Source organism: Scyliorhinus canicula, chromosome 25, assembly GCF_902713615.1.
Source record: "Scyliorhinus canicula chromosome 25, sScyCan1.1, whole genome shotgun sequence".
Lineage (NCBI taxonomy): Eukaryota > Metazoa > Chordata > Chondrichthyes > Carcharhiniformes > Scyliorhinidae > Scyliorhinus > Scyliorhinus canicula.
Window position 1 is genome coordinate 4,462,179 of NC_052170.1, and position 144,179 is coordinate 4,606,357.

A 144,179-nucleotide genomic window follows, 5' to 3' on the forward strand; every position below is an offset into this window, starting at 1 on the left:
AGTTTCAGGGTCATCCCCAATTCGTCAGTGTCCACTCCGCCATCTCCAATCCCTTTCTGCCCTCCAAGTACACACTCTCTATATTTAATTCTCCATTGTTTTTATCCCTTTGAGATCTGGTGTTTGATTCCTACCCACCTGCTGTTCCAAAAAGCTACCCGATATAAAGGTGTTGCGCGGTAAATGTGGGAGGTTAAAATCACGGGACTTGGGAGTTCTGTCTGAAAGTCAAATCAGGATTTGAGTTCAAACCCCGCCGTATCAATCTGTGAAATTAAATTGGGTTATTTGTGAGTTTCTAGCGGACGTTATGGTCAATGCCACAATGATGTGACTTCTGCAAGAATGATATCAACCTGTAACTTAACTGGATGAGCAAATATGTACGGAATTGCTTAAAAAGGACTTTTTAAAAGATGAGAAAGTCACTGACTAAAGATGGCTGCCACGAGTCACCTGATTTTTCTTATTTCCAGTGCCCAGTGTCTGGAATGTTCCAACGCGGAATATAATCCAGACATGCCACAACAACCATCTCTGGAATTTCATAACTGGGGCTGTCGAAAATGACTTCAAAAGGATGGACTGAAAAAAATATCCTGGTCGTAACATTTACGTTTCTACAAGGGTACCTCTCCAGCAGAACCAGGAAGTCTGCAGGAACAATCAATAGACGCATGAAAGATGTCTTCCTATCACATCCAGAGAGGTATTGACTCATTCAGGGGACACTTCAGAATCCACTCATCCACCAGCCATGAAGCAAAAGCAATTATTGGTTCCGACATCACACCAACAAACCCCTTTTTGAAGTCATTATGGGAAGAGAGAGGTCATGTGACTGAGTGTAAAATCTCTTTTACTCCAAGCTGCTAAAGACATAAGCGTTCAGTACTCTGGGAAAGTTGCCAATGAAGCAGGCAGGAGCTCCCTTCTCTCCTCTCCCTATCGCTTACAGTTTAAAAATCCAGCACAGAGATGGTGAATTCTCCAACAAAAGGAACATCAGGTGCAAAACTCATCGTCTTCTGGATGAGACAGATTATGGATTAAAAAGGAATTATCGCCGACAATTGTAGTTACCCGGGCTCCTGGAATCTAAAGGAACTTGGGAAAAAATTCTGGCACCACCGTACCAACCAAGGCCTCTAAACAGAGAACTCACAAGCTTTAAAATCTTTCAGTGGTGAACTTTAATTTGGATAAATAAGTAACTACCAATGGTATAACTTGTAAATTTTGCATGCTTTTGTGTGTGTGTGTGTGTGTGTGCGCATGTGTGTGTGTGTGTTTGTGCGCATGTGTGGTGGGTGTGTGTCTGGTGTGTTTTTGTGTGTGTCTGTGTGCGCATGTGTGGGTTGGTGTGTGTCTGTGTTTGTGTGTGTGTCTGTGTGCGTGCATGTGTCTGTGTGCACATGTCTGTGCGTGTGTGTCTGTGTGTCTGTGTGCATGTGTGTCTGTGTGTGCCTGGGTGCGTCTGTGCGTGTGTATCTGTGTGGGTGTGTATCTGTGTGCGTGTGTGTCTGTGGGCATGTGTGTCTGTGTGCATGTGTGTCTGTGCGTGTGTGTCTATGTGCGTGTGTGTCTGTGCGTGTGTGTCTCTGTGCGTGTGTGTGTCTGTATGCGTGTGTGCCTGGGTGTGTCTGTGTGCGTGTGTCTGTGCGCGTGTGTGTCTGTGTGCATGTGTGTCTGTGCGTGTGTGACTATGTGCGTGTGTGTCTGTGCGCGTGTGTGTCTGTATGCGTGTGTGTCTGTGTACGTGTGTGTCTGTGTGTGTGTGTGCCTGTGTGCATGTGTGTCTGCGTGCGTGTGTGTCTGTGTGCGTGTGTGTCTGTGTGCGTGTGTGTCTGTGTGCGTGTGTGTCTGTGTGCGTGTGTCTGTGTGCGTGTGTGTCTGTGTGCGTGTGTGTCTGTGTGCATGTGTGTCTGTGCGTGTGTGTGTCTGTGTGCGTGTGTGTCTGTGTGCGTGTGTGTCTGTGTGCATGTGTGTCTGTGCGTGTGTGTGTCTGTGTGCGTGTGTGTCTGTGTGCGTGTGTGTCTGTGTGTGTGTGTGTGCCTGTGTGCATGTGTGTCTGTGTGCATGTGTGTCTGTGCGCGTGTGTGTCTGTGTGTCTGTGTGCGTATGTGTCTGTGTGCGTGTATGTCTGTGTGTTTGTGTGTGTGTGTGTGTCTGTGTGTGTGTGTCTGTGTGTGTTTGTGTGCGTGTGTGTCTGTGTGCATGTGTGTCTGTGCGCGTGTGTGCGTGTGTGTCTGTGTGCGTGTGTCTCTGTGCGTGTGTGTGTCTGTATGCGTGTGTGCCTGGGTGTGTCTGTGCGTGTGTGTCTGTGCGCTTGTGTGTCTGTGTGCATGTGTGTCTGTGCGTGTGTGACTATGTGCGTGTGTGTCTGTGCGCGTGTGTGTCTGTATGCGTGTGTGTCTGTGTGCGTGTGTGTCTGTGTGTGTGTGTGCCTGTGTGCATGTGTGTCTGTGTGCGTGTGTGTCTGTGTGCGTGTGTGTCTGTGTGCGTGTGTCTGTGTGCGTGTGTGTCTGTGCGCATGTGTGTCTGTGTGCGTGTGTGTCTGTGTGCGTGTGTGTCTGTGTGCATGTGTGTCTGTGCGTGTGTGTGTCTGTGTGCGTGTGTGTCTGTGTGCGCGTGTGTCTGTGTGCGTGTGTGTCTGTGTGTGTGTGTGCCTGTGTGCATGTGTGTCTGTGTGCATGTGTGTCTGTGCGCGTGTGTGTCTGTGTGTCTGTGTGCGTATGTGTCTGTGTGCGTGTATGTCTGTGTGTCTGTGTGTGTGTGTGTCTGTGTGTGTGTGTCTGTGTGTGTGTGTTTGTGTGCGTGTGTGTCTGTGTGCATGTGTGTCTGTGCGCGTGTGTGCGTGTGTGTCTGTGTACGTGTGTGTCTGTGTGTGTGTGTCTGTGTGCATGTATGTCTGTGCGCCTGTGTGTGTCTGTGTGCGTGTGTGTCTGTGTGCGTGTGTGTCTGTGTGCGTGTGTGTCTGTGTGACTGAGTGCATGTGTGTCTGTGCGCGTGTGGGCCATGAAAGTTTGAGAAGTGCAGATTTACCTTTTTAAATACTTTGCTGTCTTTTTCTGGGTGGGATTATTAACTCAATAAAAACAAACCCCTTTTTTTAATTAAAGAGAGCCTGTTAGATTTGTTTCTGGTGGGGCAGCACGGTGGTGCAGTGGGTTAGCCCTGCTGCCTCACGGCGCGAGGACCCAGGTTCGATCCCGGCTCTGGGTCACTGTCCGTGTGGAGTTTGCACATTCTCCCCGCGTCTGCGTGGGGTTCGCCCCCACAACCCAAAGATGTGCAGGGTAGGCGGATTGGCCACGCTAAATTGCCCCTTAATTGAAAAATTAATTAGGTGCTCTAAATTTATTTAAAAAAAGATTTGTTTCTGGTTGTAAATGGTTAAAGGCAGACCTTCAGTAAAATACTTTCATCCTTCTAAATTCACAAAAGAAAAACCCTGTTATGGTCAGACACGGTGTGGTACGATAGGGGGATCAATTTTACCCCCAGGTGTAAAAACCCAGGTCACCGCTGCTGCTCAGGAAGGTGAACCTGTTGTGAACTCAGTTGTTTGAAAATAAATCTAAAGACACACAAACCTCTTGGGGTAATTCAGGACGTGTGATAAATATGGACTTGGCATTGCAGCCCAATAACAGAGTATAAATAGTTGTTAGAGTTACTGAGTAATTAGCGGCTAACCTAACTGGCGTTCTGATCATTTATCCTTTACTCTGAATTCTTCGGCTTTTACAGGTGAAACTCTTCCAATGACATTGATTTCACAGACACTGCACTCACCGTTATTCAATGCGTGAGAGACTTGCATCTGGACTTGTGACTGAAACTCCTCCACAGTCTCATTGGTCTCTGAACCTGGGAAATCAGCAAGATCTTAGTCGCAAAGTTTCATTTAGCAGCCGAGAGATTGTAAATCAAATTCTCCGAAACCCAATATCTAGCAGCAAACACTTCAAATTGTGACAATCAATGCAACCTTCCGAAAAGTGGGAATGGCGAACAGGTTTGAGTGTGTCGAGGGTGACGGCAGCACACTAGTGTCGGGCGGTCAACGCCGGACAAGCTGCCGGGCTGGGCACGTTTTCATGTGGGCGGCACGGTAGCACAGTGGTTATCACTGTTGATTCACAGCGCCAGGGTCCCAGGTTCGATTCCCGGCTTGGGTCACTGTCTGTGCGGAGTCTGCACGTTCTCCCCGTGTCTGCGTGGGTTTCCTCCGGGTGCTCCGGTTTCCTCCCACAAGTCCCGAAAGACGTGCTGTTGGGTGAATTGGACATTCTGAATTCTCCCTCAGTGTACCCGAACAGGCGCCAGAGTGTGGAGACATGTGACGTCATTGCGGTGTTAATGTAAGCCTACTTGTGACACAAATAAAGATTATTTATAATATCCTCAGGTCCTGTTGAAAGTGGGTTACCGCCCTCCCATCCCCCGGTGGCTTCCCCGGCAACGGGAAAGTTGAGCCATGCAAAACGTTGTAGACATCAACGGGATGAGAGGTTCCCGCCAACAGCAATGGCGATTCGCTTTTGCCACCAATAAAGACAGGGTGGGAAGGGACACAGGGAGTGGATCCCGTGGAATGTTTCACCGCTGTTTGTCTGTCTCTGCGGATGCTGCTCGAACTGGTGACTATTTCCAGCGGTTTCTCATTTTATATAATTTATATTTTCAGTGCCGGCTCAGTGGGTTGTGTTTTTGGAGATCTGGAGATATGACTTTCTCCCACAGGCCGACTCCCACCAAACTGAAGGCCCACCTGAACCCGATTGCACCCCGGATTCCTGGACGATGTCAGAAACACGGGCCTTTGATCCTCATCCGGGTTGGCAGCCGGGGAGAAGGAACTAAATCCGGAATGGGTGAGGATGGAGGAGTCCTCCTGCACAGAAACGACCCTCCGGGCCTTCACCATGACCACGCTCCCATCCCAGCCGGCAAAACGCTCAACCAGCCCAGTGGTGGCAGCAACACTGGGAACCTGGAACCAGACGAGGCGGCATTTCGGTTTAACCGAGGGGTCCACCATGGCCCCCATCTGTGGCAACCACAGGTTTGCACCAGACACGCTGGACGCCACCTTTAAAAGGTGGAGATAGGACGGGGGCGGGGGACACTGACGGTTAATGACTTTGATATGGGGGACAGACTAACGTCCTGACGGAGAGACTGGAACTAACCAACGGACTGGAACTCTGACATCTGCAGGTCAAAAACCTTCTCCGCAAGGAGATTGTGACTTACCCCAGGGCCCCGGAAACACAATGTTGGAGGAGTTACTGGACGCGGACACCGTGGGGAAGGGAAACTGCGGAGACATATACAGACGACTTTTAGGAGGGACACGCTCACCACTGGACAAAGCAAGGGAAACGTGGGTGGAAAAGCGAGGGACGGAAATAGGGTGAGGACACTTAGCAGGGCCAACTCCACCTCCTCCTGCGCAAGGCTCAGCCTCATGCAGCTGAAAGTGGTGCAGAGAGCGCGCCTAACCAGAACCTCAATCAGCAGGTTCTTCCGATGGAGGGTAAATGTGAACGGTGCCGGGGGGCCCGGCCATCCACGTCCACATGTTCGGGGGCCTAACCCAGACTTGCTGGGTTCTGGGCAGCCTTCTCCGAGGCCATGTCCAAGGTTGTGGGGGTGAGGGTGAAGCCAGGCCCAATAGTGGCAATCTTCGGGGTATCAGAGCAGCCAAAGTTACACATGGGGAAGGGGGGCCAACGCCCTCACTTTCGCTTCCCTAACCGCACGCCGGAGAATCCTGCTCGGCTGGCGATCGGCAGCTCCACCCAAAGCTGCAGACTGGCTCGCTGACCTCTCAGAATGTCTCCTCATAGAGAAGGTCAAGTTCCCTCTTTGAGGGTCTGAAGTGGCTTCCTCAAAGCGATCCAAGACCTATTCGAAGCCAAGAACCAACAGAGCGGGGGAAGGGGAACAGAGATACAGGGGGGTCATCGGGACCACAGGGAGCAGACAGAAATGGGACGGGGGGGGGGGGGGGGGAATCAGCGGGGTGTGGGCGGGGGAGACCTGAGGAAACAACAAGGGGGAGGCCAGTAAGTGGCCGACATAGAAACGAAAGGGCCCAACACAAGGCCACACGAAAGAGGCAGACTGACAACAGGAAGAGAAGAAGAGAAAAGATAACAGTCTGCCTTCCTGTTTTTACAACTAAAGTGGATGACCTTGCATTTCTCCAAATTATACTGCATCTGCCATTGATTTGCCCACTCACTCAACTTGTCCAAATCACATTGAAGGATCTCACAGCTCAAACCTCCCACCCAGCTTGGTGTCATCTGCAAATCTGGAGATATGACATTTTGTTCCCTCATCTAAATCATTAATGTATATTGTGAATATATTGTGGGATCCCTGCGGTGCCCCACTAGTCACTGCCTGCCAATTGGAAAAAGACCTGTTAATTCCTACTCTTTGTTTCCTGTCTGCCAACCAGTTTTCTGTCCATCTCAATACACGATCCCCAATCCAATGCGCTTTCATTTTACACACTAATCTCGTATGCAAAAGCCTTCTGAAAGTCCATATACACCACATCCACTGTCTCCCCCTCATTAAATTTACTTGTTATATCCTCAAAGAATTCCAGTAGATTTGTCAGCACGGTAGCGCACGTGGATAGCACTGTGGCTTCACAGCGCCAGGGTCCCAAGTTCGATTCCCCGCTGGGTCACTGTGCGGAGTCTGCACTTTCTCCCCGTGTCTGCGTGGGTTTCCTCCGGGTGCTCCGGTTTCCTCCCACAGTACAAAGATGTGCAGGTTAGGTGGATTGGCCGTGCTAAATTGCCCTGAGTGTCCAAAAAGGTCAGGAGGGGTTATTGGGTTACAGGGATAGGGTGGAAGTGAGGGCTTAAGTGGGTCGGTGCAGACTCGATGGGCTGAATGGCCTCCTTCTGCACTGTATGTTCTATGATTTTGCCTTCATAAATCCGTGCTGACTCTATCCAATCCTGCTACAGTACTGCTTTTTAAGTGCTCTGCTATAAAATCTTTGACAATGAATTCCAGAATTTTTCCCACTGATGTCAGGCTGACTGGTCTATAATTCCCTGTTTTCTCTCTTTCTCCCTTTTATTTTTTTTTTATTTTTTTTTTTTTTTAAATAATTTTTATTGAATTTTTCAAAATACAAACATTTTAACCCCCCCTACATTTACATTTAAATTATAACAAAACAAAGTCAAACCCCCCTACTTAACAAGAAAAAGAAAAAAAATCCCCCCCCCCCCCCCCCCCCCCCGCCGGCGAACCGACAGTCAGACCAACTTATCATTTCTAGCAGCGTCCTCGGGCAGGCCTTGCCCGTGCCACCGCCGCTACCGTACTTCCTTCGTCGTTGTCCCCCCTCCCCCCCCCCCCTCCCCCCCTCCCGCCCTCCCCTCCCCTCCCGGGTTGCTGCTGTCATGGCCTCAGTTTCTATCTCTGATCCAAGAGGTCTAGGAAGGGTTGCCATCGCCTGGAAAACCCCTGCACCGACCCTCTCAGGGCGAATTTGATCCTTTCCAATTGGATGAAGTTTGCCATGTCGTTTAACCAGGTGTTAACACTCGGAGGCCTTTCGTCCCTCCACTGAATCAGGATCCTCCTCCGAGCCACCAAGGACGCAAAGGCTAATATTCCAGCCTCCCTCGCCTCCTGTACCCCCGGTTCCACCCCAACCCCGAAGATCGCAAGTCCCCATCCTGGCTTGACCCTGGACCCCACCACTCTCGACACCGTCCCTGCCACCCCCTTCCAGAACTCCTCCAGTGCCGGACATGCCCAAAACATATGTGCATGATTCGCAGGGCTTCCCGAACATCTAATACACCTGTCTTCACCCCCGAAAAACCGACTCATCCTTGTCCCCGTCATGTGGGCTCTATGCAGTACCTTAAATTGAATGAGACTTAGTCTCGCACATGACGACGACGAGTTAACCCTCTCCAGGGCGTCTGCCCATGTCCCGTCCTCTATCTGTTCCCTCAGCTCTAACTCCCACTTATCTTTCAGCTCCTCTACTGGTACCTCCTCCACCTCCTGCATAATCTTATAGATGTCCGAGATCTTCCCCTCCCCGACCCAGACCCCTGATAGCACCCTATCACTCACCCCCCTGTCGGGGAGCGCGGGGAACCCCGCTACCTGTCGTCTGGCAAATGCCTTCACTTGGAGGTACCTTTCTCCCTTTTAAATAGTGGGGTTACATTAGCTACCCTCCAATTTGCAGGAACTGTTCCAGAGTCTGTGGAATCCTGGAAGATGACCACCAATACATTCACCATTTCTAGAGCTACTTCCTTAAGTACGCTGGGATATAGATTATCAGGCCCTGGGGATTTATCAGCCTTCAATCCTATCAATTTCCCCAACACTATTTCTCTACCATTATTGATCTCCTTCAGTTCCTCCTTCTCACTAAACACTGCATTCCCCAACATTCCTGGTACCTTATTTGTGTCCTCATTTGTGAAGACAGAACCAAAGTATGTGTTTAGTTGCTCAGCCAATTTGCCCCCATTATACATTCCCCTGTATCTGACTGTAAGGGACCTACATTTGTCTTCACCAATCTTTTTCTCTTCATGGACCGATAGAAACTTTCATAGTCATTTGTTATGTTCCCCACAAGCTTACTCTCGTACTTTATTTTGCCGTTCTCAATCAATCCCTTTGTCCTCCCTTGCTGAATTCTAAACTGCTCACAATCCTCAACCTGTTGTTTCTCTTGGCCAATCTTCCATGGATCGAATACCATCTTTAATTTTCCTTGTAAGCAATGGTTTGACCACTTTCATGTTTTTCTTTTGTGCCAGACAATAAGCAATTGTTGCAGTTCCCCCACACGCTTCTCGAATGTTTGCCATTGCCTATCCACAGTCATCCCCATTAAATAATGTTTCCCAGTTAATCATAGCCAACTCATGCCTCATATCATCTTAGTTCCCTTTGTGTCTGCGTGGGTTTCGCCCCCACAACCCAAAGATGTGCAGGGTAGGTGGATTGGCCACGCTAAATTGCCCCTTAAGTGGAAAAAATAATTGGCTAATCTAAATTTTAAAAAAAAAAAAGAAAAAATCTTAGTTCCCTTTATTAAGATTCAGGATCATAGCCTCAGAATCAACTACTTCACTCTCCACCTTGATGAAACATTCTGTCATATTATGGGTGCTAATCCCTAAGGGGTCTCACACAACTAGATTGCCAATGATTCCATTCTCATTATGGGTGGCCTAGTTGGTTCCTCAATGCATTGGTCCAGAAAGCCACCCCGTATACACTCCATGAATTTATCCTCTACTGTAATGGGTCTAATTTGATTTGCCCAATTTACATGCAGATTAAAATCACCCATAATTACAGATGTCCCTTTATCAAATGCATCTCTAACTCCCTGTTCAATGTCATTCCCAACATCACCACTGCAGTTTGGGGGTCTATCAACAATACCCACTAATGTTTTTACCCCTTGATGTTTCTCAGCTCTACCCATACAGATTCCACATTGTCGGAACTAATATCCTTCCTCTCTATTGCGTTAATTTCCTTTTTAACCAGCAATGCAACCCCACCGCCTTTTACTTTTCGTCTGTCCTTCCCAAGTACTGAATACCCCATGATATTCAGTTCCCATTCCTGGTCACCCTGCAGCCATCTCTCCGTAATCCTGATTATATCATACCCGTTTACGTCTATGTGTGTGATTAGTTCATCCGTTTTGTAGCGAATGCTTCACGCGTTAAGGCACAAAACCTTTAAGCTTGTCTTTGTTACATTACTTGTCCCGCTTCCAATATTTTTCACTGTGGGCTGTTTGAATCTGGATCTTGGCTTCTCTGCCGATCACTTTTCTTATTCCCCTTTCTGTCTTTTCTTTATGTCCTAGTTTCCTCCTCCTCTGGCACCTTGCAAAGGCTTCCTTCCCCCCCTCCCATTTAGGATTAAACTCTCTCTTTAATTTGTTTAATTCAGCGATTTCTGTTTTTTCAAACGAGTATGAGACACATGCAATGCTGCATTCTGAGAATTAACCTACTATCGGAGATAGTAGTTTCACACTTCACCAACTGGGATCGATTTCACATCACCGGTGACGCCCACATCTCAAGGATCAATTCGAGGAAAGCCAACGTGGACGTGAAGTGCGCAGTTACTTACATTTAATGACCCCGGTGACCAGGAGAATAAGGAAGACACCGAGAAGGATGAAGATCAGGACCATCAACCCCTTTCCAGAGAAGATCGACTTAAATCGGCTACCTGAGATTTCAAACATGGCACTGATTAGAATGTCATATTAAATGGTATCAAAATCTTCAAAATGATGATAATTGCTGCCAAATTAACTCACCGTTAATAAGGCTATTTAAATCCGTAGCCTTGGAAAAGTAATATCAATCAATCAATCAATCAACAGGAACACGCCCATCACAAACCAGGGAAAGGAAACCATGGGTTTTTATCCTGCCTTTTCTATCCTCACAACATCCTGAAACACTTTACAATCAATGAAGCTCTTCCGAATTGTTGCCACTGCTGTGAGGTAGGGAACAAAGTGGCCAATGTGAGCACAGCAGGATCCCCAAAAAAACCCAGTAACAAGATAACGACCAGAGAATCTATTTTGAGGGTTAAATATTGCCCAGGAGATCCGAAAGAAGTCCCGGCTGAGCCTGAGGATCTGTTAGTCCCGCCTGCTGGGGAAGATGGGGCTTTAGTTTAGCCTCTTATTGCGAAGACGGGGCATCACCCCTTGGGCTGCAGGGGGATGCCAGTTTAGGTTCTGTGTTGTAGATGAAATGAGATTGTTGGTGTTGTACAAACAGATGAGATAAGGGGTCAGCAGTGAATTGCAAAGAGATTCAGCAAATACCGCAAGGTATCTTAGATAGCAAGGAATCGGACCGACAGAAACACCCTCCTGTTGCAATTCATAGAATTTACTACAGCGCACAAGGAGGTCATTCGGCCCATCGAGTCTGCACTGGCTCTTGGAAAGAGCACCCTACCCAAGCCAACACCTCCACCCTATCCCCATAACCCAGTAGCACCGCCCAACACTAAGGGCAATTTTGGACACTGAGGGCAATTTATCCTGGCCAATCCACCTAACCCGCACGTCTTTGGACTGTGGGAGGAAACCGGAGCACCCGGAGGAAACCCACGCACACAGGGGGAGGACGTGCAGACTCCGCACAGACAGTGACCCAAGCCGGAATCGAACCTGGGACCCTGGAGCTGTGAAGCAATTGTGCTAACCATTGTGCCACCGTGCTGTTTATATTGTCTATTTCCGATGGCCAATATTACCCCTCCCCTTACTCAGCACAATGAGAAATTCACGTTAGCAACACCCATGGCTGTTTACACACAATATACTCGGGACAAAAGAATATCCTCTCCGACGCACTGATCCTGACCTTCGCTGAATGAAAGTTTACCTGGAATCTGCTTCGCCCGTTTCTGTTTTGGTTCATTCTCGAGACTGAAGTTATCAAAACCATCGTAGGCCTGTTCTCCAGCCATTCTGTAGGGCGACGTGGAAACTGATACTGAGCTTCACAATGAGCTGGCAAGGCAAAGGGAAGCTTTATATCCACTGTTATGTCAATGATCCTAACAGTCAAATCAGTGGTGACGTGAATTACACCTCCCCCACCCCCATTCTCTGCCCTTCCCCCCCCCCCACACTCCCGTGCCCACTTTTGCAGAATTGAAACCAGCTCGTGGAGAGCTGACACCGATACTTATCAACAGATATAAATATTACAGAAGGAAACGGTGACAAACGTTCGAATAGCCCATAAAGTGCCACTCTCAGCAATATTAACGCAAACATTCTGGGAAAATTAGGGAAGGGTTTTCTCATGTTCCAAACTTCAGGAACTCAGGACCCCTATCCAGGGTTGGAATATCTCACACATTGCGGTAACTTAGCCTCAAAGGGTGATGGTTCTGGAAGCTGGGTGGTTCCAGAAGGGTTTGATCGATAAAACATCGCACCAAAGGCCAGCTAATAAGTTAAGAGCCCATGGTGTTGGGGGTAGTATATTAGCCTGGATAGAGGATTGGCTAATTGATAGAAGACAAAGAGTTGGGAAAAGAGGGGTATATTCAGGATGGCAACGTGTAACTAGTGGAGTGTCAAAGGGATCAGTGCCGGGGTCAACAATTATTCACAATATATATTCATGATTCGGATGAGGGAAGTGAATGTACTATTGCCAAATTTGCGGATGACACAAAAATAGGTGGGAGGGCAAATGGTGAGGACGATACAAAGATTCTACGGAGGGATGAAGACAGGTTGAGTGAGAGGGATAAACTTGGCAGATGGAATATAATGTCGGGAAATGGGAAGTTATGCACTTTGGTAGGAAGAATAAAGGAGCTGAATATTATTTAAATGGAGAGAGATTGCAGAAAGCTGCAGCACAGAGGGATTTGGGGGTCCTCGTGCATTAACCACAAAAAAGCAAGTTCAGCAGGTAGTATGGAAGGCAAATGGAGTATAAAAATAGGGAAGCACTCCTAAAACTATACAAGGCACTGGTTAGACCACACCTGGAATACTGTGAACAGTTTTGGTCCTCTGATCTAAGGAAAGATATCCTGGCATTGGCACTTCTGCTCCTGTGTCTTATGGTCAAAGGGTGATGGTTCCGGAAGGTGATGGTTCCGGAAGAATGAAGGGTGATGGTTCTGGAAGGGTGATAGTTCCAGATGGGTGATTGTTCCAGAAGGATTTGCGAGTACCAATGAAATGCAGACAGAAGAATTCCCGTCCAATGTCTCCACTGGCTTAGTTTAAAAAACATTGGAAACAGAAGTCGCGATGCAATAAACTCCAAGTAGCTCCAATTTGGAAATGAACGGAAAGACAGCGAGGAGGGATTGGTAAAGCAGGATTGATTCAGACTGAACTGCAGGGCTGAAATCTAACAACATGTTTTTGGGTTGTGGAGAGTAACGGACAAAGGCGACTTTTATTGTCCATTGAAGATGATCATGAGGACATTAATTACATTAAATTCAGCTCAACTGAAGTTTGTCCTCCACATCACCCAGCTCTCTTTCTGCTCTCCAAAATACAAAATAAACAAACCTCGGGCGCGATTCTCCGCAAATGCGGAGAGTCGTGAAGGCTGCCGTGAAACTGGCCGTGTTTCACGGCAGCCTCCGTGCCCCCTCCCGGGACCCGGTCGGGGCTAGCAGAGCGGCCCTGCAAACATCGCTAAGCCCGCGCGCCAAGGGTAACGGCGGCTGACGCGCACGATGACGTCATCACGCATATGCGTGAAACCCGCGCATGCGCGGGCCGTCATGCCCCACAGCCGCTCCGCGGACTGATCCAGCGGGGCGGCGGAGGAACAAAGAGTGCGCGGGGTTCGGACCCGCTGCCCGCAATCGGTGCCCACCGATCGCAGGCCCATGCCACCCTTGGCACGGCCGTGCCAATCGGTGCCATGGTTCTCCAGAACGGCATTTTGCTGCCGCTTTCACGAACAGTGAGAGCAGGTGTGTTCGCGTTCGTGAAAACGGCCGTAAAGAGGGAATTGACGAGCACGTCGAAAAGTGAAGCAACCTGTTGCTGAATAGCAAGGCGAGGATGTAGATGAAAGTTTACATTCATCAAAACTGACACAAGCAGTGAACGAGTTAAACATCAAAGTACAGAATGATCATAGAATTTACAGTGCAGAAGGAGGCCATTCGACCCATCGAGTCTGCACCGGCTCTTGAAAAGAGCACCCTACCCAAGGTCAACACCTCACCCCTATCCCAATAACCCAGTAACCCCACCCAACACTAAGGGCAATTTTGGACACTAAGGGCAATTTATCACGGCCAATCCACTTAACCAGCACATCTTTGGACTGTGGGAGGAAACCGGAGCACCCGGAGGAAACCCACGCGCGCATGGGGAGGACGTGCAGACTCCGCACAGACAGTGACCCAAGCCAGAATCGAACCTGGGACCCCGGAGCTGTGAAGCCATTGTGCTAACCACAATGCTACCGTGCTGCCCTCAATGATGTTCAGAACAATGATACATTCACAGTAGATATACCTACAGAAGTTCAGGACTATCACACAAATTCACCAGATTTACCAAAGTTGAGACAATCAACGAGAAACAGAAAGATACGGAACGGTTGGATCTGTGAATGAACAATATAACTGTATATGATGTAAAATACATCGTTACACATATCATATGTAATATTTACTGAAATAATGTATTATATGTTTTCTTTGAAATCTCAAGTAAAGGGGATGTAGTGGTAGGCACTGACAAGTGTATGTGCAAAGATGTATAGCCTCCGACCAGTAGGTGTCAGGCAAGTTACAGCACGTGACACTGTAGGCTGGAGGAGAAACTGTCGTGGTCAGTCGGTTTTGTATTAGTTACGGTTTTATACCTGTAGTTTCCTACCCACAGTTTTTATACTATAATAAAATTAAGTAGTCATGAACCAGATGTTCTTTAGTACACCGACCCAGGAATTGTCTCTGTACAAGAACATAACATCCGGCAGCTCCGACACCTGAATATGTCCCCCAGGGGACCCTGCTCCAAATCCACATGCACGATGCCGACATGAACGAACGACCCCCAAAATCTCTCTATCTTTGGGCAGGACCAGAACATGTGTACATGAGTAGCTGAGCCCCTCCCACACCGTTCGCAAGTATCCTCTACCCCCCCCTCTCCTGTCAAATGCGCCCTGTGCACCACCTTCAACTATATTAACCCCAGCCTTGACATGGGGTTGAGGCATTCACCTCCGCAGTACCTCACACCACAGTCCCCCCTCCAGCACCATTCACCTCCGCAGTATCTCACACCACAGTCCCCCCCTCCAGCACCATTCACCTCCGCAGTACCTCACACCACAGTCCCCCCCCTCCAGCACCATTCACCTCCGCAGTACCTCACACCACAGTCCCCCTCCAGCACCATTCACCTCCGCAGTACCTCACACCACAGTCCCCCCTCCAGCACCATTCACCTCCGCAGTACCTCATACCACAGTCCTCCCTCCAGCACCATTCACCTCCGCAGTACCTCACACCACAGTCCCCCCTCCAGCACCATTCACCTCCGCAGTACCTCACACCACAGTCCCCCCCTCCAGCACCATTCACCTCCGCAGTACCTCACACCACAGTCCCCCCCTCCAGCACCATTCACCTCCGCAGTACCTCACACCACAGTCCCCCCCCTCCAGCACCATCCCCAACTCCTCCTCCCACTTGGCCTTAACCCTCTCCATATACACCTTATCCACCTCCAAAGTCCTCTCATAAATCACCCCCACCCCATTACCGACAGCACCCCCTCCAACAATGAGGAGGCCGACGCCATCGGAAAGGTTGGAAGGACCTTTTCTGCAAAGTCCCACACCTCATATACCGAAAAACCCTCCTCACGGGGAAACACAAACTTCTCCCTCAACTCCTTCAGGCTTGCAAACCGCCCTCGCAGGAACAAATCCTTTATCTCCTTCACCCTTCTCTCTTCCCATCCCCGAAACCTCGCATCCAGCCTCCCCGGCTCAAATCCATGGATCCTCGAACCCCTCTCCGAACATAAACTGTTGCCGAAAGTGCCTCCAAGTCTTCAACGTGGCAACCACCACCCCTCCTTCCCAGAATCCCCCCAATCCTCACACAGTATTATACCCCCCCCCCCCCCCAACCCACCATTCTCACCTCCCAGGCCCATCAATACCTGTCCATACAGGATCCCACGACAGGTGCCCCTCCCCCCCCACCTCGCTCCCGTTCACTAACCAACCTGCGTTTGCGAGCGAGGTGGCCCCTGCCAGAGGCCCCTCCCCCACACGGAAACAAACACAACACGCAATCCCCTGCGCCCAAACCTTCTAAACTCACCACCCCATAATCCCACAAACCCAACATGAAAAAAACGCACATAATCCTAGCCAATCCCTAGCAATCCCCAAACCTCCCCAAATACATTAAAAAAAAAAGGAAAAGAGATCACGGTCAACATCATGGAAGCCCAAAGTTATCTCTGTCCCAGTCCTTCGGCCTTCACAAACATCTCCGTCCTCTCTGCCTTCTCAAAATAAAAGTCCTTCAAGCTGTGTGTCACCCTCAGCTCCGCCGGGTAGACCGTTGCTACTACACAATTCCCCCTTCACCCGGCCAAAGGCCGCCCACCTTCTCACCAGCTTCACCGTAAGACCTTGGTATATTCAAATGCCAACACCTTCCCTCTTCACCTCTCGATTCTGCTTCGCCCATCTCAGCACCTTGTCGTTCACCTGGTAGCTGTGGAAGTGGACTATTGCAGCCCCTGGGCATTCAATTGTCTTTGGTTTTGAGCGGAGCCCTCGCTGGGCCCTGACCAACTCGTAAAGGGAAGGGATAGGACGAGGGGAATGGGCCTAGCTAGGGTGCCCTTTCAGAGGGTGGGTGCAGACTCGATGGGCTGAATGGCCATCTTCTGCACTGTTGTGATTCTATATTGCTGTTGGGTCAGGGTGGCAGGTTTTCTTTCCTAGAAGAACATCAGTGAAGTAGACAGGTTTCAACAATCGAGGATAGTTTCATGGTCACCAGATTTTATTAAGTGGATTCCTGAGTGGGATTTGAACCCATGTCTCCGGAGCATTAGCCTGGGCCTCTGCATTACTAACCCGGTGACGTTACCACTCTGCCATCATCTTCCCGTGACGTAAGATGTTGAATGAACGTTTCCTCCCAGCTGCTCCCCCTGAGTCAGTGTAACCTGGCGATCAGTCGCACAGCAAGCGTTCCACCACACCCAATCAGGAGCAGCTCCGAAAGACATTCCTCATCGTCCGCTTTTCAATCACATTTTTCCGGCCCTTGGGATTCCCTCTTCCCCTGGCCTTATCTTCAATGACCTCAATGATAATTTGTGTATTCCATGGCATAAGATGATTCATTGTGGGTAACACCTTGGCAAATAGGCACCATATAAAAATTATGATTGTTAGTTAAATTTGTGTTTTTTAACAATGAACTGAAATAGTTTTTCAATCTGTCAAGAAATGTAAAAGTCTTAGTGTTGTTGCATTGAAAATAGAGAGCAGCACGGTAGCACAGTGGGTAGCACAGTTGCTTCACAGCTCCAGGGTCCCGGGTTCGATTCCCGGCTTGGGTGATTGTGCGGAGTAAGCACATTATCCCCGTGTGTGCGTGGGTTTCCTCCGGGTGCTCAGGTTTCCTCCCACAGTCCAAAGATGTGCTGTTAGGTGGATTGGCCGCGCTAAATTTGCCCCTTAGTGTCCAAAAAGGTCAGGTGGTGTTGCTGGGTTACCGGGATAGTGTGGAGGCGTAGGTTTGGGTGCTCTTTCCGAGGGTCGGTGCAGACTTGATGGGCCGAATGGCCTGCTTATGCACTGTGAACGCTATGATTCATGAATCATCCAGCCAGGTCCGCTTTCTGGCTGTTCTCCTCCTGCTTTTCCGGGTGACAGGGTTGCGGGGGATGGGGAGGAATGTGGGGGTGGGGCGATGGAATGGGGGGGGAGGGGTGGTGGGAGAGGGGAGTTGAGCGGGGGATGAGAGAGGTTAAATCCACTCCTCCCTCCAGCAGCCAATGAAATAACAGGAAAATGGTGGTGAAGGAAATGTAACTTTGACACTTTGGCCTGCTTTGATTTCACATGCGTCTCGATGAGAATACATACCTCTGCCTGTGCTGTTTCAATCCAGCGCGGAGGCAAACTGAAACAAAAGGGTTAATAAACATTTGAGCAGTGAGCTGATAGGAAATGGATGGGGACCCATTAACCTGTGCTCCAAGAGACCCATACCTAGGGGGGGCTTAATGCTATCTCATCAATCTAATCTGGCTGGAAATACTACAGGAGGATATTGATCATGGTAAGCAGTAAAGCGGACACGAAGAAGAACTAAAGATATATAACATGTATCTTTATTCAATCAGCTGTAAGATAAAGAAGTGCGTAAAAACAGGCAATCTGAATATAGAATCTCAGTAGAGAAAGCAGCCCTGTGGTTGTTAGCGTACAGAGTGATGTGGCTGACATCCAGCTGGAAGGAAGGTTTGCATTTCGATACTCAAGGTTTCCCTTTGGAAATGTAGTTCCTGATCCGAGGCAGAGAATCTCTGCCCACACGGGTGACTTGACGCTGCTTGGGGCTGGGTTGAGTTGGGTTGAGTGTGGCCAGCCCGTGTACGTTATACTTATTGTAAGCACAAACCGGGTATTCAGCAAATGCCAGGTGTGTCATCGAGACCTGCGGCAGGAAGTTCAATCTGATTTGACCTCTTGCTCGCAGATGTACAAGCGTTTCCCAGAGCAGTTGTTGTCATTCCACATTCCGCTAGAGCTAACCTGGGCACAGTCCTCGCCGCTGTTGGCATTGTTCGGTTCATTAACGCTCCAAAACCTTCAAACGACAAAACCCACAGAGGTGATGGCGAGCATGGTATAGCAGTTTGTCCTGAGCGCGACATTAGGGGGTGGGGGGGGGGGGGGGGGTGGCAGTGTCACTGGATTAGGTAATCCAGGGTGGCAGGGGACCTGGGTTCCAATCCCACACAATTTGAATTCAAAATTTGCGTTTAATAAAAGTCTGGACTTCATGGCACAGTGGTTAGCACTGCTGCCTCACAGCGCCAGGGACCCGGGTTCGATTCCAGCTTCCGGTCACTGTCTGTGCGGAGTCTGCACGTTCTCCCCGTGTCTGCGTGGGTTTCCTCCGGGTGCTCCGGTTTCCTCCCACAGCCCAAAGACGTGCGGGTCAGGTGGATTGGCCGCGCTAAAATTGCCCCTTGGTGTCCAGGGGTGTGTGGGTTGGGTTATGGGGATGGGGCTGGGTGGATGGGCGAGCCAACATGGGCGGAGAGCTCTTTTGGAGGATCGGCGCAGACTCAATGGGCCGAATGGCCTCCTTCAGCAGGGTAGGGATTCTATGATGACAATGAAACGATTGTTGTAAAAACCCAAATCATCTGGTTCACTAACGTCCTTTAGGGAAGGAAATCTGCTGTCCTGACCCGGTCTGGACTACATGTGACCCACAGCAATTTGGCCAATTCTTAATTGGCCAAGCAAGCCACTGAGTTCAAGGGCAATTGGAGATGGACAATCAATGCTGGCCCAGTCAGCGATGCCCGCATCTCTGGAATGAGTAAAAGAAATTACTCGAGAAGTAGCTGCTGCTTATATAGTTATTTATTCTAGTGCATACCAATAACATGATTTGGGTCACCAGGCGCCTGACCTCCAGGCATGACACAGCCTCCGAGACCTCAAAATGGCTGCCAGGAAGAGGGTGCTTCTGAATGAAGCTCCCTTCAGGCCCTGGAATTTACAGCTGCAGCCCTGTGGTGTGTGGTCTGGCAGCAGATTGAGGTCCACTCAACAACATGACTGATACGAGGCGCGAGTGTCGATACACGAGAGGGGGCCATGGGGCACAGAGGGCATCCCAGTAGAGGGCAGGCCTTGTCTCAAACAGAGGGCCACGCAAGCACATTTCATCGTGAGACCCGGATTCAGCTGGCTGGCTACATACCCCTCTTCCTGCCAAACAAATGAGAAGTTTCCACCCTATGTGTGAGCACCAGGGACAAGGGGCTGGATTCTCCGATACTGGGGCGATGTCCCCACTCCGGTGTGGGAACGGGGGCGTTTTACACCAGAAATACTGGCTCAAAATGGCCACCGATTCCCAGTTTAGCTGGGGGCTGGCAAGCCGGCAGTGCAGAGCACCCGGCTCTAGCTGCTGATACGCCCCGGAGAATTGCCGGGCCTGTGTCCGTGCTTCATGGCGGACGTAGCCCGCGGACCCGGCCCGCGAAATAGTGCCCCCCTTTGGCCGGCTCGCGTGCCCCTCCCCCCCCTCCCCCCACACACACACAGTGGCCCCAGTCCCCAATAATGTCCCTCCTGCCCGTGGATCGGCCCTCCCCCGACTGTAGCAGCGCTGGACTGACCCACGCCATCGGGAACTTGGCCGGTTTGGGGGGGGGGAGGGGGGGGGGAGAGCATCAGGGGGCGGGCCTCAGGCGATGCCCTGAGCCTGTCGATACGTGGCGCGGAGCACTCGCAGAGTACGCCGCTTTGGAGGGGGCGGAGCATCGCAAAAACGCCGCCGCCCCTGATTTGGTCGGAAACTTGAATTCTCCGGCCGTTCGCTGAACGTGATTTTGGCGGCGGCGGCGGAGAATCCAGCCCCACATCACAGGGCTGCGTGTGTGTCACTTTCCTTAACCCTGGATTAAATTCTCCATTTGAGAGACGCTGGGCAAGACCCTCCAGCACAGAGACCCCTGTCTGGAACCCCCCCCCCCCCCCCCCAGCACAGAGACCCCTGTCTGGAACACCCCCCCCCCCTCCCAGCACAGACCCCTGTCTGGAACCCCCCCCCCCCCCCAGCACAGAGACCCCTGTCTGGATCCCTCCAGCACACAGACCCCTGTCTGGAGCCCCCCCCCCCAGCACACAAACCCCTGTCTGGAACCCCCCCCCCCCCCCCCAGCACAGAGACCCCTGTCTGGAGCCCCCCCCCCCCAAGCACACAGACCCCTGTCTGGAACCCCCCACCCCCAGCACAGAGACCCCTGTCTGGAGCCCCCCCCCCCCCAGCACAGAGACCCCTGTCTGGAACCCCCCAGCACAGAGACCCCTGTCTGGAGCCCCCCCCCCCCCCCCAGCACAGAGACCCCTGTCTGGAACCCCCCAGCACAGAGACCCCTGTCTGGAGCCCCCCCCCCCCCAGCACAGAGACCCCTGTCTGGAACCCCCCCCCCCCAGCACACAGACCCCTGTCTGGAACCCCCCCCCCAGCACACAGACCCCTGTCTGGGAACCCCCCCCCCCCCCCAGCACACAGACCCCTGTCTGGAACCCCCCACCCCCCAGCACACAGACCCCTGTCTGGGAACCCCCCCCCCCCAGCACACAGACCCCTGTCTGGAACCCCCCCCCCCCAGCACACAGACCCCTGTCTGGGAACACCCCCCACCCAGCACACAGACCCCTGTCTGGAACCCCCCCCCCCCCAGCACACAGACCCCTGTCTGGGAACCCCCCCCCCCCCCCAGCACACAGACCCCTGTCTGGAACCCCCAGCACACAGACCCCTGTCTGGAACCGCCCCCCAGCACAGAGACCCCTGTCTGGAACCCCCCCCCCCCCCCCCAGCACAGAGACCCCTGTCTGGAACCCCCCCCAGCACAGAGACCCCTGTCTGGAACCCCCCCCCAGCACAGAGACCCCTGTCTGGAACCCCCCCCCCCCAGCACAGAGACCCCTGTCTGGAACCCCCCCCAGCACAGAGACCCCTGTCTGGAACCCCTCAGAAGTTAGACCCACGTCTTGGAACCCCCTCCCCCAAAAGTGAGATCCCTGCCAAGAAGCTAGAGAGCAGGGGAAACAAATCCCTGCTTTAACACTCCCCTGAGCAGTACACCTGCTGGCTCAGACAGAGGAAGCAGCACCTGGAAAGAGAAAAACCAGTCGGCTGGGTTTAAACCCCCTCAGATCTTTGATCGGCAAGCCTTTCATGAATTTCTCTTTGACGCTGATTTTACTATGCTGTGATTGGCAGTTTCCATACACACCTCAGCTGTCTGCATTATTCCAATCATCTCCGTTCATGGTTTAGTAGCTTTGAAGCGGTCAGCTGTGAAACTAACTGCAATGTTTAGAAACATCAAGCTGTGATTGACAGCTCCTGGACCACTTCAAATGGAGTTAAGTGCCGACCAATCACCTTCCTTCACGGCTGATGGATTTTGAAGCGGTCAGCTAGAAACTGACAGCACTTAACGCGGCCACTCAGATGACCGGGCTCCAGCACTTTGCCGTGTAGGCGTCGAAAGGACTTACTTTGGTGTTGCCTCGTAATCGGTACCGTCCACCCATTTCCACTTGTTCTCTTGCTCATGATCACTCAGACCGATCCAGAATTCTTTGGTGTTACTTTCCATTGTAATGAAATGCTGCTCAAGGATGGAAATGGAATGTATCAGTAAGGACAGCGGAATATTGAATACCTTATGCTCTCTGCAGAGTCGGTAATGGGTCTCAGCTTTAAATAGAGGGCCGCCAAACCTCCGGGACTGCCCTGGAGCCTCCAAAAATCGAAGATTAATCTCTGGCGCACAGCAAAATATAAATTCAGGAAACTAATAATCAACAAACATTGGGCGGAATTCTCCAACTGTTGGGATTCCCTTTTCCTGCCTCCAGCGCTCCCTCACCCGAGGGAGTCCGAGCGGAGTGGGGTATCTTCAACGGGAAATCTCAAATACAGGCAGATAGAATCCAGCTGCCAGTGAACAGCTCGAGACGAGACTGAGGGGGGGGGGGGGGGGCATGATTTAAATGTTTAAAATTATGAAGGGTATAGGTGGACAGGGAGAAATGTTTCCTCTTGATGGAGGGATCAATGACCAGGGAGCATCCATTTCAGGTAAGGGGCAGAAGGTTTAGAAGGGATTTGAGGACAAACCTTTTCACCCAGAGGGTGGTGGGGGTCTGGAACTCGCTACCTGAAGGGGTGGTGGAGGCAGAGGCCTACGTAACATTTTAAGAAGTATTTAGATGCGTACTTGTGATCCCAAGGAATACAAGGCTATGGGCCAAGTGCTGGGAAATGGGATTAGAATAGTGAGGTGGTTGATTTGATTGGTGCAGACATGGTAGGTCTATGACTCAATGTAATTTTGGGTGTGATTGGTGGGGTGTTTTTCAACAGCCGCATTAGTGAGATCGCGACCCACACTTAACAGCACTTAGTGCCAAAAATTAGCCCCCATCACTGGCGTCTCGCCGTCTGATTCACCAGACCCGTGTCTCGCGGCTAACAAGGGGGAAGCTGCTTTTAAACGCTCCCTCGTCACTCTCTCCCAGTCAGTACACCAGTATGGCAGAGCACAGACCTGCTCCTCGCTTTGGTGATACCAACCTGGACAAGCTTCTCAACATTGTGATTGAGAGGCAAGAGGGTCGGAGGACCAGGAGCAGAACCACCAATACCGCCTGGGAGACAGTGGAGTGGTTGTCATGGGCAGCATGACCACGTCCCATGTCAGAAGAAGACCAACGACCCAGACCAAGCTGCAAGGGTAGTTACCACCTCTCTCCTGGCATCACTTCCACCTGCAACACCTCAAATTCCCCATAAAACCCTCCTCCCCCTCAATCCACTGGCTGGCACCTCGCACCCTCCCCATATCTGATCTTCGAGCTTGTTCCTCAGCACCCAACGCCCTACGGGCACCACCAGGGAGAAGGAAGCGCTGGAGGCCAACCCAGGGCCCATCACCAAGGAGACGGACTCCAGTTCTTCCAAATCCCCAAATGGGGTCAGGAGGGGAATGGGGAAAGGAGGCGATGGGGAGGAAGGGAATGGGGGAAAGGAGGGGATGGGGAGGAGGGGATGGGGAAAGGAGGGGATGGGGAGGAGGGGAATGGGGGAAGGAGGGGATGGGGAGGAGGGGAATGGGGGAAGGAGGGGATGGGGAAAGGAGGGGATGGGGAGGAAGGGAATGGGGGAAGGAGGGGATGGGGAGGAGGGGAATGGGGGAAGGAGGGGATGGGGAAAGGAGGGGATGGGGAGGAAGGGAATGGGGGAAGGAGGGGATGGGGAGGAGGGGAATGGGGGAAGGAGGGGATGGGGAGGAGGGGAATGGGGGAAGGAGGGGATGGGGAGGAGGGGAATGGGGGAAGGAGGGGATGGGGAGGAGGGGAATGGGGGAAGGAGGGGATGGGGAGGAAGGGAATGGGGAAAGGAGGGGATGGGGAGGAGGGGAATGGGGGAAGGAGGGGATGGGGAGGAGGGGAATGGGGGAAGGAGGGGATGGGGAGGAGGGGAATGGGGAAGGAGGGGATGGGGAGGAGGGGAATGGGGAAGGAGGGGATGGGGAGGAGGGGAGTGGGGGAAGGAGGGGATGGGGAGGAGGGGATGGGGAGGAGGGGAATGGGGGAAGGAGGGATGGGGAGGAGGGGAATGGGGGGAAGGAGGGGATGGGGAGGAGGGGAATGGGGGAAGGAGGGGATGGGGAGGAGGGGAATGGGGAGGAAGGGAATGGGGGAACGAGGGGATGGGGAGGAGGGGAATGGGGAGGAAGGGAATGGGGGAAGGAGGGGATGGGGAGGAGGGGAATGGGGAAGGAGGGGAATGGGGGAAGGAGGGGATGGGGAGGAGGGGAATGGGGAAGGAGGGGAATGGGGGAAGGAGGGGATGGGGGAAGGTGTGGATGGGGAGGAAGGGAATGGGGGAAGGAGGGGATGGGGAGGAGGGGAATGGGGGAAGGAGGGGAATGGGGGAAGGAGGGGATGGGGAAAGGAGGGGATGGGGAGGAAGGGAATGGGGGAAGGAGGGGATGGGGAGGAGGGGAATGGAGGAAGGAGGGGATGGGGAAAGGAGGGGATGGGGAGGAAGGGAATGGGGGAAGGAGGGGATGGGGAGTAGGGGAATGGAGGAAGGAGGGGAGTGGGGAAGGAGGGGAATGGGGGAAGGGGATGGGGAAAGGAGGGGATGGGGAGGAAGGGAATGGGGGAAGGAGGGGATGGGGAGGAGGGGAATGGAGGAAGGAGGGGAGTGGGGGAAGGAGGGGAATGGGGGAAGGAGGGGATGGGGAGGAGGGGAGTGGGGGAAGGTGGGGAATGGAGGAGGAGGGAAGTGGGGAAGGAGGGGAATGGGGGAAGGAGGGGATGGGGAGGAGGGGAGTGGGGGAAGGAGGGGATGGGGAGGAGGGGGATGGGGAGGAGGGGAATGGGGGAAGGAGGGGATGGGGAGGAGGGGAATGGGGGAAGGAGGGGATGGGGAGGAGGGGAATGGGGAAAGGAGGGGATGGGGAGGAGGGGAATGGGGGAAGGAGGGGATGGGAGGAGGGTAATGGGGGAGGAGGGGAATGGGGAGGAAGGGAATGGGGAAGGAGGGGATGGGGAGGAGGGGAGTGGGGGAAGGAGGGGAATGGAGGAGGAGGGGAGTGGGGAAGGAGCGGAATGGGGGAAGGAGGGGATGGGGAGGAGGGGAGTGGGGGAAGGAGGGGATGGGGAGGAGGGGAATGGGGAGGAGGGGAATGGGGGAAGGAGGGGATGGGGAGGAGGGGAATGGGGGAAGGAGGGGATGGGGAGGAGGGGAATGGGGAAAGGAGGGGATGGGGAGGAGGGGAATGGGGGAAGGAGGGGATGGGAGGAGGGGGATGGGGGAGGAGGGGAATGGGGAGGAAGGGAATGGGGAAGGAGGGGATGGGAGGAGGGGAATGGGGGAAGGAGGGGATGGGGAGGAGGTGAATGGTGAAAGGAGGGGATGGGGAGGAGGTGAATGGGGGAAGGAGGGGATGGGGAGGAGGGGAATGGGGAAAGGAGGGGATGGGGAGGAGGGGAATGGGGGCAGGAGGGGATGGGGAGGAGGGGAATGGGGGAAGGAGGGGATGGGGAGGAGGGGAATGGGGGCAGGAGGGGATGGGGAGGAGGGGAGTGGGGGAAGGAGGGGATGGGGAGGAGGGGAATGGGGGCAGGAGGGGATGGGGAGGAGGGGAGTGGGGGAAGGAGGGGATGGGGAGGAGGGGAATGGGGGGATGGGGAGGAGGGGATGGGGAGGAGGGGAATGGGGGAAGGAGGGGATGGGAGGAGGGGGATGGGGGAGGAGGGGAATGGGGAGGAAGGGAATGGGGAAGGAGGGGATGGGGAGGAGGGGAATGGGGGAAGGAGGGGATGGGGAGGAGGGGAATGGGGGAAGGAGGGGATGGGGAGGAGGGGAATGGGGAAGGAGGGGATGGGGAGGAGGGGAATGGGGGAAGGGTGGAATATGGGGTCAGGATGGGGTGAGCTGACAGAGAAAGCCTCGTCCTATGAGAATCTGGTGTGAGTGACGGCTTGCCTGGTATCCTGACATGTCGGACCCTCGCTGCCGCCTGTCTTCCAGCCTCCGGCCCTTCCCCCAAGATCTCCCTGAGCTTCATGCTGGAAAATGGGAATGACTCCTCACCTCCTCAGTCCCCTTCGGCAGCCATTGCACCAGCTTCACGTTTTTAAAAAGGAACCGCTGGGGAGCCGGTTAATTCCCGGGAGGCCGTTACATTCGACTTCAATCTCACTAATGAAATTGATGTTAATGATAGGCTCACCATATCACCACGGAACTCATCATTGGGAGCCGACCTGGTTAGACAGCAAGCTGAATCATACCCGGCGCCAATCTCAATTGTGGCCCTGCCCGCTATTTATCCGGCTTTAGAGTGTGGAACTCGCTGCCTGAAAGGGGGGGTGGAGGCAGAGACCCTCATAACATTTAAGAAGTATTTAGATGTACGGCAGCACGGTAGCATGGTGGTTAGCATAAATGCTTCACAGCTCCAGGGTCCCAGGTTCGGTTCCCGGCTGGGTCACTGTCTATGCGGAGTCTGCACGTCCTCCCCGTGTGTGCGTGGGTTTCCTCCGGGTGCTCCGGTTTCCTCCCACAGTCCAAAGATGTGCGGGTTAGGTGGATTGGCCCATGCTAAATTGCCCGTAGTGTCCTAATAAAGTAAGGTTAAGGGGGGGTTGTTGGGTTACGGGTATAGGGTGGTTACGTGGGTTTGAGTAGGGTGATCATGGCTCGGCACAACATCGAGGGCCGAAGGGCCTGTTCTGTACTGTTCTATGTTCTATGTTCTATGTGCATTTGCGATCCCAGGGCAGACAAGGCTGTGGGCTAAGTGCTGGAAAATGGGATTAAAATACGTAGGTGGTTGTTTGTGACTGGCACAGACACGAGAAGGGCCTTTCCTGTGTTGTAGACTCAATGACTCTAAAATCATCTTCCTTATTTCTTGAAGAATATTAGCGTTCTGAACACATTGCCACCTGCAACAAAGGAATTCTCAGTACCCATTGCCAGAACATAGACCATTACAGCGCAGTACAGGCCCTTCGGCCCTCAATGTTGCACCGTCCTGTGAAACCCCTCTAAAGCCCATCTACACTATTCCCTTATCATCCATATGTTTATCCAATGATCATTTGAATGCGTTTAGTGTTGTCGAGTCCACTACTGTTGCAGGCAGGGCATTCCACGCACTTACTAGTGTAGCCATCTAAAATGGACACCAGTATACAAAATGGAGAACTGCAAAGACTGCAGGGAAAAACGGACATAGTCCGGGACAAACAGCTTGCAGAAGCTTTCAACAGTGAGACACTCGTAAAAACCGGTTTCCCCACAGCTGCAGAGTCCAGGCAGCGATGTTAATGGGAAAACGATCTGCATACTCATGAGGTGATACCGGGACAGTCCCAGATACAATAGATACATTTAAGTATCGATTGATACTTTTCTACAGCTACCCAGCCAGGATGGCACCAGAGAAACCAGAACAATGAGCCCTAGGAACCGCCCCAGCCATCAAGGAACGACCCCTAGGATAGGGGGGTTCGAATCATATCGATTGGGAAAGACCCAATCGATCCCCAGCAGGTGAGAGAGCCCGCCCCAAGGGGCACGGATCTCTGGTGACCTATAAAAAGAAGGTCCTGCACATGGTTCTGCCTGTTGCATCCTGTCTCCGGCCTCCGACTCCAGCCTCCAGACCCTGTCTTTCATCACCAGCCGTTGAGCAACAGCCATCTATCAGTAAGTGCCAAAACGACGATGGCTACGTGACCCAGGCATTGCTTGTACTCTTGCCGACTATTAGCGAACAGAAGTTGCAGACCAGAAAGGAACAAAGGCCTTGTCCCCTGACCTTGCTTGTTCCTACTTAGATAAGTATTAGTCTTTTAGCGTGTGCATGAGTATTTATTATAATTGCTATAATAAACTCTAATTGTTTTGGACTTACTAATCGGTGGATGACTTTATTGACTTGAACTTGACCTTAGCACTTGTGACGGTGTCTCTTACGGCACCTGGCGACTCCAGAGCATAGAAATAAGAAACAGAGCCAAACGAGTGTTAAGCACACTCCCTCTATTGGAGGAGTGTTAAACACACTAACAGTAAAACGAGCAACATTTAGTGGCGACATCCTGATGGGGCGCAATTAGAAGTGGCACCCCCACTCCGTCGAGAACCCAGAAATTTGAATTAGAAATCTGATTGGAAAAAAGGGAAATATCACAAGTGGTCAAGGAGTTCAAACCAATAACGATAATTCGGAAGTGTGCTTTGTGCATGCGTACTAACAGGGTTGTAAGGTTAACCTGAGAGCTTTTTGTTGCGACAAACTGTCCAGAGTTTTTTAAGCGGAACATAGCGAAAGCCTTACCCGTCTTCTAAAACATCACCTCAACATCCCCTGTTCCAAATTTAAGACAAAAAGAGAAAATGGCCATGCAGGCAATGGAACGCCTCATGAACCCAGAGCAGTTCTTGGTCGCAGCGACGAGCAGTAGCCGAGTAGGCCAGTGTCCCGTGTGGGAGCTGGAACTCCGCAAGTATCTGAAAGGAAAGGGATGGCCCCTTTGGAATGAGTTCTCTATGAATGAGGAGACAGGTCCCGGGAGTATAGGACATACTTGGTGGGAGAACCTCTCTCAAATTATAAGAAAAATCCTAGTAAAGCACGCAAGCCGATGGCAATCGTGTCCTGTTTGGCACAGTTGCGAGGCACTGAGGAGGTCGTTCGGACGCTCCGAGCAGAGTTAGAATAACTAAATAGAATGAGTAAAGTGGATGTCAGGGAGATCGAGAAGGAAAACTTAGAACTAAGAGGGAAGCTGGCAGAGAAGGGTAGAGAGGTGGATGATGCCAAGAGGGCACATCAGTCGTGTCTAGCCCATCTGAGCAGTTCCCAGACCCAATATGAGAAAGCCTATCAGGATGTACAACATGCAGTCCTGATACGAGAGGAATCAGAAAAACAGGTAGAGGTATTGCAGAGGCAATGCTCTGACCTAAAAGCAGCTTTAAGAGCACTCCACGCTGCCACCACTGAGCAAAGACAGAGCACAGTAGATCACGCAAAGTGTAGGAAGCAGATTGCGGAGCTGCAATCGCTGCTTTCAGTGCAGAATGGGTTCCAAGCACCTTTGGAACACAGCTAGATGAGGAGAATGCCCCAGATTGGCAGGAATTAAGTGAGACAGCGCAGCGCTATGTTCAAGGAACATGTGCGCCAGCAGCGCAACAGAAAAGGAAAGCACCCCAACCCCCCACAGATCAGATAGCACCCGCACCTATGAGCCCAGTCACCACCCAAAGAAAAGCAACCACAGACGGCGCACCCGAGATCACCTACACCACCCCCTTAACTGTAACGCAACTCAGGGACGCGTGTGAGAAAATCACCCCGTTTCTCCCCACCGCAGACCCCCACCACTTTCTCGCAAAGGTCAAACAGCAGGCTACCATGTACGGCCTGGACGAAAGAGAGCAGGTTAAGCTCACAGTTTCTGAGTTTAGACCAGTCTGTAGTAGCAGCCCTCCCCGACCCACAGAGCGTTGGAGGAGGCACCCTCGAAGAGATGCATACATCCATTTTAGAGCGATAGGATATAATAGAGAAGACCCAGTCGAAGTCCTAATTAAATGTAGACAAAAGAGGACAGAGCATCCCACAGCATTCGCAGGAAGGCTGTGGATCCATTTCACTGCAGTTTTTGGCGAATTAGACTGAGAGCATTTAATCCGAGACAATATGGTTAAATGGACCCGCACCATAATCTCCCATGCCACAGATGCAGGACAGAATGCTTGCACTAGTTATGACCCCTCAGAAGAGGCCCATAATGAGAAATGGGTTCTGAAAAGATTGTCCCGTGCTTGGGAACAATCTGTCCAGGGCAAAGTTAAGGTAAAGACCCCAGAGGAAGCTCAGGCTGTAGCGGATATTCAGGCAGTGAGAGCGCACCAAAACCCCGCATGGGTAAACGAAGGGAAGAACAGCCCTCCACAGAAGTCGCAGGAATGCTACAACTGTGGTCAGTTAGGTCATTTTGCAAAAGAATGCAATGCCCCACAGAGATCACAGAGAGGCCAGCAGACAGGCACTCTGAACAGGAATAGAGCGAAGCCTATCCATAGTATAGGAATACAGTCAGGTCAGACCAATGTGGACGGAACGGACTGACGGTGTTCGGGCTCCCCCACTTGGGTCTGTGACACCCTCTGGGACCAATCCGGAAGGCCGGTAGTCACAGCAAAGATTAGAGGGAAGCCCATAGAGTTACTTTGGGACACAGGAGGGTCCCGCACCACGATTAATTCCACCACCACAGCACAGGCAGACACGTGGCCGACCACCTCCACCATCACACTTAGCGGTTTCACAGGACACTCGCAGCAGGGACACATTACAGCCCCCGTAGCAATTCAGCTAGGGAACATCTCCACCAGACACCCCATTGTTTTAGTTAATCTACCCCGGACAGCAGAACACATACTGGGGATTGACTTCATGAATGCCCATAGCCTGTCGTTCGATCCAGTAAACCAATGTGTCTGGAGAATGGCAAAATCAGACAGAGCACCCGCTACTCTCACAGTAGGAGAGTATGCTAATCGGATTAGCGCAGTAGGCAACTATTGTTTTGACTTGACCACGCTTAGTACAGACAGACAAGTTAGGGCAGTTCTAAACCGACACAGGACAGCATTTGCCAGTCACCGGCACGACTGCGGCAGAATGACTGGACAAGTTCAAGTTACCGGACCTGACCCCAGACCACAGAAACAGTACCGATTTCCCCTAGAAGCAGAGGGAGAAATTGGAAAGGTAATAGACAGTTTATTGGAGCAAGGTGTACTTAGGACAGTAGCCTCGACCAATAATGCTCCTATTTGGCCAGTGAGAAAGCCCGACGGATCATGGCGTCTGCCCATAGATTATCGGGAGCTCAACAAAGTAACCCCAGCAGTAGCCCCCACGGTAGCAACAAGTCCCGAGACCATGCTCAAACAGGGACTCCACTCAAAATTCTTCACGGTTTTGGACATTAGCAATGGCTTCTGGTCAATCCCATTGGCAAAGGCGTGCCAGTACAAATTTGCCTTCACATTTAAAGGACAGCAGTATACGTGGACATGCCTCCCACAAGGATTCCACAATTCACCCTCCATTTTCCACCGACAGCTGGCAAATGGTTTAGCCAAATTTTCCCGACCTGAATGTCTGGTACAGTATGTAGACGACCTACTACTGCAGACAGACACCAAGGCAGAGCACATTACGCTTCTGGCCGAGCTCCTGGAACTTCTGACCTCAATCGGATGTAAAGTTAACCCCAGAAAGGCCCAGATATTAGAGAACAAAGTGATGTATTTGGGTACAGTCATCACGCACGGCAAACGCGAGATCGAATTCAAAAGGATTAATTCGATTGTCAAATTGCCCCTTCCCCAGAATGTTTCAGCCCTCCGGTCGTTTTTAGGACTGGTTGGTTACTGTCGGAACCATATCGATGGCTTCGCGACAAAGGCAGCCCCACTCTCAGACCTCCTTAAGAAAGGAGCCCCATGGGAATGGCTTCCGCAGCATTCAGAGGCTGTGGAAGAATTAAAGAAAGCCCTTAGCGCAGCACCCGCGCTACAAGTCCCAGACCAACTCTCTCCCTATGCAAAGAGGTAGCGAGCACAGATCTGACCCTCTCGGCCGTGCTACTTCAGGAACGGCACGAGCAGCTACGACCCGTGGCTTATGCCTCAAGACTTTTAGACCCCGTAGAGCAAGGATTTTCAGCCTGCGAGAGGCATCTCCTAGCAGTTTTTTGGGCAGTTCAGTACTTCTCGTACATTACCGGACTCAACCCCATCACCATTTTGACCGAGCACACCCCCACACAGTTACCTTTAGACGGACGACTGAAGGACGGTTCAGTGAGCCAGATAAGAGCAGCTAGGTGGACACTACTGTTACAAGGACGGGACATAACAGTTAAACGGACCAGGACACACACATTTTTAGCAGACAACCTCCAATATCCAGGACAGCCCCATGATTGTGAAATTGTAGCACCCCTACACAACACAGGACCCTTCATAGCAAAGACACCCCCCAGAAAGATCGGGAATTCAAGCCAGAGCCCCCAGCACACAGACACGTGTGCCCCATTGAAAATATATGTGGACGGTTCATCCACGGTTTTAGATAGAGAACGCATCACTGGATGCGGGATCTATGTTGAGCATGCGCAGGGTCGCGCACTACAAGAAATCGCATTAAAATTACCGGGTCACTTAGGCGCGCAGGCAGCAGAGCTCGCAGCCATTGCTTATATAGTGGACCACCCAGATTTGTTTCCCAGCCCGGCAGACATATATTCGGACAGTTTATATGTTTGCAACAGCTTGACCGATTTTCTACCCCTGTGGAGGACACGAGGTTTTGTCTCCGCAGACGGGAAACCCCTTCCATCAGCCCCATTACTCCGCCATATCCTGGAAAAGGCAAAAGATAGGACTTTTGGCATAATTAAAGTTAGGAGTCACCATAGGTCATCCCCCCCTGGAAATGTAAAAGCCGACGCACTGGCAAAAACAGGTTCCAGGTGAGGTCACTTTTGGACACCCCCAGCTAGCGCACCAGCTAGCGCCCCTGTGAGTGCAGTTCAGGTCTCACAGACGGATATTAAAGATTTAGTTGAGTCTCAGAAACAGGATAGAGATCTCAGGGAGATTTTTAAAGGAAATTTTGTGCCCCAATATGATAGGTTCAGACACGCTTTGACCACACATGAGGGTGTGATCATTAAGGACAAATTGTATGTGGTTCCTGAACAGGATAGGAATCAAATGATTGCCTTATTCCATGACAGTCATGGACACCAAGGGATCGACCCGACCACAAGACACCTCAGACAACTCTGTTGGTGGCCAAATTTAAGAAACGATGTGACCCACTACATCGAGATTTGTCTAATTTGTGCACAAAATAACCCGGAGAGGTACTCAAAGAAGGCACAACCTAGCCACACTCGCCCAGTCAATGGCCCCTGGACTAACCTCCAGATCGATTTTATAGGACCATTGCCCCCTTGCAGGAATGGCTATAAATATGTTCTGGTAGTTATAGATACCTTTACCAAATGGGTAGAGGCATTCCCTTCACGAACCAACACAGCTAAGACAGCTGCAAAGATCCTGACCCACCACATCTTTACGAGATGGGGACTCCCGAGAAGTATAGAGTCAGATCAGGGATCTCACTTCACAGGACAGGTCATGAAGAACATCCTGACAATATTTGGCATTAAACAAAATTTCCACATTGCGTATCACCCCCAGTCCAGCGGGATAGTCGAACGCATGAATCGGACCCTAAAATCGACCCTTAGGAAAATGGTTCAGGAGAACAATTCAACATGGGATTCAGTGCTCCCATTCGCACTCATGTTCATCCGCAACACGGTTTCATCATCCACAGGTTTCACCCCACACACACTCATGACCGGACGCCCTATGAAAGGTACAGAATTCCTTTTCGGACTGGACATGACTAGCCCCGAAGTGACGGCCCTCACACATGAGAAGGCAGTCAAAGAATTAGTTGAGACTGTGAGGTCTGCACAGTTAGCAGCCGCAGTAAAATTGGGAAAAAGACGAAAACAGAGCACAGCTTGCTTTAATAAGAACGTACACCCCACAGAATTTCAGGTTGGGCAACAGGTTATGTTATCTGTTTATAACCCCAGCACGTTTTTGGCACCTAAATTTTCCGGCCCGTACTCAATTTCGGACAAAATCAGCCCCTCCGTTTACAGAATAAAATACCCCAATGGTAAGACTGTGTGGTTTCATATCAACCAGTTAAAGGCTTATGGAACACAGTCTAACCACACACACCATGTCTTACTAGACGCAGCAGAACATCTCGCCCCGCCCACAAGAGACACATTTCCACCCTCCCCCTCACAGACCAGTTCCTCATCGGACTTGCCCACGACTCCGCCCACTGACTCCAAACCACGCCCCGAAACGCCCACAAGCTGCCGCAGCAGAGACAGCGACACTGACTCTGACAATGAGGACAGCCACAGCACTCAACCCTACAGCCCCCACATTAGCGACAACGACCCCGACTCCAGTGACCCCATGGAGGTCACCTACATTAAATATCCAAACCCACACCCAGACCCACAACCCGACCCCGACGACACCGACTATACCCCTTCAAACTTAGACACCACATTTTGGCACAAGGACAATTCATGGAGACTTGTCCGCAATGATGAGAGTGACCCCCGGTCACATAACGCACAGATCGCATGCCTGATCCATACAAGAGTGTGGGATCCGGGAGAAGAGAAAGACGTGATGTCTGACTCCCGATACGGTAACCCCTTTGTGACCCTGTTCACAGAGAGAGAGGAGAAGTGAGGTGTCCAGATGATGTAAAAGAGGAACCGCTTGAGGGAAGCGAAATCCTTTCTGATGGAACCTGCACGTATGTTTTGTTTGTTTATGTTTTGTTTGTTGATGATATATTAAGGGTTTGATTGGAGATCAGATCACAGTCTTTTCAGCTGAAAAGCTTGTGACCGCCTCGCACGCACGTTAGCTTGTCCGCAGAAACTTCTGAGAACTTCAGTTAAATATCCTCTGGTGAACCGGCACGGTTCACAACTTGTCTTCTGTTTTCAGATGTTGGAGCATCTTGGCTCCTCCCTTGTTTTTCAGATGCCCCTCTATTCTGTGAATAGAGGCTGCAATCCCACGATGAATACATTCATACCCGTTCATTTCAGGTTGCTCAGGCAGTGGAGAAACGGCATTGAGGACCCGCCCTGTCTGAGAACCCCCCTTTGGTCAGCCAAGCTCGGGTACGGCACAGCACGCCTTACCCGGGGATCCCATTCAAATCTTACCCGTAGCGGCCCATACGCAACTCATTCGACCTTTTCGTTCAAAATTTGGTTTCATTTTTCTTTAGGTAGCCCTTCGGCAGCCATCCCACATGCTACAGTAGTCCCCCTTTATAACGCGGGTGTTGGGGTCCAAGACAGCCACCCGCGTTGTATCCGAGCCGCGGATATCCATGATGGGGGTTTTAAATTTATTTTAAAATCTATGCTAGCGCTTCCCATTGTGAGTCTACGGGGGGCGGGGGGAGAGGTCAGACCCCCGTAGACTCACAATGGGAAGCGCTAGCATAGATTTTTAAATAAATTTAAAACCCCCATCGTGGATCCAATTAAAACAGTGTCAATTTCAGCGGCCGGCTCACTTTGATCCGGAGAGGGAAGCTGCTCTCACTGAAACAATCAGCCGGCCGCTGAAATTGACACTGCCGGCTGCTCTCTCTCTCCAATCCAACTTTTAAGTTTTAATGTTTCTGATTGGAGGGAGAGAGCAGCCGGCAGAGTCAATTTCAGCGGACGGCTCACTTTGATCCAGAGAGGGAAGCTGCTCTCTCACTGAAGCAATCAGCCGGCCGCTGAAATTGACACTGCCGGCTGCTCTCTCCCTCCAATCAGAAACATTAAAACTTAAAAGTTGGATTGGAGGGAGAGAGCAGCGGGCAGTGTCAATTTCAGCGGCCGGCTGATTGTTTCAGTGAGAGAGCAGCTTCCCTCTCCGGATCAAAGTGAGCCGGCCGCTGAAATTGACACAACTGACAGTTGGGGTCCATAAGCCCCCCCGCGGTATATCGCGAACCGCGGTATTGCGGAGCGCGGTATAACGGGGGACTACTGTATTTACATCCAGGAACATTCGGATGGTAAATCGCAAAGCCTGCGAGACGGCTCGCAGTGGTAAAGTTGTTAGGTGTATATCTGGTCTTAAATTCGCATTTGAAAAAATAAAAATGAGGGGGAGTCACAGGGTGTGACTTGGCCATTCATTTAAGGGTCAATTGGAATGAGAGGACAGATACACTAGCAATACAGATATTAAACTGTGTATTGACAGATACTGTGCTTGATCCCATAGCTTTCGAACAGTCGAAGGAGGGTTCACGGCAAGATCGGCCATACAAAGGAAGAGAAGGAAGAGAACAAAGAAGACCATGATGGAAGCCTACCTATATATATTAAATATTGTTGTATTTTTGCCTGTAGAAGCATACCATGTTTCCCCCATGACCCCCGCCGTTAATGTTTCCCACACACCGACTTCTCCATGCTCAGCAATGATCAGTGAGGTTCAGACCTGGTGCACCAAATTCATGACCTGGTACTCGATGTCGTATGTGATTGAATCACTGTTGGCGATTGCAATTCTCTGCATCATAGTACAGACCCTCAGGTTGAGGAAATGGAAAAGGAGAGCCTCCCGCTCCTGCCCCTCAACCATTTACGGAGCTCAATCCCCTATTTTCGGTTTCCACCAATCCCCCCAACCCCTTGATGCATAAGAAATGTATTTATAGCGCTCTGTAAATAAAAAAAAATGACACGAATGTATTATATGGTTCTGAACTTGACTGCCGAGTCAGAAAGCGAGATGTACTGTGGTGTGAATGGATAAGGCTTTAGACTGTGATGAAATGTTTAAAGTAAGATGAGAGTAGTAATTGTGATAGGTAGAGGTTCCTGATTATTGGTAATGCATGTCCCCTTTGACATAGCGCCAAGTAGAAAATGTGAGCTAAAATTTTTTGCCATAGTTAAGGACAGAGTAGACGCCCAGGAACTTGCTAAGGTCAGGGAACCCAAAAAGGAACTCAAAGGAACATAGAGGAACCGTACATAGGTGCAGCGCCGGCCCTAGGGTTGCTGGCGCCCCGGGCAAGCTAAACTTCGGCGCCCTTGGGGGGGGGGGGGGCGAGAGGGGGGGTGGGGCCGAGAGGGGGGGCGGGGCCGAGAGGGGGGAGGGGGGTGGGGCCGAGGGGGGGCGGACCCGGGGGGAGGGGCGGACCGAGGGGGGGGGGGCGGACCGAGCGGGGGCGGGGCGGGGCGGATCGAGCCGGGGGGGCGGACCGAGCGGGGGCGGGGCGGGGGGGACCCGAGGGGGGGGGCGGACCGAGCGGGGGGCCGCTCTGGGGGAGGGCGGCCACCGCGCATGCGCTGGTTGGCACCGGCCCAACTGCGCATGCGCGGGACCCGAGTCTCTGGCGCCCCCAAGCACATGGCGCCCCGGGCGACTGCCCGAGTTGCCGGTGCCTTAAGCCGGCCCTGCATAGGTGATCCTTCACAATTTCTCGTGAGGATCACAAGGAGGGAGTGTAGCCATCTAAAATGGACACCAGTATACAAAATGGAGAACTGCAAAGACTGTAGGGAAAAACGGACATAGTCCAGGACAAACAGCTTGCAGAAGCTTTCAACAGTGAGACACTCGTAAAAACCGGTTTCCCCACAGCTGCAGAGTCCAGGCAGCGATGTTAATGGGAAAACGATCTGCATACTCATGAGGTGATACCGGGACAGTCCCAGATACAATAGATACAATTAAGTATCGATTGATACTTTTCTATAGCTACCCAGCCAGGATGGCGCCAGAGAAACCAGAACAATGAGCCCTAGGAACCGTCCCAGCCATCAAGGAACGACCCTAGGATAGGGGGGTTCGAATCATATTGATTGGGAAAGACCCAATCGATCCCCAGTAGGTGAGAGAGCCCACCCCAAGGGGCACGGACCTCTGGGGACCTATAAAAAGAAGGTCCCGCACATGGTTCTGCCTGTTGCATCCTGTCTCCGGCCTCCGACTCCAGCCTCCAGATCCTGTCTTTCATCACCGGCCGTTGAGCAACAGCCATCTATTAGTAAGTACCAAAACGACGATCGCTACGTGACCCAGGCATTGCTTGTACTCTTGCCGACTATTAGCGAACAGAAGTTGCAGACCAGAAAGGAACAAAGGCCTTGTCCCCTGACCTTGCTTGTTCCTACTTAGATAAGTATTAGTCTTTTAGCATGTGCATGAGTATTTATTATAATTGCTATAATAAACTCTAATTGTTTTGGACTTACTAATCGGTGTATGACTTTATTGACTTGAACTTGACCTTAGCACTTGTGACGGTGTCTCTTACGGCACCTGGCGACTCCAGAGCATAGAAATAAGAAACAGAGCCAAATGAGTGTTAAGCACACTGCCTCTATTGGAGGAGTGTTAAACACACTAACTTAGAACGACCAACACTACTCTCTGAGTAAAGAACCTAACTCTGACATCTGTCCTATATCTATCTCCCCTCAATTTAAAGCTATGTCCCCTCGTGCTGGACATCACCATCCGAGGAAACTCTCTTCTGCCATCATTCTGCTCATCTCCAATATCCCATTCCTCAGGACCCTCCCTCACTCTGACCAACTCCTTTCAACCCCCACATTCTGCCAACACCACACTATCCGCATCTCATCCACTTTGTTGCCACAGCCATAGCTTGGATAGGGACAGGAGGAGGCCATTCAGCCCCTCAAGCATGTTCCGCCATTCAATCAGATAACAACTGGTGTGCACCTTGAGCCCGCCCACCTGCCTTGATTCTGTAATCGTTACCATCTTTGCCTAACAGTTAGCAGCCTGATTCAGGTCTGGAAAATCTCGGCAACCCAACCTCAAACAGACAATTGAAACAGCGCTCGCCGTGTACACTTAAATTCACCTGCTCTTCAATGGTATTAATGACGAGAAGATTGGACGTTTGGATGGTACAGTACATCTTGCTCGAGCTCCATGTTGCTTTGACAGTTGAGAAGAAGTAACAGCTCCCATTGAATGATATCCATTTGAGAGGACATTGAAGGTTCTGGCACTCTGAAAAACATTTAACGTTTACCTGGAACACTGAGAGGCCAAGTCATACATTTTATCAAACTAACGCAATGCAGCAGAAGCGAATTTCAGTCAACCACAGTTTTGAAGTATTAGATGGGTTCCACATTGTTCCAAACTATTAATAATTTCCCTCCAATTCTGACCTCTTGCACATTTCTGGCACTTCCCCAATAGCCACCATGCCCGACTCTCATTATGTACAATGAGCAGAACAGCAGAACTAGGGGACATAGCCTCAAAACAAGGGGAAGCAGATTTAGGACTGAGTTTAGGAGGAACTTCTTCACCCAAAGGGTTGTGAATCTATGGAATTCCTTGCCCAGTGAAGCAGTTGAGGCTCCTTCATTAAATGTTTTTAAGGTAAAGATAGTTAGTTTTTTGAAGAATAAAGGGATTAAGGGTTATGGTGTTCGGGCCGGAAAGTGGAGCTGAGTCCACAAAAGATCAGCCATGATCTCATTGAATGGCGGAGCAGCCCCGAGGGGCCAGATGGCCTACTCCTGCTCCTAGTTCTTATGTTCTTATGTATGCTTTGATATTAGCGGAGCTCAATGAAGACTATCAGAGGCTCTGATTTGACAACTGAAGTGAGTTGTCCATTTTGCTTCATCTTTTTTTAAAAAACATTTTATTAAGGCATTTATAAAATTTTTAACAACAATTTCAAGTGTAAAAAACAACAAAATAACTAACACCCACCCAACCAACAACCACACCCAGCCAACATGGCTGACATAAAAGTTCCCCAGTCCCTCTCCCTCACTTACTAATCCTGCCTCAACCATCCCTCCCTACCTCCCTTAACCCTCCGCATTTTTTGTATCTGCTGACAGCTTAATTTTCCCCAAAGAAGTCGATCAACGGCTGCCACCTCCGGGTGAACCCTAACATTGATGCTCTCAGGGTGAACTTGGTGTTCTCATGCCTGAGAAACTCGGCCATGTCGCTAACCCATATCCCTGCTTTTAGGGGCTCCGAGTCCCTCCACACCAATAAGATCCGTCTCCAGGCTACCAGGGAGGCAAAGGCCAAAATATCAGCCTCTCTCGCCCCCTGAACTCCCGGGTCTTCCGACACACCACATTTTGCTTCATCTTTAAGTGGTTATAATAAGTTGTTCATTCGGTGATCTCTTTTGTCAATGTCTCAATATTTATTTGGGCAAGATTTAAGATTTGCGAACTGCTTGCAATCTCTGTTATTGCTACAACAGAATCTATCTGAACTAGTTCCACCCTTGGATCTGACATGCCCAGTAGTAACACCAGCTGTGATCGTAACATCAAGGGGACAATGGGGGCTGGTTGTGGGGCGAGGCGGCCCTTCTCGTCGTCAGTCCACTTTGGAACTCACTTGCCCCAACCAGAGCAGGCCTGGCGTGTCCAGAAATTTCACGGGTGGACTGCCAGAACCCAAACACAAATCCTGGAGCAGAGTCTGAACCCAGAACCTTCCAACTCAAAGGCAAGAGGGTTACCCATGAACCCCAGCTAACTCACAAGGAAAGGCGTCAAATTGTGAAGAGGGCCCAGAGGGGTTCACTCGAATGAACGTGCTTCCCTCACACCCATTCAACCAGACAGATTATTATTTAATCACTCTGGTTTAGATCAACAGACTTTATTTAAATGCACTAATCTTCAGATAACTTACCAGGTCTTTGGAATGTTTCCAGTTTTTTGGTTATTGTGTCTTTCAAGGAAGTAATCTTCTTCGAAAGCTCTGCCATAACTGATCAGCAAGGGGAAATAGAGAGTAGATCATAAGGATTGATAGACACTGTCACACTCGGACATACACACACTAACATGTGCATACACAGCAACATACACACACATATTGACAAACACTATCCCTAAAGACACACACACTCACTCACAATCATGCGAACGTACACACTATAACACACTCAAATTCTCACAAACACACTCGCACTCACGCACATACACACAGACACATACACAGACATACTCTCACACACACAGTCAGACACTCACCTGCACACTCACACTCTCAGGCACACCCAAAAATACGTGCTCTAACATGCAAACACTAATTCTCTATCCCCTACAGAAACATACACACACAAACCTACACCAATACGCACCCGCACACACACTAATACACAGACACACTCACATACACCAATATACACACACACACAAACATACACCAATACACACACCCACACACACACCCACACACACACCCACACCCACTAATACACCCGCACACACACTAATACACAGACACACTCACATACACCAATATACATACACACACAAAGATACACCGATATACACACCCACACACACACACACACCCACTAATAGACCCGCACACACACTAATACACAGACACACTCACATACACCAATATACATACACACACAAAGATACACCGATATACACACCCACACACACACCCACACCCACTAATACACCCGCACACACACTAATACACAGACACACTCACATACACCAATATACATACACACACAAACATACACCGATACACACACCCACACACACACACACACCCACTAATACACCCGCACACACACTAATACACAGACACACTCACATACACAATATTTAAATACAAGCACAAACACTAAGGCCTGGATTTTCGCCCAATGGTGAGTCTCTCCGACATGGCGAAAATCTTGGAAATGGCTGAAAATCTGAAGTCTTGCTCTGCACCTGACATTTCCTATATTGACCGGGGACTGGAGTTGGACCAGGGTTCACGCATGTTCGATTTGCAGAGGCAGCCAGCCATTTACATCACTAGCTGCCTCTACTGAAGTGGAATTTTGGAAGGACAGGAGTGTGGAAACGGGAGTATACAGATTGAAACAGGTAAGAAGAGGTCTGAATTTTCTGAATTCTTATGGATAGTCGGGGTACCCCTTTGGGAGAGCTTAAACACGTTTCGGGGTTGTCAATAATGAACACAATTATGCACTTTTTACGCACAAGCATTTTGGAACTGTCAAGCTGTCAAAGAAGTGTCCAGCTGTCCAGGAACTGTCCAGCAGCCCAGGAACTGCCCAGCTGTCAAGGAAACATCCAGCTGTCAAGGAACTGTTAAGGGGTAGTCCACCCATCAAATCTGTCAGAGCCATTCAGGAAGTGTCAAACTTATCAAGGTTATCCAGGGAATGTCAAAGCTGTCAATGAAATGTCCAAGGGGACTAGGTGTATTGGCTTGGAGGGGTTAAGATCAAAGGGTGATGGGTGGAAAACAGGGGTTGGCATAACTTGGCACTATGTTGGCATAGCAGGTATGGGGGAATAGGGTGGGGAGAGGGAGCATTAAGTTCACAAAGGTTGGCATGGTATGGGCAAAAGGAGCATATGGGGGGAGAGGCGGCGATGACGGGGGAGGGCTGGAGTGATTTGTTTTGTTTTATTGTTATTAGTCATTTATTTAAACACTGCCGGGATAATCTCAGTAATGGTGACCATGAAATGGTTATAAAAACTCACCTGGGGTCAACCCATGCCCTTGAGGGAAGGAAATCTGCCCTCTTTACCCGATCTGGCCGACGTGTGATTTCAGACCCAACGGCGGCGTCGTGGACTCTGAACCACCCTCTGTGATGTCAGCTCGAGGGCAATTAGGGATGGGCAAGAAATGCTGACCCAGCCAGCGACGGCCACATTCCGTCTGAGAATTTTAAAAGATGGCAGCCTTGTTCACGAGACACACACACACACCTCCAGATTCAAACGCAGATCCTGCTGTCAGGGGTTGTGTGCTTTTACAAGTGGTGGTTTTTGAGGACACTGTTAAGGCTTTTCTCTGTCTTTGTTGCATTTCTCTCTCTTTCTCTCGCTCTCTCTCCCTCTTGCTCGATTCTTTTTGTCTATTATGTTCGTACTGTGTACGTTCCCTCGGCCGCAGAAAAATACGTTTCATGGTACTTCGGTATATGTGATAATAAATCAATCACTCTCTCTCGCTCTCGCTCTCTCTCTCGCTCTCTCTCTCTCTCGCTCTCTCTCTCTCTCTCTCTCGCTCTCGCTCTCTCTCGCTCTCTCTCTCTCTCTCGCTCTCTCTCTCTCTCTCTCGCTCTCTCTCTCTCTCTCCTGACAATCATCTTTCCTGCAAGTGGTTGGGGGCGAGGATTGAGATCTGCTGCCACCTGCAGGGCATTAGCCCACAATCCATGCTCGCCGTGAAACAATAAATTAAATGCACTTGGGTTGCCCGAGGCTGATGTCTCGAATCGGGCCAAAGACTCTCTATCCAACCCCTGCCTCGCATTTGGAAGATTGTCAGAAATCAGTTGAAGGATTGAAGATTAGAATGTGTGAAGGTAGGATTGAATCTTTTATAATTCATTTTGTGCGATGTGGGCTTCGCTGGGTAGCCCAGCATTTGTTGCCCATCCCTAATTGCCCCTTGAGAAGGTGAGGGTGAGCCGCCTTCTTGCACCCGCTGTAGTCCCTGAGGTGTAGGTACACCCACCGTGCTGTTAGGGAGGGAGCTCCAGGATTTTGACCCAGCGACAGTGAAGGAACGGCCGATATATTTCCCAGTCAGGGTGGTGTGTGACTTGGAGGGGAACCTCCAGGTGGTGGGGTTCCCAGGTATCTGCTGCTCTTGTCCTTCTAGGTGGTAGTGGTCGTGGGTTTGGAAGGTGCTGCCTAAGGAATCATTGAATTTCATAGAATTTACAGTGCAGAAGGAGGCCATTTGGCCCATTGAGTCTGCACTGGCCCTTGGAAAGAGCACCCCACCTAAATCCACACCCCCACCCTATCCCCATTACCCAGTAACCCCACCCAACCTTTCTGGACGCTAAGGGCAATTTTAGTGTGGTCAATACACCTAACCCGCACGTCTTTGGACTGTGGGAGGAAACCGGAGCACCCGGAGGAAACCCACGCACACACGGGGAGAACGTGCAGACTCCACACAGACAGTGACCCAAGCCGGGAATCGAACCTGGGACCCTGGAGCTGTGAAGCAACTGTGCTAACCACTGTGCTACCGTGCTGCCCTAACGGAACCTTGGTGAGTTACTGCAGTGCATCTTGTAGATGGTACACACGGCTGCTACTGTGCGTCAGTGGTGGAGGGTTTGAATGTTTGTGGAAGGAGGAGCAATCAAACGGGCTGCTTTGTCCTGGATGGTGTCGAGCTTCTTGAGTGTTGTTGGAGCTGCGCTCATCCAGGCCAGTGGGGAGTATTCCATCACACTCCTGACTTGGGCCTTGTAGATGGTGGACAGGCTTTGGGGGGATCAGGGGGTGAGTTATTCACCGCAGGATTCCTAGCCTTTGACCTGCCCTGGTAGCCACAGTATTTATATGGCTGGGTCCAGTTCAGTTTCTGATCAATGGTAACCCCCAGGATGTTGATTGTGGGGGATTCAGTGATGGTAGTGCCATTGAATGTCAAGGGGCGGTGGTTAGATCCTCTGTTGTAGGAGATGGTTATTGCCTGGTACCTGTGGGCGTGAATGTAACTTGTCACTTGTCAGCCCCAAGCCTGGATATTGTCCAGGTCTTGCTGCATTTGCACATGGACTGCTTCATTATCGGAGGAGTCACGAATGGTGCTGAGAGTGAATTCCAACCTTGGGTGACTGTATGGTGTTTGCACTTTCTCCCCATGTCTGTGTGGATTTCCTCCGGGTGTTCCTGTTCCTGATCACAGTCCAAAGATGTGCAGGTTAGGTGGATTGGCCATGCTACATTGCCTTTTAAGGTTCAAAGATGTGTGGGCTGAATTCTCCGCTCCCCACGCTGCGTGGGAGAACCGTGGGAGGGCCTCCCGACATTTTTACGCCCCCCTGGTGCGATTCTCCCCCCCCCCCTCGGAAAAATCGGCGCTCGCCGTTTTTTACGGCGAACGGCGATTCTCTGAGCCCGATGGGCCGAGCGGCCGGCCCTTCACGCCCGTTTCACCACGGCAGCAACTACACCTGGTCGCTGCATTCGTGAAACGGGCGCCAGATGCCTGTTTGGGGCATCTAGGGGCCCGATTGGGACGGGAGCACCGCGACTGTGCTCCGGAGGGGACAGGCCCGCGATCGGTGCCCACCGATCGTCGGGCCAGTGTCCAAAACAGACGCACTCTTTCCCCTCCGCCGCCCGGCAAGATCAAGTCTTGCCGGGCGGCGGTGGAGAAAGACGGCACCGCGCATGCGCGGGTTCGTGCCGTCTGCGCGCTGATGTCATCCTTACATGCGCGGGTTGGAACCGGCAACCTGCGCATGCGCGGATGACATCAGAGAAGCGCCGTTCGGCCGTCATTTCCGGCGCAACGAGGTCGCGGCCGGGAAAGACGGGGGCCCGCTCCTAGCCCCCCGGGTGGGGGTGAATTAGGTGCGGGGAGCGGGCTCCGAGGCCGTCGTGAACCTCGGCCGAGTTCACGACGGACTCCGTGATTTTTGGACCCAGCGGAGAATTCCGCCCTGTATCTTTGAAGTGGTTATTGGGAGAGGGTGGGGGAGTGGGCTTTGGCGAAGTGCTCTTTCTGAGGTCAGTGCAGACTCGATAGGCCAAATGGCCTCCTTCAGCACTGTAGGGATTCTATAATTCTATGACCTCCAATCACCACAACCATCTTCCTTTGTGCCAGGTATAACTCCAACCAGCAGAGAGTTTTCCCCCTGATTCCCATTGCCTCCAGTTTAGCTCGGGCTCCTTGATGCCACACCTGGTCAAATGCTGCCTTGATGTCTAAGGGCAGTCACTCACCTCACCTCTGGCATTCAGCTCTTTTGTCCATGTTTGAACCAAGGCTGTAATGAGGTCAGGAGCTGAGTGACTCTGGCGGAACCCAAACTGAGTGTCCGTGAGCAGATTGTTGCTGACTAAGTGCCATTGGATAGCATTGTTGATGACTCCTTCCATCACTTTGCTGATGATGGAGAGTAGACTGATAGGGCGGCAATTGGCTGGGTTGGATTTGTCCTGTTTCTTGTGTACAGCACAAACCTGGGCAATTTTCCTCATTGCCGGGTAGATGCCAGTGTTGTAGCTGTACAGGAACAGCTTGGCTAGGGGTGCGGCAAGTTCTGGATACTGTTCAGAAGACAGTTGCGTAATTAAATATATTGAATGGATTAGTGATGCATCCTACCCCCAGATATCTTGGTGATATCCCTGTGGCATAATTGTGATATCTTGGTGATATCTTGGTGAATCCTTGGTAATATCTTGGTGATAACTTAGTGATACCTTGGTGATATAGAACAGAGAACAGTACAGCACAGAACAGGCCCTTCGGCCCTTGTTGGTGATATCCTGGTGATATCTTGGTGAATCCTTGCTAATATCTTGATGATACCTTAGTGATATCTTGGTGATACCATGGTGATATTTTGGTGATATCTTGGTGCTATCATGGTGATATCTTGGTGATATTTTGGTGATATCTTGGTGATATCATGGTGATATCTTGGTAATACCATGGTGATATTTTGGTGATATCTTGGTGATATGGTGATATCTTGGTGATATGGTGATATCTTGGTGATATTTTGGTGATATCATGGTGATATGGTGATATCATGCTGATATCATGGTGATATCTTGGTGATATCTTGGTGATACCTTGGTGATATTTTGGTGATATCTTGGTGATATGGTGATATCTTGGTGATATGGTGATATCTTGGTGATATTTTGGTGATATCATGCTGATATCATGGTGATATCTTGGTGATATGGTGATATCTTGGTGATATTTTGGTGATATCATGCTGATATCATGGTGATATCTTGGTGATATCATGGTGATATCTTGGTGATATCATGGTGATATCTTGGTGATATCATGGTGATATCTTGGTGATACCTTGGTGATATCTTGGTGATATCATGGTGATATCTTGGTGATATCATGGTGATATCTTGGTGATATCTGATCCTGAGTCACGTCTCGGCCTTTCTGATATTGCCATTAAATTGATCCAACCTCGCACTCACCTGACGCCCCCATCTCTGTCACCTTAACTTGAATAAGCTGCGCAAAGTCCTCCAGATCTGCTTTCTGTGAAACTAAAACGTGAGAAATGGACTTAGTCTTCAAGCCAATATTTTTTTTAAAAATGACCTCCTAATGTTTGCTTCTGTGATTTACAATCTGGGGGGGGGGGGGGAATGAATGCCTTCACCTCCCAGGAAAGAATTCATAACAGAATTTTAACCAAAGCCAGAGATTTGGGAGAGGAGCCCCCCCCCCCCCCCAAGCCGGAGATTTGGGAGAGGAACCCCCCCCCCCCCCCCCCCCAGTGGTGGAGTGACAGACATTGGTGACGTGTTGGAGGTTGGAATTGGAGAGATTACAGAAAGCTGTCGCACTGTCATTGAACACCTGTCTCCTCAGTATCCAATCTCCAATCCCTTGCTGCCCTCCAAGTACACGCTCTCTATATTTCCTTCCTCCTTGTCTTTAATCCCCCCTAACCTCTGATCTTTTGTTCCCATCCGTCTTCTGTTCAAATAAGCTATCTGACATAAAGATGTTTTGCCATTACTGTGGGAGGTTACAATCATGGGACTTCGGAGTTTTGTCTCAAAGTCAAATCAAGGTTTGAGTTCAAGACCCACCTTGACAATCTATTAAATTAAATGGGGTATTTTCCAGACGTTATGACCGGTAAGAAGCCAGTCAGTCTCTGCTGCTCAGGTACGTGACCCTGAGCAAGACTTATCCGAGGTTAATATCCTCTGAAGTGACCTAAATCAGTTGTTTGAAAATAAATTTAAAGACACACAAAACCCTTGGGGTAATTCAGGACGTGTGATAAATATGGACTTGGCATTGCAGCCCAATAACAGAGTATAAATAGTTGTTAGAGTTACTGAGTAATTAGCGGCTAACCTAATTCTTCAGCTTTTACAGGTGAAACTCTTCCAATGACATTGATTTCACAGACACTGCACTCACCGTTATTCAATGCGTTAGAGACTTGCATCTGGGACTGCGACTGAAACTCCTCCACAGTCTCATTGGTCTCTGAACCTGGGAAATCAGCAAGATCTTAGTCGCAAAGTTTCATTTAGCAGCCGAGAGATTGTAAATCGAATTCTCCGAAACCCAATAACTAGCAGCAAACACTTCAAATTGTGACAATCAATGCAACCTTCCGAAAAGTGGGAATGGCGAACAGATTCAGATCCTTAACAAGTCTGAATTTGGGTGAAGCCAATCTTCACCGTATGGACTCCAATGATTGAAGAGGAAAACCATTCACTACCTTCTTGAAAAACCCATCATTATCTTCTTGAAAAACCCATCATTATCTTTATGGAAAACCCATCATTATCTTCTTGAAAAACCCATCATTATCTCTATGGAAAACCCATCATTATCTTCTTGGAAAACCCATCATTATCTTTATGGAAAACCCATCATTATCTTTATGGAAAACCCATCATTATCTTTATGGAAAACCCATCATTATCTTCTTGGAAAACCCATCATTATCTTCATGGAAAACCCATCATTATCTTCTTGAAAAACCCATCATTATCTTTATGGAAAACCCATCATTATCTTCTTGGAAAACCCATCATTATCTTCTTGAAAAACCCATCATTATCTTTATGGAAAACCCATCATTATCTTCATGGAAAACCCATCATTATCTTCTTGAAAAACCCATCATTATCTTCTTGGAAAATCCATCATTATCTTCATGGAAAATCCATCATTATCTTCATGGAAAACCCATCATTATTGTCTTGGAAAACCCATCATTATCTTCTTGGAAAACCCATCATTATCTTCATGGAAAACCCATCATTATCTTCTTGGAAAACCCATCACTACCTTCTTGGAAAACCCATCATTATCTTTATGGAAAACCCATCATTATCTTCATGGAAAACCCACCATAATCTTCTTGGAAAACCCATCACTATCTTCATGGAAAACCCATCACTATCTTCATGGAAAACCCATCAATATCTTCATGGAAAACCCATCATTATTATCTTGTAAAACCCATCACTATCTTCTCCAGGGCAACCGGGGAAGGGACAATGACTGTCCCCCATTGCAATGCTGCCCATAACCCAAGGATCGATTCGAGGAAAGCCAACGTGGACATGAAGTGCGCAGTTACTTACATTTAATGACTCCGGTGACCAGGAGAATAAGGACGACACTGAGAAGGATGAAGATCAGGACCATCAACACCTTTGCAGAGAAGATCGACTTAAATCGGCTACCTGAGATTTCAAACAGGGCGCTGATTAGAATGCCATATTAAATGGGATCAAAATCTTCAAGGTGACGAGTAAAGATAATTGCTGAAAATGTAACTCATGGCTTCCGGTGGCGGCCATGGAGTGAGTGGTCGCATATTTGGTGGCCCTTGTTCGAGCTGGATTGTTTGGGTCCTTCCCACACGACCTGTGTGGTCATGGATGGCGAGGTTAAGCCTCATCCAATCTAAGTTGGTTCATAGAGTCCACATGACGGTTGCGAGGATGAGCTGGTTTTCTGCAGGGGTGGAGGAAAGGTGCGGGCAGTGTGTGGGGGGCTGGAGGGGTGGGCGGGGGCTGCGAATCACGTCCACATGTTCTGGGCGTATCGAAAGCTGACGGGGTTCTGGCAGGGGTCCGCGAATGGCCGAAGGTGGAGATTTTTGGAGTGTCGGAAGATCTGGAAGTCCAGGTGGGGAGAGAGGCCCGATGCCTTGGCCTTTCCCGCTCATGATATCCTGGAGATGGATTTTGTTGGGCTAGCGGGACTTGGAGGCGCCAAAGGCCCGGGGGGGGGGGGGGGGGGGCTGTGAGTGAGCAGGCAAAATGCCTGCACTTGAAGAAGGTTGGGTTTGACTTAGGGGATCACCCATAGCTGTTAGCCATTCATCGATTTCTTTAAGGAGAATTAAGACATCAGCGGGGAGGGGGAGAGGGGGGTTGTTTCGGAGGTTGGCTGTGTTGTTTGGGGGGGGAGGGGAATAAATTAAGGGGGTGAAGATATTTGTGAGAATGGTATCAGAGTGGGGGTGCTGGGCCTGTTTTTCCTGTGTTCCTGTGTGTTATTGATTTTTTGATATTTCCATGTACATATATTAAATGCCTTGAGATAAATATTTCTTTTTCAGAAAAGCTAATCCGCTTTAATCTTTAAAAGTCAGAGACCCTGAGAATCCAATGCCAAATACCTTATATAGTGGTAACTGTAGCTCCCTCTAGTGACTACTCCCGACACTACATCAACCCTTGTAATGCTGATAATTATGATAATACCGCAATAATAACTAGATAATTTATTTTGGTGTTGTTGGTTAAAAGATAAATATTGGGCAGGACACCAGTCAGAAACCCATCCCAACTCCCCCGCCTCTCGGTCCTTTTTGAAATGATGACCTTAGCTGCTTCTTTGTGCAGCTAAGAGTGTAGCTGGGGGAGTGGGGGGAGGATGGGAGAGGGAGTGGGGGCTTTGACAGGGCAGCACTCCCTCAGTTTAGCACTGGAGCGTCTAAGGTTCTGTGCTCTGAATGTTCTGACTCAGAGGGAAGAGAGCTACTATGGAACCAGGTCTGTATGGAACGCAGGAGTTTGGGTGATCCATCAATCACTGAGCCCAGAGGATTGGATCTCGTAGGATGTGTTTGAAATAAGCTCACAGCAAGTCTTTCGGCAGCTCCAGAAACTGACCCCAGTTCTCTGACGCCGTGAAGCAGGTTATTGGCATCGCCTTACAGTACACTTTGGAGTCTGTCACCGCTTCACGGTGAATGGTACTTTTCTAGTTTCCAAACCCCTGCATGCCATTGCGCCCCCTGTCCCTGTGACCTCCTCCCTCTGAAATCTCTGTACTTCCCGCCCTCCTTCCTCAGCTCTGATTCCCATCACTTCATCACCGCTCTCCATACCTTCAACTACCTCGGCCGTAAGGCCCTCCCTAAATCCCTCTGCTTTTCAACCTCTCCCACCTCCTCTAAGTCACTCCGTTATAAATTATTTTGATCCTGGCTTTTTCTCACTTTTTACTATATCCTTGTGTAGTTCAATGTCAAATTGTATTTGATGATCTTTCCCGAAAGCACTGTGCGGTATTTAACTCCATTTTTTTTCATAAATTTAGAGTACCCAATTCATTTTTCCAATTAAGGGGCAATTTAGCGCGGCCAATCCATCGAGCTTGCACATTTGTTTTAGGTTGTGGGGGTGAAACCCACGTAAACACGGGGCGAATGTGCAAACTCCACACGGACAGTGTCCCAGAGCCGGGATCGAACCTGGGACCTTGGCACCGTGAGGCAGCAGTGCTAACCCACTGCGCCACCGTGCTGCCCCGTATTCAACTCCATTAAAGGTGGTATATTATTCAGGTTAGGGTTGCTAAACAGAAATATGGGAACAGTGGGTAGCTAAGAAATTCAGGGCGACACGATGGCGCAGTGGTTAGCGCTGCTGCCTCACGGCGCCGAGGACCCGGGTTCAATCCCAACCCTGGCGCCCTGTCCGTGTGGAGTTTGCACATTCTCCCCGTGGATTTCGCCCCCACAACCCAAAGATGTGCCGGGTAGGTAGATTGGCCATGCTAAATTGCCCCTTATTTGGGAAAAAAAAATAATGGGTACTCTAAATTTATATTTAAAAAGCAAAGAGATTCAGCAAATACCATCTGGTGTCAGAAAAAATAAGAATCTGTCTTTTTTTGTATTTATTTACGGGATGAGGGTATCGCTGGCTAGGCCCAGCGTCAATTGCCCATCCCTAATTGCCCCTTGAGGAGGTGGTGGTGAGCCGCCTTCTTGAACCGCTGAATTCCATGTGGGTGTAGGTACACCCCTGTGCTGTTAGGGAGGGGGTTCCAGGATTTTGTCACAGCGACAGTGAAGGGGATATATTTCCAAGTCGGGGCGGTGAGTGACTTGGAGGGGAACCTCCAGGTGGTGGGGTTCAGCGCCGGCCCTAGGGTTGCTGGCGCCCCGGGCAAGCTGAACTTTGGCGCCCTTGGGGGGGGGGCCGAAAGGGGGGGAGGCGGGGCCGAGAGGAGGGGGGGCGGGGCCGAGAGGGGGGAGGGGCCGAGAAGGGGGGGGCCGAGAGGGGGGGCTGGGCCGAGAGGGGGGGCGGGGCCGAGAGGAGGGGGGGCGGGGCCGAGGGGGGGTGAGAGGGGGGGGCGGGGCTGAGAGGGGGGGCGGGGCCAAGAGGGGGGGCGAGAGGGTGGGGCCGGAGAGGGGGGGGCGGGGCGGGGCCGAGAGGGGGGGCGGGGCCGAGAGAGGGGGGGCGAGGGGGGGGTGAGGGGGGGGCGAGAGAGGGGGGGGCGAGGGGGGGGGCGGAGAGGGGGGGGCGAGAGGGGGGAGGCGAGAGGGGGGCGAGAGGGGGGGCTTAGAGGGGGGGCTGAGAGGGGGGGGCCGAGAGGGGGTGGGGCCGAGAGGGGGGGCCGAGAGGGGGGGGCGGGCGGGGCCGAGAGGGGGGGGGCGGGGCCGAGAGGGGGGGGCGAGGGGGGGGGCGAGAGGGGGGGGCGAGGGGGGGGCGAGGGGGGGGCGAGGGGGGGGGCGAGGGGGGGGGCGAGGGGGGCGAGAGGGATGGGGGGCGAGAGGGGGGGAGGCGAGAGGGGGGGCGAGAAGGGGGGGCTGAGAGGGGGGGGCTGAGAGGGGGGGGCCGGAGAGGGGGTGGGGCCGAGAGGGGGGGCCGAGAGAGGGGGCGCGGGCGGGGCCGAGAGGGGGGGCGGGGCCGAGACGGGGGGCGAGGGGGGGGGCGAGAGGGGGGGGGCGAGGGGGGGGGCGAGGGGGGGGGCGAGAGGGGGGGGCGAGGGGGGGCGAGGGGGGGGGGCTGAGGGGGGGGCGGGGCCGAGAGGGGGGGCTAGAGGGGGGGGCTGAGAGGGGGGGGGCTGAGAGGGGGGGCCGAGAGGGGGGGGCCGAGGAGGGGGGGCGGGCGGGGCCGAGAGGGGGGGCGGGGCCGAGAGAGGGGGCGGGGCTGAGGGGGGCGGGGCCGAGAGGGGGCTGAGAGGGGGGGCTGAGAGGGGGGGGCTGAGAGGGGGGGGCCGAGAGGGGGGGGCTGAGAGGGGGGGGCGGGCGGGGCCGAGAGGGGGGGGCGGGGCCGAGAGAGGGGGGGCGAGGGGGGGGGGCGAGAGGGGGGGGCGAGAGGGGGGGGCGAGAGGGGGGGGGCGAGAGGGGGGGCCGAGATGGGGGCGGACCCGGGGGGGCGGGGGGGGGGGCGGACCCGAGGCGGGGGGGGGCGGACCCGAGGCGGGGGGGAGCGGACCGAGAGGGCGGACCGGGGGGGGGGGCAGACAGAGGGGGGGGGCGCCCTGGGGGAGTGCAGCCACCGCGCATGCGCGGGACCCGAGTCTCTGGCGCCCCCTAGCACATGGCGCCCCGGGCGACTGCCCGAGTTGCCGGTGCCTTGAGCCGGCCCTGGTGGGGTTCCCAGGTATCTGCTACTCCTGTCCTTCTAGATGGCAGTGATCTGGAAGGTGGGTTTGTAAGGTGCTGCCTAAGGAGCCTTGGTGAGTTCCTGCATCTTGTGGACAGTACACATGACTATTGCTGTGCGTCGGTGATGGAGGAAGTGAATGTTTCAGGATGAGATATCATTCACATGAGCTGGGTGGTGTCAGGCTGCTTGAGTGTTGTTAGTGCTGCACTTCCCAGGCGGGTATGGGAGAAGCAGTTCCCATTGATGTCGCAACATTCATGTGAACATTGCCCAAATCACAAGACCACTTTACCGAAGACGATCTTGGGCGCGATTCTCCCAAAAGCAGAGTCCCCTGGCGAGCGTGTTTCGCCACGTGTTTCGAGGCGCTTGCAGTGCCGAGAAGCACAGAACTATTCAACCTGACTCGTGTTGAATAAGGATCCTGAACGGGGGACGCACGGCTAAGGCCCGCACATAGCCCCGTGTTGTACAGTGAGGAACTTCGCTCGTTGGAAATCCCCATTGTAGCGAGAGATTGATGGTATCCCGATCTCAGAGGTCCTCGAAACAGCCCCCCAGCCCAAGCGCACTATGGGAGCTTCCCCAGCCCCCACGCCGGGCACCCCCTGCCCTATTGCGCACGTGCAAAATGCCACATTGCAGTGCCACTGCCCTTGGCAGTGCCAAACCTGGTGCCCAGGCACCAGGTGGCACTGCCAGGGTGCCCAAATGGCACCAGCCATGCCAGAGTACCACCCTGCCCAAAGGGCATGCAGCTGGGGGAGATCCCCTGGGAGACCCCCATGAAGTGCCATTCCATCTGGTCCCCATTTGGGGTCTCCAAGGTGAAGGGGGTGAATCCCAAAGCCTCAGCTACCTGAAGAATCTGCACGTAAGGGCGAGGCTAGCTGCCTCACTCTAATGTGAAGATTTGCCAAAAGGTTTGGGTTTTGCGAGGTGTGGCAGAGCCAGGTGGATCCCGGGAATGGGGTCTCCCGGCTTTCATTGGCCTCGCTGCGCCGTGGCTAGCTTTCCTGGTGTAGTGTGGCCAATGAATTGCATTCCTTCACTAACACGTTGACTTCATGACCAACACCCCCTCCCTCACTCAATACTATGAGAAATTCACGTTAGCAACACCCATGACTGTTTACACACAATATACTCGGGACAAAAGAGTATCCTCTCCGACGCACTGATCCCGACCTTCGCTGAATGAAAGTTTACCTGGAATCTGCTTCGCCCGTTTCTGTTTTGGTTCATTCTCGAGACTAAAGTTATCAAAACCATCGTAGGCCTGTTCTCCAGCCATTCTGTAGGGCAACGCAGAAACTGATACTGAGCTTCACAATGAGCTGGCAAGGCAAAGGGAAGCTTTATATCCACTGCTATGTCAATGATCCTAATATTCAAGTCAGTGGTAACGTGATTTCCACCCACTTCCCGCACTGCCGTGCCAACTTTTGCAGAATTGAAACCAGCTCGTGGAGAGCTGACGCCGATATTTATCAACAGATATAAATATTACAGAAGGAAACGGTGACAAACGTTCGAATGGCCCAAAAAGTGCCACTCTCAGCAAATTAAGAAGAGTTTTCTCATGTTCCGAACTTCAGGAACTCAGGATCCAGGGTTGGGATATTGTGGACAAAATTGATGGTTCCGGAAAGGTGATGTTTCCGGAAGGGAGATGAATCTAGAGGATGATTGTTCTGGAAGGGTGATGGTGCCAAGAAGGGCGAATGTAATAATAACAATATTAATATAATAACTTGGCCTCTACAGCCTCTGTGGATGGGAATTTGACAGGTTCACTATCCTCTGAGTGAAGACATTTCTCCTGGAGCAAAATTCTCCATTTGGGATATTAAGGGCTGATTTCTCCGATTTTGAGGCTATGTCCGGAGGAAGTGTCTAGTTTCTAATCAAAACAAATTCTCCGGCCAATCGGCGAACGCGATTTCGCATTGGGCAATCGGAGAATCCCGCCCTAAGGGACTGAATTGCATGTGGTTTGTGTTCCTATTGGGGGCGATATTTCTGGAGTAGTTCAGGACATGCTAATGGGCCAGCACTCTGCCCACGTGAGCAATTCTCATTCCCGCTGGCATTGGATTCACTGAGAAAGAGGGCACCACTTGGAAGTGGGTGTGGGGGGGAGGGAGAGTAGGGTGAGGTGGGAAAGGGCGGAGCAGCTGCTGGTGCCCAGGCCTCCGAGGAGGCAAACCTGGAAGTGATGAGGTGATCCTGCCGTGCCAGCCCAGGCTCCATGTCCGGTTCCTCCTGGCCATCCGCCTGGCTAGACGAGGCCTGGTGCTCTTCCTCCTCCTCCAGAATGTTCACCCTCTGCTGCGCTAGGTTGTGCCGGCCAGCACGATTTTGGTGATGCTCCTGGGGTTATATTGGAAAGTCCCACTGGAGCAGTCCAGGCATCGGACGCACATCTTGAGGACGTCAATGCTCCGCTCAATAACTCCCCTGGTTGCTGCATGGGCGTCATTGTAACAGTTCTCCGTGTCAGTCTGGGGCCTCCATACAGGCTTCATTAGCCAAGACCGCAGCGGGTAATCTCGCGCGATGCCATGATCAGAACAGCTTATCTCAGTGAGCCATGAGGCTCCATTAACTATGTCTGCGCCGTATTTTTCCGGGGCCCGGGAATTAACAGCCGTGCCTGGCAGACCTCGCAGGGACCCATTCAGCACGTTCCCACAAATGTGGGGCCTCACGGTAGCATGGTGGTTAGCATCAATGCTTCACAGCTCCAGGGTCCCAGGTTCGATTCCCGGCTGGGTCACTGTCTGTGTGGAGTCTGCACGTCCTCCCCGTGTGTGCGTGGGTTTCCTCCGGGTGCTCCGGTTTCCTCCCACAGTCCAAAGATGTGCAGGTTAGGTGGATTGGCCACGATAAATTGCCCGTAGTGTAAGGTTAATGGGGGGATTGTTGGGTTACGGGTATACGGGTTACGTGAGTTTGAGTAGGGTGATCATTGCTCGGCACAACATCGAGGGCCGAAGGGCCTGTTCTGTGCTGTACTGTTCTCTGTTCTCTGTTCTCTCTGTAACAGCATCTGGAGGGGTCTCCCAGGCTATTGGAGACTCTCGGATAGGCTTGCTCTGGGCAGGGTGGTCCCTGGCTCTCCCTCTGGCACCCGGACACCTTGACACTGCCAGCCTGGCACATTGGCACTGCCAGGGTGCCAAGGTGACCGGGTGCCAGGTTGCCTGTGCCAGGGATCCGACCCAGGGTGCCTTGCCCATAAGAGGTGGGGTGAGGGGGGGCGGAGGCTTGAGGACCCCGGAAGAGGGGGCAGTGGGGGATTCAGAGGGTGCAGTGGGGTGAACGAGGAGGTTCTGAAGATCGGGCCGACATTTAAAAATGCCGCCGCGATCCACGAATACTTTTCCTGCACTGACGAGCTGAACCCGCCTCGAACGAAAACAACTGATAAAGTGCCGTTAAATGACGGGGTCTTTCTCAGCTCCGTAGGCATGCTGAACATGCCTGAAATGGGGATCTGTTTATGTCCCGTTAAATCGCGCCCGTTTTTGCTCTAGGGTATATTTCAAAATGATTTTCAAACTTTCAGACAAGTCTGACATCCCAGACCGGAAGGATCTCTAATTATCGGAGATAAATTCGGTGGTAGAGGTACAGAAATCAGGGATATGTGGCGATTGATTATTCCTTGTGCTGTTGGGTTTTGCCGAGTAGGAAGCAATCTTCTGTCATTTAAAAAAAAAATTCCAATTAAGGGGCAATTTAGCGTGGCCAATCCACCTCGCCTGCGCATCTTTGGGTTGTGGGGCTGAGACCCATGCAGACACGGGGAGAATGTCGGCGTCGGGGATGGTTTAGCACAGTGGGCTAAACAGCTGGCTTGTAATGCAGATCAATGCCAACAGCGCGGGTTCAATTCCCGTACCAGCCTCCCCGGACAGGCGCCGGAATGTGGCGACTAGGGGCTTTTCAGAGTAACTTCATTGAAGCCTACTTGTGACAATAAGCGATTATTATTATTATTATGTGCAAACTCCACATAGACAGTGACCCGGGGCTGGGATCGAACCAAGGCCCTCGGCAACGCCGTAAAGCAGCAATGCTAACCACTGTGCTGCCCCACAATCTTCTATCTTTTTAAAAAATTTACAGTACCCAATTAATTTTTTCCAATTAAGGGGCAATTTAGCATGTTCAATCCACCTACCTTGCGCATCTTTGGGTTGTGGGGGCGAAACCCACGCAAACAGGGGGAGAATGTGCAAACTCCACACGGACAGTGACCCAGAGTTGGGATCGAACCTGGGACCTCGGTGCCGTGAGGCCGCAGTGCTAACCCACTGCCCCACCGTGCTGCCCATCAATCTTCTATCATATGCACCAATTTAGGTCCTGAATCAATTGGTGAATAGGGTCTTGCATGTGACCATTGCACTGCTTGGTATTCCAAGTCAAAGAGAACCTGTGCTTACAAGTTAAACATTTGGGGGCAGAGGGGAGATATACTACAAGGGAGGGTTATTCCTAATAATCAGATAGAGGAGATGTGGAGAACATCTGGGAATTTTGAATGTAAAAAGGGAAAGTTTCTGGGATTGGGAATGATCACTGATTTTACGTCCCATCCGGTTTATTCTTTATTGAAGTCAGTATTGGATCGGGCTGAAATGGTGGGTTTCCTCCCAATCCCGTCAGCTTCACACCCAGTCAGTTCGCTTAAAATTAGCCACACCGGTTCTACTGTTGCCCAAATCAAAAAGACACACTAAATTGGAATGCTTACATCGGAATTTTATTATCTCACAACTCTAACGAGTTGACAAACAGAGTTGATCTGAGTTGAGTTGATCTGAATTGAGTTGATCTGAGTTGAGTTGATCTGAGTTGAGTTGAGTTGATCTGAGTTGAGTTGATCTGAGTTGAGTTGATCTGAGTTGAGTTGATCTGAGTTAAGTTGATCTGAGTTGAGTTGATCTGAGTTGAGTTGATCTGAGTTGAGTTGATCTGATTTGAGTTGATCTGAGTTGAGTTGATCTGAGTTGAGTTGATCTGAGTTGAGTTGATCTGAGTTGAGTTGATCTGAGTTGAGTTGATCTGAGTTGAGTTGATCTGAGTTGAGTTGATCTGAGTTGAGTTGATCTGAGTTAAGTTGATCTGAGTTGAGTTGATCTGAGTTGAGTTGATCTGAGTTGAGTTGATCTGAGTTGAGTTGATCTGAGTTGAGTTGATCTGAGTTGAGTTGATCTGATTTGAGTTGATCTGAGTTGAGTTGATCTGAGTTGAGTTGATCTGAGTTGAGTTGATCTGAGTTGAGTTGAGTTGATCTGAGTTGAGTTGATCTGAGTTGAGTTGATCTGAGTTGAGTTGATCTGAGTTGTGTGTGTTGCCCCACAGCCTGGCATATTTCAGATACTAACTAACAATGAATAAAATGTGTGTTTATTTGTAGAATTGAGTTATTGAACAGAAATTGAATGCTGACTTTCTATTTCTCACAAATCCAAGAAAGGTTTGCGGAGCACTGGATGTCATTCCATCTTCCTTCATCTTCAATGTGGACACAGTCCTCAGTCTTACCATTCCAGTTGTTTGGCTCCCCAACAGACCAGAACCTGCCAACATAAAAACACATAGTGGTGACGGTAAGTGTGAACAGCAGATTACCCCACAACTCGAGAAGCACACATTGTTTGAATCTTAAGATTAACAACCTGTAGCCAAGTGCCTGTTCGGAGTCTGCAGCCCAGCATTGGTTTGACTTGATGTATAAGGGGCTACTCCAGTGTTTGGCCAAGGAGGGGGTCACAGCAGCATTGGACCTTGTCCTGATCAGAGGTTTACACATTCACACTTGGCAAGCCATGATGTGGAGATGCCGGCGTTGGACTGGGGTGAGCACAGTAAGAAGTCTTCCAACACCAGGTTAAAGTCCAACATGTTCGTTTCAAACACTAGCTTTTGGAGCGCTGCTCCTTCCTCAGGTGAATCTATTGTTTGAAACAAACATGTTGGGACTTTAACCTGGTGTTGTAAGACTTCTTACTACACTTGGCAAGGGAATTGCACAATGATCAGAACCAAGAATTCTGGTCTGAGTTTTCCTTTACTTTCCTTAGAACGATTCTTAACTTGGTGGACAATAGGGAGCCAATAGTAGAGGAGGAAAGATTGTCTCTCAGATATGAGAGGGACAATGGGTTTGAAGAACAGGAAGAGAGCAAGAAACTGAAAGATGAGGAAAGACGACACTGATGATCCCGTATCCCAATCATTGATGACTGGACCTTCAATCACACAGGGACCAATGCTCAGGAATTCCCTCCATACATCTTTTGGCACCTTCCTGACCTGTGACCAAGTTTTGGTCACCCCTCCTAATGCCTCCTCCAAAGATTTGGCTGACTACTAATTGTGAAGCACCTTTTGCTAAGTTGAAGGTGCTCCATCCACAGCACAGATCAGAACGTGTGGAGTGGGAGTCCAATAGAATGAAGAGGAAGCAGGCTGCAAATCACAAAGCAGGGAGTTATTCATACTGTGGGAAGTAGGATTGATGCTGGGACTCATTTTGCCACAATTTACAGCCTCGGAGGCCTGTGACGGAGTGGGCAGCACCTCTACCGCTGGAGCAGAAGCTCCGAGTTCGGGTCCAACACCAGTTGGCCTGGGGAAGGGCACTCCGACACAGTTCAACAGGCCGATAAGCAGCTCGGAAATCCTTCCACCATTTCCCCAAAGGTTAAAATAGCAGTATACGGGTGTGAAGATATAACAACGACCATTTACATCAACAATTCAGACTCTGGCCACAGTTTTTCACTCCCCCTAACGAAGAGGGGGGGGGGGGGAGGGTGGGGGAGCGAGCATAAAGCTGCATGGACGGGATTCCCTCCAGTATCCTACCTTCCCCAACCCGGACATGGTTTAACCCTTGGTAAGTTTGTACATCAACAAGTACACACATTGGCCAAACTAAGCATGATGGGAAAAGGAGGTGACCATCGATGCAGAGGTGAGTCGCACAGTGAAGCTGCTGACAGCGGACAGTTTCGATATCGCAGCAGGCTACATAAGGGACTAAGCATTTTTCGAAGCTGCTGTGATTGACCGAGATGATGGGATTAACAACAGATTTCAGCCCAGTCAGTGGGTACCTGCAGGATAAAGGAGAAAGGTGTATTCTGTTATGTGGGTCAGTGACTCACAGTTTGGAGGAATATTGAGTCCTGAGCTAAGTAACATACACAGGAAGCAAAGAAGGATAAAAGGGAGCGGAGTGAAGACTGGAAGATAGAGGACTCAAAATCAACCATTGCAGAAGATTGAAGACTGAAAACTCAGAGTTCCGAGGAAGACAGCACTTCCCCCATGGGAATGAACCTGGCCATGTTCCTCCCAGACGGGTAATATCTCGGGTAACTTGAGTTCCGCACACATGAGTACGGCCTCAACTGGGACCTTGGATTCATGTCACATTCCATTCACCCCCCACCATCTGGCCTGGGCTTGCAAAATCCTACCAACTGTCCTGGCTTGAGACAATTCACACCTCTTTAACCTGGGGTTACCCCATCTCTGGATCTGTAAAAACTTAATGACCTGCAAAAGCCCGCATTCAGAGCATTGTCTGGCATCTTTGACTTTGTCTGTATATATGTTTCTGGAACCCACCTCTTCATTCACCTGAGGAAGGAGCAGTGCTCCGACAGCTAGTGATTTGAAGCAAACCTGTTGGACTTTAACCTGGTGTTGGAAGACTTCTTACTGTGCTCAGCCCAGTCCAACGTCGGCATCTCCACATCATTACTGATATCATGGTCATATTGTAATTCACCAACTGACCACCAGGAGTCTCATTATTATATAAGTGAATGTTAGAGTCAGGTGACCTCAGACTGACCAGGGAGCTGGGAGAGAGAGGTTGCTTGTGCATGTTCATACTGTTATTCATCTGTTGTTTGGTATATATTTGGCCCACAGTCACACCCGGCCCTCTCCCTGACCTTGCAGGCCGTCCCCTACCTGGGAGGTCTGCGGGGCGGGATTCTCCGAGCCGCAGCGCGGGGACGGAGAATGGGCCTTGATGCCGAAATCTGGCGCAAAGCCAATCCCGCGGTCCCTGGAGAATTGCCGCGAATTGCGCGCGCGCAGTCTATGCCATTGACAGAGGCCCCCGGGGCGATTCCGTCCACGGCCACCCTGGTGGGGGGATCTTTCACTGGCGGGGGGCTCACAGATGGCCAGGCAAGCGATCGGACGGCACCAATCCGCGGGCACGCATGATCTCGGGGGAACCTACAATCCTGGTGGCGGTCCGCGGGCTGAGTCCGCCGTGTCGCACGGGGAGGCTGCCACAGGCCACCGCTCTGCCCATACGCGGACTTCCGACTTCTGTCTTTCAAATCCTTTTAAAAAATGAAGCTCAGGTGTGATACTTTCTGTGGTCTTATGAAACTGTGTCACTGCTTTTAGTAATAAAAGCAAATTACTGCGGATGCTGGAATCTGAAACGAAAGGGAAAATGCTGGAAAATCTCAGCAGGTCATGTCAAACTGTGGTTAGCTAACGGCTGGAGAACTGTGAGCATGCGATCTACTCATTACGAAAGGGATATAGAGACACTGCGGAGAGTCTGGAGAAGATGTTCAGTGAGAGGTGGCAATCAGCAGCAAGGATTGAGCAAGGTGGAACTCTTTTCTCCAGACAGAAAACTGAGGGGAAACCTGATAAAAGTCTTTCATAGAATCATAGAATACCCACAGTGCAGAAACAGGCCATTCGGCCCATTGAGATTGCACCGACCCTCTGAAACAGCACCCTATTTCATAGAATTCATAGAATTTACAGTGCAGAAGGAGGCCATTCGGCCCATTGAGTGTGTACCGGCTCCTGGAAAGAGCACCCTAACCAAGGTTAACACCTCCACCCTATCCTCACAACCCAGTAACCCCACCTAACACTAAGGGCAATTTGGACCCTGAGGGCAATTTAGCACGGCCAATCCACCCAACCTGCACATCTTTGGACTGTGGGAGGAAACCGGAGCACCCGGAGGAAACCCACGCAGACGCGGGGAGAACGTGCAGACTCCTACTGAGGTTGGAATCGAACCCGGGGTCCTTGGCGCCGTGATGCAGCCGTGGTGACCAGTTAATGCAAGATGGACACAGAGAAGGTGTTCCACCTATGGGGGAAATAGTTACTAACGGACCCAAAGGGGAATTCAGGAGAAACTTTGGGCGGGATTGTCCGACCCCCCTGCCGGGTCGGTGAATCACCGGGGGGAGGGGGGGGGGGGGCGTGAACCCCACCCCCGCCGGCTGCCGAACTTCCGGTGCCGGGTTTTTGGCGGCGGCGGGAATTGTGGCATGCTGGTCGGCGGCTGCTGGCAGTGATTTACGGCGGGTCCCGATGGCATAAATCACAACAGGTCCTTACCGGTGGGACCTGGCTCCACGGGTGGCCTGTAGAGTCCTCGGTGGGGGGGGGGGGGGGGGGGGTGGGTTTGGGGGGATCTAGCCCCGGTGGGTGCCCCCACAGTGGGCCTGGCCCGCGATCGGGGCCTACCGATCCGCGGGCGAGCCTGTGCCGTGGGGGAACTCTTTCCCTCTGCACCGACCACTGTCAATCTCCGCCATGGCTGGTGTGGAGAAGAACCCCCTCTGTGCATACGCTGGGATAATGCCAGGACACGCTGGCGCTCCCATGCTGGCGCTCCCACGCTGGCGCTCCCACGCATGCACCAACTCGCGCCGGCCAGCAGAGGCCCTTCGCCGCCGGTTTGCGTGGCGCCAAACACTCAGGAGGATTCCGCACCTTCGGGGCTGCCCGATACCGGAGTGGTTCTCGCCACTCCTCGGCATCGGAGTGGTTCACGCCACTCCTCGGCATCGGAGTGGTTCACGCCACTCCTCGGCATCGGAGTGGTTCACGCCACTCCTCGGCATCGGAGTGCTTCACGCCACTCCTCGGCATCGGAGTGGCCTGTCCTGCCGGTTTGCGGAGAATCCCACCCATGGTCACTCAGAGGGTGGCAGGAATGTGGAACCCGCTCCCACAGGGAATGGTTGAGGGGAATAGTGTTGCGACATTTCAGGGGGAAGCTGGATAAAGACGAGAGGGAGAGAGAGGGATGAACAGATGGATATGTTGATGGGCTGAGGTGAAGGCAGTGTGGGAGGAGGATGCTGTGGAACATTAACACTGACATGAATCTCTTTGGGTTGATGGTTCAGTCCCTGAGCTGCACATTCTCTGTATTAACATAAACAAAGCAAAGTTGGTCTCATAGCTTTACTCACGTGGATGATGATCTGCAAATTGTATCATCAACCCAGGTCCAGTTCCCTCCACCGATATCCCTCAGTCCGATCCAGTACATAGAATTGTTTGCCGCTTCCGTTATAAAATTCTGTAAAAAGGATTAAATATCAGAAGTGAAACATCTTAAAGATGAGGAAGCAATCCTTTCACACTCAGTGTTTTCAAAATAGGGCCGGTAGTGCATTCAATTGGTGTCAGGCTATGCCCAGAGTCAGTGCAGCTGGTACCTGGGGGCAGCTGACATCAGGGAAATAGTCAGTAATCTTCACCCACCCGAGGCAAATTGCTTTGCAGAATGGTCAGGTTTTTCGAAGAGGTTACAAAGATGCTGATGCAGGTAGGGCAGTGGATGTTGTCTATATGGACTTCAGTAAGGCCTTTGACAAGGTCCCTCATGGTAGACTGGTACAAAAGGTGAAGTCACACGGGATCAGGGGTGAGCTGGCAAGGTGGATACAGAACTGGCTAGGTCATAGAAGGCAGAGAGTAGCAATGGAAGGGTGCTTTTCTGATTGGAGGGCTGTGACTAGTGGTGTTCCGCAGGGATTAGTGCTGGGTCCTTTGCTGTTCATAGTACATATAAATGATTTGGAGGAAAGTGTAACTGGTCTGATTAGTAAGTTTGCAGACAACACAAAGGTTGGTGGAATTGCGGATAGCGATGAGGACTGTCAGAGGATACAGCAGGATTTAGATTGTTTGGAGACTTGGGCAGAGAGATGGCAGATGGAGTTTAATCCGGACAAATGTGAGGTAATGTATTTTTTAAGGTCTACTACAGGTAAGGAATATACAGTGAATGGTAGAATCCTCAAAGAGTATTGACAGTCAGAGAGATCTAGGTGTACAGGTCCACAGGTCACTGAAAGGGGCAACACAGGTGGAGAAGGTAGTCAAGAAGGCATACAGCATGCTTGCCTTCATTGGCCGGGGCATTGAGTATAAGAATTGGCAAGTCATGTTACAGTTGTATAGAACCTTAGTTAGGCTTAAAGTATAGTGTTCAATTCTGGTTGACACACGACCAGAAGGATGTGGAGGCTTTAGAGAGAGTGCAGAAGAGATTTACCAGGATGTTGCCTGGTATGGAGGGCATTAGCTCTGAGGAGCGGTTGAATAAACTCCGTTTGTTCTCACTAGAACAATGGAGGTTGAGGGGCGACCTGATCGAGGTCTACAAAATTATGAGGGGCATAGACAGAATGGATAGTGAGAGGCTTTTTCCCCAGGGTAGAGGGGTCAATTACTAGGGGGCATAGGTTTAAGGTGCGAGGGGCAAGGTTTAGAGGAGATGTACGAGGCAAGTTTTTTTACACAGAGGGTAGTGGGTGCCTGGAACTCGCTGCCGGAGGAGGTGGTGGAAGCAGGGACGATAGTGACATTTAAGGGGCATCTTGACATGAATAGGATGGGAATAGAGGGATACGGACCCAGGAAGTGTAGAAGATTTTAGTTTAGACGGACAGCATGGTCGGCACAGGCCTGTTCCTGTGCTGTACTTTTAGGCTGGTTTAGGCTGGTTTAGCTCACTGGGCTAAATCGCTGGCTTTTAAAGCAGACCAAGCAGGCCAGCAGCACGGTTCGATTCCCGTACCAGCCTCCCCGGACAGGCGCCGGAATGTGGCGACTAGGGGCTTTTCACAGTAACTTCATTGAAGCCTACTCGTGACAATAAGCGATTTTCATTTCTTTTATTTGTTCTTTGTTCTTTGTTTAACAGCATCAACGGCTGGGAAATCTGGGCTGGGGTGGCTAGGGGAGGGCATGGTTGGGGGGGGGGGGTGTTACTGGGGAGGGGGTCCCTTTGGTAGAATCTTCTGTTAAGCCATGGACCCCACCAAGGAGATATTCCCTCCTCTTGACCACCTTAAAAGCTGTCCCGGCTGAGGCAGGGGCTGGTAAAGGCCCATACGTGATCATTAATTGGCCGCTTAGGAGGTCCAATTGGCCCAGGGCAGTGGGCCTGCTTGAGACCTCTCCTCCGATGTATGAAATGATGGTGGGTTTGAGCAGGGAGGCTTCAGGAATGGCGCGCATGACATGATGCCTAACTTTAAACCGCGGTCCCCCCTCTAGCCACCTGCCAAACCCCTCCCCGGGAGTATACAAAATTCAGTCCAATGAGTTAACTCACGGACCCTTCATTAAACGTGAGTTTTCTTGGCTACCTGCTCATCGCAGGAGCAACTAATGATGCATCTCACTTCATCCCAAATCTGTAACATAGAGATGCATTTCTGGCACTTGCTGTGTTTCTAGGGCAAGGGAAGGAGGATGTCTCAAACAAACCCCTTCGACATCGAGCCGGTTACTCATGGTGACATAAATAATGCGGAGATCAGAGACTATTCAGGTGGAAAATGGTATGGTCGCAACAACAACTTCCATTTATCCTCTTGAATGTCATAAGACCTCCTGGGCTGGTTGGCAGGTAAGTAACCAAACGGAAATTGACAGTGAGCCATGCTGTGAGATATTAGGTCAGATGATCAATAACCTGGCCAAGGAAGTGGGGTTTAAGGAGTGTCGTAAGGTGTGTGGGGGTGAGGGGGTGCGGGGGGGGGGGGGGGGGGGGGGGGGGGGAGGTAGGGAGGCCAGAGGTTTAGGGAGGGAATTACAGACCCCAACAGCTGGCCATCAATGGTGGGGTATTTAACATTGGGGATAGTCCAGGGGGCAGCATTGAAGAATGCAGAGATCGCGGAGTTTGCAGGGGCTGGAGCAAATTGCAGAGATAGGGTGGGATTTGAATCGAAGGATTTGTTTTTGATATAGCAAAGCTCTGCTGGACTGGGAGTCAAGTCAGCGAGCGCAAGGTGGACTTGGTGTACGTTACAACACAGAGTCTTTGATGAACTGAGGATCCTCACTATATTTCCAAATGTCAAGGTGTATATGGGAAGGCAAGACTTTAATAGCAGATCTCTGCTAGAATGGTAATGTGAATGATTACATATTCAGGATTAATAATAAGAACAGGTTTACATTTATATAGTGACTTTCATGACTGCAAGATACCCCAAAGTACTTTATAGCAGATTTTGTTTGGGAATGTAATCTCCTCCAGCCCTCCACATTCTTCAATTCTGCCTCTTGAGCACCCTCCCCTGTCAATTGCTCCATCACTAATTGTCATGTCTTCAGTTACCCAGACCCGAGGCTCTTGAATTCCCTCCCTAATGCTCTCTGCCTCACTCCCGCTCTCTCCTCCTTTGTAACACTTCTAAAGCACAGCAAGCTCCCACAAACAAAATAACCAGATCATTTGTTTTACTGATGTTGATTGAGGCATAAATGATATTTTCAAATGGTTCAGTGGCTTCTTTTCCATCATCGAGAGGGCAGATGGTTTGTTGTCCATGAGATCGCGGAGCAGCCATGATCGCGTTGAACGGCGGAGCAGGTTCAAAGGGCCAAATGGCCCACTCCTGCTGCTGTTTTTTATGCGATTGATAGAATTGCTTAGATTTATTGCACTTACTGTTGGTACCCAGTGGCACGGTGGTTGGCACTGCTGCCTCACAGCGCCAGGGTCCCAGGTTCAATTCCGGTCTTGGGTGACTGTGCGGAGTCTGCATGTTCTCCTCGCCTCTGCGTGGGTTTCCTCCGGGTGCTCCGGTTTCCTCCCACAGTCCAAAAGATGTGCAGGTTAGATGGATTGGCCATGCTAAATTGTCCCTTAGTTTGCCTGTGTGTGAGTGTGGCAATGCTTGACATGGTGTAATGCCCCTCAAAGCATAAGCCCCTATCAACAGATTAGCGACATGTCTGGGAATAATTAGCCACAGAAACAGACGGAAATGTGCCCTCCGCACAATCAGAGCAAGGATAGGTTGAGAGAGAGAAGACAATCTACCAGGGATAGGGAATTTGATAAATCCTTGCAATTGACACATTTACAGGGTGGGGGAGTAATTGGAAAGCTCTTCCAAGGTGCCTGCACAGTACTGATGGACTGAATGGCCTCCTCGTGTGCTGTCTGTTTTTATGAGGCAATGAAGTCACTCTTCCCAACAATGAGGATATCCACACTGCGGAGCTGCAAGGGATCCTCCAGCTTCCGATGTACTAACCAGCTGGAATGTTCCAAAGTAACAGTTCGCTGCCTAGCGACCATCATCGCTTCAACTTCAGCAATATTCACACATGTTCTCGTTCCTTGTTTTCAATGACTCACTTCTGAAATGATGTGGAGATGCCGGCGTTGGACTGGGGTGAGCACAGTAAGAAGTCTTACAACACCAGGTTAAAGTCCAACAGGTTTGTTTCAAACACAAGCTTTCGGAGCACCTGAAGAAGGAGCCGTGCTCCGAAAGCTCGTGTTTGAAACAAACCTGTTGGACTTTAACCTGGTGTTGTAAGACTTCTTACTGTGCTCACTTCTGAAAGGCAAGCTTATCAATCATCCTCAATATCCTCGTGCGTTCCACTTCATGTGGGTGGAAGGAATGCCTGGAAATAGCAGCAGCACAGTTGTAGGTCCAATCGTGACGAGTGCCGAAGTCTTTCAACACGTCCGGTCTTTCGAGGTTGTACATCCGAAAGTTAAACCACAAAAGTTGCCCAATTGACGCGATGCAATTGGTTCAGCCTTCGAGAAGGAGGCACGGCGATTTGCATGGACCGTTTTACAATCCTGGGGTCTCCCAATACACTCCACAGCCAATGTGGCATTTTTGAAATGCGCGTTCCTGTCATAACCGCGGAGTTGCAGCAGCAATCTGTGCACAGTAAGATCCCACAACGTGACAGTGACCAGTTAACCTGTTTCTTTTGCGATGTGGTTTGACGGATGAACATTCTCGGATTCACAGGATAATACAGCGCAGACAAGGCCCTTCGGCCCATCGAGTCTGCACCGACACATGATAAACACCTGACCTGCCCACCTAATCCCGCTCGCCAGCACTTGGCCCATAGCCTTGAATGTTAAGACGTGGCAAGTGCTCATCCAGGTACTTTTTAAAGGGTGTGAGACAATCCGCCTCTACCACCCTCCAGACCGTCACCACCCTCTTGGATAAAAAGGTTTTCGCTCAAATCCCCCCTAAAACCTCCCGCCCTCACCTTGAACTTGTGTCCCCCTCGTAACCGACCCTTCAACTAGGAGAAACAACTGCTCCCTATCCACCCTGTCCATGCCCCTCATAATCTTGTCCACCTCGATCAGGTCACCCCTCCGTCTTCTCTGCTCCAGTGAAAACAACCCAAGCCTATCCAACCTCTCTCCATAACTGAAATGTTCCACCCCCGGCAATATCCTGGTGAATCTCCTCTGCACCCCCTCCAGTGCGATCACATCCTTCCTATAATGTGGCGCCCAGAACTGCACACAGTACTCCAGCTATGGCCTCACCAATGTTCTACAACTCCAACATGACCTCCCTGCTTTTGTAACCTATGCCTCGATTGATTAGACAATTGCTCCAAATGCCGTTTTCACCCCCCTATTAACCTGTCCTTCTGTCTTCAGAGATCTACGGACAAACACGTAAAGGTCCCTTTGTTCCTCAGAACTTGCCACTGTCAGGCCATTCATTGATTATTTCCTTGTCACATTATTCTTCCCAAAGTGTATCAACTCACACTTTTCCAGGGTTAAATTCCATCAGCCACTTATCCGCCCATTTGACCTACCCGTCTATATCTTTCTGTAACCCAAGACACTAAACCTCATGGTTAACCACCCGGTCAATCTTTGTGTCATCGGCAAACTTACTGATCCTACCCCCCACATAGTCATCTATGTCATTTGTATAAATTGTATATATGCCAACATTGGCTTCCAGACACTAAAGCAGCCGTCTGTCATCACCCTCTGTCTCCGACAGCTAAGCCAATTTTAAATCCACCTTATCATATTCCTCTGTACCCCCTGTGCATTTGCCTTCTTTACAAAGCCTCCCATGTGGAACCTTGTCTAAGGCTTTGCTGAAATATCGGCCAGGATGTTGGGATAACTCCCCTGCACGTCTCCCACATCCACTCGGGAGAGGAGACAGAACTTCGGTTCAGCATCTCAGCTGGGGACAGTGCCGCAGTGCCGCAGTAGGGCGCTTCCCACGCCCAGGCCCCGTGGGGTGGGGCCTGAACTCACAGCCCTCGGACTAGAAACCGCAGCACTCCCCTCGGAACCGTGTTTGACACCCGTGGAACCCAGGGATGGGCACCGGCCGCTTTGCCACAGCTTTGTGCCAATAAATCACCCCCCCCCCCCCCCCCCCCCCGCCCCCCCGTCCGCAACCCTACCTGCTCCTCGCTGCTGTTGATCACAAGCAGATGTGAATGCTCCGTGGAGCATTGCTGTTTCGCAAATTGCCAGGTGCCTGTTTGGTTTGAAAAGTAGTAACAGGCCCGATTGAACAAATGCCAGTTCGGGGGGCACTGGCCGCAGGAGCATTCTGGAGAGAGAGAGAGTAACAGGAATGGGCAAAGGAAAAAAGTCAAAATATCAGACGCTCCCCTTGAGAATGTACCCTCTCCTGAATCCTGAGATATGTGAACACTCCCAGTATGGTTCCTGAAGGTGTGTCGGGTTTCAGCTGTTCTGAAGGGTGTTACACAGGGGCCTCTGACTGCCCTTCTCCAGGTGATAGCTTCAATTATTTGGGGGTAGTTTATGCTGCGATTTTACAACGGGTGGGGTGAGGAGGCAGGTCCCAAATCCACCTCAGCCGGAACAAGGATCGGACTCGCCGCTGTTGGTGTCATTCTGAATTACACGGTAATCGTCTAACCAGCTGAGTTAACCGGACCCCCCCCCCCATAGAGGTATTCCTCCAAAATCCTTAACCTGAGCTGTCAGTGACTATCCTGTGTTTATTCAGGACTCGATCACAAGGGCTGGATTCGGCCCTTGACCCATTTGCTTCCTTTAATTGGCTGGGCACTGGATTCTCCACCTCCCCATCATTCTCCAACCCTCTGGGCCGGGATTCATGTGGATTGGTATAAGCATTTACCCGCGTGGCCCTGAGGTGGTGGACCTTGCGGAGGGCCAATTGCGTAGGCATTTATGGTAGGTGCCCCCCAAGTCCATCAGAGGGATCCTTCTCCCCCTCACAATGCATATCCTGCCTGCCGTACCCTCCAAGCCCCCTCACCAGACCTCCCTTGCCAGACCCTCCTCACTAGTGACACCCACCAGAAACCCCGCCTGAGACCCCCTCATAACAGTCAACCTCCCCATGACAGGGAACCCCCCCCCCAATGACAGGCCACCTTGCCAATGACAGGGAGCCCCCCATGACAGGAAACCTCCCCCACCCCCTCCACCACCACCCAATTGGACACCCCTGTCCGGAAGTCCAATGAAAATAATCACTGCTTTTCACTGACCCGTGCCTTACACCTGCTACCTCAGATGGATGTCTAGAAATCATCAGCTGTAACATCAGCGAAAGCCACGACCACATCGCAAGGCTTTAAACGCCCTCGGGTCCTTTGATCTGCACTTGAGAAATGGCTTTTAGTAACCCTTGTTCACAGCTTCCAGACAGCCAGACAGTCTGGATTGATTATTTTCATTTCTCTTTACGCTTGAATGGCAGGAGAATCCCACCCATAGTCTCCCAAACAGAGAATTCCAGCCAATATCTCCACTGCCGACCTATCAAACCCCTTTGTAATTCTGAGGAGCTCGATCATGACCCCCTCAATCTTATCTACACCGTGTCCACTGGAGTATATAACCATGTGAAAAACGCCGCAGATTCTGCGTGGCTCACTCACCTTTGCGTTTGAACAGAGAAAATTCTTTCCGTAAATTCTCCAGCTGCTGCCTGGTTTCCATAGCCGTCCCTGAAACTGAGAGACAAGGAGGTTAAACCATGGGCCCTGCACCTCCCTGTGGGCCCTCCACCTCCCCATGGGCCCTGCACCTCCCCCCGTGGGCCCTGCACCTCCCCATGGGCCCTGCACCTCCCCGTGGGCCCTGCACCTCCCCATGGGCCCTGCACCTCCCCATGGGCCCTGCACCTCCCCATGGGCCCTGCACCTCCCTGTGGGCCCTGCACCTCCCCGTGGGCCCTGCACCTCCCCGTGGGCCCTGCACCTCCCTGTGGGCCCTGCACCTCCCTGTGGGCCCTCCACCTCCCCATGGGCCCTGCACCTCCCTGTGGGCCCTGCACCTCCCCGTGGGCCCTGCACCTCCCCGTGGGCCCTGCACCTCCCCATGGACCCTGCACCTCCCCGTGGGCCCTGCACCTCCCCCCATGGGCCTTGCACCTCCCCGTGGGTCCTGCATCCCCCCCCCCCCCCCCCCCCTCGTGGGCCCTGCACCTCCCCATGGGCCCTGCATCCCCCCGTGAGCCCTGCACCTCCCCATGGGCCCTGCACCTCCCCATGGGCCCTGCACCTCCCCATGGGCCCTGCACCTCCCCGTGGGCCCTGCACCTCCCCGTGGGCCCTGCACCTCCCCATGGGCCCTGCACCTCCCCATGGGCCCTGCACCTCCCCATGGGCCCTGCACCTCCCCGTGGGCCCTGCACCTCCCCGTGGGCCCTGCACCTCCCCCCGTGGGCCCTGCACCTTTCCATGGGCCCTGCACACCCCCCCCCCCCCCCCGTGGGCCCTGCACCTCCCCGTGGGCCCTGCACCTCCCCGTGGGCCCTGCACCTCCCCGTGGGCCCTGCACCTCCCCGTGGGCCCTGCACCTCCCCGTGGGCCCTGCACCTCCCCCCCCCCCACCCCCCCATGGGCCCTGCACCTCCCCGTGGGCCCTGCACCTCTCCTTGGGCCCTGCACCTCTCCTTGGGCCCTGCACCTCCCCATGGGCCCTGCACCTCCCCGTGGGCCCTGCACCTCCCCATGGGCCCTGCACCTCCCCATGGGCCCTGCACCTCCCCATGGGCCCTGCACCTCCCCGTGGGCCCTGCACCTCCCCCCGTGGGCCCTGCACCTCCGCATGGGCCCTGCACCTCCCCGTGGGCCCTGCACCTCCCCATGGGCCCTGCACCTCCCCGTGGGCCCTGCACCTCCCCGTGGGCCCTGCACCTCCCCGTGGGCCCTGCACCTCCCCCCCCCCCCACCCCCCCATGGCCCTGCACCTCCCCGTGGGCCCTGCACCTCTCCTTGGGCCCTGCACCTCTCCTTGGGCCCTGCACCTCCCCGTGGGCCCTGCGCCTCCCCGTGGGCCCTGCACCTCCCCATGGGTCATTGAGAACTCCCAGCGGCCGATGTTGTGCGAGCGGTAAGGTATGTTACCTGTCCCTCGACACAGCTAACGGGTAACTTGTTTAGCAACATTATTACACTGTACCACAGCAGAATGTGGGTATGTCACCGCATTCAGATAGATGTTACAATAAACCTTCCCAAGATCCTGATTAAACCCCAGGAGAATTGTATCCAGTTCTGGGCCCCAAATCTTTGGAAGGATATCAAGAGCAGGAGTGATACCATTAGTGTCCCTGGATAATAATATTTAACTGCTCAGTCAACATCACAAAAACAGATTATTTGGTCATTATGGCACAGTGTTTAGCACTGCTGCCTCACAACGCCTGGGAACCGGGTTCAATTCCGGCCTTGGGTGACTGTCTGTGTGGAGTTTGTGTCTCCCCGTGGGTTTCCTCCGGGTGCTCCGGATTCCTCCCACAGTCCAAAGACGTGCAGGTTAGGTGGCTTGGCCGTGTTAAATTGTCCCTTAGTGTCCAAAGATGTGCAGGTTAGGTGGTTGGGGTTATGAGATAGGGCACGGGAGGGAGCCTAGGTAGGGGGCTGTTTCAGAGGGTCAGTGCAGACCCAATGGGCCGAATGGCCTCCTTCTGCACTATAGGGATTCTATCGCATGGGTGCTTGTGCGAACTTGCTGTGCAGACAGTGTCTCCCAAGTTTCTGAGATTTCAACGGGGACAGTATTTCAATAGCGCTTCATTGTAAAGTGATTCATGCCACCCAGAGGTGGTGACAGGCACGAGGGAAATGCACCATTTTTTCCTTTAGGTGAACCAACCAGGCCAGGGGTTCAGAGCTGGAACTTTAAGCCTTGGAGATGCACCGATACAATCTGAACATACCGTGTAACAACCCAACCAGCAGTAAGACGAGACTCAGAAAGGCACAGAAACACAGGAAGCCAGTGATGTGCGGCAAGGTTTTTCTTCTTCGATGAGGTTTCACTCCAGACAGAGCTGGAAGAGAAGACAACAATATCCTGATTAGTAGGAACACGGAGGGGTTTAAGGACATTACAATGGGAACATCCTGAACTCCACCATTCATCCCAGTGGCACGATCCATCAATCCTGTGCACTGTATGGCAGTGCGGTGATGGACCTGGATCCAGTATCCAGCATCTCAAAATCATCGTGTTAAAAAATTGATGCTTTGTTTCTCATTTTGACAGTGTGGGCAGACCTTCCAGCGACTCGTTTCCTGCTGTCATTTTCCTCTGCTTCCATGTTGTGTGAATACGTACCCTAAAATCCCACCCGCCCCCACTTCCCTCAATCCCACCCGCCCCCACTTCCCTAAATCCCACCCCCCCCACTTCCCTAAATCCCACCCCGCCCCCACTTCCCTAAATCCCACCCACCCCCACGTCCCTAAATCCCACCCGCCCCCACTTCCCTAAATCCTACCTGCCCCCACGTCCCTAAATCCCACCCGCCCCCACTTCCCTAAATCCCACCCGCCCCCACTTCCCTAAATCCCACCCGCCCCCACTTCCCTAAATCCCACCCCCCCACGTCCCTAAATCCCACCCGCCCCCACTTCCATAATCCCACCTGCCCCCACGTCCCTAAATCCCACCCGCCCCCACTTCCCTAAATCCCACCCGCCCCCACTTCCCTAAATCCTAACCGCCCCCACTTCCCTAAATCCCACCTGCCCCCACTTCCCAAAATCCCACCCGCCCCCACTTCCCTAAATCCCACCTGCCCCCACGTCCCTAAATCCCACCCGCCCCCCACTTCCCTAAATCCCACCCGCCCCCACTTCCCTAACTGCCACCCCCCCACTTCCCTAAATCCCACCCGCCCCCACTTCCCTAAATCCCACCCGCCCCCACTTCCCTAAATCCCACTCGACCCCCCCAACTCAACCTCCCATCCCCCTAAACTCCCCACCCCCCCATATCCAAAACCACCCCTATCCCCTAAAACCCATCCCCCAAACTCCGCCCACCCCATCCTCCTACACACCCATCCAGCGGTGTCCCGAATACCCCTCCCAGTGCCTCTCCAACTTCTCACAGCCCCAGAATATATGTGTGTGGTTCACTGGTCCTCACCCACACTTCTCACACTCGTCTGCCACCCCCCGAAGAATCCACTCGTCCTCACCCGAGTCATATGCATCCTGTACACTACGTTAAACTGAATCAAACTCATCCATTCACCCTGCCCATCGCCTCACTCCACACTCCCCATCCTATCCACCCCCCTAAATCCTCCCATTTCTCCTTAATCCTCAGCACCCTACTTCCCCAACCACCCATATGTATTCCCAATCCTACACTCCCCTCAAGCGTCTCCTCAACTGGTTCCACACCCTAATCGTGGACTGCACCCCCCGGGCTCACCGTGTACCTCTTCGAGGCCAGCGGACGTGGCAGTGTCACCATAGCCCTCAGGCTGGATCCTGTACCAGGACCCCTCCGTCTTAACCCACTCTAACCCTTCTCCTTCCCACCACCACCTCACCTTCTCCGCATTCGCCGCCCAATAATAATGCAACAGGTTTGGTAGCCAACCCCCCTTTCTGCCTCTGTACACAGAGCCCTCTTCACCCTCGGTACCTTCCCCGCCCACATAAACTGAAATTGCAGAATCCAATTTCCGGAAAAAGGCCTCCGGGATGAAAATCGGGAGGGTTTGGAATTCAAACAGGAATCTTGGCAGAACATTAATTTTTACCACCTGGACCCTCCCCGCCATTGTCAGGTGTAGTGTGTCCCACCTCCTAAAATCCCCCCGAACCTCCTCCACCAACGTTGTCAGGTTCCACTTGTGCATCGTCGCCCACTCCCCCGTCACCTGGACCCCCAGATACCTGAATCTGTCCCTGGAAACCCTAAATGGCAACGGCCCCAGATTGGCTCCCCGACTGGCCGCATTCACCGGAAACACCTCACTCACTCCGACGTTCAACTTTTCAAAAATTCATCCATGGCTGGGTCAGCGTTTATTGCCCATCCCTGATTGCTGTGGACCTGGAGTCACATGTAGGTCAGACCGGGTAAAGACGACAGATTTCCTTCCCTAGTGAATCAGATGGGTTTTAAGACAATCAACAGCGGCTTCATGATTTTTAATTCCAGATTTGTATTGAATTCAAATGTCACCATCTGCCATGGTGGGATTTGAACCCAGGTCCCCAGAGCTTGATTCTGGGTCTCTGGATTACTAATCCAGCAATCATACCACTGCGCCAGTGCCTCTCCCTGAGCCCGAGCAGCTCCTGAACCTCTCTAGTGTGTCCCTAATTCTCCCCATATGCTCCAGCGGATCCAGGTTGTCTGCGTCCAGCGACACCCAGTGTTCCCTACTCTCCCTCACAATCCCCTGCCACTCTACCAACTGTCTAAGGGCCATCGCCAAGGGCTCTTATCGGCAGCACAAGCAGCAGGGGCGACAGTGGACACCCCTGCCTCGTCCCCTATGCAACTTGAAGCTCTGTGAACTCATCTCATTTATCCGTACACTCGCTCGGGGGCCACATACAACACACGCACCCACGCCACAAACTTCGGGCCAAACACAAATCTTCCCAGAATCTCAAAGAGGTACCATCACTCGGCCAAAGGCCTTCTCTGCGCCCATACAGACCCGGTACCTCCGGTACCCGTCCATTTGACGACCACCCCCAGAACAGACCCCTCCACCCTTCCCATCACTAACTTAGCCAACACTTTCACAACACTTTCACATCCGTGTTCAGGAGTGATATGGGCCTGTATGACCCGCATTCCGACAGGTCCTTCCCTTCTTCGGGATGAGCGTGATGATTGCCTGGGTCAGTGTCTCTGGCCCCCTTCTCCAGCGTCTCGTTAACATTGCCAGTAAATGCGATGCCAACTCCGTCGTGAACTCTTTATAGAACTCCGCCAGGTAGCCATCCGGCCGGGACCGTCCCTGACTTCATCCCCTTATGCTATCCGTCACCTCCCTCACCCCTAGCGGTCTCTCCCGTGCCTGCCTCCTCTCCTCATCCAGCCTTGGGAATTCCAGCTCATCCAAAAACTGGCCCACAGCCCCTTCCTCATCATCCAGCTTGGCCCTATATAACTTCTTGTAATATTCCCCAAACATCTCATTAATCTTCCCCGGCTCCGACACTAACCCCCCCCATCTTTGTCCATGTCTTCAGAATTTCCCTGGACGTGGCTTGCCTCTGTAGCTGATGGGCTAACATACGGCTTGCCTTCTCTCCGTATACATACTGTACCCCCCTCGCCCTCCGTAGCGATCCCACTGCCTTCCCCGTCGTCAACCTATCAAACTGCTCCTGTGACCTCTTCCTCTCTGCCAATCTTTCTACAGGAGGTGTACCGCCGGGAGAAGGTGGCACTCAAATATGTCCTGTCCGTCTCGACTATCTCGTCCAACAACCGTCCATACCCACCCGTCCTCCTCCTATCTCTGTGCCCCTTGAACGAGATACCCCCCCCCCCAAATTTCCACCTTCAACACCTCCCAGAATGTGGCCGCCGGTACCTCCCCATTCTGATTCAACTCCACATAGCCTCTGATCACCGACCGCACCTTCGCACAGAACCCCTTGTCCGCCAAAAGCCACGATTCTAGCCTCCATCCTGGCCTCTGCTCCTGCCTCGGACTAAGCCTGACCTCCAGCCTGTGCAGCGCATGGTCGGAGATCACGATTGCCACATACTCCGCCTCCACCACTCCCACCAACACCGCTCAGCTCACACCAAAAAAGTCAATTCTGGAGTACACCTTGTTCACATGCGAGAAGAAGGAGTACTCCTTTTCCCCCGGGTTCCTAAACCTGCGCGGATCCACCATTCCCACCCTTTCCATAAATCCTCCCAGCTCCTTTCCCATCCTCAACATTCCCATTAACTTGGGGCTTGACCTACACACCCCTGGTTCCAGCACACAATTAAAATCACCCCCCCCCCCCGCCAATAGTTAACTGATGGGTGTCCAGGTCAGGAATCGATCCCAGCAACCCCTTCACAAATCCCATGTCATCCTAATTCAGCGCACATACATTCACTAGCACCACCAGTGTCCCCTCCTACACCCCGCTCACCGTCATCTACCTCCCACCCGGGTCCCGCACTTCCTTGGCCCCACAAACCCCCGTCCTTTTGCTCAGTAAGATGGTCACACACACACACACACACACACACACCCCCCCCCCCCCCCCGCGACTTTGAATCAAACCCTGAGTGAAATCCCTGACCCACCCATCCCTTCCTCAAACTGACCCTTCTCCCGGAGGTACACCTCCTGTAGAAAGATCACCACCACCCACCCCGCACCCCCACCCCCGCCGCTTCTCAAATGCACAAAGATCTCTTCACCGGCCCCTTCAGACCCCGTACATTCCATGTTATAAACCTTACCGGAGCCTTGCGCCTCCACTCCCCTCCACCATCCCCTGCCAATTCTACCTCCTTTCATTTCATCCCTGAACCGGGCCCCCTTCCCCGCCCATGACCCCATTCCTTCTCCAACACTGCCACGTCCCCTCTCCCCTCCCCACCCACCCCCTCCCCTGCCCCCACTTGATCAACCCCCGTGGCCGCCTCCCCCACCTCACTTCTATTTACTTACCTGCCAGCGTGGCAACTCCTGCCCGAAGGCCCCTCCAAACTGCCCCTCCCCCCTCCGCCTTCCAAACACTTTGTTTCATGAAGTAACGAATGTCACAGTTCTAAACCCAAGCACGAGACAAACGGAAGACCCCGTGGAAAACATTCTATTGACTTCTATGACATTCTGACGGAGATCGGTACTAATACGCGTTGGATTGAGGTCTTGCCAGTGCGCCCGGTGACACCCTGGTCGCCGGGAGAGAAGGCCTCAACCTGCTGTGCATATAAAGTTGCCGTTTCGCTGCCCTTCCAGTGAAACATTCTCCCGCACCCTGCCACCCAACGGATACCTCCACCTCGGACTGTCGCTTCCACTTTGCTTCCACGCTGCTCCGTCATTTCGACCGAATCCACATTGTCGTACAAGCTTGGATGGGACATGTTTCCTGCTCCTCGAGCTGAGCTTCCTTGATGAGGAAATGGCTTCTATTGGCTTTGATGCTGCCAAGGTCTGAGTCTCGTTTCCTCTTTTATTTTTCTGATCTCCGATTTCGAAAGCAGATGCCTCGCCAGCCAGTCTTCACATCCATTTCTCCTTTCTTTGGGAGCGAAACCGATACATTTCTGTTGATCATCAGCAATGCCAAGTTGCTGGCGTGGTGAATATAAGGGATTGTCATATTTTATATTTTTCTGCAGTAATGTTATTAAAAACCCGGGTTAAGATGCATCTAGACCGCATGACTGCTAGACTGCTAGACTGATGATTAAGGTGTGGTAAAAGTGGAGTCATCAATGATTTGCAGGCGAAGTGTTCTGCTAATAGATCTTGAGAACCATCTACTTGTTTACAGATATCTAGCTAATGGAATTTCCCAAAAAATCTTTTTCTCCACATTTTGATCAAACAAACAAGAAGAGCAAAACAAACAAAACAACAATCCCAAGAAACAGTCCCATCAATATGCAGTTTGATACATCAACTCATACATTCCAAGAATAAATTAACAACAAAATAGTGAAAAATAAACCCCAACCCCCCCTTTCGCACCCCCGCCCAGTGATCAATGGTAACAAGTTCACTAAAGTGAATGATAAAAAATCCCATGAATTGAAGAACCCCTCCATCACCCCCCCCCCCCCCAACTCAAATTTCAGTTTCTCCAGGGTCAGCAATTCCAGTAGGTCCCCCCACCAACGCCGAGGCACAGGGCGGAGAAGATAACCTCCATCCCAGCATGTCCTGCCTCTGGGAAATCAGGAAGGCGAAGGCTAAAACATCTGCCTCCGCACCCACCTGCAGCCTGGACCGGTCCGACACCCCGAATAGGGGGCGCGATTCCCTGCTGCCCACGACGGGTCGGAGAATAGCGGGAGGGCCTTCCCGACAATTTTCACGGCCTCCCGCTATTCTCCCCCCCCCCCCCCCCTCCGGCCGCCCCCCGACACGAATCGCTGCTCGCCGTTTTTTACGGCGAACAGCGATTCTCCGCAGGCCGATGGGCTGAATACCGCGGAGTTTACGGCCGTTTTCACGGCCATGATCACACCTGCTTTCAGCGTTTGTGAAAACGGCCGCAAAGTGCCCGTATCGGACAACCATGGCACCGATTGGCACGGCCGCACCACGGCCGTGCCAAGGGTGGCATGGGCCTGCGATTGGTGGGCACCGATCGCGGGCAGCGGGTCTGATACCCGCACACTATTTGTTCTTCTGGGGGGCATGACGGCCCGCGTATGCGCGGGTTTTGACGTGTCTGCGTGATGACGTCATCCGCGCATGCACGGGTTGGAGCCGTCCAACCCGCGCATGCGCGGCTGACGTTATCATGCGTTATCATCCGAGGGGGAGTCGTTGAGGAGTCTTGTAGCTGTGGGGAAGAAGCTGTTCCTATGTCTGGATGTGCGAGTCTTCAGACTTCTGTACCTTCTGCCTGATGGAAGGGTCTGGAAGAGGGTAAAGCCTGGGTGGGAGGGGTCTCTGATAATGCTGTCTGCCTTCCTGAGGCAGCAGGAGGTGTAGACAGAATCAATGTGGGGGTGGCAAACTTGTGCGATGCGTTGGGCCGAGTTCACCACAGTCTGCAGTTTCTTGCGGTCTTGGGACCGAGCAGTTGCCATACCCAGGCTGTGATGCAGCTGGATAGGATGCTCTCTATCGCACATCTGTAGAGGTTTGAGAGAGTCAGTGCAGACATGCCAAATGTCTTTAGTTTCCATAGGATGTAGAAACGGTGTTGGGCTTGCTTGACTGTTGCATCTACCTGAGTGGACCAGGACAGACTGTTGGTGACCCCCAGGAACTTAAAGCTATCGACCATCTCCATTTCAGAGCCATTGATGCAATTGATGCAGACGGGGCTGGGGCGGGGGGCGGGGGGCGGGGGGGCGGAGGTGGGGGGGGGGGGGGGGGGGGAGCGGGGAGAGGGGGGGGGGGTCAAGCTACGGTTCCTGAAGTTGATGATCAGTTCCTTGGTCTTTCCAACATTTAGAGAGAGGTTGTTTTCGGTACATCATGCAGCCAAGTGATCTATCTCCCTTCTGTAGACTGATTCATCGTTGTTTGAGATACCGCCCACAGTCGTATCATCGGCAAATGGATTGAATTGGAGTTAAATCTTGCCACACAGTTATGTGTGTACAGGGAGTACAGTAGAGGGCTGAGCACACATCCTTACGGGGCCCCGGTGTTGTGGATTATTGTGGAGGAGGTGCTGTTGCTGATCCTGACAGATTGCGGTCTGTTGCTGAGAAAGTCAAGGGTCCAGCTGCACAGGGAGGGGTCAGGTCCAAGATTGCAGAGTTTGATTATTAGTCTTGTTGGGATAATGGTGTTGAAGGCGGAGCTGTAGGCTATGAACAGCAGTCTGATGTAGGCGTCCTTGTTGTCAAGGTGTACAAATGTTTTATTTTATAAATTTAGAGTACCCAATTCATTTTTTCCAATTAAGGGGCAATTTAGCGTGTCCAATCCACCTAACCTGCACATTTTTAGGTTGTGGCGGCGAAACCCACGCAGACACGGGGAGAATGTGCAAACTCCACACGGACAGTATCCCAGAGCCGGGGTCGAACCTGGGACCTCGCCGCCGTGAGGCAGCAGAGCTAACCACTGCGCCACCGTGCTGCCCAAGGTGTTTGAATGTTGATTGTAGAGCCAGGGAGATAGCATCTGCTGTGGACCATTTGCGGTGATAGGCAAGCTGCAGTGGATCGAGACGGTCTGGGAGGCTGGCGTTGATGCATCTCATGACCAGCCGCTTATAGCATTTCAAGATAACAGACAACAGGGCCACCGGTCGGTAGTCGTTGAGGCAGGCTACCCAAGTAAAACTCTGGTTGTTAACTTTATTCACAAGTGGTATTTAATAGATATTGGTTTGCTTAATTGGAATATAGAGGCAGGTTTAGGAAGTTAAGGTTTCTTCTTTTACATAAGAGCTGATGTAACTGTTAACGATAAAGCAACTTCTTTGTTGCTAATGTGGTTAATTCTGTGATTAAGTTAAGATTTGTTTTCACATAAAACATATCCATTGGTCAGTGTTATCACTGTTATGGAGCAATAACATTTCCTCTGCTTTACAATAGTTGGGTTCGGCATCCTGAAACCAGTGGGGAATAAGAGAGTTCCTCAATCTGACGGTTAACAAATAGGAAACAGAGATTGGGGGGAGCAGAAATAGTCAGAAGATCTGGCTATTATCACATTGCTGTTTACGGGTGTCTCTGTGCACGCATTGGCTGACATGGTACGGTTACAACACTTCGAAAGTATTTCACCGACTGTAAAGAACTTTGAAAATCCTGAGGTTGTGAAATCTGGAGATGTCAGTCCTGAAAAGGGGATATTGTGCATTTGGACAGTTTGTAAGAGACACACTGTGGGGGAAAGTCTGGGCCTGTCTGTAAACAGGACATCGGAAGATAATCGTCCCCATTCAAATGGATCGATTGTTGCGGGTTGCCCAGATGTAACTAGACTTTCTGGCACCTAGATCACATGACATGGGATAAGGGTACGTGCAGTCAATGCAGCTGAGGATGGTCCTCTGGGGGGGGGGGGGGGGGGGTTCCTGGTGTCCTGCAGAGTTGCAGTCAGCAATTCCATTGGGTGCTGTGCCTCCCTCCCCGCCCAGCGACCTCATTGGCCGAGGGCCAGAGAAACCTCTGGAAGAGCTCGAAGAGGGGGATAAGAACAGGACACCCAGAAACCCTTCCTAGCGAAGACCCAGCTCAGAGACGACGGAGAAGACTCGACGGCGTGTGGTAATATGCATCACTGTAAATACTCAAGGGGTTAATGTAAATACACCACGACTAAGTAAACACTAGAGGGAGCGTCAGAGGCATCATGACATGCCGACATACAGCTAATGAACACATAGAATAGGGCACGACCAATGGGCAGTCAAGACACCCAGAGGTGACACTACACAAGGGGGCAACCCATATATAAGGACAGGGCACACATGCTCCTCTTTCCACTGGCGACACTTAAGAGAGTAGGACAGGGGCAGATCAGAAGCATCACACCCACCACATGGCTTAGAGCAGACTGGTTAGTTAGACTGACAATAGCAATGGTTAGTTACAATAGCAAGATTAGCAGGAGAGTCGAACTCATAGAGAACTGTGCTAATGGTTCAATAAATCACATTGAACTTACTTCAAAGTCTGGAGTATCTTTTAGTCAAAGCTGCATCGAGTTGCAGCCTGTGTTATCCCAGAGTACATAACACAACACGGCCTACTAGAGAACGGACAGAGGTGGGACGGCTGAGGCTCAGAGGACTGGAGCTGCAGCTCGATCCAGTCCATTGGCTGGGTGGTACTGTATTCGGATCTTGCGAATACTATAGTTGGGATAATTTTTGGGGGGAGGGGGGATAACTGTTTTATTGTCTTTGAAAATAAAGTTGGGTTGAATTGACAACTTGGGGCTGTCCTTCGTTCATCTCGCAAATAAGAACACCTCAGTAAAAGGTTTTACTAATAAACTAGAATAACATCCAAAAGTATCCAAACCTAATTTTTTGAAGTCTGACACTTGATAGTATTCTATATTGACAAATAATGCAGACAGGCAGGAGACACTTTCATATCAACTGATTTTTACCAGAAATTTGTAAAATGTGTCCTTATAAAAAAATTCATATTTCGTGCATATTCATTAAGGTAATCATAGATCATAGAATTTACAGTGCAGAAGGAGTCTACTCGGCCCATCGAGTCTGCACCGGCACTTAGAAAGAGCACTCTACCTGGGGTCAACACCTCCATCCTATCCCCATAACCCAGTAACCCCATCCAACACTAAGGGCAATTTTGGACACTAAGGGACAATTTATCCTGGCCAATCCACCTAACCCGCACATCTTTGGACTGTGGGAGGAAACCGGAGCACCCGGAGGAAACCCACGCACACACGGGGAGGGGACATGCAGACTCCGCACAGACAGTGACTCAAGCCGGAATCGAACCCGGGACCCTGGAGCTGTGAAGCATTTATGCTAACCACCATGCTACCGTGCTGCCCTAATTTAGCATTATTACCACCTTGTCAGAATGCTGACTTAAAATCAATAAAAATTCAGAACATTGGTCACTTGCACACCAGTTAGAAAATATCTGACCTATAAGACATAAACCCATTAGGGCAGAATGGTAGCACAATGGTTAGCACTGTTGCTTCACAGCGCCAGGGACTCGGGTTCGATTCTCGGCTCGGGTCACTGTCTGTGCGGAGTCTGCACATTCTCCCCGTGTCTGGGTGGGTTTCCTCCGGGTGCTCCGGTTTCCTCCCACAGTCCAAAGATGTGCAGGTTAGGATGGATTGGCCATGCTAAATTACTCCTAGTGTCCAAAAAGGTTAGGTGGGGTTACTGGGTTACGGGGATAAGGTGGGGGCAAGGGCTTCAGTCGGGGGCTCTTTCCAAGGGCCGTTGCAGATTCGATGGGCCGAACGGCCTCCTTCTGCACTCCAAATTCTATGGTTCTATAACTGGTCGAAGTGTCTGATAATTTACAGACACTAGTGTTTTACACCCTGGTGGTCAAATCATTGATCACATCACCGTGTGTGGCTCAGGCATGTCATAGTCTGCTGTATGTGCTACAGGGGAAGACAATAGCTGAGGACAGACAAGTGGCAGTTATTGCTAAAGATTTTAGATTTAGATTTATTGTCACGTTTACCGAGGTATGATGAAAAGTATTGTTCTGTGTACAGTCCAGGCAGATCATTCCATACATGAAAAACAGAGGATATTTGATAGATGCACAATGTAACTATATAGACACTGGGGGAAGCATATGGAGTGGAGCACAGTTCAGATCACAAGAGGGTCATTCAGGATTTTGGTGACTGTGGGGAAGAAGCTGTTTTTGCATCCCTTATGCGTGTTATCAGACTTATATATCTCCTGCCCGATGGAAGAAGTTGGAAGAGTAAGTAAGCCGGGTGGGAGGGGTGTTTGAATATGCTGCCCACTTTCCCCAGGCAGCGAGAGATGTAGATGGAGTCAATGGATGGAAGGCAGGTTCACGCGATGGACTGGGCTGTGTTCACAACTCTCTGTAGCTTCTTGCGAGCAGTTGCCATACCAGGCTGTGACGCAGCCAGATAGGATGCTTTCTATGGTACATCTGTAAAAATTGATAAGAGTCAATGTGGACATGCCGAATTTCCTTGGTTTCCTGAGGAAGTTTAGGTGCTGCTGTGCTTTCTTGGTCGTAGCGTCGACGTGGGTGGATCAGGACAGATTGTTGGTAATGTGCATGCCTAGGAATTTGAAGCTGTCAACCATCTCCACCTCAGCATTGATGCAGACAGGGGTGTGGACAGTACTTAGCTTTCTGAAATCCTCCTGAGAGCATCTCTCTCTCCCGTCAGGCACCGTACCCATGGCGACCATGGACCTCCATGTTTCTCTTGCTCTTGAGATCTTGGTGGTACCTTTAACCAAATTGTGAGGCTCCAGAAAGATCATTCTTTATCTACTTTGATCTCATTCACCACCGATAGGTTATCCCATTTACACCTGCTCGACATCCATCTTTTGTTTCGTTGCTGAACCCATCCCCATCTCCTTTCATCCCGCACCATCATCCCATTGCTCATTCCATCTCTCCTTGCTTCATTGGACTTTCCCCTTTTCCCCTTTCCTCCCCTCCCTTTCCCCCGCTGCCGCTGGCACTCGTTTGAAACTTCCTCCGTCTCTAACTTCCTCCAGCCCTGCCGCAAGGTGACCGACCCGAAATGTCACCTCGCCACTGACGCTGGCCGGGCCTGCAGACGCCTTTCCGGCACCTTCTGCCTTTATTTAGCTGCCAGACTTTTGTAGGCACCGATTTATCAATTGGTGAGGAAGCAACGCTGGCTTTGACTCAGCAGCTGAAGGGGGGGGGGGGGGGCAGGCTTGTTGAAGGCCTATTTATGACTTCAACACCGTGTAATTCATAAACTCCTACATTCTCGGGAAGGATGACGAATCCACTTCCCACAGGAACATTGATGTGTGACCACCCCCCTCCCCTTCCCCCCCCCCCCCCTCCCCAATGCTCACAGCGCTCTTTCCTTGGGCCGCAACACCTCACTCCATCACTCCTCGTACGTTTTAACCCCTTCGTCACCAGCGAATTACAAGTGGCAACACTGCATGAGTTTCAGTTCTATTCTTAGAAGCGCCTTTTGTTCTGCACCAACTCGGCAAGGGCTGATTTCCAGCAGCAGGTGAATTATCTGTGGCAGCTTGTCGGCTATTCTGACTGACCAGTTTGACAGATACGTTCAGGATATGTCTCTTGGCTCGTTGTCCTGAATGCCCAGGCAAAGAACCTTACTGGGCTGCTGGGCGATATTAACCAAATGGGTTAGGAGTCCTGGATCAGATGAGGAATACTGTGGGACAAACACACACACACAAACACACATAATGGTTATGTTGCTGGACTAATAATTCAGACACGATAATTAATGATCCAGAGACGTGAATTTGAATCCCTGCGGGGCAGTTCGACTCAGTTAATGAGATGAGTCGAGAATGTAAAGCTAGTCTCAGTAATGGTGATTACGAACCTACTCAGCCATAACCGAAAACAACATCTGCTCCACAATTTCTCTCCTGGAAAGGAATCTGTGGTCCTCACCTGGTCGGTCCGGACCCCGCAGCATTGCGGCTGACTCGAACCATCCCCCTGGGACAGCCTAGCCGAGCGAGTATTCCAGGTGGAGCCTCATCACCACCTGCACAAGAGCAACTTTCAACCTCTCCCGTTGATCATTGTAAAGTTAGAGGATTAGGTGTCCTGGGGGAGGTCTGCGACTGAGTACGTGGGTTAGTCCTTAACCGTCTGTGTCCTTCTAATGTCTCCCTCTAATCTGAACATCCCAATTAGGAGCAGGAGGAGGCCATTCGGCCCCTCGAGCCTGCTCCGCCATTCAATAGGATCGTGGCTGACCTGATTGTAACCTCAACCCTGCATTGCTGCCGACCCCCGATAACCTTTCACCCCCTCGTTAATCAAGAATCTATCCAGCTCTGCCTTAAAAATTTTCACAGATTCCGCTGCCTGTTGAGGAAGAGAGTTCCAGAGACTCACCCCCCCTCTGAGGGAAGTGATTTATTTTCTTTATCTGGCTTAAGTCGGTAGCCCCTGAATTTTAAACATTGCCCCCCCCTGTTCACACCCTCCTTGGATATTTGATCATTATTTTGCTGATTTCACTTTTTCTCGAAACTGGCACTCCAGCCTGGCACCCTGTTGCCATGTGACCCGTTCCCCCCCATGACCCCCTCATCAGAGACCTCCATCAAACCCCCTCATCAGACCCCCCCATTAGACCCTCCCACAAAAGACCCCTACAAAACACCCTCTAATCAGACTTCCCATAACAGTGAACCCCCCATACACAGAACCCTCGATATCAGAGACCCCCATATCAGAGACCCCCCCCATATCAGAAACCCCCGAAACAGAGCCCCCATAACAGAGCCCCCCATAACCGAGCCCGCATAACAGAGCCCCCATAACAGAGCCCGCATAACAGAGAACCCCCATATCAGAGCCCCATAACAAAGAACCTCCATATCAGAGACCCCCATAACAGAGAACCCCCATAACAGAGCCCCCCATAACAAAGAACCTCCATATCAGAGACCCCCATAACAGAGAACCCCCATAATAGAGTCCCCCATAACAGAAAACCCCCCATAGCAAAGACCCCCCATAACAGCCCCCCCGAACAGAAACCCCCATAGGAGACCAACCCCCCCCCCACCCCCCCCCCCCCCCCCCCATCAGCCACTCCTGCCTGGAAGCTAAAGAGCAGTCCAGGCACAGTGAAAAGAAACACTACTCTTTCACTCACCTGTCCCATACATCTGCTGCCTCAGACAGATACCCAGAAAGCAGCAGCTGTTACTTTATTGAAAGCCAAGACCACATCACCAGGCTTTAAACCCCCTCAGATCCTTTGATCTGCAATGCTTCTAATCACTTCAAAGAGAAATAGCTTTTGGTAGCCTGTGATTAACAGAGTAATAAGTTCCGGCCAGCCAGGTGTCTGGATTAAAAGCAAATTTACTGCAGATGCTGGAATCGGAAACCAAAAGAGAAAATGCTGGAAAATCTCAGTAGGTCTGGCAGCAGATCTGATGAGATTTTCCAGCATTTTCTCTTTTGGTTTCAAGTCTCTGGATTGTATGCTTTCATTTCCTTTCACTCTTGAATGCATCTTTGAACCCAACCGCAATGCTTAGAAACATCTAGCTATGATTGACATAGCTACTGACATAGACTCTGTTTCTGCTGTTTTGCTTCCAGGGAGGGGTGACTGATGGAGGGGGGGAGGGGGGTCTCTGTTATTGGAGGGGGGAGGGATTCTGTTATGACGGGTTCTTTGATATAGGAGGTCTTTGATGAGGGGGCCTGATGGGAGTCAGTGCTAACAGGGGGGGACCCATGTGTGTATTTATAATCCCGTCCCCAGCACTATGAGAGGTAGGTGGGCCCCAATTGTTTGGGAATTGAATGCCTTCCTCAGCCACCTCTGAGGACGTTAAATATCATTGACCTCAAGTGTCGCAGAGCACATTTTAAAAATTATTTTTTCATATGGGTGTCGCTGGCAAGGTCAGCATTTATTGTCCATTTCTAATTGCCCTTGAGAAGGTGGTGGTGAGCCGCCTTATTGAACCGCTGCAGTCCATGTAGTGTAGGTACACCCACTGTGCTGTTAGGGAGGGGGTTCCAGGACTGTGTCCCAGCGGCAGTGAAGAAACGGCCGATATATTTCCCAGTCAGGGTGGTGAGTGACTTGGAGGGGAACCTCCAGGTGGTGGGGTTCCCGGGTATCTGCTGCTCTTGTCCTTCTAGATGGTAGTGGTTGTGGGTTTGGAAGGTGCTGCCTAAGGAACCTTGGTGAGTTACTGAAGTGCATCTTGTAGATGGTACACACGGCTGCTAATGTGCATCGATGGTGGAGGGAGTGAATGTTTGTGGAATGGGGAGCAATCAATTTGTCCTGGACCATATTGAGCTTCTTGAGTGTTGTTGGAGCTGCACCTATCCAGTCAGGTGGGGAGTATTCCATCACACTCCTGACTTGTGTCTTGTCGATGGTGGACAGGCTTTGGGGGGTCAGGAGGTGAGTTACTAGCCTCTGACCTGCTCTGTTAGCTACAGTATTATAGGGTGAGTCCAGTTCAGTTTCTGATCAATGGAAACCTCTCGGATGTTGCTTTACAATCAATTAAGTGCAGTCACTGTCAGTCATACGGCAGCCAACTTGTACACAGCAAGATCCCACAAGTATTGACCAGATAGTGGAATTTTCTGGCTGTTCCTGCCTCTGACACTGGGGGTGACTGCCTGGACGTTTGTGGACTCAAGAAATGCCGTCAATTCGCCCCCATTTTTGCACTGCAGGAGATTACTGTGTCTAAGTGACGATAACACTGATTTTCTCTGCCTCCTTATAGACGTCTGCATCCTGTGGTTCAAGGCTAAGGTTGGTCAGGTCATGGACAGCCAATTCAGGTTGTGTCTGGCTTGTCACAGAGAGAGTCATTGGGCTGTTGTTTGGCAATCATCCAGCACGTATGGCTGGCTATTTTCGATTTGCTTCCGTCACTGTCTGATTGTCCACTCATGCGTAAGAAATGTTAGCAGTCCCAGTCACGCATGTAGACAGCCCGTCACTCTGCATTACCACTCACTAGGCTCTTGTCTCACCGCACACGAGAATTCACTTTTCAGGCTCTTCTGAGAGCATCGATTTAGATGTAATAATGTTGAAATGAGGGAAGCATCCGTTTAACTTTTAGGTTCAACTTGTCTATATATAAGTTTCTGGAACATACCTCTCCATTCACCTGAGGAAGGAGCAGTGCTCCGAAAGCTAGTGATTCGAAACAAACCTGTTGGACTTTAATCTGGTGTTGTGAGACTTCTTACTGTGCTCACCCCAGTCCAACGCCGGCGTCTCCACATCATAACTTTTAGGTGCCTTTGTCGGCTGGGAGTTATTGCCCCTCATGGGTTCCCCAGCCGACGGCAGGTTTCCCAAATGGAAGTCCCCTCCCTGCCTTCCTCCATTCCCACCAATCAATTGGAAATTTGCAATTTGTGCGCAACCTGTTCGATCATGAGACTAGTCTTGCCAACTCTGGCTAGGTGTAGCCCTGGAGGTCTTATCCAGTTCCCAACCTTTTATTCCTAGCTCCAATTTTATTTTTAATATAACTAGAAATGAAAGTGCTCAAAGTAATTTTTTTTTCAGGAAGTCAATGATTTTGGTCCTGAATTTTGCCCCCAGCAGTTTCTTGGAGATTAATCTGCAATTCCTGTGGGCTCCAGAGCAATCCTGGAGAGTTGGTAGCCACCCTAGACGAGAGTCCATTGCCACAAAATCAAGTCCAACTTCTGAAAATGTGCACTCTCCGTCAGGAATCGTTTGTCTGGTGAGATGCCTATGGGTTACATCATAGGTGGATGGTGTGCGACCTCCAACCAGCAGGTGGCGGTGCAGGCACACCATGCGGTCTCAAGACCGTGGTCATGTGACCAGTGACCCCCATATAAGGGACGACACATCTGGCCATCTTCAGAAGAAGCTTGAGAGGGTAATAGGTCATACAGGTGAATGGTCAGTGCTAGGTGCAAGTTCCAGAGGAGTAGTTCGCAGACTCCATGATAACGTGCTCTGTATCAGATTGCTATCTTACCACACGAGGGTCAATTAAAGATTCTGGTTTGGATAAGGCGAGGATTCTTTTGTAAGGTATTGAAGGCCAAACACAACCTTTTGGACCTGGAATAGGGGGCCCAACTGATAGATCCCATCGAGGGGATGGTTTAGCACAGGGCTAAATCGCTGACTTTGAAAGCAGACCAAGGCAGGCCAGCAGCACGGTTCAATTCCTGTACCAGCCTCCCCGAACAGGTGCCGGAATGTGGCGACGAGGGGCTTTATACAGTTACTATACAGTAACTTCATTTGAAGCCCACTTGTGACAATAAGTGATTTTCATTTCATTTATAGACTAAAGTCACCAAATGCACCATTCGGGGCCAGAGCCTTAGCTCGCCCCCCCCCCCCCCCCCCCCCCCCCCCCCACCGATATCAGCTGACACAACTCCCACTAATACCGCACTTCCTTTGCTCCGACCTAACCCTGTCCTTCCATCCTGCCCCACCACCTCTGTCCACCTCTCCAACTATTCATTACATTCCTACCTCTCTTCAGTTCTGTCGAAGGCTCATACAGGCTCGAAATGTTAACTGTTTCTCTCTCCGCTGATGGTGTCAGGCCTGCCGAGTTTATCCCCAGCCTTTGCTGGTTTTTAATTTCAGATTTCCAGCATCCGTGGCATTTTGCTCCTAATTCATTAACGTCCCACACTGTGCAGTGAAGCTCAGTGGGAGCTCGGGGAACAGCCCCTGACCTTTCAACCAGACACTTTACAGCCGTGGCAGAGATTCAGCAACTTCCAATCACCAACTCCCCGCTTCCACTTTGTTTGGACAACGAATGCTGGTGATAATTCTGCTGCTTCCATTTATACCTCCCTCTCGGCCCGTCTTTTGTTCCATTACCGTCCCCTTTTTGCTTCAGGGGATTAATCATCAGGAAGGAAGGTTTGGGTGGCGCGGTGGCACAGTGGTTAGCACTGCTACCTCACAGCGCCAGGGTCCCGGGTTCGATTCCCGGCTTGGGTCACTATCTGTGCGGAGTTTGCACCTTCTCCCCGTGTGTGCGTGGGTTCCCTCCGGGTGCTCCGGTTTCCTCCCACAGTCCAAAGGTGTGCAGGTCCGGTGGATTGGCCACGATCAATGTGCGGGGGTTACGGGAAAGGGTGGGGAGTGGCCCTGGGTGGACTGCCGTTTCAGAGGATTGGTGCAGACTCAATGGACCGAATGGCCTCCTTCTGGACTTCAGGGGTTCCTATGGAATGTGACACTGAGCCGCACGGAGGTGATATTTGGACAGGTGACCAAAGACCTGAGAGATAAAGGAGCTTCTTCAAGAAGCTAGAGAGGCTGAGGGAGAACATTCCAGAGCCTGGTGTCCAAGCTGCTGAAGGCTGAGGGAGAACATTCCAGAGCCTGGTGCCCAAGCTGCTGAAGGCTGAGGGAGAACATTCCAGAGCCTGGTGCCCAAGCTGCTGAAGGCTGAGGGAGAACATTCCAGAGCCTGGTGCCCAAGCTGCTGAAGGCTGAGGGAGAACATTCCAGAGCCTGGTGCCCAAGCTGCTGAAGGCTGAGGGAGAACATTCCAGAGCCTGGTGCCCAAGCTGCTGAAGGCCTGGCCACCAATTCTGGAGTAATTAAAATTGGCCACGTGTATGCAAGAGGCCAGAATTGGAGGGCCGCAGATTCAAGAGAGTTTAGAAAAAATCTTTGATGCAATGTGAGCGTTGTTGGCAAGGCCAGCATATGTTGCCCGTCCCTAATTGCCCTTGAGAACAATTAAGAGCCCACCGCCTTGCTGCAGATCACAGGTAGGCCGTGCTCCCTTTTGGTAATCATTCCTGCTCTCCATCTGAATTCAGGCCTACCCTATCTGTACTTTCCCAGAATCCTGACCCTGAAGTACAATTGGGGGTATTGTGGTAACAGACACTCTTTGGGAGGGACTGGGGGGTTAATTGTGCTGTTCAAAGACTCCTAGACCTTCCCAACACAGAAGGCAGCCATTTGGCCCATCATGCCCACATTGACCAACAAAGATCTGACTACACTAATCCCATTTTCCAGCAATTGGCCCACAGTTCCAGCATGACCTCCCTGCTCTTGTATCCCATGCCTCGGCTAATGAAGGCAGGTATCCCACAAGCCTTCTTAACCTCCTTAACTACCTGCCGTGCCACCTTCAGGGATCTGTGACCCCTCTGATCCTCAGTGCTTTCCAGGATCCTGCTATTCCTAATGTCATTCTTGTTACCCTCCCCAAGTGCATCAACCCACACTTTTCGAGTTGAATTCCATTTGCCACAGCTCTGCCCACCTAACCAATCCATTGATAACCTCCTGCAGGTTAGGGAGATCCTCCTCACTATTTCCCACCTGACCAGTTTCCATGTCAGCCGCAGTCGCCCTAATCATAGCCCCTACATTTAAGTCCTTCTTGATATCATATATCCTCCAAAATGTTTGCCCTTTGAGTTGATCCAACTCCTTTGTGAATTGACTCTGCTCCCACTGTCGTCACAGGCGGCACATTCCAGATCACAGCGACTCGCTGAGGAATTAGACTTTCCTCATCTCCTCTCAGGTCAGGGCAGCACGGTGGCCTAGTGGTTAGCCCTGCGGCCTCACGGCGCTGAGGTCCCAGGTTCGATCCCGGCTCTGGGTCACTGTCCGTGTGGAGTTTGCACATTCTCCCCGTGTCTGCGTGGGTTTCGCCCCCACAACCCAAAAATGTGCAGGGTAGGTGGATTGGCCACGCTAAATTGCCCCTTAATTGGAAAAAAACTAATTGGCTAATCTAAATTTTTTTAAAAATCTTTAAAAAAAAAAAAAAAAAATCTCCTCTCAGGTCCCTTTTTCAATTGACCTTAAATCTGTTTTCACTGCCAATTGGCTGCCCTGCCTCCGCATGTCTTCACCTCTGTTATCAGAGAGCCAGCATTCAGCTCAAGGCAGGTGGATGCTCTTCTTGTGAAATCTTGATGTGTGTTTTCTTCTGCCAGATGCTGAGGGACCCCGCTGTGCGTTCCCGCACCTTTTTTTTTTAACCCCCTTGTGGTTAACTTAGTGTGGTAGTATGACTAGGGGTATTATGGTACCTGGGAGTGTGAGCTGCCATTGGTGCAGAGGGCTCGCTGCCCATTGGCCCAAGTATCGTGTCCTCTGTACTCTCATTGGTCGAGAGGAAGGTAGCTCCACCTACGAGGCGGGGTATAAGAACCCGTGTTCCCCAGCAGCCAGGTCATTTCTGTAATCCTGCTGCTGGGCACACTTCTTGCTGATTAAAGCCTTTCGTTTCGGACTACACCTACGTTTCGTGTCCATTGATTGTGCATCACTTAGGCATTTCTCCGAATCCTCTGACTGCCCGAGTGCCCCCTGTCGGGAGAACAATCGAGTCGTTCGGACTTCCTGCATCACTGCCTGGTGTATCTGAACACAGGTCGGAATGCCTCTACCCCTGCCTTGCTTTCTCTTCCACCTCACTGTGTGTCACTGCAGTGAAGCCCTGACAGATTGACGAACACATTCACACCTCACACCTAATGGCTCACACGTACTCTCTGATGCAGCTTAGGTTCCTGTGAAGTCACCAGCTGTCACGAACGCAAACTGCGAGTCCGCAGGCAAACCCCTTCTGAAGAGAGAGACCGGCAGACAGAGCCTCCCTTTTAAAAGGCTCCCATCTTTAATTTACATGTGGGGAGTCAGACGAGTAACGTAAAGAAGACATTTATTTATAATTCGTACTGCTGACAGAGGGGCCTGGTTAGATCTCGCAGGGCCCTCTCTGTCTGTCGATCGGTTCCCATCTGGCCGATCCCGTATACACACGATAATAAGCCCGTAGTGGGTAATACTGCTCGAAAACAGTCAACACAGCCCCGTGAGTTCCCTGCAGACAACGTCTGAAGGCCTGGCCACCTGCACTGGAGTGATTAAAATTGGTGCTGCAGGTCCTAGAGGCCAGAATTGGAACACCGCAAGTTCAAGGAACTTTAAAAAACGAAATCTTTCACGGGATGAGAGTGTCGCTGGCAAGGACATTTGTTGCCCGTCCCTAATTGTCCTTGTGAGCAATTAAGAGTCCACCACCTTGCTGTGGGCCTGGAGTCACGTGTAGGCCATGTGGTGATGTGCTGTAGCCACCGAAGTTGGCCAGTTCCCGACATAAAATGGAACATTGAGTTGCATGCAGGGAAAATTGGACAATGACAGAGAGGCAAGCAGGTTGCAGAACCTCTCTGTGGATTCTGTCTGTGTAGAAACCAGACAGCATAGAAACTAACAAGCTGCGCACATTAAGTGAGCGATTCCCCGTGATTCCCCAGCACAATGGACACAATTAAGAATAACAAAGGCCAAGCTAGACTCTTCGGCGCCAGCAGGAGTCCCGGACAATAAGATACAAACAGCCCCAAGAACCGCCCAGTGATCGAGGAACAGCTCCGTTATTGGGGCAATTCAAATCAATCGATTGGGAAGAGACCCAATCGATTGCAAGTTTATAGAGGGTCCACCCAGATGGGCGGGAAACCCAAAACAGTATAAGACAGAGACCCCGACCCCAGCTCTCTCTCTTGGCCAGCCTCTCTCAGCCAGCCCTCCGCTCTCTTAGCCGGCCCTCCCAGCAGAACACCTTTGCAGCAGCTCTCCAGGAACTTGGATGTGAGGAGGAGAGGCCAGGCCAATTGCTACACTGACAAGTAAGTGTCATACAACGCACGCTACGAGAGTAGACACCCCTGACCCCTTTAGTCCACACCAACTGGAAGCCTGCGGATCCAGGACAAAGCAAGAGGCCGTTGTTCCCAGATCCGGCAGTTCCCTTATTCCGGATAAGTATTAGCCTAGTAGTGGTAGGAACAGTTTAGTCTTAGTATTATGTGCATGAGTAGTAAATAACTGTGTAATAATAAACGTGTCTTGTTTGAACTTACTAAGTGGTGTATTGAGTCATTGATCTGAACTTGAACTTGAACCTCGTGGCGGTATCATAAGGATACCTGGCGACTCCAGAGCTAAGGAATAAAACAGAGCCAATTGAGTGTAAAGCACACTCACCCAGAACGAGCAACAGTGCCTTTGGGTCATATCATAGTTGGATGGTATGCGACCTCCAACTAGCAGGTGGCGGTACTGACACCCCATGCGGTCTCTAGACCAAGGCCATGTGACCTGGGACCTGTATATAAAGAGAAACACATCCAGCCATCGACAGACAAGATCATAGAACATAGAACATTACAGCGCAGTACAGGCATGTTGCACCGACCTGTGAAACCACTCTAAAGCCCATCTACACTATTCCATTATCATCCATATGTTTATCCAATGACCATTTGAATGCCCTTAATGTTGGCGAGTCCACTACTGTTGCAGGCAGGGCATTCCACGCCCTTACTACTCTCTGAATAAAAAACCTACCTCTGACATCTGTCCTGTATCTATCTCCCCTCGATTTAAAGCTATGTCCCCTCGTGCTAGACATCACCGTCCGAGGATATAGAGGGTAATAAGGTGTACATGTTATTGGTCAGGACAAGGTGGAAGTTCCAGAGGAGTAGCAAGACTTTATGATAAAGTGCTCTGTATCAGATTGTATTCCTAGAATCATAGAATTTACAGTGCAGAAGGAGGCCATTCGGCCCATCGAGTCTGCACCGGCTCTTGGATGAGACACAATAAAAGGACCTTAGTTTGGACAGATCAAAATGTTTTTTTTAAATTTAGATTACCCAATTATTTTTTCCAATTAAGGGGCAATTTAGCGTGGCCAATCCACCTACTCTGCACATTTTTTGGGTTGTGGGGGCGAAACCCACGCAGACACGTGGAGAATGTGCGAACTCCACACGGACAGTGACCCAGAGCCGGGATCGAACCTGGGACCTCAGCGCCGTGAGGCAGCTGTGCTAACCACTAGGCCACCGTGCTGCCCTGACAGATCGAAATGTTTGGTGATTTCTCCATAATAGTACAAGTACCAAACACAACAGGCTAGATGGGGTAAGGACGGCAGATTTCCTTCCCAAAAGAGACATGAGTGAACCAGATGGGGTTTTAGCAGCGGGTGATGATCATTTCTTGGTCACCGTTGCTGAGACTAGCTTCGAATTCCCGGCTTGATTGTTGGATTTTAAATTCATCCATCTGGCGCCGTGCTGGGTTTTGAACCCACCCTGAATACATTAGTCTGGGCCTAGTCCGGTGACATACCACCGCGCCACAATCCTCCTGAGTGTTGGCAACAGGGCCCTCTCCAATCAGGGAGATGAGTAATTAAGATCGCCTCCTGATACAGTAATTGTGGTCATGGGATCCTCCTTCCTGAAGATGAAGCATTGCACCAGAACAGATGGGTCAACCAGCAGCCGAGGTAAGCACTTGAGCTGGCATCAACCCCATTGATGAGAAATTCCCCTTTTTAAATCCTTGACAAACTGTGGTAAAATCTTTTCCGGTTATTCTGTGTAAAACTTTTAATGTTCCACTTATCTCTTGTAGTGCTAACTCTGTGATTCCCTCTCCTCATTATTGATTCACCGACCCAACCTTGACTATCGAATCCTTTTTTTAAATTTTGAAAATATCTATGAGATCCCAACTGATTTTGAAAGGCCCCATTTGTCTTGAAATAAATTTAGAGTACCCAATTCTCTTCTTTTCCAATGAAGGGGTAATTTAGCGTCTTTTTGGGGTTGTGGGGGGGGGTGAGACCCACGCAGACAGGGGGAGAATGGGCAAACTCCACACGGTCAGTGACCCAGAGCAGGGATCGAACCTGGGCCCTCAGCGGCGTGTGGCAGCAGTGATAACCACTGCGCCGCCGTGCCGCCCAAAAAGGCCCCAGTTTTAAACAAGTTTTCATATTAAACATATGGCTCCCAGGTTGCTGTCAGCAAACAGCAATATGGGAATAAACTAGGCCATTCGGCCCGTCAAACATGCTCCTTTACTCAGTTAGATCATGGCAAAACTATATGTTATCTTCATTTACCCACCTTGAATGTTTAATCCTTAATATCTTCATCCAACAAAACGAAACCTATCAGTTCCAGGATTGACATTTTCAACTGACCACCTAGATTGCACCGATCCTCCGAAAGAGCACCCTACCTAGCCCCCATGCCTCCGCCCGTTCCCAGTAACCCCACCTAGCCTTTTGGACACTAACATGACCAATCCACCTAATCTGTACATCTTTGGAGTGAGGGAGGAAACCAGAGCAACCGGAGGAAACGTGCAAACTCCACACAGACAGTCACCCAAGGCCGGAATTGAACCTGGATCCCTGGTGCTGTGATGCAGCGGTGCTAACCACAATGCCAACGTGCCGCTCCACCTCCCTACAAGGACAATGGCCCCTTCCTGCGGTGTCCAGAACTGAATGTGTACCCCGGATGGGCTCGGACTATCTGCAACGTTAACTCTGACCCCTGAGATAAGGGACCTCGCATTTTTCTTGTGTCCATGTCTGGACTGTTTCCATCAATGGAAAAGAGAAAGATCTCCTAACATTGTTACATATACAGTAATGGCATTTCTAACACCTTCAAAGGCTTTGCTTGATGTACAGATGGACCACTTCATGCTTTTTGCAGGTACCATTAACTACAAAAGCTGCTGGACTGAAGGTTGCTGGGAATTGTCAGGTTAAGAGGCTGCCGGGAAATTAATGGTTGCTGGGATATCGGAGGCCGCTGGGAAATTTGATCCTGTTGGGAAATTTGATCCTGCTGGGAAATTTGATCCTGTTGGGAAATTTGATCCTGCTGGGAAATTTGATCCTGCTGGGAAATGCTAAGTTGCTGGGAAATGCGAGCTGCTGGGAAATGCGAGGCTGCTGGGAAAATGCGAGGCTGCGAGGAAATGCGAGGCTGCTGGGAAAATGCAAGGCTGCCGTAAAAGGCAAGGGTGCTGGGAAATTCGAGAGTGATGGAAAATGTGAGGCTGCTGTGAATTATGAGGCTGCTGGGAATGGCAAGGGTGATGGGAAATGCAAGGCTGTGGGGAAATGCGAGACTGCTGGGAAATTCAAGGCTGCTGGGAAATTTGACGGTGCTCGGAAATTCAAGGCTGCTGGGAAATGTGAGGCTGCTGGGAAATGGGAGGGTCCTGGGAAATTAAAGAATGCTGGGAAATTCAAGGCTGTTGGAAAAGGTGAGGGTGCTGGGACATGCGAGGGTGCTGGGAAATGCGGGGCTGCTGGGACATGCGAGGGTGCTGGGACATGCGAGGGTGCTGGGACATGCGAGGGTGCTGGGACATGCGAGGCTGCTGGGAAATGCGAGGCTGCTGGGACATGCGGGGCTGCTGGGACATGCGAGGGTGCTGGGAAATGCGGGGCTGCTGGGACATGCGAGGGTGCTGGGACATGCGAGGGTGCTGGGAAATGCGGGGCTGCTGGGACATGCGAGGGTGCTGGGACATGCGAGGGTGCTGGGAAATGCGGGGCTGCTGGGACATGCGAGGGTGCTGGGACATGCGAGGGTGCTGGGAAATGCGGGGCTGCTGGGACATGCGAGGGTGCTGGGACATGCGAGGCTGCTGGGACATGCGAGGGTGCTGGGACATGCGAGGGTGCTGGGAAATGCGGGGCTGCTGGGACATGCGAGGGTGCTGGGACATGCGAGGGTACTGGGAAATGCGGGGCTGCTGGGAAATGCGAGGCTGCTGGGAAATGCGAGGCTGCTGGGAAATTCGAGGTTGCTGGGGGACTCAAAGTGCCAGACGTCGCTTGCTGCCTTCTTCGCCCTCCCCGACAGGACAGGACAGGGTTAATGAGGACGTCTCTGAAGTGAACTTAGTTCCTCTCCAACTTCTTTTGTTCTGTTTGGCTGCATAAGACCTTGGCGTCCATGGAAACAGTGACAGTGTGATTGTGCGCGAATCAATAGTCCTGTCACAAGGCAATTAAAAATTCTGTATTGAGCGCGGAACTCTGAGGCCGAGCAGAATTAGTTGTGTGAGTTCATCCCCCTGGAAAATATACCAAAGCTTTGGGCAGTGAAGATAAAAGCATTGTTCACTGATCTGACTTCTGCAAGTGGATCAGGCAGCCCACACTTTCTGATACGCATTGAAAAACCTGGGTATAACCTCGGTGCACAAAGTGATTGGATATCGGGAGAAGGAACGGTTTTAGACCTGGGTGCTACCACAAAGCGGTAAAGACTTGCATTTCTATGGCGCCTTTCATGGCCCAAGGACATCGCAAAGTGATTTCCAGCCAATGATGGAGTGTTGAGGTGTAGGAAATGTTGCAATCAATTTGCACACAGCAAGATCCCAAAAACAGCACTGTGATAACGACCAGGGTCATCAGTTTCAGTGAGCTTGGCTCTACCTGTCATAATATACACACAGGTATATGATGGTGTGTAGACAGGCAGTGATTGACACACAAGATGACCAATGAACACACAGAACACAGCAGCCAATCACCAGACAGGACGCGACCACTATAAAGCCAGAGGGCACTAGTTTTCCCGCTCTCTCGGGATCCAGCCTCTGAGACAGTCAGAGCCCGTGAGCAGCAACTAGAACACCCACCATGTGGTAGTCAGATAGTTTGGTCAGGTTAGCCTCAGGTCTCCAGTCAACTCAGCATAGTGCCAACCCACAGTTAAAGTATGTACAATAGTTAAGAGTTCAATAAAATCGAGTTGCATTTCTTCAAGTGTTGGAAGCCTGTCTCTCTCACTGCTGCAGTAAACACAGTCCTCGCAGACCCAGCTTACCCAACACATCATGGTACCAGTGAGTCATGCTCGAGTTTGACGGACCTACCTTGAGATAGTCTGCCTTTGACCAGCGATCAGCCATCCGGTAACATGGTCAGCGTCCGCCCTCCCCCTCAGCTCCACATCGCCGGCAACCTCGGTGCCAACTGGAAGATTTTCTAGCAGAAGTTCCAGCTGTATCTTGAAGCCACCGACCTCGAGGCCGCATCGGATGCCAGGAAAATCGCTCTCTTCCTCTCTACAGCCGGGGACCACGCTATCCACATCTTTAACTCTCTCACCTTTGCTGAAGGCGAGGACAAGAGAAAGTTCAAAACAGTCCTGCTGAAGTTCAACAGCCACTGTGACATCGAAGTCAATGAGAGCTTTGAACGACATCACTACCCTCCTCCAGCCCTGCGACCATCTGAAACCTCTGCATTGCTCTAGCTCCAGTCCCTCGTGCAGCTCCGTTTTCAATCACTGCTCCGTTGGCGGCCTTGCCTTCAGCTGCTCAGACCCCAAACTCTGGAATTCCCTCCCTGCACTTCCCTGCCTCACTCTCATCCTGAAAGACACTCCTGGAAACCTACCTCTGTGACCAAGCTGTTTGTCCACCTGCTCTAATACCTCCTGCTGTGTGTGGTAACGGAAAAGCAGAAGAACTGGGAGCCGGAATAGGCCATTCAGTCCTTGCGAGGCGTTGCGAGGAGGTCTCCACCCACAATGGGCAGGACCCAGTCTCGCACGGCTTAACCATGCCAACGCCGGATCTAACCGGCTCCCGGCATCTATCGGCCCTCCCAGGGAGACCCCAGCCAGCCACCGCATTGTACTGGTCCACACAAAGGTCCCCGGCTACAGGGAGGCCCCTGGGAGGTCAGGGGCAGGGCAGGGTGGCCCCCTGGCTCCCACCCAGCATCCAGGCACCTTGACACTGCCAGGCTAGCACTGCCCCAGTGCTCAGGTGGCAGGGCCAGGTTGGCAGGAGCACTGCCAGGCTGGCACTGCCCTGGTGCTCAGGTGGCAGGGCCAGGTTGGCAGGAGCACTGCCAGGCTGGCAATGCTGGAGTGCCTGGGTGTCAGGGTGGCACTGACAAGAGTCAGGGCCAGAAGGGGGCCTTGCTCATGAAAGGAGAGCTGAGGGGGTATGACGGGTAGGGGGGGGGTGATGGGCGGGTATAAAGGGGCTTCCAGGAGGTTAGGGGGTTGAAGGGTGAGAGTCCCGAATGGGGCCCCTCAGTGACCCCCATAGTGGGGTGACCTCACTTGGGAAGGTGTGGGGTAATGCCTATGTGTGTGGGGGTGACATTGCCCGTAGGTGGAGAGTGTAGGAGACCCTCAAGCTCACTTAGAGCTCAGGGCACCCATTCAAACCGGCGGCCTGATCTGTGAGGAGCCAGTCTGGCCGGCGGGTTCAATTCCCCAGTCATTCACAAAATTCTAATTGTGGACTAGCCCAAGGAGAAACTCCCCAGGGCTTGAAAAGGTTACAAAGTGTGGTTAGATAGGGTGGAGAACTCGCTAATAGAGGGGGGAGAAACTCCCAGCAAAACCCACCTGAGATTACACTTAGAAACGGTATGGCAGCACAGTGGTTAGCAATGCTGCCTCACAGCTCCAGGGTCCCAGGTTCAATTCCACCCTCGGGTCACTGTCTGTACGGAGTCTTCACGTTCTCCCCGTGTCTGCGTGGGTTTCCTCCGGGTGCTCCGGTTCTCCCCCCCCCCCCCCCCCCCCCCCCCCCCCGCAGTCCAAAGACGTGCAAGTTAGGTGGATTGACCACGATCAATTGCCCCTTAGTTGGGTTAGGGGGATAGGGTGGAGGGGTGCTCTTTCCGGGGGCCGGTGCGAACACGATGGGCCGAGTGGCTTCCTTCTGCACGATTAAGATTAAGAGAAACCTTTCCGTTAGGTCGCATCCGGGAGCTCATTTTAATGAAACGGTACCTCCAACAACCTGGTTATTGTAGAGTTAAGCAGCCTCTTTCTGATATAGTGAGTAGCAGAATATTATCCAGGGATACCCTACAGTATAGAAGGAGGCCATTCGGTCCATCGAGTCAGCACCAACCCTCTGAAAGAGCACTCTACCCGGGCCTAATTGCCCGCCTTATCCCCGTAACCCCACCTAAGCTGCACATCTTTCGACTGGGGTTAAGCCTCGAGTATTCTGCCATTACCTCATCCGCATTCAACCTGGTTACATGGTCAAGCTGTCTGACGGTGCTTTACACTCAGATCCTGCTGGAGTAGTCTGTTGTTATTAGTTTTTAAAATAAATTTCGAGTACCCAATTCATTTATTCCAATGAAGGGGCAATTTAACGTGGCCAATCCACCTACCCTGCACATCTTTGGGTTGTGGGGGCGAAACCCACGCAGACACGGGGAGAATGTGCAAACTCCACACGGTCAGTGACCCAGAGCCGGGATCAAACCTGGGACCTCGGCTCCGTGAGGCTGCAATGTACCACTGTGCCACCGTGCTGCCTTCTGTTGTTATTAGTTAAGAGCCGACATTAGCTTGCAAAACAGTGGCTGGGTTAAGGTTAGAGGTCAAAGGATCCAACAGCGAGCTTATTGATCCACTGGAACTGCCGAATGTCTTCCTTTTGATTGGTTTTCTCTCCCCCGGTTTGATCTCCTGAGAATGCTGCTGACTCCTGCAATAGGCAGGACCGATTGTAAAACATTCCCACCCTTTCCCAATCCCGCTACGTTCAGGAAGCTTCCCCACGTACTCACAGAGATCGACCCCGGGCTCCAACTCAAAGGAAGAGAAAGAAAGCTAGAAATGCGGTGGCCCCTGCCGAGTGCCCTTCTGTTCATCTGCCTCACGGGCAGCACTCTGGCCTCTGAAACAGGGCGCACTGAGTCCCAGTCCCCACACCAGAGACCCAAGCTCAAAATTCAGGCTGCACGCTCCCAGGCCATTGCTGAAGGAGGGCCTCACTGTCACAGGAGAAGAAGCAGTGGAGTTGTCCCCACAGTGCCCTGATCAATATCCATCCCTCAAACTCACAGCTCCAGGGTCCCAGGTTCGATTCCTGGCTTGGGTCACTGTCTGTGCGGAGCCTGCACGTTCTCCCCGTGTCTGCGTGGGTTTCCTCCGGGTGCTCCGGTTTCCTCCCACAAGTCCCGAAAGACGTGCAGGTTAGGTGAATTGGACATTCTGAATTCTCCCTCTGTGTACCCGAACAGGCGCCGGAGTGTGGCGACGAGGGGATTTTCATCGCGATGTTAATGTAAGCCTATATGTGACAATAACAAAGATAATTATCATTACTAAAGTAGTTTATCTGGCAACACTGTCTGGCTGTTTGTGGGATCTTACTGTGCACAGGTTGGCTGCTTATTTTCCTACATTACAAAAGTGACCATGCTGTGAGGCACATTCGGTCTCCCTGGTGTTGCGAAAGGCACTATAGCAATGCAAGTTCTTTATTTTGCTTTTTGGTTGAAGTGTGGCCCTGAGAACTGTTCCGAACACTGAACAAGGGAGAGGAAAGTGAGCTTGGGCCCGGGCTCCTCACCACTCATCCCGTGACCTCTGCTGAGACATGAGCAGAGGGTCAAGCTTGTCTGTGAGGCTTCCCATGCCGAATAGGCTGCTAACAGTCACTGCCTGGGCTGCATTCACACTGGAAGAGGCGGCCTGGCGGCTTGGGTACGCTATCCGAGCTCCTTCAGGAAGGGAGGACAATCTGGAGGACACAGAAGAGGGGAAGGGTAACCGGGACGTGCAATTGCAGCACAGACTGAGCAACCTGAAATGCGTCCCATGGATTTAATGATTTTCATTCCTCTGTGTAATTACGGGAAAGCTTCCTTTGCCCTTCCACACCAGACAGCAGGCTACCTGACCAGATTTTTCTGCAATGCATTGGGGGGGGGTGGGGGGGAGTGGGAAGTCGCTGTTGCCATGACAGTGGGACCCAGTAGGAGCTCGGGGAAATCAATGGCATCAACCCTCCCCAACATCACCATCAGACACGAAGGATAACAGTGTTTAATGGCGCCCGCACCCAAACTAGTCTCCCCGCTATCTACTGGAGCCAAATAAGTTGTTCATTAAAGTGTAGGCCTTGTGAGAGCCTCTGCGAAGGCCTCAAACTTTGTTTTGCTAATTATCTACCATCTGTCATCACGATTAAACCTCTTCGACAAAGGCCACCAGAACGGAAGTCAGACAAATTCTCAGGGGCACAGTCCTGGGAAAGAACCTTCCCTAAACTGAACACAGGCAGCATATCTGCTCCTTCTATGCTCTCCAGTTGTCTATTTTGTGCCTCACACACTTCTGCCAAGAGGGGGAAGAAAATTCAGGACAACTTAACGCAAACTTGCAGTGGAAACAAATTAAATAATAACATTTCAAAAATGAATTGGACGGTTATTTGGAACGGGGGGGCGCGCGGGGTGGGGGGGGGGAGGGACTTGCAGGGCTGTGGTGAAAGAGCGGAGAATGGGTCTAATTGGATCGATCTTTCAAAAAGCTGACGCGAGCGCGATGGGCTGAATGGACTTTCTGTGCTGTGTCACTCTATGAATTGGTGAGAGGTGTCGGCCCGAACACAATGAAGAGATTATGTTGTTTGGGGCTTTTAGCTGGGTGTTCAATTCCTGTCAAAATTCCTGTCAAACTTAATTCTGGGCGCAGTGGGTTAGCCCTGTTGCCTCACGGCGCCGAGGTCCCAGGTTCGATCCCGGCTCTGGGTCACTGTCCATGTGGAGTTTGCACATTCTCCCCGTGTTTTCATGGGATTCGCCCCCACAACCCAAAGATGTGCAGGGTAGGTGGATTGAGCACGCTAAATTGCCCCTTAATTAGATAAAAAATGAATTGGGTACCCTAAATTAAAAAAGAAATTTAAAAAACAACTTAATTCTGAAATTAGTACTTGATGATGAATGGATGATAGGGAGCTTTGGCAAGCCGGATCCACCACTGTACGGTATCGGTGTACAGACAAAACATACAGCATGTTAATAAGATCCTTGACACATATTAATAACTGTGGATGTGTGCATATTGGAAACAAGCTCCGAATGGCATTTGAAAGCATAATTAGTCATGTTCAACACAGAATCGCTGTTGGTGGGATTTTCTCTTCCTGCCACTTGTCAATGGGATTTACCATTGAAGCCACACCATGCTCCCTTTCAGCAGCAATGGGAGAATATTTACAACCGCCTGGGAGACAAGTTGGAAGGATGTAGCGCAGTAGGTGATGGTTATGTTGTCGAGTGTTGATTCCCCCTTTCTTTATTTTTGCCGTCATCATTTTGATCCATGGATGCTGACCGGACGTGTACCTTTAAGTCGAGCTGGGGAAATGAGGAATTTGAGAGTTACAAAACAGAACACTGTGCCAGCTTTGAACTGCAGAACTCAGACTTTCTGGCACCCGGGAGATCGGTGGGACTCCGTTCAATCAGTTAGTTGGTGGCCAATGAATTGGCCATAAGGCTGTACTCCGTCTGGTAACAGGTGGTGATTAGATCGTGTCTGAGGGACATGAATTTCTGAGGGCCAGGGGAAGCAGTTAGAGTCCTGGGTGCTCAGAGGAAAGAACTTGCTCTTCCCTCTCTCGCTCTCTCTGTCTCTCCAGAAAAGCTGCTGTATTTCTGAAACTGCAGAGACCTGAATGAATCTACAGTGAAAACCATTACTACCTGGAAATCAAACTCTCCACCTGACAGCCTTGGATTGAGGAAAGGTGTGGCAGAAACAAGTATCTGAAACAAAGACTCATCTTTTTACTTCCATCATTATTTTTACACCCCTCTCCCCTCCTCTGTGTTTGTCTGTCTTGTGCTTGTGTAGAGGGTGGGAGTTTAAGTGGGGGGTGGTTAGGAATTAGATAATAGTTAACCTGTTGTATTTGTTGCATATTTAATTGTAATTATTGTTATTAATAAACTTAATTACGTTTAAATTTACAAACCAGGTGACTGTTGTTATCAGGCAGTCAAGGGCCAAAGACTATGGGTGTTTTTCTATGAATTATTTGTTAATTTAAATTGTGTTGTGACTACGGATCAAGTGGGTCTGGAATTGATCGCACAACGTGCAGGCATTGTGGCACAGTGGTTAGCACTGTTGCTTCACAGCACCAGGTTCGATTCCCGGCTTGGGTCACTGCCTGTGCGGCGTCTGCACGTTCTCCCCGTGTCTGCGTGGGTTTCCTCCGGGTGCTCCGGTTTCCTCCCACAAGTCCCGAAAGACGTGCAGGTTAGGTGAATTGGACATTCTGAATTCTCCCTCTGTGTACCCGAACAGACGCCGGAATGTGGCGACTAGGGGCTTTTCACAGTAACTTCATTGCGGTGATAATGTAAGCCTACTTGTGACACTAATAAAGATTATTATTATTAGGTTAGGTGGATTGGCCATGGTAAATTGCCCTTAATGTCCAAAAGGTTTGGTCGGGTTAGTGGGTTACGGGAACAGGGTGGAGCGTGGGCTTAAGTAGTGTGCCCTGACCAAGGGCTGATGCAGACTCGATGGGCTGAATGGCCTCCTTTTGCACTGTAGAGATTCTAGTAGCCCAAGGTATCGTAACGTGAGGTATAGAATTTGAACTGTATTATGTTACAACTTTATGATTATATTCCTATGCACTTTCTAAAGTTTGCTTCTATTATGTACTAATCTGACATTATTAAAGTTTGAAGTTGCACAAAGCCTTGTTAAACGCACTTTACAGGAATATACAGCAGCTCACCAAGGCTCCTTCGATAGGATCTTCCAAACTAATGGCCTCTACCACCGGGAAGGACAAGGGCAGTCGATACCTGGGAACTCCACCACTCGCATGTGCCCCTCCGAGTCACTCCCCATCCTGACTTGGAAATGTATCACCGTTTGTCACTGTCGCTGGGCCAAAATCCTGGAACTCCCTCCCTCTTCATCAAAATACTTCTATCCGATCTTTGGGAGGGCCGAGGAGGGCAGACGGGACCTCGGTTTAGTGTATATGATGCATAGGGTGATATGGGCAACAGTGCCGTGCTCCCTCAGTACTCTGGGAGTGTCAGCTTGGCTAATGGCCTCAAGTCCCTGGTGTGGGTCATAAAACAGAGACACCATTACAATTGGCAGAATGTAGAAGGATGACAGATGTTCGAGGATCATTCCTATTTCACCATTTTGTGCCAGCCTGTCATTTTAACCATATCCATGCAAACCAACAGCATTAGGGTTAGCTGACACTATTTCATCTGCACTCCTGAGTCAGGTTGAGATGCAGTTGCAGCAGAATTGCAGCAGGGGTCACTGAACCGATGAAGGAACTCGAGATGGTCAGCAGGGTAGCACACAGTGGTTAGCACAGAGGCTTCACAGCGCCAGGGTCCCGGGTTCGATTCCCGGCTTGGGTCACTGTCTGTGCGGAGTCTGCACGTTCTCCCCGTGTCTGCGTGGGTTTCCTCCGGGTGCTCCGGTTTCCTCCCACGGTCCAAAGATGTGCAGGTTAGGTGGATTGGTCATGCTAAATTGCCCTTAGTGTCCAAAATTGCCCTTAGTGCCCAGAAAGGTTTGGAGTGGTTATTGGGTTATGGGGATAGGGTTGAAGTGAGGGCTTAAGTGGATCAGTGCAGACTGGATGGGCTGAATGGCCTCCTTCTGCACTGTATGTTCTATCTATGTATGTATTCCTGGCCAAGATGCCGCCCGACATAAACTACTCGGGGACACTGAGACCAATTGCAGCACTGGCGCCCACTGGTGGCTGGGATGAGCTATGCAGCACCAAGAAGAGACTAAAGCTAAAATATTTGTGGGGCAGGATTTTCTGGCCTCGCTGTGGCATGATTTCCGCCGGGGGGGGGGGGTCACCTTTGGTGGAACCGGAAGATCCAACTGGAGGGAAAGACTGGAAAATCCCACCCATTGTCTATATGACCTCGTGGCCCTTTGGCCAGGTATTTACTGACTGAGATCTTGGGAGCAAAGCCAAATCTTTAGTGTTAGGAATGTGGGAAATGTGTAGATCTTACAACTTGTATTTATATAGCACCTTCAATGTAGTAAACTTCCCAAGGTAATCTGACAAGGATTCACATCGAGTAACATTAGGAGATTTTTGAAAAATTAATTTACGGGATGTGGTTGTCGCTGGTTAGCCCAGCATTTATTGCCCATCCCTAGTTGCCCTTCAGAAGGTGGTGGTGAGCTGCAGTCCTTCAGGTGTAGGTATGCCCACTGTGCTGTTAGGGAGGGAGTTCCGGGATTTTGCCCCAGTGACACATTTGGAGTATAGTGTTCAATTCTGGTCGCCACACTACCAGAAGGATGTGGAGGCTTTAGAGAGGGTGCAGAAGAGATTTACCAGGATGTTGCCTGGTATGGAGGGCATTAGCTATGAGGAGAGGTTGAATAAACTCGGTTTGTTCTCACTGGAATGACGGAGGTTGGGGCGACCTGATAGAGGTCTACAACATTATGAGGGGCATAGACAGAGTGGATAGTCAGAGGCTTTTCCCCAGGGTAGAGGGGTCAATTACTAGGGGGCATAGGTTTAAGGTGCGAGGGGCAAGGTTTAGAGGAGATGTACGAGGCAAGTGTTTTTACACAGAGGGTAGTGGGTGCCTGGAACTCGCTGCCGGAGGAGGTGATGGAAGCAGGGACGATAGTGACATTTAAGGGGCATCTTACAAAGACATGAATAGGATGGGAATAGAGGGATACGGACCCAGGAAGTGTAGAAGATTTTAGTTTAGACGGGCAGCATGGTCGGCACAGGCTTGGAGGGCTGAAGGGCCTGTTCCTGTGCTGTACTTTGTTCTTTGACAGCGAAGGAATGGCAATGTATTTCCAAGTCAGGGTGGTGAGTGACTTGGAGGGGAACCTCCAGGTGGTGGGGTTCCCAGGTATCTGCTGCTCTTGTTCTTCTAGATGGTAGTGGTCATGGGTTTGGAAGATGCTGTCGAAGGAACCTTGGTGAGTTACTGCGGTGCATCTTGTAGATGGTACACACGGCTGCCACTATTCATCAGTGATGAAGGGTTTGACTGTTTGTGGAAGGGGGAGCAATCAAGCGGGGCTGCTTTATCCTGGATGGGCTTCTTGAGTGTTGTTGGAGCTGCGCTCATCCAGACAAGTAGAAAGTATTTCATTACACTCCTGAGTTGTGCCTTATAGATGGTGGACAGACTTTGGGGGGGTCAGGAGATGAGTTACTTGTTGTAGGATTCCTAGCCTTTGACCTGCCCTAGTAGCCACAGTATTTCTTTTTATAAATTTAGATTACCCAATTATTTTTTCCAATTAAGGGGCAATGTGGCGTGGCCAATCCACCTACCCTGCACATTTTTGGGTTGTGGGGGCGAAACCCACGCAGACACGGGGAGAATGTGTAAACTCCACACGGACAGTGACCCAGAGCCGGGATCGAACCTGGGACCTCAGCGCCGTGAGGCGGTTGTGCTAACCACTAGGCCACCGTGCTGCCCAGTAGCCACAGTATTAATATGGCTGGGTCCTGTCCAGTTTCTGATCAAAGGTAACCTCCAGGATGTTGATTATGGGGGATTCAGCGATGATAATGCCATTGAATGTCAGGGGGCGAGGGTTAGATCCTCTCTTGTAGGAGATGGTCATTTCCTGGCACTTGTGTGGCGTGAATGTAACTTTCCACTTGTCAGCCCCAAGCCTGGATATTGTCCAGGTCACGCTGCATTTGGACACGGACGGCTTCATTATCTGAGGAGTCGCGAATGGTGCTGAACATTGTGCAGTCATCCGCAAACATCCCCACTTCTGACCTTATGATGGAAGGGAGGTCATTGATGAAGCAGCTGAAGATGGCTGGGCCGAGGACACTATCCTGAGGAGATGTTAAGACAGGCCATTGAAAGCTTGGTCGAAGAGGTAAATTTTATGGAGCAACCTTGGGAGGGTGTGGGGAGGGGGGGGGGGGGGGGGGGGGGGGGGAGAAGAGGCCAAGGGAGTGAATTTCTGAGCTTTGGACCCAGGTAGCTGAAAACACGGTCGCCAATGGTAGCACAATGAAGATCGGGGATGTACAAGAGGCCGGAATTGAAGTGGCGCAGAGGTCTCAGAGGGTTGAGGGGCTTGAGCAGGTCGCAGAGATCGGAGGGGTGAGGCCATGAAGAGATTTGAAGACAGATGAGAAAACTGAGACGCTACCAGACCCGGGGCCAATGTAGGTAACTGAACACAGAGTTGGGTTAGGTTACATAAGCAGTGCTCCAATTTACAGAGGGCTGAGGAGGCTGCCAATAAATAAATCATTGCCCTACTCCAAAATAAAATGAATAAACCCACTTGCCAGTTCCACTCAGATCAGATAGCAGAGTGTGTGCAGCAGTTAAATAATTCATCCTCACGGAAACATCCAGCCTCGGTTTAAATTGCGGAGCACGCCATCCCAGTAGAAATGCACTAACTCATTAAAATACACACCTTCCAACGAAACAAGTAGCAGCTGCCTGGCTGCACCGAGACCTGCACAGGTCTAGTGAGGGAGTGCTACACTGTCAGGGGTGATGTCTTTTGGATGGGCTGTCACACCTCTCAGCTGGCTGCGAAGGATCCCAGGCCCCCATTTTGAAGACGAGCAGGGAAGTTCTCCCCTGCTGGCCTGGCCAACATTCAGCCCTCAATCAAGAATAACTAAAAAAAAACCCAGGTGTTCACCTCACTGCTGTTTTGTGGGATCTTGCTGCGCGTTTGTTGACGGCTGCCACGACAACAGCGCCTGAACTTTGATGATTCATTTGTGATTATTTTTCTTTGGAGACATGATCAGGCGGTGTGTAAATGCAATTCTTGCCCCTCTGGTTTGATTGCCACCCAATCCCCCCCCCCCCCCCCCCCCCCCTCCCACCTCTATCCCTGATTTTAGTTGCTCCCGTTCCTCCCCCACCCCCCCAGACCATTTGCGGTCGTACTTTCGATTGCCAAGAACCCTAATACACTCCCCAAGAGGCCGGAAGAGAGAGCCTCTCTGCCTCTCCCTTCCGCAGTCTCGCCGCTGAGTCACGAGGTTCTGGAGTTGAAGATCTAGGCTGACATTCCCAGTGCAGCACTGAGGGCCCGCTGCCCATTAAAGATCCCATATGTCACTGCCTCACAGAGGATCAGGGGAGTTACCCTCGGCATCACGGCCAATGTATGTTTATTGGTGTGCGCAAAGCGCCACTTCCCAGACACTACCCTTCATCAAATACTTCATTGGCTGGAAACAACTTTGAGATGTCTGGTGGCTGTGAACAACGTGGTATAAACGCAAATATGTATTTCTTATATTTCCGCAAAGACACTCCCAGAATCCCTTTCAAGTCACCTGTCCAAACATTGCTTCATTTGGCTCGGTCTCCAACCCTGTTCCGTGCTCGTTCCTGTGAAACACTTTGGGGTGTTTGGCTGTTTAAATTGCTGCGAGCAGACGACTGGGTGGGTTAATTCAGGTGTGATGCCTACCATGGTGCAATAGTCTACCACAACTGGCCCATCCGTTTGAGGTACGGCCTGTGTTTGAGTGAGGCCTGGTGAACATTGTCAGTTGTGGGAGACGGAGTAGGGTGTGACGTGCCGAAGGGGTTAATCAGGAGCGGGAGAATAAAACAATAGATCGGATTTTCCGGGCCTTCCCGATGATGGGATCGTCCTGTCCCGCTGAAGGTGACCTGCGCGGCCCCCCCCCCACACATCCCATCCACCATGAGTTCCCCAGCGACACGGCGCCGAGCAACGCAAATGCTCATTGAATTTGGCGGAAGTGGAATATCTCGCTGGCCAATGGTTCTCTCCATTTTTCGGAATACTGATACCCCCCCACAACCCCCCCCCCCCCCCCCTCTCCCCACCCCCGTCCTTCCTGCTCTAATTCCAGTAGGTATGGATGTTGAGGCCTCTCATTGTGACAATTGAGGCAATTGCCATTGTCAGTGCCCCAGTCCTTATCTCATGCATTGTCTAATCGACCTTCATCCTGCTGTTCGAGTACAAATCCCAGCCAGTGTTCCCTTTATCCTTGTCCTTTCTTATCTCACCCTGAATTTCAGGTTGAAACCCAGCAGCAAACAGCTGGGAAGTTTTGATGAATCCCTCTTGTCCTTGTGCAAACGGCGGACTGGCTGGGGAACGTATTCACCTTTGAAAGATTCTGTTTTCATCCGGAACAGAAAATGTAGATGATCGAAAGCCAGATTTTCTCACGAAAAATTCAACGTCGGGCTCACGGGTCCGAGCAACGTCGCACAACACACCAAACCTGCTCTTGCTAAATTCTCTGACGAAAGGGCAGCACGGTGGCACAGTGGGTTAGCCCTGCTGCCTCACGGCGCCGAGGTCCCAGGTTCGATCCCGGCTCTGGGTCACTGTCTTTTTTTTTTAATCGCTTATTGTCACGAGTAGGCTTCAATGAAGTTACTGTGAAAAGCCCCTAGTCGCCACATTCCGGCGCCTGTCCGGGGAGGCTGGTACGGGAATCGAACCGTGCTGCTGGCCTGCTTGGTCTGCTTTAAAAGCCAGCGATTTAGCTCAGTGAGCTAAACCAGTCCGTGTGGAGTTTGCACATTCTCCCCGTGTCTGCGTGGGTTTTGCCCCCACAACCCAAAGATGTGCAGGGTAGGTGGATTGGCCACGCTAAATTGCCCCTTAATTGGAAAAAATGAATTCGGTACTCTAAATTTAAAAAAAAAATTCTCTGACGATTAATGCTTCTGGTTAGGCCGATCCACCTAACCTGCACATCTTTGGACTGTGGGAGGAAACCGGAGCGCCTGGAGGAAACCCACGCAGCCACGGGGAGAAAGTGCAGACTCCGCACAGACAGTCACCCAAGCCGGGAATCGAACTTGGGAATCTGAAGCTGTGAGGCAGCAGTGCTAACCACTGTGCCTCGTTGCCCCCCCCCCCCCCCCCCCCCTTTCACTGGGAATTTCTTCCCCCCTCTGTTGTGAGTTCCTCACCACTTTCTAACCACAAATAGTCACTTTTTTGGGCCCTGGAGAGTTTCCCTCAGGGCCAGCCCTCACTCAGAATTATTTCCATCACTAGAGAGCTGAACTCACTGGCCAACCGGCTCCTCAGGGATTGGGCCACCATTTTGAAAGGCTGCCCCGATCTCTAAGTGAGCTTGAGGGTCCCTCACCCAAGGACAATGTCACCCACCCCCACACACATTGGCATTACCCTACCCACCCCCCCCCCCCCCCCCCCCAATTGATGACGTGCCACTATGGGGTCGCTGAGGGCCCTCGCTTTTCAGGCCTTCCTGTGCTCCCTTTCAGGTGCCCCCCTCTTCCAGGACCCCCGTCCTTCAACCACCCCCAACCTTCTGAAGGCCCCTTCCTATCTCCCCCTCCCCCCCACCTTTCATATCCCCCCCCTCCACCCTCCTTTCATGAGCATGGGTCTCCACAGGCCTGGATCCTTGGCCGTGCCATACTGGCACCCTGGCAGTGCTTCTGCTGGCTTTGCAGTGCTACCTGACCCCCTTTTGCCGTGCCAAGGTGCCGACCTGGCAGTGCCAAGATGCGTGCATTCAATTTGGAGGGCCAGGCAGCAACACTGCCCTGTCCCTGCACACCCAGGGGCTTCCGACGGACAGGGAGACCCCCTAGATGCCCTTCCACCGGGTCCACGTTTGTGTGGACCAGTACTGAATGGTGCCCGAGAGGGGACTCTCTGGAGAGGCTGGTAGATGTCGGGTGTCCAATACATCCCGGGTCAGCACTCTTACACCCCCTTAGGTTTTAAGCCTACTTAGGCATACGTGGCTCGGTACCACCAATTGTGGGTGGGATCTCAATCGCGACCCCTCACGAGATCTACCCAGATCTCGCGAGGGGTACTGGCTGTTGGGAAGCCTGCGGGAGACTCTCCCGGCATCTGCCAGCTGCGTCGCGTTCCCTTTTGGGCGTAACCCAGGCGGTAGATCGTGCTCACTATCTTCCTCAGTGCTCAATCCTTGCTGACCTCATTTCCGGATGTCTGCTTCATCCTATTAGAGGGGGATGGGGATAATAATAAAGAATGACCACTTTGAACTGTCTGTCATGTTTCTTCGACTGTATTGAAGCACCTCAGAGGGCAAGATGGAGCATGTAGACAACCTGAATATTATTGCACTTTGTGTGATGGCCACTTTGAAATGTTTGTAATGTCCTTTCAGATATTTTATGAATAAAGAATAGTGGATGGACTGTTTAAAACAAAACGGCCTCGATCATCAAACGTTCTGATGGAATTTCCACTTTGATGTCATGTGAAATTATGATTTTGTTTTGAGAACAAGGCGAAGAATGGTCGGCTGGTCCATACCCGCTGACACAGGCGAGATCAGTGATTGGTCAGAAATGGGCACATTCCCGACAGGTGGGAAACACGTGCCACCTGACCCAAGATGGGTTGGCTGTGTTGGTGTGATCCAGTGACAGTGGGACAGCTCCATGAGGAGACAGGGATGTCGGGTCTCTCCAGGGGGTGAGCGGTCTCGAGATTGGAATTTTACTTCAGGATCTGAGACCACGGGAAGAGAGACAGAGACAGAGAGAGAGAGATTCAGACTTGCATATCCAGCTTCCTTCTTAAATATTGATATGTCGATATATAATGTTACAACCCTCATGGAGGTCACGGGGTATGGACCATCGGTTTCCCCATGACCTCAGCTGAGTATGAATTTCCCCGATATAGGGGCTGGGCCTCCCCTTAAAAAGGAGAGCCTGCATAGTATAAAAACCCCGGCCTAAATGGAGGGTGAGGCGTGTGGCCATCTAAAATGGCCGCCCACAAAGAATGATGGGAATTGTGGTCAGGTTTGGGATGCAGACAAGCTGCAGCTTGTATCTTTGCAAACAGCTGCCCAGAAGTATGCAGGAATCTCTTTTGGGATCGGCCTGTGCCCACTCCAATCGCAGCATAACGACCAGTCAAGTTCAAGACCCGTGATCGCTACCTGAAAGAGACGAGCCACAGCCGAGCCGAACCTGACGATTTCCAGCCGACCGAAGTGGGGACTCAGATAAAGGCCTTATCCACCTGCACAGAGCCGGTCACCCAGAAGTTAAGTAAAGGTCATCTTAGTTGATAGGTGTAGTTTAATACGTAGCCACGTGTATCATTGCACAGAGAGATATGTCTTGTGTTTAATAATAAACTGTCTTTTGAACAAACATACTGGTTGTGTGGTCATTGGTGAATACAAGAAACAGACTCGCAGCTTGTGGTTCGATAATAAAGCAGCAAGAGGCGGGAGAACCTTCCGGGGAGTGAAATAGAAACTCAGTTTTGTATCCGAGTTGCCTTGGTCACTCTGTGCAGACTCTACATATATGTTTTTCTGATGTATAAACATTCTATACAAGCATTAATACAGCCAGTCAGCCCTCTCTCTTCAAGAATTAATACATATCCAATTATTGGAAGATTTTGAAAAAAACATTTGCATTAATAGAAACCCTTCTCAAGATGTCCTGAAGTGATTTACTGCCAATTCCGGACTTTTTAAAAGTGTTCCTGCTATTTTAGGAAACGTGACAGCTAATGATGAGACCAAAAGAAATCGGAACAGGAGGAGGCCATTCAGCCCTTCGAGCCTGCCCCACCATTTGATAAGATCGTGGCTGATCTAACACTCGCCCAAGTCCACTTTCCTACCTTGGGCGGGATTCTCCGACCCCCCCCCCCCCCTCCCCCCACCCCACCCCCCACCCCCCGCCGGCTGCCGAAATCTCCTTACTGGCGGCATCTGGCTCCAGGGGCGGCCTGCAGAGTCCTCGGGGGTGGCGGGGGGGGGGGGGGGGGGGGGGTGTGTGTGAGGGGTCTGGCCCTGGGGCGGTGCCCCAACGGTAGCCTGGCCCACAATTAGGGCCCACCGATCCGCGGGCGGGCCTGTGCCGTGGGGGCACTCTTTCCCTCCGTGCCGGCTGCGGTGGACCTCCGTCATGGCCGGTGCGGAGAATAACCCCCTCTGTGCATGCGCTGGGATGACGCCAGCACACGGTGGTGCTCCCGCGCATGTGCCAACTCGTGCCGGCCGGCGGAGGCCCTTTGGCGCCAATTGGCATAGTGCCAAGCCCTTTCCACGTCGACTGGCACGGCACCAAACACTCCGGTGCCAGCCTAGCCCCTGAAGGGGCGGTGGATTCCGCAGCTTCGGGGCGGTCCGACGCCGGAGTGGTTCACGCCAATCCTCTCGCGCCGGTATTCCCCCCCGCCGCCGGGTAGGGGAGAATCCCGCCCCTTATCTCCATAACCCACGATTCCCCCATTGATTAAGAGTCTATCGAGCTCAGTGTTGAGAATGTTCAGGCACGTGCACAGCAAGTTTCCACAAACAGCACCATAATAATGACCAGATAACAACCAGGTATCCTGATTGAAGGAAAGATGTCAATGTGTTGGAAGCAGTTCAGAGAGTCACACCAGCAGACTAACACCAGGAATGGGCGAGTTGTCTCATGAGGAAAGGTTGGAGTTTAGCAGAGCGAGAGGCGACTTGATGGAAACCTTTAAGATCCTGAGGGGTGTTGACAGGGTGGGTGTGGAGGGGATGTTTCCTCTTGTGGGAGAATCTAGAACGAGGGGTCACTGATTAAAAATAAGGGGTCGCCCATTTAAACAGAATGAGGAGAAATATTTTCTCTCAGAGTGGGGGTGAGTCTCTGGAACTCTCTTCCTCAAAAGGCAGCGGAATCTGTGAATATTTTTAAGGCAGAGCTGGATAGATTCTTGATTAGCGAGGGGGTGAAAGGTTATCAGGGGTCGGCAGCAATGTGGGGTTGTGGTTACAACCAGATTAGCCACAATCTTATTGAATGACAGAACAGGCTCGAGGGGCTGAATGGCCTCCTCCTGCTCCTAACTCGGATGTTTGCCTGTGTAACCTGTTTCTGTGATGGTGGTTGGGGATAAGATCAATGCAGGGAGGTGTGCAGGTGTCAATATGGACTGTGGGGATGGGCAGTGTTAATGGAGGGGGGAGGAAAGGGGTTAACGAATGCTGTGGCTATTGAGGGGCACAGAGGGGGTTAATGGAAACGGTGGCGCACAGGCCGGGCATTGCAGGCTCTCTGGTGTGTGCAGGGCTAATGGCTGTGAATTCTCAGGCTCGGAGAGAACCAGACCCTCAGGTGATGTCACGAGCTAAACCCAGATGCTTCTGTATGCAGTGTCTCTCTCACCACGAGGACTGAATCAATGGCTTCAGGGCAGCATGTAAATGAGCTGTGAAGACTCAACCTGTTTTCACACTGTGCAAAACAAGTGCAGGTCCCAGCGGTCCCTGGAGTGGGACTGGGGGGGAGGGGGTTGGGATGGGGGAGGGGTGTGGGGAGATTGTTGTGTAGCCAGCTGCTCAATAAACTGGGCCCTCAGTAACACTGACTCTGGCTCAGGCCTGGCATAGGGCAGCGACCCCCTCACAGGCGCAGAGTTTGATTCCTGGCCTCTGCTGATTGAGCTTGGGAACTGAAGGGGCTGTAACTGCCCAGGCCCTAAACACTGGCACTCCCCGGGCAACACGGTGGCCTAGTGGCTAGCACAACCGCCTCGCGGCGCTGAGGTCCCAGGTTCGATCCCGGCTCTGGGTCACTGTCCGTGTGGAGTTTGCACATTCTCCCCGTGTCTGCGTGGGTTTCGCCCCCACAACCCAAAAATGTGCAGAGTAGGTGGATTGGCCACGCTAAATTGCCCCTTAATTGGAAAAAATAATTGGGTAATCTAAATTTTAAAAAAACACTGGCACTCCCTCCCTAAACCCCTCCGCCTTTAAGACTGTCCCAAAAAACCCACCCCTTTGACCCAAGCTTTTGGTTATTCACCCTAACGTCTCCATTTATGGTCAATTTATTGTTTGATAATGCTCCCGCGGAGCACCTTAAATGATTTGCCCAGTGAAGGGTGTTCTATAAACTCGAATTTGTCAGTATTCTCACGCTGGTCTAATCAGAGGAAGCCATTAACAACAATTTGCATCTAGACCCTGTAGTTATCCGATCATCAGTGTTCGGAAAATAATCATTTCGGAAACCATTGCAAAGACAGCATCTTATTATCAGGGAACGTTCCCGTGTAAACAATCTCCCCTCGAGACGAGAGCCAGCAAAAACAAGAGCAGAATCCCAGCACGGAGAACCCTTTAACACACCAGATGCTCCGCTCCTCACTGAGGGAGCTGTGTCTGATTGGAAGATTATGGTTGCTGATAGATTAAGAGTTACGCACAGCAGAGGGAGTGCCTCACTGATTGTGTTCCATCCCAAAAAGAATAAGATCAGAAGGCCATTCATCCCCTTGATTCGGTTCTCCCATTCACTGAAATAATGATTCAGCTTTGATTATCCATTTGGATCCCGTAACCCTAAATCCCCTTCGCAACAAATAGATATCAATCTCAGTTTAACAGTGTTGCTTCACAGCGCCTGGGACCAGGGATTGATTTCCAGCTTGGGTCACTGCCTGTGCGGAGTCTGCACGTTCTCCCCGTGTCTGCGTGGGTTTCCTCCGGGTGCTCCGGTTTCCTCCCACAAGCCCCGAAAGACGTGCTTGTTAGGTGAATTGGACATTCTGAATTCTCCCTCTGTGTACCTGAACAGGCGCCGGAATGTGGCGACTAGGGGATTTTCACAGTAACTTCATTGTAATGTTAATGTGAGCCTACTTGCGACAATAATAAAGATTATTATAATATTTTCAACAGTTTCTTGGGAGAGAAAGTTCCGGGTTCTGATCGCTCTATGTGTAAGGAGCGTTTGGCATCACCCATGAATAGGCTAGTTCTAATTTTCAGGTTCTGCCCCTGGTTCTGAGTTTTTCCTCCACCAGAGGATATAGTTCCCCACTCTCTCTTAATCCTGCGGATGTCACATGCTAACAGGGTGTTGGTGACTCCCATTGGATTGGTCCATGGTTGTGCTTACCACTCGCCATCAGGTGTATTGGAAGCAATTACAGGATGGGAGTTGTAATGAACTCCAATTGGCTTTATTGGTTGGCCAATTGGAGTATGAGCTCCCTCAATGATAGCTCATTGAGGGGGCCCATATAATCACCTGTGTAGGCTTTGTAAGCCAGTCTTAAGTTGACTGGACTGCTAGACATAGAATTTACAGTGCAGAATGAGGCCATTCGGCCCATCGAGTCTGCACCGGCTCTTGGAAAGAGCACCCTACCCCCTACCCAAGGTCAACACCTCCACCCTATCCCCTTGACTCAGTAACCCCACTAAGGGCAATTTTGGACACTAAGGGCAATTTATCATGGCCAATCCACCTAACCCGCACATCTTTGGACTGTGGGAGGAAACCGGAGCACCCGGAGGAAACCCACGCACACACGGGGAGGATGTGCAGACTCCGCACAGACAGTGACCCAAGCCGGAATCGAACCTGGGACCCTGGAGCTGTGAAGCGATTGTGCTACCCACAATGCTACCGTGCTGCCCTTCAATGCTAGCAGCACTGTTTGTAACTGCTCCTGTAATATCGTTATTGTAAATAAATATTGGTGTGGTGACGGAACTCCTGCCTCCCGTGGATTACGACAGGAGTCAACCTCTTTGGCCACATTATGAATGCTCCTTCCACGGGCATCAAGTCCTGAAATGGGACTCGGACCTGGAACCTGGCTCAGAGATAGGGCCGTTACCCACTACGCCACAAGGCCGCCCTCCCTTCCCTCCACCTCCCCTGATGAATTCTTTAACCATCTCAAACACTGACGCCCGGAACATGGAAACCAAAAAATATCTGGTGCCAAGAAAAAGGGGGAAAGAAAATCCCAAAATGTTAACACAATCACCAGTGAGGAATCAGCGTTTTGTTCCTCGATGCAGAGACAGAGTGTTCATCACCCTGGCAGTGACTCGAGATGGTGGCATGTGTCACCAGCGTGAAGCTGTCGGCTGCAGCTTATGTTCTGCACTTCCAAAATATTTCATTGGTTTGAAAGCTCTCTGTGGCAGACTGAGGTCATGGTGTTGCAGAAAAGCCAATCTTTTCTTTTTGCCTCGGGTAGAATATGGAAAACAGGTAAATACCTGAACTAGCACCGACCAACATCTGAGATGGCACTGCCTTTAATAAAGGGACAGAGCTGTACTGTGACCGAGTGTTAGTGAGCGTGCTTAGAGCTAAATATGTTAACAGACAGGCCCTTTAACAGGTGGAAGCTGAGTTCAAGGATTTAAAGCCCAGCTTTGTCAAAAAAAAGAACTTGTATTTATAAACTGTGTTATTCGATCGCAAGATTTCCCAAAGTGCTGACAGCCACATTTGAAGAGCAATTGGTCACTGCTGAAGTTGAGGGGCAGCATGGTGACCCACACTGTGCCTCACAGCGCCAGGGACCCGGGTTCGATTCTGGCATCGGGTGATTTGTGGAGTCTGCACATTCTCCCCGTGTCTGTGTGGGTTTCCTCTGGCTGCTCCGGCTTCTTCCCACAATGGCCCATCGAGTCTGCACCCATCCTTCGAAGGAGCATGCTACCCAGGCCCACTCTCCTGCTCTATCCCCGTAATCGATGGGCCAAAAGGCCTCATTCTTCACTGTAGGGATTCTATGGACAAAGGCCAATTTGTGCACTGCAAGGTCGCACAAATAATAATAATCTTTATTGTTGTCACAAGCCGGCTTACATTACAATGGAGTTACTGTGAAAAGCCCCTAGTCGCCACACTCCGGAGCCTGTTCGGGTACACGGAGGGAGAATTCAGAATGTCCAATTCGCCAAACAAGCGTGGCTTTCGGGACTTGTGGGAGGAAACCGGAACACCCGGAGGAAACCCACGCAGCCACGGGGAGAACATGCAGACTCCGCACAGACAGCGACCCAAGCTGGGAATCGAACCCGGGTCCCTGGCGCTGTGCAGCAAAAGTGCTAACCACTGTGCTACCGTGCCGCTCAGCCCTCTGATAAGCAACCACGTAATCTGTTTGTGTAATGTTGGTTGTGGAACATTGACCAGGGCATCGGGGAGAACTCCCCTGCAAAACAGTGCCACAGCGTCTCCTATGATGCACCAAAACGCCCAGAAGCTCCAGTTGAATATAGGTGTGGACAGAAACCACTCCTGTGACAGTGCAGCGCTCCCTCAGCACTGCGCCCAACAGAGTGCCAGCCTGCACTGCAGGATCCAAACATCCCCATCAACAGCAGCACGCCCGCAGAGTGCTGACAACCCAGCTACGGGCAAGATTAAACGTCTGACTGGTTTGGTGGTAGAAGAGCCAAAGGAGCTTTCTGCAGAGAGCTGGATGTGATGTATCGAACAGCTGTTTGTAAATGTCTGGGAATGAATCAGTGGGAAACAGCAGATGGGGTAGTGTGTGTGTGTGAGGGGTGGGTGGGGAGCTATCCTTGCTTGTTTGGATCCAATCCCATTGGCCAACTCTAATCCAGAGTATTGTCCACATCAAAAAGATTACCTAATTGGTTAAGATTTGAGGGACAATGTGATTGGCTGTTGAGGCAGGAGGTTTTGTCAGCTTGCTGATTGGTTTAGCAGTCTCACATTAAAAACCCAGTCTAGGAGCAGTGTTGCTTGGGATTCTGGAGTGTGTGTTTATAAACCGTGCTGCAGCTGCTGTAAAAAAAAAAACCAGACAGTCCTGCTTTCCTAACACAGGGGCTGAGGCAGGTAAGTTTCCTCCTGTTTGATTTGGTGTGGTGTTAAACCGTTTTTATATTTTCAGGCACTGATAATGATTAGAGAGAGAGAATGAGTAATTTTCTGTGTGGGAGTGACTGACTGGAGTATCTGTAAAGTGTGCAGGCGATGCATTGCAAAATAGGATTGTGCTCAGAGTTTATAAAGCTAAGCAGGTGGTGTACCTCAGGAATTGGGTTCCTTTTCAATGCAGTGAAGGCAAATCCCAAGTGTTTTGTGTGTGTTAGACTTTAAGGACCTCATTAAACTGCAGTACCTTTTTTTCCTTTGGGGAGGTGGTTTTGAGTGTCTAAATCCATGTTGTAACTGTTACTCTGCTTCCATTCTGTTTTTATTATAGAACTGGTTGTAATTTGCCTTAAATCCAATCCAGAGACTTATCTTGTGTGGGTCTGGGTGCATTGTGTCTGTAGCTGGGACTGTATTGATGTGGGTCTGGGTGCTTTGTGTGTCTGCCTGCGTAGGTGGGATTGTGTTGACATGGAGGTTTCTAGTATTTTTTTAAAGTTGGAGTTTCCAGAGACCAAATGCTGGAAAAACTCTGGGTTGGCTAGGGAAGAGAAACCAATTTGTCTGTATATCTGAATACAATTTTTGCTGGTTTAAAAAAGACCTTGTGTAAAAATATTGGTGTTAGGAGTTTCTATTAAGCTGCTTTCAGTCTTTGTAATTAAACACATTTTGTTGAGTGATTTCTTAATTTAGTTTTTTTTGGGGGGGAGCAGTTTTCTAGTTCTCCCTATGTATCCTAATTCAATTTGTTAAATTGACCCCCTTCCCCTCTGATCTGCTAAACCGCTCCTGCAGTCAGTCCATTGTATGGTCAAGAAAATGCTGAGTTTAGTGCTTGTTTTTCTTCAAGTGCTCAGTGCCTGGTGAATACTTCCCAGAAGTGGAAGAGTTAAACCTGGAGGTTGGAATGATGTTGTCTGGTCTGTGATCTCTTTTGGGGGGGGGAAAAAAATATATCTTTTTTTTCTTGATTTTTCTAATCGGTAGTGAGTGGGAGCTTTTGAGATGTATTTCAATGTCCAGTTGCTGAGTTAACAATAGCCACTATCTAGTGCTGAAAAGGGGAGGAGAGTTTGGGGAGTGTCTGCTAGTTTGGGACTGAATGCTGTTGGGTGTGTTTCTAATGGCCATCTCTTAAAAAGAGAACTCTCCATTTCAATTGGGGGCAGATGATGAGGGCAATGTGTTACACAATCTCACCAAACTAATGGTGCTGATGTGACTCCCTAACCCCAGCCAGGAAATTAATTACTACTGTTTGTTTTTGGAGCTGGGCTCATTTACCCTTCCAATTGATGTGAGGGATTCTTGTAGGGTTTAGTTATGATGTGGCCTCCCTCTCTACCTCCCCTGGTCAAACAGTCTCCTGCCCCCTTGGGAACCTTGCAGCTAATATCTGAGTACATTGGATGGCAGGAAGAGGAAAAATACTTGTTCCTTTGATGCCCCTGTAATTTTTAAATCGAGGAATCACAAATGCCCTGATCGATTGTTGCCATTTTCTTGCTACTGGTCAGTAACTCCTTTAATGCTGATGGTGAGTGTGTTCAAAGTGGATTTCATTAGTTATATTTCATCCTCTCCTGGAACTGACTGAATCTATTAGCCCCTCAGAGAACAATATATCTCTGGGAATGGCCTGGTCTCTTCTGTTAATGTTATCAAGTAATTTAAGAGTCTCCATGATTCCCCCTCCCCCTTCCCCTTCCCCTTCCCCCTTTCCAGGTCTGCAGAAGGAATTTAGCACAAAGGGATGATGTGGCCCTGTGCTGTGACCTCTCTCTCTCTCTCTCTAATCATTCCAGGGTTAAATGATGCAAGTTCATGTTTAGTGTTCAAAGCATTGGTGATGGGTGTAGCCCTAGTTCTAACTTAAAAGGAATGCCTGCTCTTTAAATCTGATCCAGGTAGATTCCCTTGTGATGGTGAAACTCATCAGCAGCTTAATTTCCCCGGTTAAAGTCTTGACTTCAATCTGCAGGGTGACTTTTATAGCTCCAATATCCCTTTTTACAATTTTATTATTCTTTTTCTGGAGTTTATAAACTTCCAATATAGTGCCGGTAACTGGAATGGGGAATAAAAGAATGTGGCAACTAGGGGCTTTTCACAGTAACTTTATTTGAAGCCTACTTGTGACAATCAGCAATTTTCATTTCATGGTCTTGGTGGGTTTTGGGGAGGGGGTAGACAGAAAATGCCAGAGATATTCCCGGTTGGACAGTACCTGTGGAGGAATAAATCTGTTTAGGAGAGGACTGAAATAATTCTGGGAGCTTATCCAACAATATTGGAAGGGTTAATTAAACCAGGAGACCAATTGGCCCACAAGCTTAAAAGGGGAGATTGAAAGCTTGGTGGTGTTTTGAAAATTGCCCACGAGTTTTATTTTGGCCAGATTAAAGAATTGTCATTTTCTTATCAAGGGTTAGAAATTCAACCAAGCAGTGATACTTTCATTTTTGCTTTCTTATTTTGTCCCCTGCAGTCTCATGACAGGACCAGCTTAATTGAATTTTTACTTTGCTCTTCCATTTGTCCCCTGAAATTGCCACTCTCGGACCAGTGACATTTCACTAAAAATTCTCATCACGGTTTCCAAATTCTCTGGCCTTTTTTGTTGTTTACTCTTTGTCACAACTGTCATGTGGGCAAGGCCAGCATTTGTTGCTCAACCCTTATTGCCTCCTTGTGCGTCTTGCTGGATCGTTTCAGAGGGCGGCTGAGAGTCGACCACGTTGCTGTGGGTCTGGAGTCATGTAGGCCAGACTGGGTCAGGACAGCAGATTTCTCTCCCTAAAGGACACAGTGAACCAGATGGGTTTTTACAACAATCGCTGATGGTTGTCATCGTCACCATTGCTGAGACTAGCTTTCAATTCCAGACTTCCTTTCAATTGAATTTGGGATTTTGAACACCTGTCCCCAGAGGCCCAGGCTAGTCTAGTGACATCACCACCTCCCTACAGGCCTTGCATGCGATGCTGCACACCCCCTTGATGCTGCACACCCCCTCCCCACACCAAGATCTCTACACCCCATTCTGGTGTCTTGAACATCCCTTCTAATCACTCTACCTATGGTTCTGCCTCCTGATACCTAGGCCACAAACCCTGCTGTTCATCTTTGACTTTTCAGGGTGGCGCAGTGGGTTAGCCCTGTTGCCTCTCGGCGCTGAGGTCCCAGGTTCGATCCTGGCTCTGGGTCCGTGCGGAGTTTGCACATTCTTCGTGTTTGCGTGGGTTTCGCCCCCACAACCCAAAGATGTGCAGGGTAGGTGGATTGGCCACACTAAATTGCCCCTTAATTGGAAAAAAAATGAATTGGGAACACTAAATTTATTATTTTTTTAAATCTGACTTTTCAGTTACTCCTTTGGAAACTTGATTCTTTGCAAGTTTTTGGTCACCTGTCTTCGGAACGCTGGTGTCTAGTTTTATTATCATGTCTGAAGTCCCTTGGGACACACGGGTATGTTAAACGGGCTACATAAGTGAAGTTTGAGTCATATCTGAGGCTCCTCATTTGAGGCCCAAGCCATTGACTAGAATGGCAGCAGACTGCAGCCCCCCCCTCTCCCCCCCCCCCCCCCCCTCCCCCCATATGCTAACAAGTCCACTGTCTTCTGTTTGTAGCCCAGAAAGTTGGTCACAGCCAGAGGTTGGCCCTGGATCCAGTTCAGCAGAGGAGGCAGTGTGTTTTGAGGTTGTGTTGGTATGAGTTTTGGTTTTTGTTCAGTCAGTAGGCTCGGATGGACTGAGCTCGGCCATTTGTGCACCGCTTCAGTTATGAAGGATTCTGCAACAGCTCCCTGTCTGGGATATGCTGCAGTTTTGAGTGGTGTCAAATACATTTGCAGCTGTATGGAGCCAGCCATTGATCTGAATGAGGGAATTCAGCTACAGTATTCTGTAGCATTCTGTTATCGTGCTAAATTAGATGGGGCCCTGTCTGAAGAGTTAGATTGATATTAAATTTTAAATGGCATTTGAGTTTGGGCCTCTAATTTGAATAAATTAATGAGTATGATTAATATTTTTGAAAGGAGCCCAAGTTTGCATTTAATCACCATCTGGGACTATTTAACGTGTCTCGCCAGACCAGTCTGACCCCTGGACCAGGGTGGCACAGTGGTTAGCACTGTTGCTTCACAGCAGCAGGGTCGCAGGTTCGATTCCCAGCTTGGGTCAGTCTGTGCAGAGTCTGCACGTTCTCCCCGTGTCTGCGTGGGTTTCCTCCGGGTGCTCCGGTTTCCTCCCCCAAGTCCCGAAAGACGTGCTGTTAGATGAATTGGACATTCTGAATTCTCCCTCGGTGTACCCGAACAGGTGCTGGAGTGTTGGGATGGCCACCAAAAGAGGGCCTCGTTTTGTGAGAAACCAAATCACCCATTGGTGACCCTTATCTTGCCTGCACTCCAATTTCTCAATATTGTGCCAGCAACCTTCAAGCCCACCCTCACAAGCCCACCATAGCCCATAGCTTGCATTGTAAACATATGGAGTTTATTTTTTTTGCGGGGGGGTTTCTAAGTCATTGGCTAATGAATCCTCACCTTTCAACCCTGCCCGTTCTGGTGAGCGGATGGGTAATGAACCGGCAGTGCAGTCATGGGAGCTGAAACATTCTGTTCCCATTTGAGACTGTAAACATGCCTGCTTTTGTCTCCTATGAATTAGTCTGTGGGACAGACATTATTTGATATCTTGGGTGAATGCCACATCTGAATAATAATGGCCTCTTGATTAATACCTTTGTGTACAGGCTAATAACTGACCCGGGGCTGAAGCTTCTGCTCTCTCTCCCCCTCTCTCTCTCTCTCTCTCCTCGGCCCTGAGTTACTGTCCATGTGGAGTTTGAACATTCTCCCCATGTCTGTGTGGGTCGTGCCCCCACAAGATGTGCAGTGTAGGTGGATTGGCCACTCTAAATTGCCCCTTAATTGGGGGGGGGGGGGGGAAATAATTGGGTACTCCAAATTTAAAGAAATTCAGACCGGACTTGGCTTCAATTCTGTTCTCCCAACTCTTTATGTTTTTTCTTCTCTCTCCTTCCTCCACCCCCTCGCCCTGCATAAGTGCCTGTTGTCCATGAGGATCTTTCTTCTGTCTACCTGCCCCGCCCCCCCCATATAACTGTCCATTGTCCATGAGGATAGAGCAACAATCTCACATCCCTATCCCAGCCTGGGTCGGCACTTTTGAATTTGAAGAGAAGGACATTCCTGTCAGCGTTGCTAGCTCTCAGCTAAATTAATCCTTTATTTCCAGGGGCACAGCTAGGAGCATCCCAAGATTTAATCAAAGAAGGGCTTAAAAGATCGTTTAATTTCTTTATCAATCAATGGATGAGGGGAGGATGTTGGACAATCAAGAATCCATGCAGTTGGGTCTATTCACTTTCCAATTGGCAACGTCGTGGGGTTCATCCCATTGAGCAACCAAAAGGGGGCCAAAGGGGGTGGGACATGGTCATGTGGTGACCCATCCAGGATGGTGTCCAGCCAGACGTGGCAATTGATTGGAGGATGTACAATGCTTGTCTGGCAATGATCACCTGAAATTGTACAAAAACATTGATATTCCTTGAGGTTGGGTTTTGGATGGATGTCCGGCTGCTATTCAGTCCCGAGGTTGGGGACAAGTCACTAACAATTGTGGTGAATGCTTAATTTGAGATTGGTCTTTGGCAGTGTTGTGATGTTTGAGTTTGCTATATAGTTGGCTGAGATACAAAGAGAAGCTGGAGGGGAGAGGGGGGGGAAGGAGTGTCAGAGTTGGTTCAAAGCAACCCAGTTCTTAAAAAGAAAAATACTATATTAGATCATTTGCTGTAGCAATTAAACTGCAATGTAATTTGTGTTCTGTGTCTTGAGATTGAGTTCTCAAATTGGTAATCTCTAGCTTCTGATGATGACCCAAATAGTTTTGGCCTTTCAAAATCTTCACAGGCCTGTGTGGAACCAATGAATCCAACATTAGCTGTTCTCGATCTGAAGCCTAGCACTTTTCAAAGGTGATTCTGTCATGTGGCATTAGGGTAGCTGATTACTGGACTCTGAGGTTGGGGGGGGGTGCGGAATTAGGGCTAGGTGAAAGCCCTGGGGACCTGGGTTCAAATCCCCATGGGAGTTTATTAAATCTGGAATATGAGGCCAGTCTCAGTAATGATGATGGCAAAACCATTGTCTATGTTACAAACACCTGATACACTAATGTCCTTTTTCTGGGGAAGGCAATCTGCCAGCCTCGCCTGATCTGGCCCACATGTGACTCCAGCCCACTGAAATGTGGTTGATTCTGAACTTCCCTCTTCTTTCCGTTCCGGGGCAATTTTGGGATGGGAAACAACATGTCCTTGCCTGTGACGCCCACAACTCTTGAAGAATAAAACAATCTGATAGGCTAACAAATTACCTTTAAATTGCCTGTTTGTTTTTGCCACTGACTTCCCAGTTCCATGTCTTGCCATTGGTGGCTGTAACTGTCCAGGCCTGAAAATGGAGTTCTCTCCTTCAACCTTTCAGCTCTCATTGGTAATGTCACCCAGGCTAATCCAGAGGCCCAGGCTGAATGGGGTTAAATCCCACCTTGGCTGCTTGTGGAGGTGAAAGCTAGTCTCAGTCAATGTGAAACTATTATTTATCATTTACAGCCAATTTTGTTTCTGTCCCCTCCACCTTGTCTAGTCTGGCCTACGTGCAACTTCCCTCTGAAATGGTCTAGCATTGGGTAATTGGGAAAAGGCAAAACATGTTGGCCTTGGCAATGACGCTCCCATCAGATGCAAGAATAAAAAATCCTCGTAGCCCAGTGCTCCGTCTTGTTAACTCTCCTGAAAGCAGCATAGAAAATGGCCACTGGAATTGAGGCATGTATGCCACAATGTGCTCCTGATTTTCTTTTTAAATTTCCAGTGTTTTATGGGGGCAAAATTTTGTGTTTGCACATCAACAATGTACATGAGGTCAAATTTCCACTTTGTCAAAATGTATCCCCGGGTGAGCCGCATTTTGTAAACCCTGTGGAGATCAATCTTGCAGTGATTAATATTTAAAAATGGGACTGGGACTGAAATTAATCTCTTCAATCACAATTAAACCACAGGGTGGTTCACTGCAACTGGCCAGAACCTTCTCTCTCGCTTAGTCTTCTAACCCATTAACATTTTGTTCCTTTCTCTCACATACTTGGTTAATACAGCCATGCTATTTATTCCAGTAAGTTGCCATGCTATTTATTCCAGTAAGTTGCCATGCTATTTATTCCAGTAAGTTGCCAGGTACAAGTGTTTCCTGCATTTGGGGAAAATTCTTCATTGGGTCACACTTCACAAAGAGGCTGTTCCTGAGTTATAGCTCTATACCCAAGTTCTTCCTTCATCCTGTCTGTCTGTCCTTTCCATTTCTCCCCCACCCCCAATCATTTAAGGAGTGGCCAACTATTGGGTGGAAGGAAAAAGGGTCCCTCAGCTGGGATTTTATATCATTAAAAATAATGACACCTCACTAGGGGCTTTACAAAACTAGATATAGCACCACTACATGAGGAACAATGGGGCTGATAACCCAAACCTTGACTGAAGAGTACAATTTAAGGAATGTCTTGGAGGAAAGGGTTGCAGGAGAGAATTCCAATGTCTTAGAGGCCATGGCAACTGACGTGCAGGATGGGAATTTCTATGCCTGAGGCCTAGGCAACTCTGGATGCAATTACTGATAGTCTGAGCATTCTCGAGCACTCCTGAATCGGGTGTGCAGACAGGATGGAGGTGGCCAGGCTGGAGCAGGTGAGGCTGTATAGAGGGTTTTGAAGGCCAGGGTTTAAAATCAATGTGTTCCTCGACCAGGTTCCGATTGGCCAGTGAGCATCGGCAGCACGGTAGCATTGTGGATAGCACAATTGCTTCATGGCTCCAGTGTCCTAGGTTCGATTCCGGCTTGGGTCAGTGTGTGGAGTCTGCACGTTCTCCCCATGTGTGTGGGTTTCCTCCGGGTGCTCCGGTTTCCCCCCACAGTCCAAAGATGTGCGGGTTAGGTGGATTGGCCATGATAAATTGCCCTTAGTGTCCAAAATTGTCCTTGGTGTTGGGTGGGGTTACTGGGTTATGGGGATAGGGTGGAGGTGTTGACCTTGGGTAGGGCTGCTCTTTCCAAAAGCCAGTGCAGACTTGATGGGCTGCATGGCCTCCTTCTGCACTGTAAATTCTGTGATGGGTGAAGGGACGAACAGGGCTTCCTCAGGGCAGGCAAGATGGACAGCAGAGTTTTGATGACCGCCCACACAGGACATGGGAGACCTGAGAGGAGTGAGTTGGAAATAGTCTCAGACCCAGAGGTAATGGCAGGTATGGGGTGAGGAATGAATGAGAAGAGTTTGAGGAGCTCTCGCCAATGCCCTGGCCAATATTTATTCCTCCATAATCCAGTTAGAATCCCACTGGGATCTTGCTGGCTGTGTAACCTACATTTCAGGAAAGTGCTTCATTGCCTTCAAGTGCTTTGAGATGAGGTTTTTAAAGCTGCTGTGTAGTCCTGCTCATGGAGCAGCATGCTGCAGATTCGGCTGTCTTTGAGTGTGCTACCTCGCTCTTACAAGCAAGCAACCGTTTAGTTTACATAATGTAAATATGGGCTGATGTAGCAGTCTATTGATCTGGTCAAACAGTGACTGGCTATGAGGCACTTTGTTTTAATTTATACTGTTGCACCTGGACGGTGGAGGCCATTCGGCCTGTCCATGTTGATACTGGCCCCCTGCAAGAGCAACTTCCCACTGCTACCCATTCCCTATTGTCACTCTGCAAACTTTCTCGATATCCAATTCCTTTTTGAAGTCCTGGCTTTGAATCTGCCCCCAGCACACGCTCGGACATTCCAGACCCAGCCACCGGCTGCATTTTGTGTAAAGCGTCCTCGTATTGCTGATGCTTCTGGTCAGTGGTCCTCCCCTTTCTGCCAATAGAAACCGTTTCCTTGCTGTCCAGACCCCTTGATGGTTTGATTGCAGTTCTCAATCTCCTGGAGCCGGAGAACGGCTCCAGCATCTCTGATCTATAATTGTAGCTATCTGTGACACACTTCTTGTGAACTAGTTGGCACCATCACTAATGCTTCCACCTTTCTTGCCATGTGCAGAATTAAACACTTCCAATCAATATTTGTGGTTCATCACTTTTTTTACTGTCTCCAATCGTGAAGCCCAGCATCCTGTGTTAACCACTTCACAACCTTCCTTGCCACTTGCAACTATTTTATGCATGTATAGTCCCATCCCACCTTATTTGGATTGTATTTTTATTTATGTTTTTAGTTTATATATTACTTCCACTGTCTTTGCATTACCAGCAAGGAGGTGGTAACATCAGAGGCCCAGCCTAATGCTCTGGGGACCTGGGTTCCGAACCCACCACAGCAGATGGTGAACCTTGAATTGAACTAATAAATCTGGAATATATAGAGTTGGTGACAAAACCCACCTGATTTGCTGATGTCCTGTATGTGTCCCCCAGACTCTCAGCCAAGTGGATTGACTTGTTAACCACCCTCTGTTTCTAGTAATTTGGGGGATGGGCAGCACATGCTGGGCTTTGTTGGTGATGTCAGTGTCCTACGAAGGGATAGATTTAAATCTTGGAGCTGGTCTCTTTGGTGGCATGGCTGCAAGCTGTCTGGGGGTTTGCTCCATGGGATCAGCTTCAAGTGCTGTTCTCTCTTGTTGGAAGGGAGCTGGCAGGCAAGGTCCTGGCAAATCGGCCAGTGGGACAATCATTTGTGCCGTGAAGCCTGTGTGGTGTCTTGTTAAGTGGCCCAATTAGCATTTGATTACCAGTGGCGGCTGTAGCGATATCATGGATATGTTGTAATTCACCGACTGACCACTAGGAGTCTCATTAGTATATAAGTGAACCCAGAGTCAGGTGACCTCAGACTGACCAGGGAGCTGGGAGAGAGGTTGCTTGTGCATGTTCATACTGTTATTCATCTGTTTTGTGTATATATTGAACACGCAGTTAATGTTGAATCATTTGGGCAGCACAGTGGCACATGGTTAGCACTGCTGCCTCGCAGCACTTGAGGACCCGGGTTCGATCCCGGTTCTGGGTCACTCTCCGTGTGGAGTTTGCACATTCTCCCAGTGTCTGTGGGTTTCGGCCCCACAACCCAAAGATGTGCAGGGTAGGTGGATTGGCCACGCTAAATTGCCCCTTAATTGGGAAAAATTGAATTTGGTACTCGCTTTAATTTTAATAGTTTTTGGCTACAAGTGTTCTTGTAATATAAAGGGCCATCTGACAAAGATGACAATGACCTCGCCGGTTTGACCATCTGGATGCTCACGACGGTTCCTGCTCGCCTCCACACCTTTGGGGTCTGTTATCTACAAGCATGACACTGCATTCCAGTCACTTGCCACTTCAGTTGTGCATCGTTCTAATGAACCTCTCTATGCAGCACATTGCCTTTCAGTTTGGCACATCACAACCTTCTGCGCTGAGTAAAACAATTTTCCATCCTAAACAGTGCTCCCAGGTGCTGTTGGTAAATTTGTTCTCCGGCTTATCGCAGACCTTATCTCCTCCACATCACTGAATTTTCTTGACCGTATGTCTCCCAACCTTCTGCAGTCCTTGCTGGTTAAAGTCCCTCACCTGGGCTGGGTGGTCCCCACCTGGGCCCTGGGCTGAGTGTTTCCTGAATCATTAAGCACAGAAGGCTAGTCAGACCATCTTGGCTGTCCTAGGGAGCAGTTTGCATACTGCCACACCCCTACCATCACCCCACTTCCCTGTACACCACTTTAATAAAAAATAAATAAAAAAAATAAAATATCTGAAACATTTAATGTGGAGGGTGGTAGATGTGGCATGCCTCATCTTTAAAAAGTACCTGGATGAGCACTTGGGTGTGCCGTAACATTCCAGATTGTGGGCCAAATGCTGGCAAGTGGGATTAGGTGGGCAAGGTGTGCATTGGTGCCGATTCGATGGGCTGAAGGGCCTCTTTTGCACTGTAGTATTCTGTGGAGAAACTTCAACACAAGGCCATTCTGCACCTGCCTCGTGTCTGTCTAGGCCTAAAGAGCCAGCCAGCCTGATCCAATTTTCCAGCACTTGGCCCATAGCCCCACGTGGGGGTCATGTAGACCACCTCATTCTCATTACCTCAATTCGGTCCAGTTGAAATGAAAATGAAAATCACTTATTGTCACGAGTAGGCTTCAATGAAGTTACTGTGAAAAGTCCCTAGTCACCACATTCCGGCGCCTGTTCGGGGAGGCTGTTACGGGAATCGAACAGTGCTGCTGGCCTGCTTTCAAAGCCAGCGATTTAGTGCAGTGTGCTAAACAGTGGGTGGTTATTCTGTTAGTTGTTAATCAGACCCTACCTTTCCTTAACAAGCCCATGCTGACTGTCCTTGGAAGTGACCAGGTTTATCCTTTCCCTCAGAATTGATACCAATAATTTTCCCATTACCAGGGTTCTAGCACATTGCATTTTCTGATGACAGCACAGATTTTGCGTGGTTATAGACTGCGCAGTGATGTGTGACAGTAACAGTAGTGATTTGTCATTGTTCTCTGACTGGCGCAGCATTTGCTGGCTGTATTTGCATCCAAGATGCAGGGGGAAGGAAGCGAGGGTGGGTTTGTTGCTTCAAGGGATGTGGGCTTTGATGCTTCACTTGTCCATCCTGCCCTCTGGTTTGAGCTGCTGCTGTCCATGTGGTGTAGGTACACCACGGTGCTCTGGGAGGGAGTTCCAGGAGTTTGACCCAGTGACAGTGAATGGACTATTTCCAAGTCGGGCTGGAGAGTGACTGGGGGGGGGGGGGGGGGGAGAAACTTGCAGGTGGTTGTGTCCCAAGGTGTCTGCTGCCTTTGCCCTTCCAGATAGTAGGGGTCACTGGTTTGGAAGGTGCTGCCTAAGGAGCCTTGGTGAGTTACTGCAGTGCATCTTGTAGATGGTGCACATGGCTGCTACTGCCTCGGTGGTGCAGGGAGTGTATAGCGAGGGCAGGGACGAGAGTATTCCATTACTCCTGATTTGTGCACAGGCTTTGGGGAGACTGGACCCCCTCTGCACGATTCCAAGCCTTTGGCCTACTCTGGTAGCCACAGTATTTTTATATGACTAGTCTCACTCCATTTCTGGTGAATGGTAAGTCTAAGGATGTTAGTGGAGGATTTGGTGTGGTAATTGATGTCAAAGGGCAAAGGTTAACCTCTGGTTGCTGATGGTCATTGCACATGGCAGCATGGTGGTTAGCGTCGATGCTTCACAGCTCCAGGGTCCCAGGTTCGGTTCCCGGCTGGGTCACTGTTCCCCGTGTGTGCGTGGGTTTCCTCCGGGTGCTCCAGTTTCCTCCCACAGTCCAAAGATGTGCGGGTTAGGTTGGATTGGCCATGCTAAATTGCCTGTAGTGTCCTAAAAAGTAAGGTTGGGGGGGGGGGGGGGGGGGGGGGGGTTGTTGGGTTACAGGTATAGGGTGGATATGTGGGTTTGAGTAGGGTGATCATTGCTCGGCACAACATCGAGGGCCAAAGGGCCTGTTCTATCTGCATTTCTGACCTTCTGTTGGAAGGGAGGTCCTTGATGAAACCAAAAAGAAAATGCTGGAAAATCTCAGCAGGTCTGGCAGCATCTGTAGGGAGAGAAGAGCTAACGTTTCGAGCCCAGATGACTTTGTCAAAGCTGCCACTTGATAGCACTGTTGACAACCCCTTTCCTCACTGATTGAGATGGGACTGATAGAACCGTAATTGGCCGGGTTGCATTTGTCCTGTTTCTTGTGCACAGGACCTGATTGCTGGGTAGGTGCCAGTGTTGTAGCTGTACTGGAATAGCTTGACTAGGGGTACGGCAAGTTCTGGAGCACGAGTGATATTGTTGGGGCCCGTAGCCTTTGCAGGTCTAGTGTCTTCAGCCAGTTCTTATTGGCTGAAGGCTGTCATCTGTGATGCTGGGGCCTCTGGAGGGGACAGACAGAAAGAAACAAAAAGAAATAGGAGCAGGAGGAGGCTATTTGGCTCTTCAAGCCCGTTCCGCCATTCGTTATGATCATGGCTGATAATCCAACCACATCCTGCTTTTTTACCCCCCCGTATCCTTTGCCGTAAGTGCTATATCTAACTGCTTCTTGAAACCATACAATGTTCTGGGCTCTCTACTTCCTGTGGTAATGAATTCCACAGGCTCACCCTCTCTGGGTGAAGAAATTTCTCATCTCTGTCCTGAATGGTCTACCCTGTATCTGTACCCTACCCCTGGTTCTGGGCACCCCCACCATCGGGAACATCCTTCCTGCATCTACCCTGACCACCAAAGTGGATATTCTTGCTTTTCTTCAAATTATACTGCACCTGCCATTCATTTGCCCACTCACTCCCAACATGTCCTAATCACACTGAAGGATCTCTGCATCTTCCTCACAGCTCACCCTCCCACCCAACTTGGTGTCATTTGCAAATTTGGAGAGATGACATTTTGTTCCCTCATCTAAATCATTAATATATATTGCGACTAGCTGGGGTCCCAGCACCGATCCCTGTGACTAGTCACAACCTACCAATTTGAAATTCCTACTGTTTCCTGTCTGCCAACCATTTTTCTATCCATCTCAATACATTGCTTCCAATCCCATGAGCTTTAATTTTACACGCTAATCCTTTGTGGGACTTTAAGCCTTCTGAAAATCCAAATACACCACATCCACTGGCTCCCCCTCTTCTACTTGTTACATCCTCAAGAATTCCAGATGGATCATCCACTTGGCACTTGCGGCCAATTTGTGGAAAGTGCTTCGGCCTTCTCTTCGTCATTGATGTGCTGGGCGCCTCCTCATTGAGGATGGGGATATTCATGGAACCTTCTCCTTCAGTGAGTTCTTTAATTGTCCACCATCATTCACAGCTGGATATGGTAGGACTGCAGAGCCAAGGACAGGACATGGGTGAACCAGATAGGTTTATCAACATGGTTTCATGGTCATCATTAGACTTTTGTGTCTGTCACAGAACAAGATTTGACGTACGTTTTCTTCTTCCCCCACCCCCCAGAAAAAAATCATTGAACTCTTTGTGTACCTTTTTTTATTTGTGTACCTTTTATCAAATACAATGAGATTATTATTTGAGACTCTGTAGAACAGGCTAAAAGAGGGGGTGTGGTGATTTGTGTAGATGCAATGGGGTGGGTGGGGGGGGGGGGGGGGGGGGAAAGGGGGAAATGATCTCCTGTTGCAAGTATTCTGATGGATTTGTATCTTGCCTGAAGAAAGTCCCAGAATGGTTTCTGCTGAAACGCTGTTCATGAATCTCAAAAGATTGTGATATATTTGAGATTTTAATGCTCTGGCTGATGACAAATATTCAAGCGGTTTGTGGGGCATTACAAAAAGCATCGTTTTGCAGTCAGTGATTCATCGCAACACTGGGGTATGATCAGGACTGTTTTTTTTTGGGGGGGGGGCTTTGATCATTGAGCTGCTGTTCCAGGCTGTGATAGTTTAAAACACCAGCAGAGACAGGCTCCCTAATCACAAACTGTTAACGATGCCACTGATTTGGGTTCCCATCTGTGACCCATTTTGCTGGAGGCTTATCCGTCACTCGGGTCAGCTCGTTCCAAAAGGCAGGTTGAGATGGGAATCGCTGACAACTGGCACAATGCTGGAAAAGGGATCGACTCCCTGTTTCTTCACTACTTACCTAAGCTTGGGGGGGGGGGGGGGGGGAAGAGGCGAGAAATGGGGCTGACGTTCCCTCCGAGTCCTGCCCAGGTTTGACACCAGGAGCCTTTGATGATATTTCCCCTCCATCTCTGCACCAGTGCTTGTGTTCATTTCCATAAACTGCTTGTCCAATAAATGACTTGTCCTTTTTAAAACATTGTTGGTAGTGCACAGGAGCAGGGATGTGCTGTGATGTGTGCTTTTGCCAGATGAATGGGGTTGCATTGTGGTTGTCAATAGAATACCCATGTTTGGGGTATCAAATGTCTGAAGGGGGGGGGGGGGGGGGGGTGGGGGGCACCCAGTAGTGCAGTTGGAATTCCTTTTCCGAATGGAAGATGGCCAGACTGTTTTGGCCTGTAAGAATGCCCAGGCACAGTACCAGTCATTACAGCTCTGATGCTGTAGCAATCATTGACTGAATATTTGCATGTCATGCTTTAGTTTGATTGCACGTAAACACAGAGCCAGGGAACAGATTGCAGCAAGCAAGAGGCTTCACAATGTTACACCGGCAACAGGATTGTTCCCCAGATCTCTCCATCTGAGGCAACATCCTTCCTAATGTTTCAAATGTTGCATGTGACAGGTGTCCGGTTTTAAATTCACCTTGGCCTTAAATCTGCATGGTGAGCAGAAACAGATGGACAGTGTGGTAGCTGACAGGCGGATTCCTCCAATCTAGAGATTACTCTAGGGTTCTGTGGTTAGCACTGCTGCCTCAGAGCGGTAGGGACCTGGGTTCAATTCCAGCCTCGGGTCACTCTCTGTGGAGTTTGTATGTTCCACCCTGTCTGCATGGATTTCCTCCGGGTGCTCTGGTTTCTTCCCACAGTCCAAAATGAGCAGAGGTAATGATAAATTGCCCCTTAGTGTCCAATATATATAAATGGGAGAAAACGTAGTGGGTCTGATTAGCAAGTTTGCAGATGATACTGAAATGGCAATAATTGTGGATAGTGAAGGAGATTGTCAGAGAATACAACAGGATGTAGATAGGCTGCAAAATTGGGATGGGACTTGGGGATGTAACGGACCCTTGATGGACTGGACATGCCAGTTGTGGGGGAGGATAGGAAACGGGGGCTGGAAACACCACTAGAACTGGGAGAACTCATGGGGAGCATCAATTGCATGCAGGTGGGAAAGTCGCCGAGACCAGACTGACTTCTACACAAAATTCATGGCGGCACTGGCCCTGCATCTGCAGGGAATGTTCACAGACTCACTGCCAGGGGACACATTGCCACCTACACTGGCACAAGCCTCCATCTTGCTGAGTGGCTTGGAGGGAAACTAGTGGGTGGTGTTCCCATGTGTCCTGCCCTTCTGCTAGATGGTTTGGAAGGTGCTGCCCAAGATGCATGGGTGCGTTGTTGCAGTGCATCTTGCAGGTGGTACATATGGCTGAGAATCCCTACAGAAGGAGGCTGTTTGGCCCATCGGGTTTGCACCGACCCTCTGAAAGAGCACCCCACTTAAGGCCACTCCCCTGCCTTATCCTGTTAACCCCTTAACCTCATCTAATCTGCACATCTTTGGCCAGCAGGAGGAAACCAACACAGACACGGGGAGGAAGTGTTACTCAGTCACCTGAGCCCAGAATTGAACATGGGTCCCTGGTGCTGTGAGGCAGCTTTGCTGACCACTGTCACCCCAACAAGGGAGTGACTTTATCTGGGATGGTGTTGTGGAGTGTTTGTTGGCTTAAACATTCCACGTGCCGGTTATTGTCTGAATGTCAAGATCTAAAACTGCTTTTAGTCAGGCAATCTTAAGAGCCAGCAGGGTTGGAGCAGGTGTTGACACCCAAGGGCGAAAGGAAGCATATTTTTGGGTTTTCTGTTTTGGAAACTGGACCATAGACAGCAATAATTGGTGGGTGCATTGTGACTGATTCTCAGTAATACAGGGCCTTTTAATGCACCAGTAGAATTTGGTGTTTAATGCAGCATCTGTTGCAGGGAATCGGTATAAGGCAGGTGCTGAGTCAGTAAAGCTGTTTTGATGTAGCATTAATTAAATGGTAGCAGGTGTTTCTGCTCCTGTTTTCAATGTTTTCAGTTGGGAATGAATGAAAAGAACCTAAAAAAAAATCTGATTCTCATTTTCGTAAATCTAATCTCTCCTCTCCCTAACTGGCACCGGATTTACAACCTGGATTTGACTCTTTCCCCCCCCCCCCCCCCCCCCCCAACCAGGGGAGGGGGAAAGTCAGGGCATCATGTGGCACAGTGGTTAGCACTGCTGCAATGCGGCGACAACGACCCAAGTTCAATCCCGCTCTGGGTCACTGTCTGCGTGTGTGGAGTTTGCACATTCTCCCTGTGTCTGCATGGATCTCATACCCCTCTTTCTCTTCCTTCCCCCCCCCCCCCCAAAACAACCCAAAGATGGGCAGTTAGTGGCCACACTAAATTGCCCCTTAATTGGGGGGAAGAAAATTGGATACTCTAAATTTTATTTAAAAATAAAGGAAAATTTAAATAAGGAAGTGAGATTCTGGTGAATTACTGGTGCCCCCGCTCCACTTTCAACCGTCGCTTTTCACAGTAACTTTATTGAAGCATACTTGCGACAGTAAGCTGTTATTATTAGTTTGAAGTCCAGATCTGTGCAGGCTACCTCTTAATTCCTGGCTTATGAACTGTACTAGTAAACTAACCTGTAACGTCTGCGGCACTCAAACCAGCTAGTCTGGTGACCTGGAGTAGAATTGGAAAATGCTGCAAGCGCTCTGCAGAGCATCTGTGGAGAAATGGAAATATCTTTCCAACTCCTAGGTGGAGCCATCTTTAAGGGCGATATATACTTTATAGGGTGGTGTGGGGTCCTCCCTGTTTTGCAGTGGTTTTTCTCTCTCTCACCCTGACATCACCAGGTTGTAGATGCAGTCCTGGAGTATTTTAATGAACTATGTCGTTTTGCATCCTTTTACTGCTTCAGGATCACCTAGCTGATCTTCCTGATTGAAGAACTTTTAGGCATCTGGACTAAGATGGTGCCACTGACTCCATGACCCTGACACTGGGGGGCAGGGGAGGAAAGGAAATGTTTCTCCTGCGCTCCCCCCCCCCCCCCCCCCATTCCTAGTTTATTGAGGACAGTGTTTCCTAATTGGCTTGAGAATTGAAGGCACTCGCAATTGCATTGACATCTGCATCCAATGGCAAGAGGCTGGAGTCAGCCATGTGATATCAGGAATATGTGAGCAACCCTTTTGCACGTAACCCAGGAAACCTGGCCTGCGAAGCCTGTTGAGATTTGGTGACCGTGTTCACAGCTCGTATGCTTCTTGTTGACAATGTAGAATTTGTTCTTTTCCATCTGGCAGTCTTGGAAGGTTTCTATCAAGCAACATGATTCCATGTGAAGGTGTTGAGAATCTGAATTGGGCCATGCAACTATTTAAGTAAATTGACTGACTGTAGGGTTTTCTTAATGAGCTTCGCTGCAAAATCCCCAAGATTGTTTCTGATTCTCTCTGCTCTTACACCAACCCTCGCTCTCCCTGTTTTAACCTCTAATTCGCTGTCCCCCATTCTTAACTCCCCTTCCCCCAACGAAAGACTTGGTGGGTCGCACAGTGGTTAGCACTGTTGCTTCACAGCACCAGGGACCCGGGTTCGATTCCCGGCTAGGGTCACTGACTGTGCGGAGTCTGCGCCTACTTGTGACAATAATAAAGATTATGATGCAGTTGGTGGGTATAAAGTGCTTTAATTTTTCAAATAAATTTTAGAGTACCCAATGTCGTCATACATCAGTATATCATGGTGCAGACACACACTGATGGACACACAGGGACCAATCAACATGTACAAACACTGCAGCCAATCACCAGTTAGAATACACACTAAAGGCAGAGGGCACCACGGTTCCTGCTCATTCTGGGTGCTGCCTCAGTGTAACAGGAACTTATTCAGCCCAGCACGGACTCTCAACACGTGCCGAGAGAATCAACTGGTTTGGACAAGGCTTGGGTCTCGTTCAAGTTAGCATTATTTAGACCCACAGTCATCGTGTGTTAGTTAGTTTAGAAGTAGTTAATAAAATTGAGTTGAACCTTCATCAGTGTTGGAAGTTGGAAGTGTCTGTTCATCTCTCAAGCCTACACTAGCCAACACTTCACCCAATTCATTTTTTCCAATTAAGGGGCACTTTAGCATGGTCAATCCACCTATCCAGCACACAGACAGTGACCCAGGGCCAGGATCAAACCTGGGACCTTGGTGCCATGAGGCAGCAGTGCTAACCACTGTGCTGCCCTGTTGAGTGGGGGTGTCCTTAACTGCTGAGCAAGAACCCAGCCTCATCTGTCTGCCTTTAGGTGACAGCTGGCATTGGAGTATAATGGGGTTTTGCAGTTGTTGAACACTGGGTCTGAGCCCTCTGGCAGCCATTGCTGCCTCTAAACATGTGACACAAATCTGGTCTTGCGTCCCACAGTTTGGACGCCCTGATCTATTAAAGGAAGCTGCAGTGATGGGTTTTGAATTTCAAATTGTTATTCCTCCCCCCCCCCCCCAATGCCACTTTGCTGTTCAGCTGTGATGTTCTTTCTTACAGAATTGATGCATTCTGGTCCTGAAGGATCATCTTGGTAGCAACATGGCTTCTGCCCAGAACATGGATGGGCCTGAAATACCGGAAGTGGCTTCGGACCCAATACCAGAAGAGGATCTGGCAGCTGTTCAAGGGTCAGCGAGCAATCTGGAGAAAGCGGGGTCTGCCAAAGGCAGCCTGAAACCACCCACTGGAAATCGGGCCAAAGCAGGGTTCATGGGTAGTAGGCCACCAATTTCCAGCCGAACGGCCTCGACGTTACAAAGCAGAGTGGCCAGTGGCGGTCAGAATAAGAACGCGCAAGAGCAGAGAGCATCCAAGACTGTACCAGGATCTGGCACATCATCTCATGCCAAAATAATGGAGAAGAAGATGGCTGCCAGGGGCAAGGCCACTCAGGAAAATAAGACTGGGGCCTGTGGTGCAAATGGACCAGTGGGGAAGAGTGGAAGGCCCAGGAAAGAGGTGTTCACTGACCGAGGGAAATCTCCATCTCCACCACCCAGATCCAATGTCACCTCGGGTTTGTCCACTGCAGTTTTGTTTCAACTTTCAGTGCTGTTGAATGTGGATGCTAATAAGCTCCCTGTGTCTCATTTATCCATGTTTTCTCCATTTGGGAATATTCTGAAAGTTGATATGAAATATTATTGGGCAAAGAGGTTATCTCTTTAGCTTGAGTAGTGCCCAAAAAAAAACTCTTTACAGTTAACCCATTAACTCAATCCCTTCAAATCGAGATGTTCATAGAATCCCTCCAGTCCAGAAGGCCATTCAGCCCATCTAGTCTGGACCAACCCTCTTAAGAGTATTCCACCCACGTTCACTTCCCCACCCTATCTCTCTCACCCCTTAGCCTAGCCTAATGGGCAATTTAACATGGCTAATCTACCAAACTTGTACAGCTTTGGACTGTGGGAGGAAGCCTATGCAGACACTGGGAGAACATACAACCACAGTCAACCAAGGCTGAAATTGAACCTGGGTCCCTGGTGTTGAGTTGGCAGTGCTAACTGCTGTCACCCATGATACCCTATTAATATGACACGAGTGCGGCCTTGTTGTCACATGTCCTTATTGTGTGGCCCATGTGTCTTTGACGAGCACAATGCAAATTCATGAACCTGAAGCTTTGCTAATTTGAAAAGGTTTTGATCTTTTAGACTGTCCATATTTGTGTTAAGCATCTGCTTAGTCTTCATTCATCTGCCTTTGAGTTCAAAACGGGTCCCGCAGTAAAAAGGTGAGAACTATGATAACACTTTCACCTGGGGGATTTGTAAATTCTCAAATCTTTCATTCAAATTGTTAAAATTGGGTCTGTAGTTTCAAAATTGGTTTGGGACCAGATTGGGTTCCTTCTCGTGCCAGTCTCTCATTGTTCAATCCTTGCCAGTCATTGATCACTTTGATACTCCACTTTCTATATTTATCCTGTCTCTTTTAAAAAAAAAAAAATAAGTGTCAATTCATTTTTTCTAATTCGGGGCAATTTAGTGCGGCCAATCCACCTAACCACATGTTGTGGGGGTGAAACCCACGCAAACACGGGTGCAAACTCCACACGGACAGTGACCCAGAGCTGGGATCGAACCTGGGACCTTGGTGCCGTGGGGCAGCAGTGCTATATCTATCCTGCAAGCAACTGTGGATCTTGAGCAGACTCGGTGCACTCCTCAGTCGGGAGTAGTGGAAACTTCTGGGGAGATGGGATAAAGCAGTCTGGTTATCTTTCTATCTATCTTTTGCTTTGCAACTATAGGTTTTTCCAACTTGGCCCATTCATAACTTTTTTGTCCCGTATCCACTTCAACCTGCCCAATATCACCGCACCCTTTCAGTTAAATTAAGCTGTTAAGACTTTAAAAATGCTCGAGACTATAGGGAGGGTGACCTTATCACTTCTCCATATTGGGAGAAATACAGGGAACTGCAGTGTTAATTTGTACAATTGGAATCCTATAAGTTACAAATGGGAGTCCAGAAGTAATTTATTTAACTAGAAGCAGTCCAGAAGGCAGGTTCTCATCCAGGATCCTTGGGCCTTCTCCCCTTTACCCACTGCCCCAACCCCAGTTGTTACCGGTGCTAGGAATGTTTTGTGGTTTTGTACCTGCTGTCTGAGATCCTGTTCCAGCCAGCCCAATACTGATACTCCTCTGGGATTCCTGAGGGTTCTTGGGAAGCAGGCAGAAAGGTGGCCAAATGACCAACTACTCCACTCCAAACTGGCCAGACCCTCGCTCCCATACTCTTAATAGTTGAGTTTGACGTAATACCATTCCATGTTTTTGGTGATAAATGTCCTTGCTCCAGATGGGACTAAACCAGTGACTTGGATCAGGACAATATCTTCAAGTATTTTTGTTCCCAATTTCCAACAAACCTAAAACCCACCCAACACATTAAACCCCCTCCCTCAGCAGTCAACGGTAACCAACTCTCCAAAATGCAAAATGAACAAACACCAACTATTGTGGTAGCCATTGCTCACCCCTCCCCCTCCACTTGTGGGGTGAAATTCACTAGGGCCAAGACCCTCCCCTGCCATGCTGGGGCACAGGGTGGAGAAGCTGACCTCTACCCCCAACAAGACCTGTCTGCAAGTAGTCAGCGAGGCAAGGCTAAGACCCACCTGCAGCTCTAGCTGGTCCTACACCCCAGATACGGCTTCTTGAGGGACTGGGCTCCACATCTACAGCAGAATCTCCAAAATTGTGCTGAAAACTGCCCTCAAAATGTAAATCACCTTCTAAACCTTTCCAGCTTCGAGCAAGCCCAAAACATATGTACATGGGTTCACAGGGCCCCTCCCACATCACTCTCTGACATCCTCTACCCCCTCGAACAGCTGGCTCATCCTAGACTTTGAGGTCAGCTCTATCAACCCCAGAGTTGCACACTTGAGGCATTCGCTCTCCAGACAGTCCCTCCTAAAATGCCAGCCCTAGTTCTTCCTCCCACTTTGCCTTAACTACCTCCATGGACATATCCTCCTCCAAGCTGCCCCCCCTGACAACACTGCCTACAATGAGGAGGTGGGTGTTTTTGGGAAGAAAGTCCAGCACCTACGTATACTGGAAACTGTTGCCCCATCCAACCCAAACTTCTCATTCAGCTCCTCCCAAGCTCTCAAATCATCCTCTGAAAAACAGATCCTTCATCTCCCTAATCCTCCTCTATTCCCCAGAACCTTGCATGGCTCAAACCTGTGATTTCCCCTGATAGGCAGACTACCC

The 144,179-nt window shown here is 50.7% G+C and overlaps 3 protein-coding genes across 4 annotated transcripts in view; 1 reads left to right on the plus strand and 2 right to left on the minus strand.

Annotated features, from left to right (window-relative positions):
• The window catches only part of LOC119957249 (C-type lectin domain family 10 member A-like), a 26,493-nt gene extending 14,855 nt beyond the window's left edge, over positions 1-11,638 (minus strand). For both annotated transcript variants that reach the window (XM_038785095.1, XM_038785094.1), the window contains exons 1-3: positions 11,463-11,638; positions 10,180-10,281; positions 3,799-3,873 (exon numbers count right to left, since the gene is read on the minus strand). In XM_038785095.1, coding sequence (XP_038641023.1) covers positions 3,799-3,873; positions 10,180-10,281; positions 11,463-11,547 — 262 coding nt within the window. In that variant the 5' untranslated portion in view covers positions 11,548-11,638. The remainder of the gene's footprint in view (positions 1-3,798; positions 3,874-10,179; positions 10,282-11,462) is intronic.
• Positions 11,639-18,207: 6,569 nt separating this feature from the next.
• On the minus strand, positions 18,208-78,533 carry LOC119956998. Its single transcript, XM_038784582.1, has 15 exons — positions 78,414-78,533; positions 73,352-73,465; positions 71,064-71,138; positions 69,582-69,733; positions 63,311-63,420; positions 58,499-58,621; positions 57,814-58,404; positions 54,237-54,352; positions 48,753-48,854; positions 47,569-47,643; positions 46,605-46,676; positions 40,309-40,386; positions 38,483-38,634; positions 21,888-22,000; positions 18,208-18,438 (listed from the first exon to the last, which is right to left on the minus strand). Exons 1-15 carry the CDS (start codon positions 78,502-78,504, stop codon positions 18,300-18,302), a joined length of 2,103 nt encoding a protein of 700 aa, XP_038640510.1. The 5' UTR covers positions 78,505-78,533; the 3' UTR covers positions 18,208-18,299.
• A 42,926-nt stretch (positions 78,534-121,459) lies between these two features.
• Positions 121,460-144,179, plus strand: part of LOC119957105 (proteoglycan 4-like) — a 32,968-nt gene continuing 10,248 nt past the window's right edge. Inside the window, exons 1-2 of the mRNA XM_038784801.1 lie at positions 121,460-121,601; positions 140,944-141,463. Coding sequence (XP_038640729.1) covers positions 140,986-141,463 — 478 coding nt within the window. The 5' untranslated portion in view covers positions 121,460-121,601; positions 140,944-140,985. The remainder of the gene's footprint in view (positions 121,602-140,943; positions 141,464-144,179) is intronic.

What these genes read in the sequence shown, in the direction of transcription:
- LOC119956998 (XM_038784582.1), bottom strand. Translation starts at nt 78,504, where the DNA reads ATGTCCCATCCAAGCTTGTACGACAATGTGGATTCGGTCGAAATGACG. An exon ending in CTTTCTTGGATTTGTGAGAA is followed by an intron (nt 58,405 to 58,498) that starts ATAGAAAGTCAG and finishes GAAATATGCCAG; the next exon opens with GCTGTGGGGCAACACACACA. An exon ending in GGTCACCGGAGTCATTAAAT is followed by an intron (nt 47,644 to 48,752) that starts GTAAGTAACTGC and finishes CTGATTTCCCAG; the next exon opens with GTTCAGAGACCAATGAGACT.